The 111134-nt window shown below is 44.1% G+C and overlaps 4 protein-coding genes and 1 long non-coding RNA gene across 16 annotated transcripts; 2 read left to right on the forward strand and 3 right to left on the reverse strand.

Moving 5' to 3' along the window:
• Positions 1–581: 581 nt before the first annotated feature.
• Positions 582–30038, reverse strand: NRROS (negative regulator of reactive oxygen species). Of its 5 annotated transcripts, none has more exons than XM_077883878.1 (4): positions 28177–30038; positions 25666–26957; positions 5018–5138; positions 582–2727 (listed from the first exon to the last, which is right to left on the reverse strand). In XM_077883878.1, the coding sequence occupies exons 3-4, from the start codon at positions 5123–5125 to the stop codon at positions 778–780; spliced, it is 2058 nt and encodes a 685-aa protein (XP_077740004.1). In that variant the 5' UTR covers positions 5126–5138; positions 25666–26957; positions 28177–30038; the 3' UTR covers positions 582–777. The 5 variants fall into 5 exon arrangements, with proteins under 5 accessions (XP_077740004.1, XP_077740005.1, XP_077740007.1 ...); XM_077883879.1 differs by lacking the exons at positions 25666–26957; positions 28177–30038 and adding exons at positions 16605–17157; positions 23952–24054; XM_077883881.1 differs by lacking the exons at positions 25666–26957; positions 28177–30038 and adding an exon at positions 25398–25640.
• LOC144305092 (large ribosomal subunit protein eL8-like) lies at positions 29123–29794 on the reverse strand. The gene is made up of 2 exons (XM_077883769.1): positions 29531–29794; positions 29123–29437 (listed from the first exon to the last, which is right to left on the reverse strand). The coding sequence occupies exons 1-2, from the start codon at positions 29792–29794 to the stop codon at positions 29123–29125; spliced, it is 579 nt and encodes a 192-aa protein (XP_077739895.1).
• A 19355-nt stretch (positions 30039–49393) lies between the features above and the next one.
• Positions 49394–52736, forward strand: LOC144305189 (uncharacterized). Its single transcript, XR_013372252.1, has 3 exons — positions 49394–49661; positions 51435–51538; positions 51730–52736. It is a non-coding gene; the product is annotated as an uncharacterized LOC144305189 (long non-coding RNA).
• Positions 52737–56896: 4160 nt separating this feature from the next.
• On the reverse strand, positions 56897–72138 carry FBXO45 (F-box protein 45). Its single transcript, XM_077884260.1, has 3 exons — positions 71836–72138; positions 64118–64474; positions 56897–61084 (listed from the first exon to the last, which is right to left on the reverse strand). The coding sequence occupies exons 1-3, from the start codon at positions 72136–72138 to the stop codon at positions 60899–60901; spliced, it is 846 nt and encodes a 281-aa protein (XP_077740386.1). The 3' UTR covers positions 56897–60898.
• Positions 71822–85024, forward strand: WDR53 (WD repeat domain 53). 8 transcript variants are annotated; one of them, XM_077884251.1, is made up of 3 exons: positions 72395–72549; positions 78880–79375; positions 84402–85024. In XM_077884251.1, the coding sequence occupies exons 2-3, from the start codon at positions 78896–78898 to the stop codon at positions 84996–84998; spliced, it is 1077 nt and encodes a 358-aa protein (XP_077740377.1). In that variant the 5' UTR covers positions 72395–72549; positions 78880–78895; the 3' UTR covers positions 84999–85024. The 8 variants fall into 8 exon arrangements, with proteins under 8 accessions (XP_077740382.1, XP_077740377.1, XP_077740383.1 ...); XM_077884255.1 differs by lacking the exon at positions 72395–72549 and adding an exon at positions 72556–72847; XM_077884254.1 differs by lacking the exon at positions 72395–72549 and adding an exon at positions 72556–72812.
• The last annotated feature ends 26110 nt before the right edge of the window (positions 85025–111134 follow it).

Genomic DNA, 111134 nt, shown 5'->3' on the forward strand with positions numbered 1-111134 from the left:
AGGAAAGAAGGAAGGGAAGGAAGGAAGGGAGGGAGGGAGGCAGCCCGAGTGGCTCAGTGGTTGAGCATCTGCCTTTGGCTCTGGGTGTGACCCGGGGTCCTGAGATCGAGTCCCACATCGGGCCCCCCCTGCACGGAGCCTGCTTGTCCCTCTGCCTCTCTGTGTCTCTCGTGAGTAAATAAATAAAATCTTTATAAGAAAGAAAAACAGCTGGAAGATGATGAAGATCAGGGAAGTTAAGCAATTTACCATATAAGGGACTTTGAAGACACGCAGAATCCTAGCTCTCTGTTACCATAGGGGACGAGCGGTTTCTATTTCTAGGTTTACCATGTTAGCGGTCTGTGACTGTGGGCAACTTAACATCCCTAAACCTCAGTTTCCTCATCTGTGAAATAGGGTCTAGGGGTGCCTGGGTGGCCCAGGGCGTGATCCTGGAGTCCCTGGATCGAGTCCCGCGTCGGGCTCCCTGCATGGAGCCTGCTTCTCCCTCTGCCTGGGTCTCCGCCCCTCTCTGTGTGTGTCTCTCATGAACGAACAAAATCTTTAAAAGAAGAAAGAAAACACACGCCGAGTCTCACTTGAAAAACATTTACGCGAGACGCTGTTTTATTGTCGCGGGGCACCGCTTAATAAATATTTTCCCAGGGCGATGAGGGTGGCGCACAGTGTGGGAAGGCGCGCCCGGGGACCGCCCGGGGGCCACCAGGGGCGGCGACATTTCGGGCTTTGACTGAAACCTCGGTTCGCGGGGCCTGTGGCCTGCACCGGGCCGGCTCAGTAGACGGACGGCCAGCGGCAGCGGCTCTTGATGAGGCGCAGCAGAGGCTTCCTGAAGGTGAGGGAGAGCACGGTGCCGGCCACGAGCAGGGTGAGGCCGCTGGGGAGGACGAGCACGAGGTACAGCAGGCCCGTGTCCACGCGCTCCCACCGGCAGTCGCGGGGCGGGCCCCCGGGCAGCTCGGCGAGGCGCAGCACCTTGGAGGACAGGCTGCAGGTGACGGCGGCCAGGTCGGCGACGGCGTGCAGGCGCTGCAGGGCGGCCCAGCCGTCCAGGCCGCAGCAGTCGTAGGGGTTCTGGCTGAGGTAGACGGTGCGCAGGCCCCGCGCCAGCCGCTCGGCCACCGCGCTCCGCGGCAGCGCCGTGAGGCGGTTCCCGCGCAGGTCGAGGCGCCGCAGGGCCGGGCCGCCGAGCCGCGGGAAGGCGCGCAGCGCGTTCCCCGACAGGTCCAGGTCCCGGAGGCTCCCGAAGCCCGTCAGGTCCAGCTCCGGGAGGCCGCGGCCCAGGCCCACGTTCCTGAGCGCCAGCACCTGGAGGGTGGCGGCCACGGCCCGCAGCGCGCCCACGGAGCCGTTGAGCACGCCGCGGTTGCCCGACAGGTCCAGGTGCGTGAGCGCCGTGCCCCGCAGCGCTTGCTCCTGCAGCGGCGGCAGCCCGCAGCCCTCCAGCGCCAGGCTCCGCAGCGCCGCCGCGTTGCGCAGGTCCACGCAGGCCGCGCGGCCGCGGGGCGCGGGGCACAGCGCGATGCGGTTGTGGCTCAGGTCCACGGCGCTGAGGTTGGCGGCGGCGGCGAAGAGGCCGGCGGGGACGCCCGCGAGCCGGTTGGAGCTGAGGTTGAAGGCGCGGAGGCCCGGCAGGCGGCCGCGGAGGCCCGGCGCCACGCGCAGCTCGGCCAGCAGGTTGTGGCTCAGGTCCAGCTCCGCGAGCGCCGCGGGCGGCTCGCGCGGCCGGAAGTGCAGCGACGCCAGGCAGTTCCGGCGGAGGCTGAGGCGGGCCAGGGCCGGCATGGCGCGCAGGAAGCCGTCGGGCAGGTACCGGAAGCGGTTGTGGCTCAGGTCGAGGACGCGCAGCCCGCCCAGGTCGCCGGCCGCCGCCTCGTCCCACAGGCGCACGGTGCGCACGCGCGTCTCGTTGCCGTCCAGCAGGACGAACTGCGCCACCGCCTCGCGCGGCGCCGACGCGTTGTCCAGGCGCGCGTAGAAGCCCAGCAGGTTGTCGCGCAGCAGCAGCGTGCGCAGGCGGCCGCAGCCGGGCAGCAGCGGGAAGAAGAGCAGCTGGTTGTGCGACAGGTCGAGCGTCTCGAGCTGGAAGGCCGCGCCGCCCGCCGCCAGGAACCACTCCAGCGCGTTGTAGCTGACGTTGAGCACCCGCAGCTGCGTGAGGCGGAAGTCCACGATGCACGGCAGGTTGTTGTAGGCCAGGTTGAGGCGCCGCAGCCCCGCCAGGCCGTCGAAGGCGCCCGCCTCGATCTCGAAGATGTAGTTGCGCTGCAGGTCGAGCTCCCGGAGGCGCCGCAGGCCCTCGAACACCGACTCGTCGAGCCGCATGATGGCGTTCCGCGCCAGCGCCAGCGACTCCAGCGACGCCACGGGGCGCAGCAGGGCGGCCACCATGTCCTCCGTCAGGGCGTTCCCCGACAGGTCGAGCGTCCGCAGAGCGCGCAGGGCCCGGAAGGCGGCCGCCGCGTCCCGGTAGCTCTCGCCCAGGCGGTTGTCGGGCAGCGCCAGGCTGCGCACGCGGGCCTGGCCTCGGAAGGCGGCGCGGCCGATGCGCTCCAGGCGGCAGCCGCGCAGGCTGAGGCTCTCGAGCGCCGGGTAGCGGCCCAGCGAGTGGTTCCACAGGGTCCCGAGCGGGTTGGCGTCCAGGAGGAGGCGCCGGGAGGAGGCCGGCAGGTCGGCGGGCACGGCCTCGAGGTTCCGCCCGCGGCAGTCGGCCCCTCCGTCAACCTAGGTCCCCGGACACAGCGGTCAGCGCGGAGGAGGCCCCGGGGCGCGCGCCTCCCGCAGGGACCCGCGCGGCACCGCTGCCAGCGGCCCTAGACACCCTCTTTGCTTCTCGGGAAAAAGGACGGGGAAATGCAGAACGAAAGGGGAGCTTTGCTTTGTGCAGACAGACGGTCAGCTCGGCAAGCCGTCCAGTAACCTACCTCCACGCCCCCCGAAGTGCCCACAGACACACCGCCAGGGCAACGGAAATAAACCCCATCCCATCCTACTAGGCGCCCGGCTCTCAGCGCCCCCTGCGCCAGTAGGAGGGCTAGCGCCGCGCTCGAGAGCAAGCATCCTAGCGGCAGCCCCTTTCGGCTCTGCTTTTCATCAAACGGGTGACTTCGGGCTGGTTCCCTAACCGTTGGGACCTTTGTTAACTCCACTAAAATGGAAATTATGGTTTTCTCATAGAGGCTTTTTTTTTTTTTCCTTGAGGACTCAGTGTGATTGTTTATGTCAAACAATACAGAACCCGGCCCCTAAGTGCTTGATAAACGTTAGCTCCGATGGTTAGCATGACTCGATTAATCTATTGTTGAGCGTTTGAGCTGTTTCTGATTTCCAGAGGAACATCGGAAAGAATGTGTCAACTTCCTTTCACACTTCCCCTCCCCTCCAATGTCTTGGGCATCTTGATTGGAATCGCATTATAATTATGGGTGAATTGGGGGGATAACTGCCATCTTTACAAAGCTCCATCTCCCCACGCAGAAATAAGGTGTATTTCTTTCTTTGAGGAAGTGCTGGCCTCCTCCTAACAGGGACTCTCTGGAGAATGTTGCGGTCAGGGGGTTTCTTCAAGCTGTGAGACCCTGTGAGATCCTCACCACAGCTGCTGCAGCTATGGCGTCACACCTTTGCGATTCCCTGCACCCCCACGGAATGGCTGTCAGAGCCTGAGACCTCACCGTGTTCATTCTCTGATAACATGGGGCTTAGGCAAGGGAGGCACCTGAGCTCTCAAACTCTCAGCCTTCAAAGAGCCTCACCTAATCCACTCCTGGAGCTCCCTGCCAGCCGACCCCTGACCCCTGCTCCTGCGTGCCAGGCTGGAGAGGGTCAGGCAGGGGGTCTAGCCTGAACCCTAAAAGGCTTTCCAAGAACTCACACTTTATTCCCTCCTCTTTCCCGAATTTTTTTTTTCTCTTTTTTTTTTTTTTTTCTCTTTCCCAAATTAGCCTCCCTTCAGGAGAGTTAATCTTCCATTGCTTCTGTAAGGGAATAATGGAAGACTGTAGTAGCGCAGCCTAACAACAAGAATAACAGATAAGACACGCAGCTGCTACTACATACAAGGCCCTGTTCTGGGAGCTTTATATACACTAACCCATTTCATCATCATGACAATGCAGTGTTAGGGTATCATTGGTTGGTACCACTACTCCATATCTCACAGAGGAGGAAACTGAGACACAGAGTACCCCTCCTGCCACTGTCACCAGCCAATAAGCTGGGGTTCAAACCTGGTCTGGCTCATAACCCCCACTCCATACTGGAAAATACCACACAGCATAGTGGTTAGAGGTTACTAAAACTAGCTAAGAATCATGACCAGCTGGGTTTTTCAGATTTATCAGCTTTAAGAACATATTTTCGAACGTAGGTATTAACCCCAACATTCAATTTGTCTTTCTAGTGCCTAATATATAACAGGACCTACCTGAGAAATGTTTATTAAATGTATGTCTCCCAAGCAGACTTTTGATATCATGGACTTATAGGCAAGGGAGAAATTTTCCAGAAATGTGCTCAGTTGTTATGAGCCAAGTCTGTTTCCACATATAGGCTGAAAGCCCCGGAGAGGGTAAACTGGAAAAGCTCAGCTCTCCACTCCCTGAATCATTTTAAGCCTGAATGTGATCAAGGATGTTGGTCTGCAGCACAGTGAGGGCAGCTGTTTGCGCGTCTGCTGTTGGCTCATAGACAAGCTCTGAGTCAGGGTTTACCCAACTTTACTACTACGCCCTAGACAGGGATTCTGATACCATTAGTGGAGCTCAATCATCCAGATTTTTAACAAGGTGTTCTTGTTCCGGATATCTGACCTAGGCCTGGCCCTTCCCAGGTATCATCTTAACCTTTGGTTAAGGAGCAGCTTGCACACAGCATCGTGCCAGCCAGCTACAGAGTGATTTCAGGTTTCTTTATTCCCTGCCCTCTTTGATGGACAATCCACCGGTTTTCCAAACGGACCAATCCTTGTCAGGACAGAAGCAACAGACAGCTCAGAGTTCCCTGGAAAACTCACCAACTCGCAGCCGCCTTGGGAAGCTGCTGTGGCCATTCCACTTCGATTTCTCCATTCCAAGGTCAAGAAGTGAAAACCCAGGCAGAGCCAGAGGGGCAGTAACTCCATCTCAAGTGCAGCACTGTGGACAGAGGGCAAGGAAAAAATGGGTAAGAGAAGGACATGCTCAAAGGCTGCTTTGCGCTCTTGGTAGAAAGAGCCAGTTCCCAGCTATGTCTGGTCTTGGAGGCCCACAGCTATAAGGAGGTGGAAACCCACAGATTATTCAAATACCTCGTTAGCCAACACTTTCAAGCTTTCATGGCAACTTATTTTTGTTTTGCCTCTACATTTGATGTACAGGTGGCTGAACACTGAAACTTTAAGATCCCACCAACAGAAGAGAGAGGCAAAGGACTTGAGGAACCAGGTCTGAGGTCACCTGGAGCTTGTCATGTTTTGTAGTTCTGCTGAAGTTTTCCTCCCAGACCTCAAATCTGCCTGAAGCGTTTTCTGAGCTCCATAAATATTTGCCAAATGAATAAATGAGTGAAAGAATGCTGAAATGGGATTGAAACATTAATTGTAGCTTCTGGTCCCGTAGAGTTAGTAATTACTATGTTGACATGAGGTTTTTAGGAGGGTAGATCTCATTTGGATACAGCCCTCTGGAAAAAAAAAAAAAAAAAAAGGACTTTGGTATTTTGCCTGAATAAAAGAAAACACTGAGGGGCAAATGAAAGGTAATCTTCAGATATAGTAAGTATTATTGATGAACTTTGGTCACCAGCCCTCTTACCTGGCCAGTAAATACAAAACAGGAACCATGAGAAGGCTTAAAATTACACATATAGCAACAATTTTAGAACTGAGAGAAACCATGATGGAAATCTATACCCTCTGCCATCGCAGCTCTAGAGGAGAACATTCAAAGGCCCAGAGACAATAGGGTCTTATTCAAGGCTCCAGATCAACTTAGGAGCAGGGCTGAGAGCAGACCCCAGGGTCCCCACTCTGAGCTCCAGGATGAGGAACCAGCATAGTTTCTCTCCCTGAAAGTGCTGTTGAACTGACTGCCCTCCTGTTGGGAGGGCTTATAGCCCAGTGGCATTTCCGTCTCAGCTCTGCGTTCCTCACAATCAGAGGCAAGTGCCTGGCCCAGGATTTCATCTGCCCCGTCCTCTCCTTGCCATCCGCCTCTGGAGGGACCACAGGGCCTGTTTCCTAGTCTCTGAAGCCAGCAGCACGAGCACTAATCTGAACCTCCTCACCTATTCCAGGGGACCCACATCCAGGCCACCTTGGGCCCCTTCCTCTTTCTCTTTCTTTGAATGAGTTTACACATCTCTGAGGCTAACTTTAACTTCCTAGTCAGATCTGAATACTCAGCAGTGAAAACAGACTAGCAGAAAAACAAAGTGAAACCAGGTAAATCAACTTTAGCCTTCACTTCAGGTCAGGTCAGCTCTCCTTACCACAGAGGGAACCTCTAATTCAGAATGCATCAGTCTGTGCCGGACACTGGGAATCCCCTTCCTAGCCCTCCTTCCGCTTCTGCACCTGTGCAGGAACTACTACCTCAGGGCATGTACAGGGCACAGATGGCAAAAGGAGAGCCATATGGGCTCTGTCCTTAGGATCATCCCAGGAAACACACACAGGCACAGGAAACAACCTTGGGATCACTGCCCACCTTGAGATAAGGTTGCCAGATTTAGCAAATTACAGGATGCCATTTGGATGTAAGATAACAACTTTTTTTTTTTTTTTAAGATTTTATTTATTCATGAGATACACAGAGAGAGAGAGAGAGGCAGAGACACAAGCAGGCTCCATGCAGGGAGCCCGACGCCGGACTCGATCCCAGTTCTCCAAGATCACATCCCCGGGCTGAAGGTGGCGCTAAACCGCTGAGCCACCTGGGCTGCCCCAAATAACTTCTTAGTGTAAATATGTCCCATGCAATATTTCGGTCATACTTATACTAAAGAAATTCAATGTTTATATGACATTCAAACCTCACTGGGTGTCCTGTATTTTATTGAAGACAGACAGGGACGCCTGGGTGGCTCAGTGGTTGAACACCTGCCTTCGGCTCAGGGCATGATCCTGGTGTCTCTCTCTCTCTCTCTCTCTCTCTCTCTGTGTCATGAATAAATAAATAAAATCTTAAAAAAAAATACGGGAATCATAGACTTGTCCCCTTCCTTCCTCCCTCACACCCTCTGTCAGGCTTGGGATGGTACATGCTACTGTGACAATGACCCTTCCAGAACAGACAATTTCAATTTATACTGAAGACTGGAATGCTAGATAGGCCTGATGTCATGCCCAGAGTATGATTTTAATTTCTGGGTCAATGAGAAAATTTCTGCAAATTTAAAATCTATTTTCTCCTTCCTCCTAAACTTAGCCAACCAGCAAAGAAAAATTATTGCCCTTCCCTCTGGGCAACTCTTTCTCTCATGAGGCAGCATGGGAAAATTATGGGATTTAGAATCAGACAGACCAGGGTTTGAATTCTGGCTCCAGTATTTGTTTTTTTGTCCTTGAGCAATTCATTTAAAGTCTCCAAGACTCAGATAATCCTTCTATAAAGTGGGGATAATAATAACTATTCAGAGTTTTTATAAGATCAAGCAGTATATGTGAAAGTGCTTCATTAACTATGAAGGTAGTTAATAACATAATTACCATTTATGAGTTTTAAACACCATTGAGCCCGTTGACTGGTTGTTATGTGTAATCTCCAGGGTTATTTAACAGTTGCACAAAGAAGGGAAAAGAATGAAAAATTTGGATGGAAGAATAAATATATCATTATACCAACTGAATGTGTGAAAAGTAAGCAGAAAGATTGCATTTCAATTCTGTTAATAAATTATTTTCTATGTTAATAAATTCTATAACAAGGTTAATCCCAGTAACAGATGAGTATGCTGTTGAGAGCTGTTTGTCCTCAGATAGATGTCTTACCCTGCTCTGTATCACAGGGAGCTGACTTTTTTTTTTTTTTAAGAATTTATTTATTTATTCATGAGACACAGAGAGAGGCAGAGACACAGGCAGAGGGAGAAGCAGGCTCCACGCAGGGAGCCTGACGTGGGACTTGATCCCAGGACCTCGGGGTCACGCCCTGAGCCAAATGCAGCCGCTCAACCACTAAGCCACCCAGGCGTCCCCGTCCTTGAGCTTTTACTGGTGACTCCTAGACTCCAGTAACATCTTCCTGCCTTTACCCTTCCCCTACCTAGGGCAGATCACAACTTCCTGAAATTGCTAACCTCTGAGTTGACTACTTGCCAGTTACCTTCTCGGCCTTTTCTATCAGGTGAAGCCAAGTTCCTGTATTAAATTTTCTCTTTAGAGACGCCTGGGTGGCTCAGTGGTTGAGCATCTGCTTCGGCTGCGGTCGTGATCCCGGGGGTCCTGGAATCGAGTCCCACATCGAGCTCCCTGCAGGGAGCCTGCTTCTCCCTCTTCCTGTCTCTGCCTCTCTCTCTGTGTCTCTCATGAAAAAATAAATAAAATCTTTAAAAAATAAAAAAAATAATAAATTTCCTCTTTAAAAAATAATCTAGGTGTTTCTGTTTCCTGGTTGGACCCTAACAGATACAATGATGTAAGTGAGAATGGCTTTGGATCAGTCCTAAACAAAAAGGCATACAATGACTCTGAAAAGAATAAAAAGCTTTCAAAATTAATAACCATTCAGGTTGAGAAACACTATTTCAGGAGTATATAGGATTCCTCGAAGCCATTGCACTGCAAAGAGTACAAGATGAGCTTGGATGCCAAATGTCACTGAAAATCACATGAACCTTCTACTGTGTGCATACAACTGCTTCCCCACACACACACCCAAAATTAACTTCCTTTGGGTGAGGATCACTCAACAGAGTCTCTAGCTATTAACAGAGAATCTAAGCTTGTGGCAATAATAACTGCCCCACTTCAATCTCTCTGACATCTTCTAGAAAATACATCTCTTATAAAGTCAAATCATCTTAACTACATATTTGGTAGAGAAAGAGAAGTGAAAGGAAAATAATTATAATGGAGGGCATACATGGCAGTATTACATTAATAATTTAAATGAGATAACCTGAAACCTCCCCTCACTATAATTAAAAGGGCCTGGATCCATGGATCCCATTTCATGGACTGTGAATCATTGCAGGAGCCACAGAGGAACTGTAGCTACAAGGAACTGCGAATCAACCCAAGTAGGGCTTGAATAAGTATCACGTCTCCTCCTGGTCTGGGTGACCACTGGGAAAGTCCCCCGTATAAAAGCTGAGGTCCTGACACGAGAAGCAGATGGCATTAACAGACTCTGCTTGTATCTTCTTAAACCAGGTAACAAGATCGAAGAGTTCCTTCCAAGTGTGAAGGCAAAAAAATGGTAAGTCCTGCTCTCTTTTATACACAATCGACAATTCTATATTCTTTTATTCAGTTGACAATTTCTATATGGTCTCTATATTTTATCCAGTCATGGTTTTCATGATCATGGCTAATGCCAGAGACTGCGAGCTTCTGATTAATGAGAAGCTTTGAAAGACAAGGCACTATGGAGCCAGGTGCTAGCAGGACAAGCACTGTAGCATGTCTGTAAACACATCTCACTTGGAGATATTAAGATTATAAATCCTACCTTCTGGGAGAGTCACGTTCTCTTAGTATTACATTTATATTTCTTCTTCATCTTCTAACTACTCTGTGTTCAGTCATCACAAAATGTTCTTGTCGGTTCTTCTCTACGAATTCCTTGCAATATCAGGACCTCCAATGCTTCATGGCATCCCCTATGCAGTCATTAGTCTTGAGACTAAGCATTCTAACTGGCTATCATGGAAACCTGTGATTTGACCCACATCAATCCCATGTCTATACAGTGTTTCTTTTTAAAAAGTTAATGTATTTATTTTAAGGGAGCTCCATGCCCAACGTAAGGCTCAAACTTTGGACCCTAAGATCAAGAGCCGCACACTCTACCAACGGAGCCAGCCAGGTCCCCCTATACAGTGTTCCTTTTTATTTTTTATTTTATTTTATTATATATTTTTAAAGATTTTATCTATTTATTCATGAGAGACACACACACACAGAGAGGCAGAGACACAGGCAGAGGGAGAAGCAGGCTCCATGCAGGGAGCCCGATGTGGAACTCGATCCGGGGTCTCCAGGATCAGGCCCTGGGCTAAAGGCGGCACTAAACCGCTGAGCCACCCAGGGATTCCGCCCCCCACCCCCCCCACCAGTGTTCCTTTTTAGTCAGAAATACAATATAGCTTTTTATCTGGTTCTTCTCTGTTCACACCTAGTTATAATAAATAAGTGGTGAAAACAGATTTATTTCATAAAAACAATATGAATCAAGGCTTTATAGAATAAGAGAACACTAATAGTGAGGAAGAATGCATATCAGCCATAAAAATTCCTCTTTGTTATAGAATGTATGCTTGTTTGCCTTTTCTCTTTCCACAAAATAGTAGGAGAAGCTTCTGCTTCACCGAGCCACAGAAGGGGAAGGAAGACCGAGCGGATGGTCCTTGCAGACTGACAGGGATGGGGACATTTACTCCTTTTGGACAGGGTGCCCAGATCTGGCCAGCAGCAGCTTAGCTGTATGCTGGGTGAGCACTTTCCATATGCATCCCCATGACCACATCAGTTCTGGGCTCAGGACCACTTGAATGGAAGAAGATGGCAACATGCAGGCCAAGGAATGGCTTCAGTGAGGGGACATGCGGGTTTTGCTTGCTTTTGCAATGGATAGGGAAGAAAGTTGTGAGTGCAATCTTTAAACAGGTCTCTGCTTCTTGAAGTCCTGAAATTTCCATGTTCCCACCATCACAAAATTCAAAATTGTTCAGGGGGTGCAGCAGCATCCCTAGTTTTGTTAGATCATCTAACACTTAAACATATACGTATACTACTTTTTTCCCCCAAACGCATGTAGATTTTCCTGTATTAATAAAATAAAACTTTTTTTTTTAAAGGGTAACTCATTCCAAATATTCTTAATCAGTGGGTAGTAAAACACAACCATATGGAAAGGCCAATCTACAGGTATTTTTGTCCATAAAAAGATCTCCTCAGGGATCCCTGGGTGGCGCAGCGGTTTGGCGCCTGCCTTTGGCCCAGGGCACGATCCTGGAGACCCGGGATCGAATCCCACATCGGGCTCCTGGTGCATGGAGCCTGCTTCTCTCTCTGCCTGTGTCTCTGCCTCTCTCTCTCTCTGTGTGTGACTATCATAAATAAATAAACAAATAAATCTAAAATAAATAAATAAATAAATAAATATATATATATATATATATATATATATATATATATCCTCAAACTAAAAGTTTGGGAATACTAAGTAGTAAGTCTGACTTGAGTTTTGATTTTGTTGTGTGGGAAGGTTTTAATTCCTTTTCAGGAAAGGATGCTGGATTTATAGTATTCAGGGGCACCCTGAATATCAGCTCACTCCCACATCGTCACCTGCCCACCCCCTCTCACCCCTGCTACTACAGAGCTGGGACTGCACCCTCTTTGCTAAAGGCGCTATTGCTAAGTATTAAGAGTGTTAAAATACATTAGCATGTGAGTGTTAAGAGCGTCATACATACATTAGCATGTAATTGAGAATTTTCTCCTCTAAATAATCAGATAAGCTGAACAAGCTGTAAACAAAGGGGTCTTGGAGAAAGCTAGTAACTCTCAGAGGTGCTATGTCAGAAACAAATCTTTGTAGACCGGTCTGAGGGGAATTAATCTCTAGAAGCAGAGAAGTGTGGGGTGTGAATGTGTGAGGTTGACACACCCCAGTGAACTGTCAAAGGTACGGGTGCTAGTGAGAGGTCTCCATACAAAGGGAATCTGCCTTTGTTTAAAAATAAAAGAGCAAATCCCACCTGGGATCCTGGGAGAAAGGGAAGGGCAGCTGGTCACACACCACAGAGACTAGATAATAAAGAACAGAAACCCCAGTCTGTGACCACTTCAAATAATTCCTACTACCAAGAAGTATTTGAAAGCCCCAGACAAATAGCTTTGGTCTCTTTGATCCACAGCAAAAAAATTAGAGTGACTTTAGCCTTCACCAAATGTTCAAACTTAGCATCTCCCACGGTGAGACCACCTGACACTCTGAGCTTCCAGGTGTGGCACCTTGGGAAACATAGAGCCCCATGTCGGCAGATACCTTTGCTGGAAATGTTTGCCCCGGATCCAGTCATAGGGAAACAATCAGACAGACCCAGGCTGTACATTGTCCTATAAGCCCTAGCTTGGGCTCTTCAAAGAAGTCAAAGTCTTGAAACACAAAGAAAGGCAGTTAGGAAGAAAAAAAGGAGATCTGGTTACAAGTGACTAAGAAGCATAATAACCAAGTGTAATGAATGTACCTTGAGTGGATTTTGGATTTTTAAAAATCTCTAAGAGAAAAATTTGAGACAACTGAGGTAAATTTACATGGGTACTGAATGATGTGTTTTCAGATGGTATTACGTAGAAATGATATTATCAGATTATTGCTAATTTTCTTAGGTATGAAAATGACTTTTTGGTTATGTAGGAGAGTGCCCTTATTCTGGAGAAATGCATATTGAAGTATTTAGGGGTGAAGTTTCATGATGTCTATAAGTTATGTAATCTCCTTTCACATGGTCTGAGAGAAAGAGAGGAAACAAATATGACAAATGTTAACAGCTGGTGAACAGAGGTGAAGAATTTATGGGAATTCTTTTAGTTATTTTTGCAACATTTCTGCAAGTTCAAAATGGTTTCAAAATTTAAAATTGGGATCCCTGGGTGGCGCAGCGGTTTGGCGCCTGCCTTTGGCCCAGGGCGCGATCCTGGAGACCCGGGATCGAATCCCACGTCAGGCTCCCGGTGCATGGAGCCTGCTTCTCCCTCTGCCTGTGTCTCTGCGCCTCTCTCTCTCTCTCTGTGACTATCATAAATAAATAAAAATTAAAAAAAAAAAAAAGAACTGAAGTTGTTCTACAATTTAAAAAAAAATTAAAATTATGAAAAATTAACACATAAACGCACAAACAGGGATGCCTGGGTGGCTCAATGGTTGAGACCCTACCTTCCACCCAGGGTGTGATCCTGGGGTCCCGGGATCAAGTCCCGCATCAGGCTCCTTGCAAGGGGCCTGCTTCTCCCTCTGCCTGTGTCTCTGCCCCTCTCTCTGTGTCTCTCATGAATAAATAAATAAAATCTCTCTAAAAAAAAAAAAAGATTCTCTCTCTACACTCCCCACCTGCACCCTCTGTAAACAAATAAAAGAAAAATAAAGGGGATCCCTGGGTGGCGCAACGGTTTAGCGCCTGCCTTTGGCCCAGGGTGCGATCCTGGAGACCCAGGATCGAATCCCACATCCGGCTCCCGGTGCATGGAGCCTGCTTCTCCCTCTGCCTGTGTCTCTGCCTCTCTCTCTCTCTCTCTGTGCGACTATCATAAAAAAAAAAAAAAAAAAAATTTAAAAGAAAAATAAAAAATAAAAAGTGCACTCTAACGAGATTCTTATAACAGGAAAATTGACCTATTTGCATACTGACAAATCATCGTGTTAGATAACCATAGACATCATTTCTGTTTTATCTGCACATAAAACTAACTTGATTTGCAAGTTTTTGCTTGGAGAAATTGTACTGACACCAAGCAAATGGTTTAGCAAGGTATATTTATTGCTTAAAATGTAGTCTGGAAAAGGAAAGAAGAAAGGGAGGGAGAGAGGGAAGGAAAAAAAAGAAAAGTCAGAATGACATTTTGGGTCAAACTTTAAATTCAAGACGAGAGGGGCTCAAATCCTCTGACTGAGGCCCTAAAGAAAAATGAATGAATGAATGAATAAATAAATAAATAAATAAAACTATTCAACTCTTGAATAGTGAGTTTAGGATTACTTTGATAACTAGCTATGAAATCAAAGAAAAATGCCTAAAAAATTTAAAGACACTTTATGTTTTCGTATAAATAAGACACAAGATGTACTTTTCAAATTGGTATATAATTCACAAAGCATCTAATTCACCCTTTTAAAATGTACAATTCAGTGTTTTTAGTATATTCACAAAGTTGTACAACCATCACCATTAATTCCAGAACATCTGCGTCACCCCACAATGAGACCCTATACCCATTGGTAGTCACTTATCCCATCCCTTGGCAACCACCAATCTACTTCCCATTCCTATGGATTTGCCTATTCTGGACATTTTATATATATTGAATCGTACAACATATGGCTTTTTTATGTCTGGCTTCTTTCACTTAGCCTCATGCTTTCAAAGTTCATCCATGTTGTAGCATGTATCAGTATTTCCTTCCTTTTATGGCTTCATAATATTGTGTTGTATGGAAAAATTTACCACATTTCTTTATGAATTCACTAATTGATGAACATTTGGATTGTTACCACCTTTTGGTTATTATGAATAATGCGTCTATGAACATTCTCATACGAGTTGTTGTGTAGCCATGTTTTCAATTCTCTTGAGTATACATCCTGGGAATGAAATTGCTGGGTTGTAGCATAATTCTGTTTGATATTGAAAGACTGCCAGACTGCTTTCCAGTTTCTACATCATTTTACATTCTCACTGGCAGTGTATGAGGGTTCCAGTTTCTCCTCATCCTCATCAACACTGGTTATTTCCTATCATTTTTAGTCCAACCATCCTACCAGGTATGAAGTGCTATCTCTGGGATTCTGATTTGCATTTCCCCAATGACTAGTAATGTTGAGTATTTACATGTTTTTATTGGCCTATTTCCACATCTTCTTTGGATAAATGTTCAAAATGTATACTTTTAAATCCAAAGATTTTTAAAATTTGATTTTGGTTTCATATGTGAAAGAAAATGAAGAATAGTTATAAAAGTAAAGAACCAGTTGTAATATTTGGTTGAATTAGTATATTCCTATATTTTGCAAAGAATCAATGTTCACATGGTGAATACATCCAAAAAGAACTTGCAGGGTCGCCTGGGTGGCTCAGTCAATTGAGTGTCTGCCTTTGGCTCAGGTCATTATCCCGGGGTCCTAGGATCGAGCCCCTGCATCGGGCTCCCTGCTCAGTGGGGAGTCTGCTTCTCCCTCTCCCTCTGCTGCTCCTCCCTACTCATGCTCTCTCTCTCTCTCAAATAAATTTTTTAAAAATTAAAAGAACTTGCATACTGAGGATTGGGGTAACATGGCATTTAGAATTTTGATGTATGAATTCAGACCTCATAATTTGCTTCTCTGGCTTTCTCTCTTTTAACTTGTTAAAACATAGGCAACAATGGCTTTTAAGGACCCTTCGCCCCCAGAACTGTCTTATACCCCGAAGATGGGAGAGAAAATTGGCACACTTTTTATTAAAGACAATTTTACAAAATTTATCAAAGACTGAAACCGTAAATTACTTTTGATTGAATAATTCCATTCCTAGGGGTTTATCCTAAGGAATTGTAATGTATGCAAAAATATTTTTACAGAGATATTCAGTACAATATTAGTAATAATTTTAAAAAGCAGAAATCATCTACAAGTCCAACAATGAAAGGATTGGCTAAATATGTTATGATACAACCATATGATGGGGATAATGTGCTGCAATTAAAAATGCTTCAGTGGCAATGTATTTAGCCACATGGAAAGATGTTCAGGAGCACCTGGGAGGCCCAGTCAGTTAAGCATACCTTTGGCTCAGATCATGATCTCAGGGTCCTGGGATCAAGTCCTGTGCCAGGCTCCCTGCTTAGTGGGGAGTCTGCTTCTCCATCTTCCCAACCCCAGCTCATGCTCTCTCTCTTCTCAAATGAATAAAATCTTTTTTTAAAAAGAAAGATGTTCATAATAAAATACTAAGAAAAAGAGAAAGATGCAAAAAGAGAATGCACAGTATAATCCCAAGTTTGCAAAGAATATGTGTTCATCTGCATGTGCACAGAAAACAGTTGATAGGGTTCCACACCTGAATCTCAACAGTGGGGGAGAAGTCCACCTGATATTTACTTTTATCAAATCTGTATTTTTGCTTCCTTGTGTTTTCTTTTTTTTTCTTTTTTCCTTGTGTTTTCTAATTTTCCAACAATCAACTTTAATTACTATATTAAGACAAGTTTTTAAAGAATGAAATTAATCTATTATTAATTAAAATATGTTATAATCAGAGCCTAATAAATATCACTAAAATAGAGAATTTTTTAAAGATTTTATTTGAGAGGGAGAGAGAGAGAGAGAGAGAGCACGAGTCCGAGCATGAGTGGGGGAGGGGCAGAGGGAGTAGCAGACCTCCCGCTGAGCAGGGAGCCTGATGCTGAGCTCAATCCCAGGACCCCGGGATCATGACCTGAACTGAAAGCAGACGCTTAACCGACTGAGCCACGCAGGTGCCCCTAAAAGAGAAAATTTCTTATAGGTACTTAGAATTGAAATTATTTTGAGTGTGCTTAAAATGACCATATTTGGAGTTAATGGAAGAAAAAAATATTGACTAGTAACTAAAGTAAGTTGTTTAATGACATTATTTTTCTTTTTCAGGGTCCAAGGGATTTAGATTTGGGGCCACCCAGGCGCCCCAAGAACTGCAGCATTTCTGAAGGGACTACCCACCAGTATTTGGAGGTGCGAACACGCAGGCCATGGAGAGGAGATGGTACGTACAAGGCGCCGCCGGGAACGCGGTGCAACGGCTTCCAGGCACTGGTTTCAAATGCAGAGGCCTTGTTCCCACCGCAGCCCAGCACACCTGACCAGCTAGACTCCACCTGACCTTGGGAGAAGAGCCTTCACCTGGGAGGGGCTGAGGTCCGGCTGCACCTGCGCGGAGGCTGCAGGCCACAGCAGATTTTCTTCTCTTGGGCTCTTCCTATGACAACTCGGGGCAGCCAGAGTGTGGAGTGATGCTGAACTCTATCCTGCCAGACTTCGTCTCAGGGCTGCGAATGAGCCCGCCGGCTTCCCTAGGTGCTCAGGGTCAGCCCCCTAGAACCAGCGGGAGGGGACGCCTGGGGGGCTCAGCGGTTGAGCGGCTGCCTTGGGCTCAGGTTGTGATCCTGGGATCCCTGGATTGAGTCCCACATCGGGCTCCCCGCAGGGAGCCTGCTTCTCCCTCTGCCTGTGTCTCTGCCTCTCTCTGTGTCTCTCAAGAATAAATAAATAAAATCTAAAAAAAACCAAACAAACAAACAATGGAGGTCAGTCAGTTCACTCTGTACTGTTCCAAGGTCACAGGTTTTTAAAAATGCAAATATGCTCCCTCTGGGGCGGCAACACCTTGCTCTTACGGGGCTGGTGGTGGGAATGAGTGTGTTGTCACCTTTGTTTACGAGAGACCCACACAATCTCTGTGGACAGGCGCCCAACCAATGATGCATTACTTTCAAACCTGTCATTTCCTTTCAGTATCACAGGTTTGTTCTCTCTCACACCGCAGTGGGGCCGGAGGTGCCTCGCTGACCTCACAGGGTTGTGGGTTGTGTCACGAATGAATGAGAGAATGGGTGCAAGAAAGCTCGATATAAGGGAATGTGGGGACTTCACTGGTAAGACAAAAGTAGTGTTGGGACTAAAGGGGAGGCACAGTTCCTCTGTGCAAATAGGGAGCTGGTATCGGAATAAAGAAGACAGAAGAGGGGATCCCTGGGTGGCTCAGCGGTTTGGCACCTGCCTTTGGCCCAGTGTGTGATCCTGGAGTCCCAGGATCGAGTCCCACATCGGGCTCCCTGCATGGAGCCTGCTTCTCCCTCTGCCTGTGTCTCTGCCTCTCTTTCTCTCTGTCTCTCATGAATAAATAAATAAAAAATATTTAAAAAAAAAAAAAAGAAGACAGAAGAGCAGCAGTACATTCCCCCATCCGTCTGCGCTGTGGGGTGTGACCTGGGGACGTTGGGAGGAGGACACACCACTCAGTCTGTGGGAGACTCTGGGCAGGGAAGGGGTTAGAGTGAGAACCAAGGCCTTACTGCCGCCCCTCCAACCTGGGTTCCCTTGAGAAGGGGCTCAACGGGGGAATGAGATGACACAGCATCCAGATAGCTGACCTGCGCGACAGGGTAGTAGTCAAGCTCCCAAATTGCTTCCCAGGCTCTCAGTGGCAACAGCTAATGTTCATTGAGCGCTCACCTAGGGATAAGTGCTGTGCCAGGTGCTCGACATGTAACAGTCCTCCCCGAATCCCAGCAGGTAAATGTTATCTCCATTTCACACATGGTGAATCGAGGCTCACAAAGGCTCAGGTGATGGAGCCAGAGAATGTCAGAGCTGCTGCAGTTGAAACCCAGTCTGTGAATCCAGCAAAACTCAACCTCAACCACAAGCCCCAGCCGCCCGCGGACACTTGCTACCCATGACTAAATCGTGTATTCTCACATACTGGTTCCTCTGTGGGAAAGGCCCTTTCTCTGGTCTTCTCCAGCTGCCAACCTCCTATTCATCCTTCAAGGCCCAGTGCATGTGCCACCTCCTCATCACATCCTAATAGTTCAGATGAGCAATGATCCATATAATAGCATAGAAAGTTGCAGCTCTTATGGAAGTTCTTTTTATCTTTTTATTATTTGCTTTTTATGTTTATGAAAAGGAATATGAGCAGTTACTAGGTATTGTTAGCGATTTAATTTTCCCCCAATATTTTATTAGGAACATTTTAAACACACAACATAGTTGAAAGAATGTGGCAGTGATTGCTGGTATATCTACCACCGAGATTCTACTATTAACATTTTACAAAAAAAAAAAAAAAAATTTACTACTCTTGCTTTTTCCACACAGCTGTCCATCTACCTATCCTTCTATCCATTCTTCAAACCATCTTAGTTTTTGATGCATTTAGAAATAGATTGCAGTCATCGCCATTCTTCCCCCTAAATATTTTAGAATGCACATCAAGTGATTTAACTAAAAATAAAGTTACTCCTTGTTCAATCTTCTGGATCGGTTTAGTTAATGTCAATTTATTGAGATTGCAAAGTCAGCTATTTGGGGAAAAGTTTGTCTTGTTTAAAAAAAAAAAAAAAGATTTGATCATCACTGCCTTACTGTTCTCAGCCAGAATTAGGAAGAAAGTAGCTTACACTGCAGTGTGAGTGGCTGATACCCTCTTTAACGCACTGCTCTGTAATAGGTATTTGGATAGGTAATGGTGAAAAGTAATAAAGTTTTCATGGTACAGTTTAAGGATGGCAGCATGTTCTAAAGCTGCTTTTTTTTTTTCCTTTAAAACCTATTTGAATTCACAGAGGAAAGGGAGCAATATGATTTAAACAACAACAACAACAACAAAAACTTCCCTCCCAAAAGAACAATGATTTTTAGGGAATTCTTGGATAAAGCCAAAACAAGTGGATCATAGCTTATTGCTATTGGGTAATAATAGCACTTGAGGTTGCAAAGGTTTCTCACAGACCTTTGATCTCAGGACTCTGCAACATTTTTACAGAATAGGCATTATTACCTCCAGTTTTTACTGGGTTAAAATACACATATAATCTGCCATTTCAACCCTTTTTGAGTGTACCACTCAGTAGCATTAAATACAGTCACACTGCCATGCAATCTCACCATCATTCTTCTCTAGAACTTTCCAGCATCCCAGGGTGCCTGAGTGGCTCAGTGGTTTAGCGCCACCTTCAACCCAGGGCCTGATGCTATAGACCCGGGATCGAGTCCCACATCGGGCTCCCTGCATGGAGCCTGCTTCTCTCTCTGCATCTATCTCTCATGAATAATACATAAAAAAATTTTTTTAAAGAAACTTTCCAGTATCCCAAACTGAAACTCTGCCACTAAACAACAGTAACTCTCTGCATCCACTCCCCTCAATTCCTAGTAGCCACCGTCTTTCTTTCTCTATACATTCTCCTATTTAGGCACCTCCTGTAAGTGGAATCGTGTCATATTGGTTCTTTTGTGCCTGGCTTATTTCATGCAGCTTATTTCATGTTTCCAAAATCCCTCCATGGGGATCCCTGGATGGCTCAGCGGTTGAGCATCTGCCTTTGGCCCAGGGCGTAGTCCTAGAGTCCCAGAATCGAGTCCCACATGGGCTCCCTGCAGGGAGCCTGCTTCTCTATCTGCCTGTGTCTCTGCCTCTCTCTATCTCTCATGAATAAATAAATAAAATCTTAAAAAAAAAAAAAAGTCTCTCCATGTTGCAGCATGTATCAGAACTTCATTCCTGTTTATGGCTGAATAATGGTCCCATTTTATGTATAGATCATGTTCTGTTTGTCCCATTCACCTATCAGTGTGATCTTGGGCTATTTCCACCTTTTGCCCATTGTGAAGAATGCTGCTGTGAACATGGGTATAAAACATCTATGTTCAAATCCATTTTCTCCATTTTACAGATAGGCAATTCAAGGCTTCACTAATTGCTCAGCAACACCAAAACCAGAGATGAGTTTTGGCCCAGATAGGGAGTGCTGGATATGCACTGCCTGGGAGGAATATATGTTGAGTGAAAGCTCAGCTGGGTTGCACAGGTTTGTATTTGTTGGTAAATAGGTATCCCATGAGCCTGGCCCCTCTCTTGGAACTGCCAGACCCCCACCATGATCCAGCAACCAAGGAGGTACCCACCTGACCCAGCAGGGGCCCCAGGACCCTGCTTCTTTTTAAAAAAAATTTTTTAAAAGATTTTGCTTATTTATTCATGAGAGACACACATAGAGAGAGAGGCAGAGACGTAGACAGAGGGAGAAGCAGGCTCCATGCAGGGAGCCCGACGCGGAACTCGATCTCGGGACCCCGGGATCACGGCCTGGGCTGAAGGCGGCGCTAAACCGCTGAGCCACCCAGGGATTCCGGACCCTGCTTCTAATGACAATGTCCATTCCGATTGGACAGTGTCTGTACACGCGGTGTTTGATGTTCTGAATGGCACCCCTGAGTGTTCATGGGGCCATGGTCTTCGGTGGGGATGAGGTAACCTGTGTCAATGCCATGGAGTGTACCTATGACAAAGATGAGGTTCTGCAAAAGGAGCTAGAAAGCCTAAAAAAATCTGGGTATTTAGAAGAAGTAAGAAGCCAGTATTATTAAAGAGAGTAATTAGGGATTGGAGGAGGGGCTTGAGAAACTAGAACAAGAGAAAGGCCACCAGGCAAGTCCCAGGAGGAGGTCTCAGGTGTCAGTCTGGGCAGTGATAGGGAGACCATTAAGGTATCTGAAGCTGAAGAAGGTGACCCAGGGCCAAGCATGGAATGACCTGAGGAGGAGAGCCCAGCCTTGGCATCGGGTGGGACCCGCAGGGAAACATCAGGAAGGCAAGAGAGACCCAAGGACTATGATAGGTGGACCAGGAGGGGCCAGTGTCCAGCCTGACATCTAAAAAGGGGTCACATGAGGTTACTGGAGAACATGATGTGTATGTACCCCAAGACGAGCCCCTGCTGGCACTGTGGGTGCGGGGCTGCCTCAGACACTTAGGTCCTGCTTGATCAGAGTCAAGGTAAAAAAGAGCCCAAGGGCTAACTTCTGTGGAGAAGCCTCCTCCCAATTCTCTTCTTTCTTGGGGGCACAGCCGAGTTTCTTGGGGCACGCAGCTAGCACCTGAGCACAGCGACATTCTGGGCTGGGGCTGGATGGAGGTGTCCCTGGGTCCTCTCAGGGCTTTGCGGCCACATTCAGGCCATCGCAGGTACCAGCCTGCTCCTCGCGTCCACCTTGCTACTGAGAACATGACAGGGTTCTACTTCCTCCTTCATTCCCTTTGTTCGGTCTGAAATCACTCATGCATTACGGTGAGAAGGCACATGCGGTTTGCTCTGGAAATCAAGTTGGTTTTTCCTACCCACATGCATTTCTCCTTCTGGTAACAACTCCTCAATTCCCCTTTAAGGAAACAACCCTTCCTTTTTCTTTATCTCTTTTTTTGATTTAAAAAAAAATTATTTATTTATTTAGAGACAGTGTGCAAACCAGCACGGGGGAAGGGGGGACAGAGGGAGAGGAAAGAGACTCCCAAGCAGACTCTGTGCAGAGTGCCAGGCCCGGCGCGAGGCTCCATCTCACCCCCCTGAGACCATGATCCAAGCCGAAACCAAGAGTTGGATGCTTGACTAACTACACTACCTGGGTGCCCTTATTTTTTATTAATTTTTAATTGTAAAATACACATAACATAAAATTTACTATCTTCTCCATTTTTAAGCATAAAGCACAGTATTGTGAAGTACATTTACACTGTCACACAACCAACCCCCTTCCTTTCTTAAGAAGTCCATGTTTGTTTGGGTTTGACCTCAATCCCTGGCTCCAAGGAGGGGCCTAAGCACCTGGCTGGGCCCATCAGAGCCTTTTATTTCCCCGATCACGTGACTGGCTTATAATGGGTACATCACAGACCACAAGCCCTGAGAATCAACAGAAGGACTGTTATTAGAACTATTGGGAAAGAAGCTTTCTGTTCCTGTTCCGGATGCCAAACTAGTGGGAACTAAGATTGGAGCTGCAGTTCTTTGAATTCATAGAGAAATGGGAGTATCTTTTTCACCAGCTTTAGGACCTGCCTCATAACAGAAAAAGAGGCAAAGCTGGCAATGTTTGAGAACCTAGATCCAGCCATGCCTGAAGTTATTCCACATAGACTTTCCGGTTATCTAAAACAATAAATCTTTTTTTTTCCTGAAGCCAGGATGAGTTGGGTTTTTGTCATTTGCAACTAAAAGACCCCTGACCTCAGGTTTACAGTTGCTTGTGAAGCTTGATAAGATCCAAGTACCAGTGTCCTTTTCTGCTCTCCTCACCTCTCTGAGCTTTCAGAGATCACAGTGTAACCTAGCCCAGAAGCCTCCCCCACAAAAACAATGGACACATAACATTTGTTCAACGATGTTGAGAATAGTTTGTCGGGTGGGAAATGAGCATAATAAAGAAGTTCTATCAAAGGCAAACATATTTGTCACTAATCTGCACACGTGTCTGTAAGCATCACTGAGCACACAGCATGTCCCGAGAAAGATGACATTTGTTGGTCGTGGTTGAAAGCCCAGTGTCCTCTGACTTACGTGGTTATAATGTGGGTCAGGGGACAGTGTGAGGCACATCTAGGTGTCCATCCAGAGTCTAGCTTACACCGTGTGGCCTGAATGCACACTGCAGCCAGAATGAAGGTCATCATCCATCCGGGCATCACTCTTCTGGGATGAAGAAGGAGGCCGGACAGACGAGGTCCTGCATTCCTGACCCACCCGGGGCCAAGGCCAAAGCCCGCAGGCCCTGCTCTCTGTTTGGGATATTCCTGCTTTTGGAGGAGGCGGGCACGCAGTCTGTGGGATCAGGTTTGCATGGGTTTTCCTGACATTCTAGGAGGGCACCTACTAGATGAAAGCAACCTCCTGTGAAACAGGCTTTTGTTTTGGTTTGTTTTTGACCTAAAGGCAGGAATCAGGGTTTTGTTTTGTTCTATTGGGGTTTTTTCCCCCCCTTGGCCCGGGATGGCCTAATGACCTCTAGGAACTCTTAGACCTACGCCCCGAAGCCCTGGTGTGTGCGGAGGGGACAGTCGGTGTGGGGGGGCTGCAGGGCCGTCGGGGGAGGCGGCTTCGGCCCCTCCCCCCCCCCCCCCCCCCCCCCCCCCGCCCCTGCATGTCCGGCCACGTGGCCACCTGTCCGCCCGGCGGCGGCCCCCACGTCCGTCGGTCCCTCCGGCGGGTCCGAGCAGGATCGGGCCCCACGAGGTCCCGGGGCGCTCCGGGGAGGGGGCTTCGCGGGTCTCGCCCCACTTGGCCCCCAGCACCGCGAACACACGCGCCATCGGTGCCTGGCGGGACCCGGGGAAGCTCGGGGAAGGCGGCGGCAGGCCCGGCAGGTGCAGGCCGGCAGGTGCAGGCTCGCGCTGCCCGCAGCGCCCCGCGGCCCATTTCACAGATGAAGACGCCGAGGCTCCGGACCCTCCGCCCCCAGCGCCCTCCGCAGCTCCGGGCGCCCCCAGCCCCCCCCGCGGGCCCCACTCACGGCTCCCGCGGGCGCAGGCGGCTCCGCGGGGCGCATCCTCTCGGGCCGCCGCCTCCCTCCTCGACAGCGCGGGCCGCGGGGCTGCGCCCCTCCTCGCCGGGCATCGGCTTATTTTAGCGCGTGCGGAAGGGACGGACGGAAGCTGAGGTCACATGGAGCGCGGGCGGGGGCGGGGGCAGCACTGGGGGGCGGGGGCAGCACTGGGGGGCGGGGGCGGGGGGCTCCCCCACACACACACACACACCCCCGGCGCCCCGGCCTCCGGCCGAGCGCGCTCCCCAGCCCCCCAGCCCCCCAGTCCCCCAGTACCCCCATCCTGAATCCCCGAATCCCCAATCCCTCAATCCCCCCAATCTCCCAATCCTGAATCCCCCAATCCCGAATCCACCAATCCCCCAGTCCCCCAGCCCTCCAATTCCCCAATCCCTCATCCCCTAATTCCCCAGTCCCCCAATGCCCCCAATCCCACCAATCCCCCAATCCTGAATCCCCCAATCCCGAATCCACCAGTCCCCCAATTCCCCAATCCCTTATCCCCTAATCCCCCAGTCCCCCAATCCCCCAATCCTGAATCCCCCAATCCCCCAGTCCCTCAATCCCCCAATCCAATTCCCCCAACCCTCCCACCCCCCATCCCCCAGTCCCCCAATGCCCCCAATGCCTCCAAATCCCCCATCCCCCAATTCCCCCAACCCCCAGTCCCCAATCCTGAATCCCCCAATCCCGAATCCGCCAGTCCTGAATCCCCCAATCCCCCCAATCCCCATGACCTGTTTGATCCCCTCCACACACCCCTCCCTCTGGTAACCCTCAGTTTGTTAAGAGTCAGTTTGTTAAGAGCATGTTCCCTGGTTCACTTCTCTCTCTTTCTCTTTGTCCCTTTGCTCATCTGTTTTTTTAAAATATTATTTATTTATTTATTTTTAAAGATTTTATTTATTTATTCATAGACAGTGAGAGAGAGAGAGAGACTGAGAGGGGCAGAGACACAGGCAGAGGGAGAAGCAGGCTCCACACAGGGAGCCCGACGTGGGACTCGATCCCGGGTCTCCAGGATCACGCCCCAGGCTGCAGGCAGCGCCAAACCGCTGCGCCACCGGGGCTGCCCTGCTCATCTGTTTTTCCCTGAAATCCCACATATGGACGAGATCACATGGTATTTGTCTTCTGACTGACGGGCTCAGCCCCACACTCTCCAGCTCCCTCCGTGTGGCTGCAAACCCCAGATCCCCGCTCTCTTGGGGCAGGGAGCAGAGAGCGGGTTCCCACCTGCCGCCTCCACTCGTGGGGGCACCTGGGCTCCTTCCACCTCTGGCCCAGTAACCCCGCTGTGCAGTAGGGACGCGGCATCCCTTTGAAATAGTGTTTTGGACTCTTGTACTGGGATTGCAGGATCATAGGGGAGCCCTACTTTTTCTTCTCTAACTTTTTGAGGAGCCTCCATACCGTTTGCCACGGTGGCTGCAGCAGCGCCCGGGGCTTCCTTTGTCTCCCCATCCTCACCGACACTTGCTGTTGCCTGTTTTTTATTTTAGCTGTTCTGGCGGGTGTGGGCAGCGTCTCACTGCGGTATTGATGCCGGTTCTCTGATGAGAAGTGATGATGAGCATCTTTTCATGTGTCTGTTGGCCCTTGGTATGCCGGCTTCTTTTTTTTAAGATTTTATTTATTTATTTATTTATTTATTTACTTACTTACTTACTTACTTACTTACTGTAGAGAGCGCTGGCAGAGGGAGGGGCAGATGGACAGGGAGCCCCTCTAGCAGACTCTGTGCTGAGTAGGAAGCCTGACAAAGGGCTCAATGTCACAACCCTGAGATTATGACCTGAGCTGAAACCAAGAGTCAGACGCTTAACCTACTGAGCCACCAGCCACCTCCATCGCGTGTATTCCTTGGAGAAGTGTCTGTTTGTGTGTTTTGCGCAATTTTAATTGGATTCTTTGCTTTTTTTGTTGTTGAGTTGTGTAAGCTCTTTATATATTTTGGGTGCTAACCTTTTTCAGATGTCATTTGCAAATATCTTCTCCCATCCAGGAGGCTGGGTTTTAGTTTTGTCGATTGTTTCCTTTGCTATGCAGAAGCTTTTTATTTTGACGTTGTCCCAACAGTTTATTGTACTTCTGTTTCCTTTGCATCAGGGGACCTAACTAGAAAAATGTTGCTAGGGCCAATATCAGAGAAGTTACTGCCTATGCTCCCTTCTACGATTTTTATTGTTTCAGGTCTCATATTTAGGTCTTTAATCCATTTTGAATTTCTGGTCTTGGACATTTTGAGGGGTGACGAACCGTTTCCTCTGAGCTCTGCTGATCCAGAAACTCTACTCTAAAGATTAAGGGGGAGCAGACTTAGGGAGTGGGTAAGACATGCATTTTTCCAAACAGGAGAGAGTCCACCTTTGGATGAGTCATCACTCAGATAATCTTTACTAATAATCTCCTTTTATGTGTCCTGCATGTTGAAGAAGAAAGAAAGAAAGAAAGAAAGAAAGAAAGAAAGAAAGAAAGAAAGAAGAAAAGAAAAGAAAGAAAAGAAAAGAAAGAAAAGAAGAAGAAAGAAGAAAGAAGAGATATTGCTCTGTGGTGGACTTTCAGAGTGCCATGAACTCTTGATCTTAGGTTCATGGATGAGTTTTTTTGCACCTGAGATGTACAACATTCCCTGCCAGCTCTTGACAAGGGGTCAATAGAGTAATAGAATTAATAATAGCCGCCATCACAGGGGTGCCAGGCACTATGGTAAGAGCTTTATGTGCATTATCTCACAGCTCCTGTTCTCAAGGAGCTTGAATCCAGTGGAGAAGGCAAAATATTTACAGCGTCTGCTGCCTCCCAAGTGAGAAATGCAGGCAGCCACCCTCGGAGGGGCAGAGAAGGCATCTCCAGTTCTGTTCTTTCCCATCAGAGCGAGAGGGCTGAAGTATCCTGGAGGGCTGGCTTGCATCGCTTGGAGCCTGTTGATTTGTGATTCCGTATGGCATTATTATCCTTGGAATGTCCATCCTAAGAAAACAAGAGCAAGTCCTTCCTGCTCCAAACACCCAGCAGATTGTCTTTGCTCCCCCCAAATATTTATTCATAATGGTAATAATGATGATGTTGATGAAAAAACTAAATAAAAGTCAAATGAAAGAGAACAAAGACTCTCTTCCAGGCCTTTTTCTTTGTGTGGTATGCATTTTCTACTCCTATGTCTTTTGTGTCTACCTACATCTTGATAACTCCTGGATTATAATCTCTAGCTCCGACATTCTCTCCCAAGACCTTCCCAGGAAGATCCAGACTTATATTCTTAACTGTCTGCTGTTGAATCAACTCCTCCCAGAGTGGCTGCAACACAATGTATCCTAAATTTATTTTTTTTTATTTTTTATTTTTAAAGATTTTATTTATTTATTCATGAGAGACACACACAGAGAGAAGTAGAGATACAGGCAGAGGGAGAAGCAGGCTCCATGCAGGGAGCCTGATGTGGGACTTGATCCCAGATCCTAGGATCACGCCCTGAGCCAAAGGCAGATGCTCAACCACTGAGCTACCCAGGCGTCCCTGTATCCTAAATTTAATTCCTAGCCAGTGTCTCTCCCTGTATGGTTATCACTGTTAATGGTATTAACATCCTGCCTGCGTCCAGGACGTCCAGCCCCTGAAGACTCCACCACTCACATCCAATTGGTCACCCATTCCTGCTGATTCTAATTCAGAAATCTTTTCTTAAAAAAAAAAAAAAAAAAAAGATTTTTATTTATTTATTTTAGGGAGAGAGTGTGTAGGTGTTTTTGTACACATACACACGCTCTTGTGAGCCGGGGGCACGGGGCTGAGGGAGCGGGAGAGGAACCCTAGCAGACTTCCCACTGAGTGTGGAGCCCGACACAGGGCTCGATCCCACAACCCAGAGATCACACCCCGAACTGAAATGGAGAGTCGTTCGCTTAGCTGCCCGAGCCACCAGGCACCTGAGCTCGGGAACGTTTCTTGAATCCAAACCAGGTCTTCATCCTTTCTGCCGCTGCCCTGGGTCTAGAACCCTCGGCCCACATCTGGACTGTTCCGGTAGCCACCTTCAACGGGGCTATCTCCAATGTAGGTCCCACCCGGCAGCCACGGGCATCTTTCTCAAGTGTATATAGGATCGCCCTTTCATGGCTTGCCGTTGCCTTTCTTACCTGAAAACCAGGTTCAACAGGTTTGGGGGGTCCTTAGGTACCTAAAGACTTACCCGTGGGACTCCAGGCAATCCGTCCCCTCCTTACCCCAAGCAATTCCACTTGTAAATGTTTTATACGTTTAGGATCTTCACAGAATCTCTTCTGAGGACGGGAGCTGCTGCCCCTCAAAAAAGTCCTTAGAAAATAAACGGTCCTGGGGATCCCTGGGTGGCGCAGTGGTTTGGCGACTGCCTTTGGCCCAGGGCGCGATCCTGGAGACCCGGGATCGAATCCCACGTCGGGCTCCCGGTGCATGGAGCCTGCTTCTCCCTCTGCCTGTGTCTCTGCCTCTCTCTCTCTCTCTCTGTGTGACTATCATAAAAAAAAACAAAAAAAAAAAACGGTCTTGATGGATGAGCGGGGACAAGCCAGGCTGTGGGCAAACAGCACCAACGTCTCCGTCCAGTCGGGAGCAAGCTGAACGGACCTACGACGACGAGAGCTGACATCAATGAAAACGACACTGTTTTCCTTCCAGAAGGCCGTGAGCCCGGCTGCACAGCCCAGGGCCGGACCCCCTCCCGAGCAGGCCGCTCAGGGCAGAGCAGGTGAGGGTGCCTCCCCCGGAATCCACCCCGGCTGCGAACCCCCTGCCCAGCCAGGCTCATCCCTCCTTGGGGTGCGGGAGTCGGGGGACCACGTGCCTTTTGCCTTGAGCCCGCTCCGTGTGCGGGGCCTGTGCTCATCTCCTCAACCGTGACAAAGCCAAGTTTTGTGTCAAGCAGGACACCAGGATTTCCGAGGAGCCTGAGGTAAAAGCAAGGACCTGGGTTCTTCTCGACTGGAGGAGAAAGTCCAGATGCCTCATGGAGCCTGGTCTCGCCCGTGGCCTCTCCTCAGTGTTACCTTCCATTCTTCGACGTGCATCTACCCGCGGGTTTCATCCAGTCTTTTTTTTCTTATTTGAAAGAGAACTTCTCATTACTTTTCTGCACAGAAGATTCAACCAGCGTCCGCTCAGCCCAGTTTGGAGGCCAGTTCTTTAGCCTTTGTCTTTTCCAGCTTGGCCGTGTGAGCCACCCCAGTGAGGGTGGACATCGTATCTGTCGTGCTTGGTGCCGACGGCTTCATCAGCTTAGCCAGAGCTCCTCCGTCTTCCGAGTTAACCTGTGTGAGGGCGACAGAGGGGCAGGTCTTCACGGGGACCAGGCGCCCCTTCCCGGCGCTCCCCTGGCTAACGCGATGGGGACCCCATCCCACCACGCAGGACAGACAGGAGGACACCAGCTCGATGGGATCCACGTCACGTGCAATCACTACCAGCTGAACCTTCTAGCGACAGTTGGATCCCAGCCTGGAGGACGGCAGCCTCTGAGTGGAGCAATGTCTTTGCCCACAACTTTCTTCTCAGCCCAGGCCAACGACCTCTGCTTCTTCCTCGCCTCGTCTGCAGTCGGGCCCGGCTGAGGCAGCTGAGTGGCCGTTGGCGGTGCACGGCCCGGGTGGACTCACGGGAGACGCTTGTGGACGCGTCTGGAGACCAGCCCTCTGGCGCCGCAGCTCCCGTCGTGAGGCCAGTTGGCGAGGCAGGCAAGGCCCCCTTGGGCCGCAGTCCTGTCCCAGGCCAAGACTCTCGGGCCTTTTCTCCAACAGGGGCCTGGCCGCCTTCTCGGCCTCCTGCTTGTTCATGGCGTCAGGGCCGGGCCGCCTCCTGTCCCTCGGCCTTCCCTCCTCTGGGCGTCTGCACGGCTGGGGCTGGGGAGACGGCGGCTCCATCCAGGCCGATCCGCTCAGTTTCCCTAAACACAGAGCAAGTGTTGGCCCCTCCGACCTCCCTTACTTGCAAGGTCTCTCCTCGGCCGCCGCAGCCCTCCCACCCCATCCCCACCCCCAGGGTGTCTTGGGCCCCCCTTCGGGGAAGGCTCCCGAGCGACCTCCGCCTGGGGTGGCTCCCCCTTCACCCCGCCGCCCCCCTCGGCCTCAGCACATGACCCGGAGGGGATTTCCTTTGGGGCCCGAACTGGGAATCGTCCTCTTGCCCCACGTCAGCTGGCGGCTGGGGGAGTCTTCAGGAGTTTCATTTCCCTCCTGGGGAACGAGCTCATTTCCCTCCCTAGGTTTTAGGAACCCAAAGTCAAAGACCGAAAGACGAGAGGCCACGGCCCGCTGGGCCCGCTCAGGCCTCGGCCGCCCCTGGACAAGCTCAGGGGTCAATGCAAGGACACAGGGCAGGGAGGGGCCGGCCCGTGCGCTCCTGGGGGGGCGGCTCACCCCCCTCCCGGGACCAGGAAGCCGCGGCCTCCCTCAGCTGCTACTCCGGTGTCCGGCTCAGTGTGGACGCCGCCCCTTCCTTTCTGGAAACACTGACACGAGCGACATCTGATCAAAGATTCCGTGTGGGGCAAAGACGACAAGATTCTGGACAAGATCCCCGGGGGGCTCAACGGTTTGGCACCTGCCTTGGGCCCGGGGCATGACCTCGGGTCCCTGCGTGGAGCCTGCCTCTCCCTCGGCCTCTCCTTCGGCCTCTCCCCGTGTCTTTCATGAACGGACAGGTGAAATCTTTAAAAAAATAAAAAGATTCTGCCGAAGTGTCCTGCCAGTGCCGGCGGGGAGCACTGGGGCGATGACGGGACGAACCATGCACACAAGGGCACGCGCGGTTCAGGCCAGAACCGGGAGAATTGGGGCACCCGGGGGCTCAGCGGTGGGGCGTCTGCCTCGGGCCAGGCCGTGAGCCCGGTCAGTCCCTGCAGGGGGCCTGCCTCTCCCTCGGCCTGCGCCTCTGCCTCTCTCCCTGGGTCTCTCATGAATTAAAAAAGAACTGGGGGGATCCTGGAAAGACAGGAGTGAGGTGCTGGGAGAGTCACACGAGAGGCACCCACGACCAGGGGGTGACCCCGAGGGAAGCTGTGGGAGAGGCAGGGTCCGAGCTCCGTCATTCCAAGACGGGACTGCGCTGGGGCCACAGACTGAAGAATAGACGAGGAAGATGATGCTCGGATGAAGCCGCGGCCAGGAGAGGCCAGAGGGGCGGTGGCGTCACCTCTGTGTCCCCACAGGACCCCGATCTCGCTCCTGTTCCTGTTCCAGGCTCTGCACTCCCGGCGGGGGCCTGGCCGCAGGGCCTCGGCCCAGCCTCACTGCTGTGCGCCCAGTGAGGCCCGTCCCAGCACCCCGGGGGACCCGCATGCAATATTGTATTGGTTTCAGGGGTACAACGTCCGGTTCAACGTGTGTATACGTTAAGAAGTGACCACTGTGAGGGCCGCCTAGACCCTGGCTCAATTGGTTAAGCGCCTGCCTTCAGCTCGGGTCATGATCTCAGGGTCCTGAGCTGAAGGAAACCCAGGTGGAACCCCAAGTCCGGCTCCTGGCTCCAGGCTCAGTGGGGAGTCTGCCTCTCCCTCTCCCCCTGCCTCTCCCGCTGCTCCCACTGCCCTGCTCCTGCTCCCTCCTTCTCTCCTTCCTCTCACCCCCAAGAGGAAAAAAAGTGGTCACGGTGATAGGCCCAGGCCCAGCTAGCGTCTGTCTTCGCACAGGTTGTGGATATTGTTACCGACATTCCCCACGCTGTATACGACATCTCCTTGGTTAGTTTATCTTAAACCTGGAAGTTTGTGCCCTTTAATGTTACCCATCTCCCCCAACCCCTTCCTCTGGCAACCGCTAGGCTGTTTTCTGTCTGTTTGTTTTGTTTTTTTTAGCAACAACAATTTCTTAAATGAATGAAGGTTAAAGTGTCCTTTGCTCTGGAGTAGTTGGAGAGGTTGAAGTTTTGAGAACGACCACTCGTGGGTCATTGAGGAATCCTTTTTTCATAATTGATGAATACAAATCTGAGTCCTTACCGGGGCTCAAGGCCTCGCATGATCTGGTCCCGCTGGGGAAGGCAATGGAAAAAAGACATGACCACAGACTGGTCTGCGAGCTGGACCTAGGGACCCCGGGCTCCTTGCCGCCGCCGCTGTCCTGGGCACGTGGGTTCCTCTTGCCTTTCCGCCCCCAGAGGCTGCCCTGGGGACTCGGCCTTGAGTGGCACCACAATGTTGAAAACCCCTGCAGGGCATGTGAGGCTGGGGAGGTCCCCTTCATGGGCTTTTAAGATTGGAGCAGGCCCAGGGATCTACTCATCCTGCTGCCGCCCAAGACGAGCCTTGTACGTGGGGTCCCGGTGCTATTATTAAAACCGCCCCCACCAAGCCTGCCTCTGCCCGGGGAGTTTGTCTCTCAGCAACTCTGTCAAGTCGGCACTGATGGTCTCAACTTACAAAACAGAAAATCGGGCTCGGGTTGATCACGTGTTTTGTCTGAGACCACACAGTCAAAAGTGTGGGTACCAAGTTGTTTTTAGTAACAGTGGTTTAAAAAAAAATTCTGTTATAAAAGAATTACATAGATCCTGGAAAGGCTAAAACCAGAGGCACCACAGAGACAACTCCCTATTAACATTACGGGAAGCTGCATTCCAAGCTTTTTCTATGCATAAGGAATATCTTTTAATATAAACTTAAGATCAGATTCCATGTGCTCTTTTTCAAATTTACATAAATAATTTATAACAATCTGCTGGAGATGTTTTCCTATGTCCTTAAGTTTTCACGGATTTGCTTTTGATTAGCTCCGTAGTACTGTGTCACAAGGATGTCTAGAATTAATTATCCAGTCCTCTTTTGTGTGGCATTATAGGACAGGGCCAAAATGACTGTATCCTGAAAGTATTTCCAAAATCATAGTTTTTCATGATTTACAAAGGTAACACGGTGCACGTGCCGACTCCTTCTTTCAATGGGGTCTAGGACCACACTCCCAAATCAACACATTTTTTTTTAATTTTTTTTTAATTTATTTATGATAGTCACACAGAGAGAGAGAGAGAGAGAGAGAGGCAGAGACACAGGCAGAGGGAGAAGCAGGCTCCATGCACCGGGAGCCTGACGTGGGATTTGATCCCGGGTCTCCAGGATCGCGCCCTGGGCCAAAGGCAGGCGCCAAACCGCTGCGCCACCCAGGGATCCCCTCAACACATTTTTTTGGCAACAAACATAAATAAATATTCATACTAAGTGGATAAATGATAAAGTGAACAAAATAGGCTTTTGTCAGTTCAGGTCAGGTTTTGCAACCAAGTAAGTTGGTGCCAAACTCGCCAAAAAAACACAAAAAAACAAAAAAACAACAAAAAAAAAAACCCACCACCTTTGGTTTTTCAGAGCTTTTTAGATTTCAGAATGGTGGACACCCATCAGGATTTGAAGTCTGGCTTGTTCCATGGCCTGGCGGTGTTTCCCAGCAGCTCCGGCTAGAAGGAAAGAACGGCAGCAGAGGGAAGGCCTCGAGCAGGAGCACGAAGCCAGGCTCCGGGGAGCTGAGAATCCCCAACCCCAAGTGGCGGTGGGATGCCCTCCTCACTGGGAGGGCTGCAGGCCTGGAGGTCAGCTGCAGAACACAGCAGGGCCCTGGAAGTGAGGGAGTGCATGGGGGGAAGGAAGTGCTGGTTAGGGAAGCCAAAGGGGCCTTGGCAGTGGGGCAAAGTGCAGGAGCCCCCAAATTCACTTCACACACACACACACACACACACGCACATGCACACGCACACACCCCCAGAAGTTCCACACGTCAAAAAGCAAACTGCCACGGGGGGGGCCCCTGCCAGGCCTCCTGAGGCCCTGGGAAAAAGGAAAGAAGGGCAGGAGCCTCAAAGAAGCGGCTGGTGTGGGAGGAGAAGGCAACCTGTTGACTTCAGAGAGGGGCAGAGCAGTAGGCCTCATCTCCTCCCTGTTCCTGTGTCAAGTGTGGTTTGCTGTCAAGTGGTAGCAGGTTCAGCCACAGTCGAGGGAGGGAGTGGGGAGAGGCCCCCAGAGAGCGAGAGGCCCAGGGGTGGGCGCCCTGCAGCTGGAAGGTGATTTGCTACAGCTGCTCTCAGCTGGGGAACAGAATGAATGGTGGGGACTGGGGCTTTGGGTTGTGCAAGGCATGCTGGGAAGTGTGGGTTTTAATTGGCAGTTGGGCAGTTTAGCCACAGGCTGGGGGCAGGGTGGGGTCTGCAAAGGAGGGGAAGCCGGTAAGCCGGAAACAGAGAGGATCTTTTTTTTTTCACACCAGCACACCAGGGGATGATTGATATATCAGAGCCAATTATTATTAGCCTAACACTGAGCGCCAAGGCCGACCCCAGGCCCTTCTCCACCCTGAAGGACAGGGTGAGATCATATAATTGTCTTTCTCTGATTGACTTATCTCAGCTGATACCCTCTAGTTCCATCCACATCGTTGCAAATGGCAAGATTTCAGTTTTGATAGCTGAGTCCAACTATCAACATCTTTTTTTTTTTTTAAGATCTTTATTTATTTATTTGAGAGAGAGAAAGTACAGAGGGAAAGTGAGACGGAGAAGCAAGCTCCCCACTGAGCAGGGAGCCCAATGTGGGGCTCCACCCCAGGACCCTGAGTCCATGACCTGAGCTGAAGGCAGACGCCTAACCGGGTGAGCCACCCAGGCGCCCCAGCCACTGTCAACATCTTAATCCTCAGAACATTATACATTATACTAAGTGACAGAGTGACATAGTATTTGACCATACTATCTTGAAAGCGTACAGAATTTCTCTTCGTAACTCTGGAGTATTTTGAGTATATATATTCAGCTTTCCAAAGTAAAAATATTTCCCTACTATAGACCCCTCCCTTTAAAATCTATTTACATATTTTTAGATGTTATATTTTGAAGATTATGAAGTTATAGATTTCTTATTTATCATTCCAGTGTTAGTATATGTGCTGCCTCAGGGAGTGCTATAGATTTCTTATTTAAAATACAATTATCCAGGGATGCCCAGGTGGCTCAGCGGTTTAGCGCCGCCTTCAGCTCAAGGTGTGATCCTGGGGTCCCAGGATTGAATCCCACATTGGGCTCCTGGTGAGGAGCCTGCTTCTCCCTCCACCTGTGTCTCTGCCTCTCTCTGTGTCTCTTATGAATAAACAAATAAAGAAAATGTTAAAAAATACAATTATCAAAAAAAATTAAAATAAAATACAATTATCCTTGTGGCACTTGCGTGGTTCAGTCGGTTGAGAGTCATACTCTTGACTTTGGCTCAGGTCATGGTCTCAGGGTTGTGAAAATGAGCCCTGAGTGGGGCTCCATGCTCAGCAGGTAGTCTGTTTGAGATTCTCTGCCTCGCCCTCTGCTCCTCCCTCTGCTTGTGTTCTCTATCTCTCACTAAAATAAATAAGTAAAATCTTTAAAATACAATTATTCATAATCTTATGTTGGAGATGGTTGCTAAGGAGATCATTAATGCATATTAATTATACCATATTGGCTTATTATCCAATTATTTTAAGTATAACATGAAGATTAAAAACATAAATATTTATTAAATTATACAACTTAATGTAAAAATTAATTATATATCATTATATATCAGAAAACTCCAGGGAGGGGAGCCCGGGTGGCTCAGCAGTTTAGAGCCGCCTTCAGCCTGGGGTATAATCCTGGAGACCTGGGATCCAGTCCCACATCAGGCTCCCTGCATGGAGCCGGCTTCTCCCTCTGAGGCCTGTGTCTCTGCCTCTCTCTCTCTCTGTGTCTCTCATGCATAAATAAATAAAATCTTTAAAAAAAAAGAAAGAAAGAAAAAGAAAACTCCAGGGACGCCTGGGTGGCTTAGTGGTTGAGCATCCGCCTCCAGCTCAGGATGTGATCCCGGACTCCCAGCATTGAGTCCCACATCGGGCTCTTCATGGGGAACCTGCTTCTCCCTCTGCCTATGTCTCTCTGCCTCTGTGTGTGTGTCTCTCATGAATAAACAAAGTCTTTAAAAAAAAAAAAAAAAACAACTCCAGGCAGCTGGTATTCCTTGTTAAAGGGAAAGGGGCACTCATCCCTCTGAGAGCAGAAATGACTCCTTTCTTCCTTTTTTTTTTTTCAAGACTCTATTTATCCATTGATGAGAGATCTACAGAGAGAGACAGAGATACAGGCAGAGGGAGAAGCAGGCTCCCCGCTGGTAGCCCGATGCAGGACTCAATCCCAGGACCCTGGGATCACGACCTGAGCCGAAGGCAGATGCTCACCCACTGAGCCACCCAAGTGCCCATTATTCCCTTCTTCTGTTTGGGGAAAAAAAGACTATGTATCTAAGGCTTAGATCCATAATAGTATTTGCTGGGTTGTTTGAGGAGTGGTTAGCATCCAAACCCCCTTACTATGTAAGAGAGTCTTTCTTTGCCTGGTGTTGGTAGGGAACAGAGCCCCATCCCTTGGAAATTAAGGTATGATTGCATGATCCGTGCTCAACCATCTGAACCTGTGCTAAGAACCATGGGTCTGTAGTAAGTGACATGAAGAAGCTGACTGCTCAAGATGATAGGAGCAGCCTCCGATGTCTGAGGCAACGATGGCAGTAGTGCCAGGAACAGTGTTCAGCAGCCACAGTGACACAACTTTCCAACCAGGCTGTCCCCATGGCATGACCATGGCTATGGTTACGGCTGCCCACTTCCCCTTGGTGCTGCTTACTTGCTCATCAGGATCTCCGGCCTTCACATTGACGCCTACCTACTATCCTTTCAAGAAGCCCTTTCCTGCTCAAAGGAGCCAGATTCCGTTTCTTTGGGTGCAATCAAGAATCTTTGTAGTCAAGAACCCCTCCAAATGGGAAGAAAAAAATATATAATAAAACCCTTAAAGTTGGAAAAGTTGATGGGGGAGAGAGGATGGGCAGGGGAAGGAAGGAGGTATTGCTACTTAGAAAGGTAAAAATAAGGTTTTTCCTGGAATTAGCAGAAAACAATGACAGCAACAACCCTTGTTAGAATAAGAGCACATTGAGGGGCTTCTGGGGCGCTTAATCAGTTGGGTATCTTTCTCTTGATTTCAACTCAGGTCATAATGGCTCAGGTCATGATCTCAGGGTTGTTGAGATCGAGCCCCGTGTCGGGCTCTATGCTGGGTATGGAATCTGCTTCAGATTCTCTCTCTCCTGGGGCACCTGGGTGGCGCAGTAGGTTAAGGTCTTGTTTTGTTTTAAAACATTTTATTTATTTGAGAGAGAGAGTGCATGTGATGAGTGCAAGTAAGTGAGAGAGTGAGAGCAGGGCTGGAGAGAGAGGGAAAAGCAGACCTCCCCGCAACCCCTCTTCCTCTCCCCACCCACCCCTGCTCTCTCTCTAAAAGAAATACATAAATCTGGAGAAAAAAAAAAAAAAAGAACGTCTCTCTTTTCCTCTCCCTCTGCCCCTCCCGCCCTTCTTTATCGCTCTCTCAAGAAAAAAAAAAAAAAAGGACTAAGAGCACATTACATACAGCTAAACAGAGCTGCTGGACTCCCAAGGAAACCAGGGCTGCAATTCAATTGGCACAAGTGAAAAATCTGAGTCCAGCACCCTAGAAGGAAATGAGTTGTGTGAGGGATAGGACTCTTTTCAGAGAGTTGTGTCTGGGGTTCTGAAATGGTGTTTTTGGTGGGTAAACTTTCAGGTAAGTTAGGCCTGGAAACACATCAAAGAATAAGAGTTAAATATTAGCCAAAACTTGATAATAGTACAGAAAAACTGACATATTTATTTTTTTTAAAGATTTTATTTATTTATTTATTTATTTATTTATTTATTTATTTATTCATTCATGAGAGTCACAGGGAGAGAGGCAGAGAGACAGGCAAAGGGAGAAGCAGGCTCCATGCAGGGAGCCCGACGCAGGATTGGATCCCAGGGCCCCGGGGTCACGTCCTGAGCCAAAGGCTGACAGTCAACTGCTGAGCCCCCCAGGCACCCCCTGACCTAACTTTAGAAGAAAAAAAAAAAAAAAGCAGAGCTGTGTAGAGGAGGAGCCGCATGAATAAGCATTCTCCTGGGCGGTCATTCTCGACCTGAGAGGCCGGGGGCGGCCCTGTGTCCCCCAGCAGCCCCCTGATGGCAGGATGCTCCATCAGCAGGGGAGGCAAAAGCGTTTGAGAAAAGCCTCTCAATAAAAAATAAATGAATAAATAAATAATAAAAATAAAAATAAAAATAAAAATAAGAAAAGCCTCTCAGCATGACTTGTCCCGGGAAGGGAGGAAGGCGTCCTGGGAGGCCAGAAGTGCAAAGGGCGGCAGATTGGAGGTGTCGAGGATCGGAGGCTGAGTGTGGAAGGCGAGGAGAGATCCAGAAGCAGGCCGCCAGCCTGGCCCCATCTCAGAAACCTGCAGACGCGGCCGAGGCCTTGGGGCGAGCTTCAGCATTCGGGCCGCTGCCCTGCATCCAGCTGACCCGGGCTGGGCCACGAGCTCTTTAAACCAGAGACGGAACTTGGGCACCGCAGTCAGGCTCTGGGCCTGGGCCTGGGTCTGGGTCTGTGCCCCGGCACCTGTGGGGGAGCAGCTGCACGTCGCGGGCCTCCGGCCTCCCGCAGCCAGGGCGCCCCTTGCACAGCAGGTGCTCGCCCCTGCCCTTAGCCGTTGTTGGTGCTTGCTGGCAATTTTCATCTTCCAGAGAGCAGGGGAAGTAGGAAGGGGAACTGCCACTCTGAGCCTAAATTTGGCCAAAAGGAGGAATTGGTTGGCAGAGTGGAAGTGACAGGAAACTTGCCAGGAAGCAACGATGGCTTCTTGAAGTTTGTGATGGTGAGAAAAGTGACAGAGCAAGGGAGATGCACTCCTTCTATTTTGATGATTGAAAGAAAATCCATGGCTTGAGATTTTAGAAAGATGCTCAAGAATTTAGTAACTTTGGGCAGCCCCGGCGGCCCAGCGGCTTAGCGCCGCGTTCAGCCCAGGGTGTGATCCTGGAGACCCGGGATCGAGTCCCACATCGGACTCCCAGCATGGGGCCTGCTTCTCCCTCAGCCTGTGTCTCTGCCTCTCACTTTCTCTGTGTCTGTCATGAATAAATAAATAAAACCTTTAAAAAAAAGAATTTAGTAACTTCTTAAGAACAGTCACTTTACCCATAAGACCCCAAGTCAATGACAAAGGGAAAGGAGCCTAAAGAAAGCACGTTGGTACGACACGTCGGAGCGTGTGAGACAGCAGCCCAAGGTGAACAGGGAGGCGCATGACCGTTGGTGAACACGAGACCCTGGAAGAGATGCCGAGCATCCTTCTGAGAAAGTGAAAGCCTCACACGAAGGAGGCCCCTTACGGGCTCCGTAAAGTCATATTCAAAGCAAAAAAGGGATACGCTGTTTGTGGTCAATGTTGTCATGTTGGTGGGTGACAAAGAGAAAGCAGAACTCCTCAATTTATGTTTTGCTTCTGTTTTCTCTGTCAAAGGGAATGTTCTTAGAATAGAAACACCCAGAGGAAAAGTTAACCCAAGGAGGGAGAAAAAGTTGCAAGAGTCAACCAGTGTCTCCCTATGAATTCCCGGAACCCGATCGGACAAATTATCTTCCAGCACGTGGAAGGTTTGCGAGTGAGCTACCCTTGAAGCGTCATCTAAGGGACAGACAAAATACTGAGAAAATCCAATTCCACACACCCCAAGCCATTGTGTTCATTCTGATTCCTAGAACCCAAATGGATTATTAGTTAGATGTTCGTGGGCACCTGAAAGGGGGCAGTGGTCGCTAGGAGTCAGTGCAGGGGACTAGAGAACATTTTGATCCTTGCCATCTTGTCCCCAAGGATGTTGTGCCATGCACACTTCAAATGAATTATATCAACATTGATTAATTTTCATCAGGAAAGTGTTTTCTGGAACAAACACTAAGTCACTTTAATGCTTCGGTCTTCTCTCTATGACACTGAAACATTTCCCTTTTATCTGTTTTTATTTTTTTATTTTTAGTCAACTGAAACATTTTTCACCAGGATCAATTCTTCCTCATCTAATTTTTTTAAAAGATTTTATTTATTTATTCATGAGAGACACACAGAGAGAGAGAGAAGCAGAGACACAAGCAGAGGGAGAAGCAGGCTCCACGCAGGGAGCCCGATGCAGGACTCGGTCCCGGGGTCTCCAGGATCCTGCCCTGGGCCGAAGGCAGGAGCCAAACCCCCGAGCCACCCGGGGATCCCCTTCATTTAAATTTTTAAATTCAGTTTTGTTTCATTGCTTGGCTTCTTGGTGTCAGATCTGTATCAGATTTTACAAAAGTTTATGTCATTTTAGATGACATTGCAATTGTGTCTTCCCTTACCACCACCACCACCACCACCCACCCCCCCGCCACACCTATTTCCTTATTCCTAGTGACTACCCCAACTTCTGTCCAGGAACCGTATCTCCTCCAGGCAATCTGGGAACTTCGAGGGAAGCTAACTTCACTCCTGGCCAAAGCAGTGGGATATTATTATGGCAGGAGGTAGGACATGACTTAGTTCAGGCCAATGAGATTTGAAAAAGCTTTTTGTGGAGGCTTCTAGGAAAACAGTTCCCTACTTTTCCCTGCCTAATGTGGTAGGGAGATGCAAAGCCTAGAAACACTGAGGCCATTTTGTTGCCCTGAGGAATCCCGGCTAAGGACTAAGCCATCACACACAGAGGAGACTAGGACATGGAGGCCTGCATGGAAACTCTGACCAAACTAAATCTGAAGGAGTTATTTATGGGCTTTACTGTTGTAAGAGGCATCACATTCTCTCTCTGTTCCCCCTTCTTTAGCCAGTTTAGTTGAGCTTTCTATTCCTTGCAACTGAAACTGCCTTAACAACTATTGTGAATTGTTTAAACAGCCATTGTGTATGTGAAGTCCACATTTTCTTAAGGTTTATTTTTCTTAGTAATCTCCACACCCAATGAGGGGCTTGAACACACCCCCAAGACCAAGAGTTGCATGCTCTTCTGACTAAGCCAACCAGGTGCTCCTATGAAGTCCAAATGTTCTTTTTTTTTTTTTTTTTAAGATTTTATTTATTCATGAGAGACACAGAGAGAGAGGCAGAGACACAGGCAGAGGGAGAAGCAGGCTCCATGCAGGAAGCCCAACGCGGGATTCGATCCGAGTCTCCAGGATCACGCCCTGGGCTGAAGGCGGCGCTAAACTCCTACGCTACCCAGGCATCCCAAGTCCAAATGTTCTGACTCAAATTTTGCAGGCCTATATTTTGTTAAAATTTTTGTTTTCAATGTATAGTTGAATTTTTTTAAATGTTTCATTATAAGGAATTATCAGTTTTATCAGTGATAGTCTATATGAATTGGATAAGAGATTAAAGGCAATTTATATTTTTTTGGTGAATTCATGAGGATATTGCAAGCAATGAGTCAGAAAGAAAGAGGGAGAGAAACAGGTAGAGGTAAGTGCTGCGGGCATACGGTAAGAATCTAAATGCAGGGTGTCTGGCTGACGCAGGCAGTTAAGTGTCCAACTCTTGGTTTCAGCTCAGGTCTTGGTCTCAGTGTCATGAGACAGAGCTCTACATCGGGCTTTGCACTCAGAGTGGACTGTGGTTGAGACTCTCTCTTTCTCTCTCCCTGCCGTCTCCTGACCTGCACTCTCTCTCTCTAATGAATAAATAAATCTTAAAAGAAAAAAAAAAGAATCTAAATGCATGCAGCAAAGGAAACAGTCAACAAAACTAAAAGGCCACCTACAGAATGGGAGAAGATACTTGCAAATGACACATCAGATAAAGGGCTAGTATCCAAGATCTAGAAAGAACTTATCAAACTCAACACCCAAGAAACAAATAATCTTATCAAGAAATGGGCAGGCGACATGAACAGACATTTCACCAAAGAAGACATACAAATGGCCAACAGATGTGAAAAAATGCTCAATATCACTTGGCATCATGGAAATACAAATCAAAACCACAATGGAGGGGAGGCAGCGGGGGGGCTCAGTGTCTGAGCATCTGCCTTTGGCTCAGGTGGTGATCCTGGGACTCTGGGATCAAGTCCCACATCAGATTCCACAGGGAACTTGCTTATCCCTCTGCCTGTGTCTCTGCCTCTCTTTCTGTGTCTGTCATGAATAAATAAATAAAATCTTCATTAAAAAAAAAAACAACCACAATGAGATACCACCGCACACCAGCCAGAATGGCTAAAATTAATAGCATGGGAGACAAACAACAGATATTGGCAAGGATGCAGAGAAAGGGGAACCCTCTTACACCAGTAGTCAGGATGCAAACTGGTGCAACCACTCTGGAAAACAGTATAGAGTTTCCTCAAACAGTTAAAAATAGAGCTACCTTACGACCCAGCAATTGAACTACTAGGTATTTATCCAAAGGATAGAAATGTAGTGATCTGAAGGGGTCCCTGCACCCCAATGTTTATAGCAGCAATGTTCACAATAGCCAAACTGTGGAAAGAGCCCAGATGTCCATCGACAGATGAATGGATATATATATATTTACCACACTAGGATACTACTAGGATACACACTAGGATAGGATACACACTAGGATACTACTGCTCAGTCATAAAAAAAAAAAAAGAAAAAAAAAGAAATCTTGCCTTTTGCAATGATGTGGGTGGAACTAGAGGGTATTATGCTAAGCAAAGTAAGTCAATCAGAGTAAGACAATTATCATATGATCTCACCTATACGTGGAATTTAAGAAACAAAACAGAGGAGCATGGGGAAGGAAGGGAAAAGTAAAACAAGATGAAATCAGAGAGGGAGACAAACCATAAGAGACTCTTAACTCTAAGAAACAAACTGAGGGTCACTGGAGGGGAGATGGTGGGAGGATGGGGTAACTGGGTGACGGGCATTGAGGAGGGCACGTGATGTAATGAGCACTGGGTGTTATATGCAACTGATGAATCACTAAATTCTACCCCTGAAACTAATAATACACTGTATGTTAATTAAATTGAATTAAAAAAAATTTTTTTAAGTCTCAACGCATGTAGGGAGAGTGAGGTTGGAGAACTCTTTATTCATAAGGGATTTGAACATGTTACTGGTGTTGGGGATAGACTAAGTATTCAGAACTTCAGAATCCCAGCCCCAAGAACATGATTCTATGAAGGTCAAATTGCACAATGACATATTCGGGGAGGGATTAACTACCGGGTTGGTAGTACCACCTGCAGCACCAGTCCAGGGCTTCAGCTAAATAATGTCTTTGTCTGAGCTGGAAGGAATGCCCCTCCAGCCAGACACAGCGCCCCCTCCCCAGGAAAACAGAGGGTAGATTTTAGCCTTCACCCCCCTGCTCTTCTCAGTGCTCTTTGCAAGAACCCAGCACAACTATATGGTATGACTCTCGGCTTGGCAGAGGCTTTGGCCCCTGGGCCAAGTGACTGGGAGCACCCAGCTGAGGGACCCAAAGCCTCAGGGACATCAGTCTGGGGGTTGAAGGGATAATATGATGAAGAAAGAAGCAATGACTGGCCAAGTAGCCCGGCTCAGGGCTGTGTAGCCTCCCAAGAACAGGGCAAGGATGAAGAGGCCCAAGCATTGGTCTGATTTTAAGTATAGATTAAGTATTAGATCATTGGAATTAGTTTTGCTAGGTATTATATTTTGATTTCAGCTCTGCCAGAAAATATTCTTATGTTTTATTCTTTGAGGATATTATTTATTTATTCATGAAAGACATGGGGAGAGGGTGAGGGAGAGGGAGAAGCAGACTCCCTGCTGAGCAGGGAGCCCGATGCAGGACTGGATCCCAGGACCTTGGGATCATGCCCTGACACTAAGGCAGACACTTTGCCCTTCAGCCACCCGGGCATCCTATTCTTATGTTTTAAAGGCATATAGTGAAGTATGTAGGAGCAAAATGTCATGATGCCTTTATTTTTTTTTAATTTTATTTATTTATTCATGAGAGACACAGAGAGAGAGGGGGGTGGGCAGAAACACAGGCAGAGGGAGAAGCAGGCTCCATGCAGGGAGACCGATATGGGACTTGATCCCAGGACTCCAGGACCACGCCCCGGGCCAAAGGCGGGCACCAAACCGCTGAGCCACCCAGGGAGCCTGCCATGATGCCTTTAAATATATTTTTAAGTGTTAGAAAAAAATGAATAAAGTGAGCTGAATATGGAAAATATTCTTCCCAGAAGTGCTGGGCACACAGGAGAAGGAAAAGGCAGTGTGTCAAGGTCGTAGCAAACATCAGGGTAAACCCCAGATCTCCTGGCAAGGAAAGAGCTCACTAGGGGCATTGTTCTCAGCATTTCCTTCCCATTAGGTTCCTGTCTCCTTTGGGTGTGCGAGTTTCTGAGAAACTCATATTCTTAAAAGGATCTTCCCGGGGCTGGGGGTGGTGGGCCTGGAGACTGAGGCATCCTCAAGGGCTGTCCCATGGAGAGAGGGCAGGAAGGAGAGCAAGAAGCAGATTTCAGCTGGATAAAAGGCAAAATGAAGCGGATTTCTTGGGGAAGCAGCAAAACTCCCATCTCTGGACATATCAAGCACAGGCTGGAAGGCCTGAGAGTGTGGGCCTTGACTTCTACTGTCCCTCACCAGGGCCCAGGGACGGGGTGTGAGGGCTGAGGTGGTGGGAACAAGGCCGAGCCCATAGGGAAGGAGCGGCGGGGCCAGGCCCGCCCAGCTGGGCCTCGAGCTCATTCTCTGGTTTCCCTCCTGGACCCTGCCTCTCCTAGAGCTGCTTCCTGTCTCTCACAATCTGAAGAGGCCAATTTCCTTCAGCGGCGGATTTCATTTAATAAGGAAAGGGAGGGGAGTCCACGCTAAGGCATCATGGGGGCTGTCCTTTGGCAGACTCGGAAGGTCAGCCTTTCCAGTTTCTACTTCCATCCCACTAGGTCCTCAAAGGAGGGAGAGTTAGGAGAGAAGTTGCAAGCCAAATTACTGCAAGGTTTGCTTTGAGCTTTGCAAAAACTGTATTTCAAGAATGGGGACCAGCATGGGACTTGGGTGGCTCGGTCAGTTAAGTGTCTGCCTTTCGCTCAGATCATGACTCCAAGACCCTGGAATCGAGCCCCACCTCGGGCTCCCTGCTTAGCAGGGAGGCTGCTTCTCCCTCTTTCTCTGCACTCCCCCCCCCCCCCGCCCCGCCTGTGTGCACCTGCATGCTCTCTCACACGCGCGTGCTCTCTCTCTAAAAAGACAAAATCTTAGGGACGTCTGGGTGGCTCAGCAGTTGAGCGTCTGCCTTCAGCTCAGGGCGTGATCCTGGGGTTCAGCATTGAGTCCTGCATGGGGCTCCCCGCAGGGAGCCTGCTTCTCCTTCTGCCTTGTCTTTGCCTCTCTCTGTCTCTCATGAATAAATCTTTTAAAAAATAAAATAAAATAAAATCTTAAAAAAAGAAAAAAGAATAGGGACCATCCTATTTTCCAGCTCTGGTGAGGACAGAACAATACATACCAGGTCAACAAACTGGGCCCCAGGGCCATTTTGTGCTGGGCTTAAATGGGATATGAAGATGAATAGAAGCTTTCCTTCCCTCAGAGCATTCAAAACCTTCCACTGCAGCCAAAGGGCAAAAATAAAATATACAGACTCACTATAAAACATACTTAGTTCTGAGCTACCAGGAAAGGATATGGAATTTCCCCAGAAACACCTAACAAACCGACTATCTATCTGCCATATTCTTTCTTAGCCATCTGGGTAGTTGAGGTGCAGGCTAAGGTAAGGAGCAGGGAAATGGCCTAAGACTAATGACTCTGTGGTGGTCTTGTCCAGACCAGAATTCTAGAGGTAGGTCTCCCTATTAGTCTTTCTTGGCCACAGGGGGCAAAAAAAAAAACCCCTTCTCTCAGAAAAGACTGGAAGCCAAGTCCCTAGAAATAGTCCCACTCTGCTCTGTGACCCGCCTTGCCTCTCCATAGCCCTGGAACCTTCAAGAATCCAATTTGTCCCAATATCTAATTCTGTGCCTGTGAAACAGGAGCCAAAGAACTCTTGAGAAAGAGTCATGATAAATGATGTTTTGAAAGATTCCTACTGTTTATAAAACCATAGCATATCATTATCTTACGTCACTATCTCAATTCTATGAGGTAGTTGCGGAGGGCATTATTAGCTGCCATGTGCAGATGAGAAAACCAAGGTTTGAAGGTAAGTGATTTGCCCAAAACCACAGTGGGAAAATCAACATATGATTTGTGGCCAAGTCCCACCAGGCCCGAGGTGATAAACTCCCATGTGCTTTCCCCCCCCATACCTCTACTGTGATATGCCAGGGTAGAGATACTGTAGAAGGGCATTGCAACAGTGCTTTGGGGGGAAAGCAGTGAAAAGGCACTAGGGTCATATTCTTTTGGAATCTCTGTAAAACTATCCCTCACCAAATCCACATGTTCCGTTCCCCAGGATCCCCGGGGATATTGGAATAGACCAAACTACAGGCCAAAGGACAGTCGGGTTACCCACATTCTCATCCTGTTTCAGCAGAGGATCCAGCAAGTGAGTGAAGATGTGTAAGAGATTGTCGAAGGTCTTTGATTAGAGGTGATTAAAGTCTTGAAGAGAAATGTGGTACTTCTGGGGGGAGGGGAAAAGCTAGAGGAACAGCCGGCTTTGCCCTTCCTCTCACTGCATCTCTACTACCCAAGGGACTGGGTGTCAATAGGTGAGTATGTAGCTTGGTTAATAATCATGGCAGGGGAAATGAAAGAACCAGGGAAAGAAAGCTTGAGGAACTAGAACTTTCATGGGCAAAAGCAGAAGGTAAAGAATTGGGAAAAGCAAAGAACAAAAAGGTTTTCACAACTATTGAGCATCCTCCTCCCTCTAGAAGAAACTGTCAGCTTTACAGAAAACATGGTGTTTGTGGCTTTACCCACCACAAGGGTGTGTGTTTGGCTCTGAGGTGGGAGTGAGGAACTAGTTAACTTTTTCCACTCTATGGGTTTCCTCCTACAAGCTCTTCCCCACAGGGCCCCTTACAACACCTCACCCTCCCCAGAGCACCTGAAGTGTGCCACTGCTGCCCCCTGCTGGGAGAACCCTGCTGGACTCGGGGAAGGGAGGTGCCTTGGGAGGGTGGCCCCTTTCCACATCAGGGGCATTTAAAATACTTCAAGGAGTAGGAAATAAAACACAGTAATTTATTTTATTTACCTTATTTTGTTTTATTTTAAAGATTTTATTTGTTTATTCATGAGAGACACAGAGAGAGGCAGAGACACAGGCAGAGGGAGAAGCAGGCTCCCTGTGGGGAGCTTGAAGTGGGACTCGATCCCAGGACCTTGGGATCATACCCTGAGCCAAAGGTAGATGCTCAACCATTGAGCCACTCAGGCATCCCCAGATTTTGTTTTCTAAATACCATTCCCTACTAAAATAAACCGGGGCTCCTTGTTAAAACAATTGACTCCAGTTTGGGGCAGGAAATGTGTAAGATGAACCTAGGACATCTTGTTCTGCCAAAAATATATCCCATGTGTATTTAAAACCACACATGTACAAGGTTATTTATTACAGCATACCTATAATAAGGAAAGACAAGGAATAAGCTAAATGCCCATCAATAGGAACTGGGTAAATAAGTGATGGGTCATCCATACGATGGATACCATACATTAGTGTGAAAGAACTTTGTGTGGGGATTTAGTGTGTTGACTCTGGAATCAAACTGCCTAGACCAGAGCAAATTTCTATTACTTTCTAGGTTTGTGACCTTGAGCAAGCTACTTAAACTCTTCATTGCCTCAGCTTCCCCATTTAGAAGGGAAATAATAACAGTGCATAGCCCATAAGATTGTTCTAACATTGCTGAAAATGAGGCCATCATAGATAAACCAATAGAATTCCTATATACTGTTAATAACCAATGAGAAAATGTAATGGCAAAAGAATTCTATTCTTAATTTAAAGAAAGCAGACCCCTTAGATAACCTGCAAGAAAGAACACTTCTTTCCTACTTGTAAGATTTTCATCCATTTGAAAGGAACTCTACTGGTGGGACACTCTCTCTCTGTTCCTTTACTCATTCTGCTCCTTGGAGGACAGGGTGACACACATTTAGGAAGAATAATCTGGGTATGTCAGGTTCAGTTCTGCTTTTCTTCTTCTTGGGGAGCAAACTGCCCTATATATAGTTAACCCAATTTAGACTGTTTGCATACATCTTTAGAATGCCTACTAATATTTGTTGGCTTGATCTACCAAGCACTTGCTATCTAACCTAAAGCCATATCCTCCAACCTGGTCTCTATCAGCAGTGAAGATAATATTCTGGCCTCCCAGGTACTACTCCTTTTTTTTTTTTTTCTCAATTTGCTCCAAATCTAAGCAGGGAACCCTATTCAATTATTGTATCCTCAAAGATAATATTGAAAGATATAAAAGATGGTGAGATGTACCATGATCATGGATAAGAATACACTTTACTATAAAGATAACAGTTCTTCCCAAAGCTATCTTTTTTTTTAAAGATCTTACTTATTTATTCATGAAAGACAGAGGGAGAGAGAGGGGCAGAGACACAAGCAGAGGGAGATGCAGGCTCCATGCAGGGAGCCCAATGTGGGACTCGATCCCGAGTCTCCAGGATCAGGCCCTGGGCCAAAGGCGGCGCTAAACCGCTGCGCCACCCGTGCTGCCCATCACCAGAGATTTCAAAAAGGAAGAAAGAAGAAGAAACTCATTATTTGGAAGCTTTGGTGAATAAAAAAATCCAAATTGTTATAGATTCTACAAATAGTTAAAAGAAACAAGGTTTTAGTGAGTTGATCATTTGACGAATGGCTAAACTGCTATTTATGAGTTAGTGTTCAACAATCTGATTTTTAACAAATTGAAAGACATTTGGGCAGCCCGGGTGGCTCAGCAGTTTAGCGCCACCTTCAGCCCAAGGCGTGATCCTGGGGTCCCGGGATCAAGTCCCACGTCAGGCTCCCTGCATGGAGCCTGCTTCTCCCTCTGCCTGAGTCTCTCTCTCTCTCTCTCTCTCTCTCTGTCTCTCATGAATAAGTAAATAAAATCTTTAAAAAAATTGAAAGATATTTAAACACTATTTATCCTTTGATAACTCTCCTTTGTTCAGATGACACCTCCTCCATGAGGTAGCCGGGATTGAGCCCCTCCCTTCCCTCCAAGAAGCCCTCTTCCTCCTCTGAGGTCCCACAGCCTGCTCCCCACACTCCCCGCCGTAGCATTTTCTACTGCCTGTTACAGGTGTTTGGGCAGGTGTCACTTCCTCGCAGGGCCCTGGGATCCCTGGTCTCTGCCCGCCTGGGAATGTGGTGCCCGGGCAGCTCCCTAGAAACTGCCTGGACAGAGACTGAGAGCTCTGCCCAAGGAAAGAGTCACTAAGTACAGACGCAAACTGAGGGGTGCTTGTAACAGGCTGTGCCTCGGGTTTAGGCCCCGGCCTCTGCTGTCTCAACACCTATACCCCTGGGCCGCCTCCTGTGAGTCCCTCCCCTGCCACAGCGGGGGGGCCCCCACCTGCCAGGGCAGGAGCGCCTGCGTGGGGCCCCGGAGCCCAGCGGCTGCAGCCAAGGGGCAGGCAGGCAGGGCACCCAGAGTCACCGGATTTAGGGAATCAAACTACAGGACACCCAGCGAGATTTGAATTTCAGAAAAGCACCGAATAATCCTTTTGTGTCCTTGTATCTCATGCGACCTTGGGGGGCAGACTTAACCTAAAAGAATATTCCTGCATCTAAATTCCAATCTCGCGGGGCACCCGGTGGCAGTTGGAAGGCAGCAGAGGCCGGGGATCATGCGGTAACCGCTGATGATGGTGAGCAGGCCGGCCCCCAGGGAGCCGCTAGTTGACCAGAATGTGCCCTCAGGGCAGGACCGTGTGTCCTGTGTCCCACGTGTCTCCCAAGCCCAGAGAATAAAACACCTGCGGGGGCCCCGGGCTCCCCAAGTCGCATGGGCATCCTTCAGGTCCTCTGGGGACACGTCTGCGTCCCCCTTGAATGGGCAGTGACCCAACTTTCGAGACAGAGATCTGGGTTCCGATCCGGATCCTGAAACATAAGGCTGTGGGACTTGAGCAGGTCACTTATGCACTGAAAACATCGGGTTTTGTCTCCTATTAAAAAATGAAAAGTGGGCGCACCTGGGTGGCTCAGTGGGTGAGCATCTATCCGCCTTTGGCTCAGGTCGTGACCCCCCCCGGGGTCACGGGATCGAATCCCCATCGGGCTCCCTGCGTGGAGCCTGCCTCTCCCTCGGCCTGGGTCTCTCTCTCTCTCTCTCTCTCTCATGAATGGATAAATGAAATCTTATAAAAAGTAAAATGAAGAGCATCAAAGCGCGTAAGGCAAGAAGATCTTGTAGGTAAAGTACATGGCAGGTGCCCAGAGGCCTGAGGCCCAATGCCCGAGGCCCTGAGCGCGGGGCCTCCTTCCAACCCTGCCCTTTGTCCCCAGCGGGGCGCCCGACACAGGGACAGAGGCGCGGACCTGGAGGAGGGACCGAGGTGGGGGGGGGGCGGCCAGGACCGCGCACTGCAGCGCAGGCCCGGCCCTCGGGCTCAACCACGGGTCATGACCCGGTGGACAAGGAGCTGCGGCGGCCCCGGCACCACTGTCCACAGCGGTGGCTGCTAAGGGTGGGGGAGGCAGGGCCTGTGCAGCCCAGGCACGGAGGGGCCCAGTACGTCCTGGCTGCCGGCAGGGCCCTGGGAAGGGCCTGGATCCCCCTGGGGCCCCTGGGGACAGCAGCCACCCCAGGTCGTGCGAACCAGGGCCCACAGCTGGTCTGGGCAGGGCGGGTCCTGAGAGCACAGCAGGTCCTCCTGAGCCACCCAGGGCAGCTGCCAGCCCTCGGCCCTCCTCCGTCCTCCTCTGTCCTCCTCCTCCTCCCCCGTCCTCCTGCTCCTCCTGCCGCAGGAGCTTCTGTCTGGTTGAAGCAGCAGAAGATCCCAACGAGGTTCCCTTGCTGTCTGTTATGGACTAAATGCTTTCTTTTCTTTAAAATTTATTTTGAATTTTTTAAAAAGATTTTAAAAATGTATTCATGAGAGACACAGACAGGCATATAGACACAGGCCCAGGGAGAAGTAGGCTCCGTGCGGGGAGCCTGACATGGGGCTCCATCCCAGGACCCCGGGGTCACACCCTGGGCGGAAGGCAGATACTCAACCGGGAGCCACCAGGCACCCATGGACTGAACGTGTTCTACCAAAACTCCTGTGTTGTAACCTTAACCCCCTCCTCAAGTGTCAGTACCAGGAGGTGGGGGCCTTTGGGAGGTGATTAGGATTAGAGGAGTCTCGAGGGTGGGGCCCTGGGGATGGGATTGGTGCCCTTCAGAGTCAGGGGAGCGCTCGCTCCCTCTCTCTGCTCTGGCCTGGCTGCCCTACAACAGGAAGTCTGAAATCTGCAACCCCAAGACGGGCCTCCCCAGAAAACAGCTGTGCTGGCGCCCTGATCTCAGACTTCCAGCCTCCAGAACTGTGAGAAATACATCACTGTCATTCCTAAGTTGCCCTGTTCTGGTATTTTGTCATCATTGCCCCATCTGACTAAGATGCTGTCCTTTCCGTAAAATCTTTCCTCAGTGTACCCCATCACCAAACTCCCCTCCAGACTGTGACCTTCAATTCACTGCAGTACGGGTGAAAATTAAACTATGGGGTCTTCAGAAAGGAATCCAGTGAAGTAGGTAAGCATAATGTCCACCAGAGGGGGAGCAACGTATTAACAATGCAATTACCCTCATTTTTAATGCTCCTAATGAGCAGCTGGTGAGGGGCTGGATGACCAAGATCGGCCACTCAAAGAGCAAATCACTGAACTGCCTTTCCTCTGAATTTTCAACTCATCCTCCTTTTCTCTCTCTCTCTCTTTCTCAAGGGAACAGAAGCTTCAGCAAGACGCACGCTGTCTTTTTTTCAAGATCCAGAAGACCTGAGCTTTTTGCTTTTGCCCTTGACGCAGTGGACCAGCTCCTGCTGAGATGCAGCCCCGCCGTCCAGGCCCAGAGGAGTCTGGCAGCAAGAAGCGGGCCGTCTCCCCGCCTTTCAGCCTCCTTCGTCTTCCCTTGTTCTTGGATCCTTAAGAAACCCGGTACATCCAAGCAGCGGTATCCAGGCCGCCCCTGCTCACTACACCACGCCCTTGCCACACCCCCGCCACGGCTCCCGGCCTGTTACAACAAACCACCAAGCTCAGCATCCAAGTTGTCTCCAGAGAGAAACAGCAGAATCGGTAGAGGGAAAACTCAGCAGGTGTATTATTAGTCTCCTCGGGCTGCTAGGGCAAAATGCCCCACACCGGGGGCCTGTGACAACACAAATATATCAGCTCACTCTCTGGAGGCTAAAAGTCTGAACCCAGGCGTGGGGAGGATGGTTCCTTCCGGGAGCCGCGAGGGAGGAATCTGTCCTGTGCCTCTTTCCTAGCAGCTGGGGCCTGGCTGGCGATCTCTGGCATTCCTTGGCGCCTACTGCAGCACACCACCCTCTGCCTTCCTCTTCACGTGGTGCTCTCCCCATGTGTTCGTCTAGTTTCAAATATCTATCTATCTATCTGTCTATCTATTTATTTATTTATTTATTTATTTATTTGACAGAGAGAAAGCATGAGCAGGAGGGGCAGAGGGAGAGAGAGAGAGACTCTCAAGCAGATTCCACACAGAGCGCAGAGCCCAACACCAGGCTCGATCCCATAACCCCAAGACTATGACCCAAGCCAAAACCGAGAGTTGGATGCCCAACTGACTGTGCCACCCAGGCACCCCAAGGACACTGACCTCTTTTAAATGACTCATAAATGTAGCTCATTAAGGGCCATAGAAAGACCAACAGAAGAGATTAAATGCCGTCAGTACTAGCTCTGGTCCTGCCAGGGACTTGCTCTCAGCACGTGGTTAGTTGTTTTTTTTGTTTTTATTTTTGCTTTTCTGTACATATTTTCCTGGTCATAAAACAGATTTTGCCTCTACTCTCAGGATCCTCAAAAGTCAGTCCTGAATGGCGATCTCCTAGTTCAAGGGAAGATTTCCTGGGAACTTAAAATGAAACGAATACTAATGCCCAAGTGCATCCCCCATGCCATCTAATTCCATTTGCCTGGGTATCCTACTTTTTATTTATTTTTTTATTTTATTTTATTTTATTTTATTTTTTTAGATTTTTTATTTATTTATTTATTCATGAAAGACTGAGAGACAGAGAGAGAGAGAGCACCAGAGACAAAGGCAGAGGGAGAAGCAGGCTCCATGCGCCGGTAGCCTGATGTGGGATTCGATCCTGGGTCTCCAGGATCGCGCCCTGGGCCAAAGGCAGGCGCTAAACCGCTGCGCCACCCAGGGATCCCTACTTTTTAAAAGCTTCCCAGGGGGCACCTGGGTGGCTCAGTTGGTTAAACGTCTGCTTTGGGTCAGGTTATGATCCTGGGGTCCTGGGTTCAAGCCCCATATCGGGCTCCATCCTCAGCCAGAGGTCGGCTTCTCCTCCCTCTGCCTGCTGCTCCCCCTGCTGGTGCTCTCTCTCTGTATCAAATAAACAAATCTTTTTACAAATAAATAAAAATAAAAGCTTCCCAGGTATACAGTCTCTTGATTGTGATGAATGTATACAGATGTCAAAACTTAATCAGATTGTATGCTTTAGGGGGGTGGCTCAGCGGTTGAGCATCTAACTTTGGCTCAGAGTGTGATCCCCGAGTCCTGGGATCGAGTCCCACATTGGGCTCCCTGCGAGGAGCCTGCTTCTCCCTCTGCCTGTGTCTCTGCCCCTCTCTGTGTCTCTCATGAATAAATAAATATTTTTTTAAAAAGAGATCATAAAAAAAGATTGTACACTCTAATATGTATAGCCTATTATATGTCAATTATATTTCAATAAAGCTGTGCAAAAAATTAAAAGCCTTCCAGGTGATTCTAGTGGGCATCTCAAAATGAAAATCATTGAACTGGGACCTCCTAAGTTAAGCAGATAAAGAAATGGCTATAGGCGGAAGAAATCTGCTTAGGCCTCATGTCGTGGGGAACAGCACTGCCGGGACTTAGAACCTAGGACTCCTGTCATAGGTGTCATCGCACCTATGTCATTGCACTGGTGTCTATTGCACCAGTGTTCTTGCCTGAAAACCAAAATGATAGGAATTTTACAAATTTAAAATGAGGCACTAAAGAATTTGAAGTGCTAGGATTGTTCCTGGAGGCGCAGGGCACACAGAGCTCAACCCACCACAGCCTTTACCTGGTAAGAGTCTCCACCCGGAGAGGCAGCGGCCGTCTTCTCCGTGTATTCCGGGGGTCCCACGCCTCGCTTTGCCCACGGGGTGGTGGGGCCCTGCGGGGCCAGTAGAACCTGCAAGGAAAGCAACGTGTCAGCAGCTCCCACGGGCCGTACAGGGCTGGGTGGCCGCCTCTTTCCTTAAGTCCAGACTTGGCAGTTCCAACAGCTTGTTGAGTATTTCTACCTCAGAGTCAGTGTGTTCAAAACTGAACTCATCACCTCCTGCTCCAATCCATTCCTCCTTTTCAATTTCCTAGTAGAGTACCACGAGTCTCCCAAATATCCACACCTAAAAGAGTCTCATCCTCTACACCCAAGCGGGTGTCTATCTTCCTGAAGGTCTCTGAAACATACCCTTCATTTACATCTTTATCTTTGGTCTTAGGTCCTCCTCATTTCCTGCCTAGGCCTCCTGACTTATCTCCCACTTTCCTATCACTGCCGTTTGCAGCTGGAGTAATCATCCAAGAACACAGGTCATGCCGTGCGCCCCCTTAAAAACCTTTAAACAGCTTCCCCATGATAAACAGGATGAAACCCGAGCTCCTTAGGATGGCAGTTATGATCCGGCCCCAAGGGCCCTGTTCCATATCCTCCCCCACCACTCCTCTAGTATGCAATGTTTTCATACCTTCTGGATCCACGGACGCCTCTGTATCACGTACATGCTATTCCACGGGCCTGCAACACTGGATCTAGCCCCACTAAATTGCATTCGTCTTCTAAGGCTCAGTCTAAGTATCACACCAGGTTAAGTCAAATATTCCTTCTCCCCCATGCCACACTGTCCTCATACTAACTCCATGGAAACAATTATTCCACTCCTTCATGGTAGTCTATCTCTACACGCTTTCCCACTAGATTGTGAACAACTTTTATTTTAGATTTTTTTAAATAACTTTTTTTTAAAGATTTTATTCATTCATGAGAGACAGAGAGAGAGGCAGAGACACAGGCAGAGGGAGAAGCAGGCTCCATGCGGGGAGCCCGACGTGGGACTCGATCCCAGGACTCTGGGATCACGCCCTGAGTCGAAGGCAGACGCTCTCAACCACTGAGCCACCCAGGCATCCCAATTTTTTTATTTTTTTTAATTGTTTTTTCAATTTTTTGATTTAAATCAAAAGGGTGGATGCCTCTGGCTGCTCCCCAAATATCCGTGTAATCAGTCTCTGCTACTAACATGACTTTCAGCAAGCAGCCATCTGTCCACGCCCTTTACTGCTCTAGGCAGGTTGGTCATTAACTGTATCACTGGCCTGCTGTTGGAGGAGAGAAATCACTGACCACTCTCATTCCAACTTTTAAAGCAGCCTTTCCCTCAAAGGTAAAAGGGACTAACAAAGGGGCACAGATGAAAGACCTTTTAAACACTGGTTGGAAAATGTGAACAGGTTAGCTACACTAAAATAAACAAAGATTTCTGGCCTATTTCCATTATAATATGCCTCTAATTAGTCTGACTTTGGATATTAGTATTTTAATATATTACTTCAAGGAGCCTTTCTCAAGGGAGATAGGACCTCAAAACCCATCCCCATTACTCAATTTTATCCCTTATTTGTTTATAGAGGAAAAAAGCCAACAGAAATGCAATACAATTTGCTAAATATCATAATGCAGACAAGACTTGATTTCCCTAAACTTTCTTGTATGTTTTCTCATCTAAAGAGAAACAAATTAAAGGACTGTCAACGGGGCAACCTAAAAAGAACTCCCTAAATGAGTCTTACTTCCTAAGTCACTCATGAAATCCTATATATACACAAGCTAATTAACGACAATCTTCAATTCTGAGGAGCTATTTCTTTTAACGAATCATAACCTGAAGAGGATAGAACATGCTCTCAAAAATATTTTAATAACTACATTAAATAAAAAGCAAATCTTTGGGACGCCAGGGTGGCTAAGTGGCTGAGTGTCTGCCTTTGGCTCAGGGCGTGACCCTGGGCCCGGGAATCCAGTCCTGCATTGGGCTCCCTGCATGGAGCTTGCTTCTCCTTCTGCCTGTGTCTCTGCTTCTCTCTCTCATGAATATATATAAATTTTTTAAGGCAAATCATTCAGGGGGAGAATCCAAAAAGGAAATTAAGAGGACAATAGACTAGTAACTCTCCCTAAACAAAAAGAGAAATTTTACAGCTCCTTTTCTTTTTCAGGAAATTAAAACCCTTTGTAAAATTTGAACCTATTAAAAAAGGTTGATAATTTAAGCAACTTTTAGACCAACTTTTAGAACCTATTAAAAAAGGTTGATAATTTAAGCAACATGATCAACTAATTCTCTCTTAAGCTTTTGGATCACGGGAGCAATTTGTTCAGCCATGCCTGCCTCCAGTAACTCTTGGCAAACAACATTATCAAACTACTTGGGGTGGAGATGGCAGGGGAACAGGATCCCAGTGAATTACTATTCCTTGTTCACCTTCCATTCTAAACATGGGAAATGTGGATTCCATTAAAGACATGCAATTTATTTTTTTTTTTTAATTTTTTTTTTAAAATTTTTATTTATTTATGATAGTCACAGAGAGAGAGGCAGAGACACAGGCAGAGGGAGAAGCAGGCTCCATGCACCGGGAGCCTGACGTGGGATTCGATCCCGGGTCTCCAGGATCGCGCCCTGGGCCAAAGGCAGGCGCTAAACCACTGCGCCACCCAGGGATCCCAAGACATGCAATTTATACGTAAATTCCATCACCACATTTAGCTACCCCAGTTTTCCTTTCCGACCAATCAATGTAAAAGTTGTTTTAAATGTAAGCAATCACAGGTGGTTTATGTTTTAACTTTTTATTAAGAAACTAAAGCAAAACGACAGAATTTCAAAAAAATTAAAATACAGAATTCTAATTTTAATTCTAAACAAATATGAAATCTACACCAAAAACTAAATAAGTATATCAATATTTAAGAATAAAGGGGAATGGCTAAAATGCATTCACAGTCATTATTTCTTCCTTATTAGCCTTAGATTTCTATTCCGTTCCTTCGTGCTTCATTTCAACACGATACAGAATTTCTTTCCCACCTATCTTTTGTTATGGTAATTTCAGAGCAGCTTTAGTCTCCCTACATAATTTCCTTCAGCATCTTTGTGAGCACCTGCCTACTGGGCTTAGATGATATGGGCATAAAGATGAGTCCATCAGAGATCCTGTCCTAAGATGTTGAGAGGAGATAAGACACCAACAAATAATAAATATAAATAAATATATACAAGGTATAAAGTAATATAGCATGAGTTAAGTTAAATATAAAAATAGGGAAATTTCAAGGAAGCAAAGATTACATTCAGCTAGATAAATCAGGAATGCTTTATGAGGGTAGTATTTGGATTGGTTATGGACTGTTCCTTCCAGGAGGGCTTCAGAGTGGTCCTGATGGTGACAGTCTTGGTTTCCAGAAAGTAATTCTTAAAACTCTTTACATTTCTAGTTCTTCAAAACTTTTTATCTTTTTAAAAAGATCAAAAAATATTAGCATTATAGTCTATATAAACAGCAGTTTGGGAACTTAAATTAAAAAGTAATTGTAATACCTTTTATATGATTTAGGGCTGTTATTTTCTCAACTCTCTTTCCCAGGTCAAATCATATCTAAAAGACAGAAGATGCCTAATCACTGAGCCGCGAATTTAAGTATTCAACCAGGCAATACCGACTTGCTTTAGGTGCTTTATAAAATCTATACCTAAACCTACATAGGAATGAAGATGAAATAAATGGCTTAACATTCAAGTCAGATAATGAAAAAAATAATGGCAACTATGAAATGATATTAACCACAGAACTCCTTGTACGAAAAGTTTTAATGAATTGTGAGCCATTGGCCATTACAGACTTTAAGCCTCAATATTTCTTCCCTATGTAGAACCAAATAATTAAAACAGCCTATCTCAAGTTTAACAGAAAACCATAGTATGAATAGTAATAGTCTGTTTACACATCTGCATGCTTCGCTAAAGAACCGAAGAGAATGCTCCCAGTTTCCCAAGTCAACAAAGTAAATTCAATTACACATTTTTCTTTCCTGATCATAGTTTTAGTTGAAATACAACTAATACTGTTTTGCCTTTCAATTGCACATTTTATCCAGCATACAAGTATTTTTCCCATTATTTTCTCCTTTGCCCTCAATATGCTTGTGAGGTAGTGAAGGGAGGGAGCAAGGATTTTTTTTTTTTTAATTTTGCAGATGAGAAAACTTAAGGTGAATTTAAAACTCAACCTTAGCAGCATACTGAAATCACCCAGGAAGTTTAAAAAAATCCTTATGATCATATCATACCCCAGACTAACATCAGAATTTTAGGATACATCAATATTTTTCAAAATGCACATGACTCCAAAGCTAAGTGTGAGAATCACTGGTTTAGAAGATTTATACTTAACCTTCAGGTACAACTGTATTCTACTTGAAAGCTCTCTCAGTATCAACAAGAGATTCCTTTTCCTTAAACATTGTAACAGTTTAATATTCTCTATACAACTACTATTGGTCTCCAGTAATAAAATAATCAGGTTATAAATGAAGGCTCTTGATTCCCCTGATGTTTATTCTAAATATGAACCTCCATTTTATAAAATCTGCAAATAGCATATTAGAGAATTTAAGTCTTTGAGATAAGAATGGCTTGTTGTTAAATACTTAGGCAATTATTTGATTCTAGGTTCAATGTGCAATAACCATGTGTTTCTGTTTTCCATTCAGCACCTTCCAAACTTTGTAACAAATGAATGTTATACTAATAGGACAAAACAGAAGTTATAAACAAAACTCAGCAAAAGCTCTTGGAATTGGCTATATCACAACACCCTGAAAAAACACCAAGCACATAAGGGACTTCATTGTTTCATCATTTATCAATCTGCATCCTGAATCAGTTCTTTTCTTCAAATTTTAAACTTTGCCAAATTGAGTTGTTCTACACCAAGAAAAATCAATTTCTGTAGCAGCTATATTCTCTAATACATTTAACATATAATTTCACTCTGTACTACTAAATATGGTTTCCAGGAGGGTTCTTTTTGACATGGATATTAAAAAGGATCTTTAACAGATTTTGCTTTTAAGCAACATACCAAATACACAATAAATATTTGTAAACCTGTCAGGTGGCAAAAATAGATCTTTGTTCATGACTGAAATTCCCTGCTTCATAAGAATATTGATAATCTTAACTCTCAAGGAGCAACCCAAAAGCCCCAGCCAGCTGCTTGCTGTCCCTAATTTGATTAGATTTAAAACAAAATTACACACAGCAATAAGCTCAAAGGCAAAGATTATACCTGCCTTAGTCAATTCTTATCACAAAGATGTATCTGAAACCATGTATTTATATACTTTCATACAGAAAGATGATGGTTGTTTCTCTTATAAAAGAAAATCTCAGCTCATATATGTTATTAATTCAAGAGTATTAGTGAAATCAGATTTATTAGTCAAAAACTCAGAATAGGAATTAATGTCAAGCTCTTCTATAAGGAAACCTTCAAAACATTGCCAACCTGAAGTTTACAGCACAAGGTATTTTATTTCAAGTCCCATGGGGGCAATTATCTATAATGAGATTAAGAACATTCTTAACCTGGGTTCAGGCTGGCACTGTTTCAGGTGGGTGAGTAAACATTTTCTTGATAACCCCAATGAAGAGTTTGAGGCTTAGATTTTGTTGCCATGATGTAAACAATATAAAATTTAAAAAAAAATTATAATATCTACAGCATTATAAAGTTACAAAATAAAAGAACCATTAATCCTTTTCCTTAGGTCTGTGACTAACAGCTTTCATATTTGAGGCCTGTAAGAGCAAATGGCAATGTTCTGTGTTGTTATGAGACACTTTCTCAAAAGGCCAAAAAATAAAACCAGATACTAGAGGACGTACATTATCATTACTACTACTGACATATGTATAATTAGAAATAGATTTGCCTTGCCTCAATCTTAAACTAGGAGACTGAGGGATCTTTACAATAATTTTGATCATTAAAAGAAAAATAACCAGACTGTAATAGCTATGGAAACTGTAAACAAAACTAATTTAAAAATGAGCCAATATAACACATCTCCTCTTAAAATCCTCTTCTTTGTAGTTACCTAATTTTCCCTAAATGTTATTCTAATTTTGTACCATGTAGTGGTTTTTAAGAAATTGAACTAGAACAAAGCAACCCCTTTGTCCTATTTTTTTTACAGTTTTTTTTACACACTTATTATATATACAACTTTTAAAATAGCTGCACAATTTTACATCTCACTGTTAGAGAAGTGCAGTCCAGGCAGACCATGCTTCTCAATATATTAAAAATATTAAATAAAACCCAACCAGTTTCATACTTTTCTATTAGTCAAGCTGGCTGGGAAAAAGGGTCTGGAGAAAAAACAGGCAGTTGTAAAACAGGATCAGTCTTTCTTCACAAACACACTACTTAAAAATCTTGCTATTTCCTTATCTTATCCCTTTTATAGCATCTCTAAAATCTCACCTTAAAAGTTGGAAATTAACACATTGCTAACTTAGAGACCAAATCTGTTGCAACATGCATATGTCAACTGCCCACTCAACCAACTGCAACCCTGAGGATTTTTCTGGCCCAGTAGAAAGAGGATACACTAAGATAATCTCTGCTGTAGAGTTGCTTCTCCAGTTAACAATTTCATGTGTTTTTCAGGATGTTTCTTGGGCATGCATGTATGACACTGTCACTTCATGATTCTACTTTCCATAAGCAGATATCTCTTCCATTCTGTCTTTCATTCCAGAAAAGCCACTGTCATCCATCCAAAGGTTTTCCAAGGTAAACCAAAGTCACTTCTGTGTTGCCATATACAGCAGAAACTGCTGGATATAAGCAGACCTTTGGAAGTCCTCTAAAGGCAACCCCCAGGAACTCATATCCACGTTCAAAAGCTAAAGTCTTATCTTCCATGTCCAAGATGACTCGAATTCTTTCTCCTATCTGCAAAGAGACACCAAAAGGTCAGAAGGAAACTCACCAAGTGCATAGCTAGAAGAAATAAGATACAAATCAACAAGCTGAAAACATTAAGAATAGAGAAATGGGAAGTTACTGTTTAATGGGCACAGAGTTTGTGTTGGGGAAGATGAAAAAGTCTTAGGTATAGATAGTGGTGACGGATAAACACATTGTGAGTATACTAATGTCACTGCATCGTACACTTACAATTAAAACAATAAATAACGTATATATTTTATCACAATAAAAAATTACTATAATAAAAACACATAAAGTTTATAAAGCAGTTCTACATACACTTTGGAACTTACATAATCATGAAGAGTCAAACCTGACTATAGATTCTACAGATGTAGAATAAGCGTATTAGTCATTTTATGGGCCACTGCTTTGAAACACCGTTTGTTATAAAAACAGCAGCACTGATTGTTAAACTAAAGCAGAAGCACAATATATCCAAATATTTTCCCACATGGAAAACTAAGCAGACAAATAAGGATGTTTTATTTTTATAATTGAATCTACAAAAGGCTGTACATCTATATACTTGGAGGAGAAAGTCCTAACATTTGCAATAAAAAAATCAAATTTAGTACTTCCCAATTATGTTAATTCCTGTTGTTGTTACTTTCCTTCACTGTATTTTCTGTCACAGACAACTACAAACAGCTGCTTCTTTCTTCCCTTTGCCTAATTTATTAATTTGCGCCCCATTTTATGGACCTAAGAACATCCTCGTCACCATCATCACTATTGCCACCAACAAAACAAACAACAAAAAATAGAAACGAAAAGTTAATATTTTGCTGGGTATTCATTTTGCGGTTTATGTGTATTATCTCATTTAATCCTCCCATCTATCCTAAGATTTATCCCTACTTAACAGAAGATGGAAACTAAAATGACAGAACCACTCCTGGTGAAATTTGCAAGTTTGCTTCACCTTTGATTGAGCGTACAGCATGCACATGCCAGAGAGCAAAAGCAGAAATTATACTAGCTTTAGGTGTCAGAGGTCAAAACCTGGGAGATGGCAGAGCAACTGGAAACAGAGGAAGAACTCTAGAAGCAAGAGAACCACAAAGAGGATGAGCCCCAAAATCTGAGAATAAATTGACCAAATCATTGTGTGATCACAGTCTTACACTGACACAGGGAAAATCTCCAAAGAATCAAGCTGGAAAAACAGCAGCTAGAAGCCAACCCCTCTTTCCCTAAAACCCCCAAATCTGAACAAAGACATAAGCTGCTGTACACCATGGGGCAGACAAGGGTTTACAGTTTGATGAAGAATCAAATCTAGTAGGCAAGTTAACTAGAACATCTAATTTTCAGAAAAATAAAATGATCTCTAGAAATAAAAGATTCCAGTATTTAATACATATTATCTAGAATTTCCAATTTAAAAATGATTGGATATGAAAAGAAACAGAAAAGTGCAATTCATACTCTGGGGGAGAAAAAGAGTCAACAGAAACAGACTCCAAGTAGGCCTACATGTTGGATTTGGCAGACAAAGAATTCAAAGCACTTATTATAAATATGTGCAAAGAATTAAAGAAAAATCTAATATTGATGGACAGATACAGATTCTCAATAGAGAAATGAAAACTACAATAAAGAACCAAATGAAAATTTTAGAGCTGAAGAGTACAATAACCAAAATTCACTAGCCTGGCTTAACAGCAGAACTGAAATGGTAAGAAGAAATAATCAATAAATTTGAAGATGGAGCAAGAGAAATAATCTGGTCCAAAAAACAAGGAGAAAAAATATTTCTTAAACAAGAACATAGCTTCAGTGATAGAAAGACACAGACCACATCAAGCAGTCCAACAACTACACTGAATATAAATGGGTTAAACACTCAAATCAATAGGCAGAGATAATAAGATTGGGTTAGAGAAGACCCAGTTATATGCCCTCTAGGAGACCCATTTTAAAGACAAAGATAGATGATTAAAGTAAAAGAATGGAGAAAAAGAGATACCTTGCAATAGTAAGCTTAAGAAAACTAAAGTTATATTAACATCAGACAAAAAAAAAAAAAAAAAATCAGACAAAACAGACTTAAAAACAATGAGTACTGAAATTTCCAACTATACTTGGTAATTTATCTATTCCTTCTTTCGGTTCTGTAAGTTTTTGCTTCATGTGTTTTGGGGCTCTATTATTGTGTGCAGATATATTTACAGTTGTTATATCTCCCTATTTGATTCTCTTATCATTATGAAATGACTCCTTTAAGTCTATAATTCCTTAAAAATTTCAATTTCTTATCAGATTTCTGTGTTTTAAACTCCGTTGACCCTATGGTAATCATATGGCTTTTACAAATAGGAACTATAATTTTGACCCCAGAATCAAATGAATATGGTATAACATTAAGATGAAAAGAATAAAAAAATGCAGTGGTTTGCATGAATTTGCCTGTCTTATAGAAATCACTGATACCTCCTGAGGCCTTGAATCCATAAACAGATTAATGAATAGCAGAGGGTATTTGTATGCATGTGCATAGGTGCATTTATGGGAGTAAGAAGTCTAGAGAAAGTAGATTTGGATGTGCCACGATATAGAAAAGATGACAATCTAGAGCATGAGATGGGAAACTATGGTCATTGGGCCAAGTCTTGCCTGTGGCCCATAAATAAGGTTTTACTATAACACAGCTATGCTCACTCATTTACATATCATTTATGGCTGCTTTTGTACTATTAACAACAGACTTGAATAGTGGTGACCACAAGTCCTGAAATGTTTACTACCTGCCCTGTACAGAAAGGTTTGCCAACTCCCAACTTAGACCAACAGATTGCTCAAGGTCAAATATGTATCAGGAAACAGGGAAATACCAAAAGATTATTAGAGTAGAAAAGAAAGGCGAGTTACACTATTTATTTTTAAATTAAAAGAAATACATACAAAGCTGCTATATAAAATTGTGTAAATTTAGAACAAATCAAGGTATGATTTGACAAAGGCCCACAATTGAGAAACTACCCAGTTTCTCACCTGATATTTTGGTGCATTGTTGCATTGTGGAAAACTGCCATTCACTTCTCCATTATGTAGTAGATTATTGTCCACCAGATTCCAGCCCCAGCTCTGGTCATCACTGCCCAATAATGCCACATAACCTTGGCACTGCATGGGGGCCCGTTTTGTGGCAATTCCAATCACTGCCACAGTGCCCAGAGGGCCTTCCCACCACACTTCCCATGCATGGCGGCCCTCACTGAAACCAATCTTGGTCCTTGCACCATCAGTACTTTGAGCAATGGGGTTTCGATGTAAAGTAAAGCCATTTTTCTTAATGTAGACATTCCTGGAGCAGTCATTAGTGCTGAAGGCATGCTGGAAAGCACGTACCTGAAAAGACGAAAAACACACCAAAGAAACAGAAATTTGATTTTTCTTAAACGTTAAAAAGTACCCAAACTTTAGGGGCACCTCAAGTGGCTCAATCAGTTAAGCATCCAACTCTTGACTTCAGCTCAGGTCATGATCTCAGGGTTGTGAGATGGAGCCCTGGGTTGGGCTCCACCAGCCCAGGGTAGAGCATGCTTAAGATTTTCTCTCTCCCCACCTCTCTGTTCCTTCCCCATCCCCACTCCCACTCATGCATGCTCTTTCTCTCTCTTAACAAAAAAAGTACCCAGACCTTAGGCTTCATGTGTTTGAACAATAAAAGGATATATATATTTTTAAAATTTACATTGTTTCATTTTTTTTATTTTAAAGATTTTATTTATTTATTTATTTATTCATATCTTATGAGAGAGAGAGAAAGAGAGAGGCAGAGACACAGGCAGAGGGAGAAGCAGGCTCCATGCAGGAAGCCCCATGTGGGACTTGATCCCAGGTCTCCAGGATCAGGCCCTGGGCTGAGGGCGGTGCTAAACCACTGAGCCACCTGGGCTGCCCTACATTGTTTCATTATTGATCAAAATTCTGAACTATAGTATAACTTCTGCAAATCAACTTCTTAAAATATCAAAAGATATACACAAGAATCCTTATGTTTTAGAGATAATACTGAAATGTTTATGGATGACAATATCTCAGAATTGCTTTGAAAGTGGGTGGGGTAAACACGTAATTACACGGTCCATGAAATTTAATCACTGGTAAAGTTTGGTGACAGTTTGGGAGGTTCATTAAACTATTTTCTCTAGTCTTGTTTATATTTAGTATTTTTATATCAAAAAGTTAAGGGAAGTACAGTTTATATTGGCAATGCTGTCATCAAAAAAATACTTTAATAGAGAACTTAGTCACAGCAACTCTAAAGTTTATGAAAAATTTTAAGAACCACAAACTATGTTAGATCCTCAGCCTCCTTCCTAGTTATTACTCATACGTTGCTGCAGCACCACTCTCATTTTACCAAATCAAATAACCCCATAAATATCATGTAGTTTCAAATACCAGAATTTATAAGGAGATAGTCATTAAGTGTAGCCACCATTGATAGGACAGGTTAGTTGACCTTCACTAGTCAGTTTTTTAAGCTTCCAAAATACAGTATAAAAATTTCTATCTGTACAAATACTAAACACTTCTCATGCTTTAATAATTTAAAGTTTTTTATTTGGGGGAGGGAAAAAATTAAGTTTCTGATTTGTATGTTTTCTGAAAATCTCTTATTTACTTTATTCAAACTACCTCAAAGCAATCAAAGGCTGCGGACTACTGCTTTAGTTAACCTGAGCCACCAACGTCAGAATCATAGAATTTCATCATTAGGAAGGGCCTCAAAGAAACAGTGCAACACAGGAAGGAGGACACAGACCTAAAAGTCAACAGCTAGTCAGAGCAAGAAGTCAGGTATTCCTTCATCAGTGTTCAGTTACTACTAGCCATTACCTCACTGCTTCACTGTTGCCCTGCACAGCAGAGACATTAAAAAACACACAAAACCCATGCTTGATTTAGAAGACTATAATACTGAAGTTTTTCTACATTTTTTCCTATCTCAACAGATAGGAAATTATATCACTCACTTTTAAGCACATACAAATCAGAACATAAGATCAAATGGGAGAGTAAAATGTCCCCAAAATATTAAGTATTAAAAAACTCAGGGGTTTAACTAAAATATACTTTATAAAATCTTCATTATAAAATATTTAAGTAATACTTACCTATGCCTAGTCCCCAATTCTTATAATTACCCATTGTTTTTCTCTATCCTTCTTCTCTTTGTCACAAAGACACTGTTGCCAGCCTCTTCTTCAAACTGCTAGGACTTCTTCCTATTACTCTGGACTCATCTTTCTTCACTGTCCTCTTTTTTGGTGACCATCCTACTTCTGCCCCCTGAAACACTCCAGAACTCAGTCCTTAACTCTCTACCTAAATTATTTCCAGACCAATCTTTCTAAAACAGCACCTTTATAATAGTTCATCCCAGTTCAACAACCTTTGATGGTTCCCTAACAACTACCATATCAACTGTAAATTATTCTTCCTGGCTTTCAAAACCCTCCTCCAAGTCTCATTCCTTGTACTTCCCTTTCTAACTTCTTACCTACTTTCCTCCTCTAACATATCCAATATCCTCTAAGACCAGATCTAGTCTTGCCAACTCTATGAAGGTATTCTAAACAGGACCACCTAAACCACAATTTCTCTTTCCTAAATTCTTATCCACTATCATTGGCACCACAAAACATTGAAGTCTGTATCTAACCCTACCACTTGATTCTAGTATAAAATATACTGAAAAACAAGAACACCAACACTAATCTTACCTAAACTGATCAAACCTCTCTCAGTCTAGGACAGAAGGGCATGTTAAGAAACACTATGGGAATAAAATCTACAAAGTTTGAAAACTCTAGAGGGTAAATAACCTGGTTTCTTCAAGAGAGATGTTGCAGGAATGGGAGTTAGGGGAGATGGAGGTTGAATTTGTTGGCTAAAATAGCCTTAAGAGATGTATCAATTGCTTGCCATGAGAACCTTATACACATCTTGGTTAAATAAACTGAAAATTAAAAATATAACATTTGACATTTATGAAACAATTGGAAATTTGAACACTGTATTGTCTATATTAAGGAATTGTTAATTTATTTATATTTTATTGATACTGACATTGTGATTATGTTAAGTGTCCTTAACTTTCTGATAATTTTTCTTTTTACTTATATCCTTTATCTTTCAGATATTCATCTGAAAATTTCAGATGAAATGGAAAAATAAATAAATCACAAATTAGCAAATAAAAACAATCCATAGCTCCTGTCTCATAGTCTCATATACAACCTAAACTTTATAACAAACAACTTTAAGACCTACTTCAGGGGGATCCCTGGGTGGCTCAGTGGTTTAGCACCTGCCTTCAGCCCAGGGCGTGATCCTAGAGTCCTGGGATCAAGTCCCACATCGGGCTCCCTGCATGGAGCCTGCTTCTCCCTCTGCCTGTGTCTCTGCCTCTCTATCTCTCTCTTTGGGTATCTCACGAACAAATAAACAAAATCTTAAAAAAAAAAAAAAAAAAAAGACCTACTTCAGAATCTAGGTCTGAAAATTAGAGACCATATTATATATACTTAGATACTAAATATGACTGGAATAATTGATGTTCCTTGGTGACATGTAAAATATGAACTTTTAAAAAGAAGACAAATCCTAAATAGACTGGCAACTCCAAATACTTTCCAGTTTTATGCTATCCCACGCATGTTTCCATCTTCCTCTTAGTTACATAAGCTCCCTGGAAATCCTATCTGACTCTTCCTCCTTCCTCATCTCATTCACCCCCAGTCAGCTGTCCACCTATGTAGATTTGTACCTTGTGATAGCTTTCCTAGCCTTCCTCTTCTCTCCTCTACATGCTTGTTCAGGTCTTTTTTCTTTTTTTTTTTTATTTTTATTTATTTATGATAGTCACACACAGAGAGAGAGAGAGAGAGAGGCAGAGACACAGGCAGAGGGAGAAGCAGGCTCCATGCACCGGGAGCCCGACGTGGGATTTGATCCCGGGTCTCCAGGATCGCGCCCTGGGCCAAAGGCAGGCGCTAAACCGCTGCGCCACCCAGGGTTCCCTTGTTCAGGTCTTAAGTATCTCTGGTATAGGTACTAACCCCTGCTCTGTCCAATTCATCTTATGGCCTAGTTTTTCTAAAGCACAGCTCTTATTTATCACTCCTCTGTTCAAACTTCTATGGTTTACAACAGTAGAACAAAGCCCAAACTATACACTGAAGGCTATATGCCAAGAACAACCAAGATATATCTAGTTTCAACTTACCTTTATAATCATATTTCCCACTTCTTCAATTCAATCTCACTAGATCCTTTTATATCTTTAGCCCTTCCTCTAAGCTCCAAACCGAACAACTGCCTATCTGAAATCCCCCAGATGTCTCAAAAACACTAAATTCTACTCTACCAAAATTGAACTCTTTGCTATGCCTCCTAAATCTAGCCCAGGTGATTCCCATAATTATATAATCTAGATATCTAGAAGTCATTCTTAGCACCTCCCCATCCCTCACCCCTATTTCCAATCTATTGCCAAGTCCTGTAGATTTTACTTCCTAAATCTTTCCTAAATTTCTCCCCATCTCCTCTACTACCCACTTCCTAAATGATCTACCTGTATTTCTAAGGTCCTCCTCCAATCTGTTCTCTATATCGAAGTCAGAAATAACCTCTTAAAAATGCAAAAAAAAAAAAAAAAAAAAAATCACATCACCAAACCCCCTCTTGCTTACAATTTAAAATGGCTTCCCTATAGTTTGGCCTCAGTCCACCTCTCTCATCTTCTCTCAAACTTGTCTCACCTTGGCTCTCTATGATCTAGCCACACTGATGTATTTTCTGTCCCTCATTCTCATCAATCTCCCTCCTGGAAGGTTCTCTTCTCACCCCTGGCCTTATTGTTCAAGTCTCTGATCACGCATATTTCCTCAGAGAAAGCCTTTCTTGACCTGCATACCTAGGTCAAATCCTCCATTACTAACATTCAGAGTATTGCGCACCTCTCCTTCATAGTACCTGTCACAGATGCAATTTTATAACTGATTATTTGATTAATATCTATCCACTCCCCCTCCATTAAACTATAAGCTCCACAAACAAGGCATCCATGAGTTTTATGTCTGTTTTTATTCACCATTGCATCTGCAGAAATGAGCACAGTGCCTCGGACTCACTATTTTTTTTAAATAAAAATAGATGCTGTATAGAGCCTTTGCTTTCTTCTTGTCTTGCTCTTGTTCTGGGTAGTAGTTCTTAGTAAAATGTTCAAACCTTCCCTATCCTAAAATTCAGCTCAAATATAATCCTAACCTCAAACCTTCTCCAAGATTCATTCAACTTGTACATCTCTCCTTTCACTGAAATTCTAGTGTGTGTATATATATACTTCTAGTAGATACTGTATTTATATACATCTCTAACAGAAGCAATTTGTATCATGTGTTAGTTATTACTATACATTTTTCTTCTCCTTTACTTGACTGAGGACTTCCTTAATAGGCTAACTTCTTTTGAATTAACCTTTTTATCCTCAAGACATTCAAGAAAAGTTCCCCAACATCTGAATGAACACATGATTAGTACATATCACAGGTGTGGTAGAAAGACATATACAGTGTTAAAAACCTAAGAAACTCAAAATATCTCTCTGGAAGGATACAAAATAAACAGGTAACACAGGTTGCCTCCAAGAAAGGAAACTAAACTGGGTAGCTGGCAAAAAGGGCAAAAGGAAGACATTTTGCTGATATTATTTTGCTTCTTTTACTTGTTGACTCACATGAACACATTACCTAACACACTGTTTAATGAATCTTGACTCATGTAAATATATCTATTACAGACCAGTTACAGATAGGTCTTAATTCAAAATAAGTAAAAACAGTAAGCTTTATGAAAAAATAAAAACTAAATAAAATGGGGCAGCCCAGGTGGCTCAGCGGTTTAGCGCCCAGGGCATGACCCTGGAGACCCAGGATCGAGTCCCGCATCGGGCTCCCTGCATAGAGCCTGCTTCTCCCTCGGTCTGTGTCTCTGCCTCTCTCTCTATCTCTCTGGTCTCTCATGAATAAATAAAATCTTTTAAAAATAAATAAATAAATAAATAAATAAATAAATAAATAAATCGTATGAAGCCTACCTGTTTTTAGGCAAAATAGGACAAAACTGCAATGTTCTGAACAAAACTCCCCCCTGCTTGGCAGTCTAGTTTCAAAAAGGGTATCTACCCTTTTTAGTTATTAATGTTATTTCTTATGTTTACACATCCTAGGGCAGACTTCATCCTCTCTCCTATATGCTCTGGGTGACTGCTACACTGAAGAGCTGTTACCCATCCGACTGAATTCAACCTCAAGGCCTTTGTTTATAGGACATTGCCTGAAGAATCTTCTCAGCCCTACCATAACCTGTTACTTGAGATTTTTATTTGTATATGAAGGAGGCAGGAATATGCCCAAGAATCTAGGAGGAAAAAAGGCAGCAAAACCAGAATGAGCACATTAGAAGACAGATGGAACAGAAGAGGCACAGCAGCAAGAGGTGAAACTATGAGAAAGTTGGCAGGGAAGTAGCCAGTAACATGGGGACAAGGCAGCATTAGGACGGTTCAGTGGTGCACGTGGGGCGGTAGGGGACGTTTTATTAAAGGCTGTGTGGGGCAGCCCCCTGGGTGGCTCAGCGGTTTAGGCCGCCTTCAGCCCTGGGCGTGACCCCGGGGTCGCGGGATAGAGACTCGCATAGCGCTCCCGGCATGGGGCCTGCTTCTCCCTCTGCCTGTGTCTCTGCCTCTCTCTGTGTGTGTGTGTCTCTCATTAATAAATAAATAAAATCTTTTAAAAAATAAATAAAAATAAAGCCTGTGTCTTGGGATCCCTGGGTGGCTCAGCGGTATAGAGCCGCCTTCTGCCCAGGGCTTGACCCCAGGGTCCGGGGATAGAGTCCCACGTCGGGCTCCCTGCATGGAGCCTGCTTCTCCCTCTGCCTGTATCTCTGCCCGAAACCCCACCCCCCCCGCCCCGTGTCTCTCATGAATAAATAAATAAATAAAATCTTTAAAAGTAAAATAAAAATAAAGCCTGTGTCTTGGGATCCCTGGGTGGCTCAGTGGTTTAGCGCCGCCTTCGCTTCAGCCCAGAGCGTGACCCCGGGGTCCCAGGATCGAGTCCCACGTCGGGGCTTCCCCGCATGGGGCCTGCTTCTCCCTCTGCGTCTCATGAATAACTAAATAAAATCTTTAAAAAAAAAAAAAAAAGCCTGTATCTTCAAAGTTAGCAGAATGTCTAGGACCACACTCACCTATAAGCCTGAAACGTAATGGAGGGAATTAAAGAAAACTTGGGCGAAAACAGGAGGGAGGGAGGGAGGGAGGGAGGAGAGGGGAAACAGTCACAAATCAGAGGCTGGAAAAGGTGAGGTGTTAGCAAAGATCTTAGCAACTAAGCCGGTGTCCAGGGAGCTGAGATGATCTAACAAGAAACGGGGTAAGAGCACTGAGGGGGACGGTGGTGGCGGGGAGGGCCTGCCCGTCTCCGCGGGAGAGGACTGGACGCTGGAAGCAGTGATGGATGGGGACCGGGGACTGCCAACTGTCCGACCCTTTAAAAAGTGTGCAGCGCGGAAGTGGGGCGGGTTACGGAGCACGAGTTCGCAGAGAAGAGGCTCTCTGCGGACGGGGAGCGCAGCGCTCCCGGGCTCGCGGGAGAGGCGCCGCCCCGGGCAGCCGGCGGCCGGGCCCTCACCTTGGCCTTGTAGCTGGGCAGGTTGCAGAGGATGTCCGTGCGCAGAGCCTCCTCGGCCAGGCTGCGCGCGCAGAGGCTCCGCCACACCTCGCTGTTCTCGTCGCCGTGCAGGCAGCGGTACCAGTGCTTGCACACCAGCGCGCAGCTCCGCAGCTCCGACAGCTCCAGGTAGGAGAACACCAGCTCCAGCACCCGGCTGGGCAGCCGGCCCCCCGGGCCCCCGCCGCCGCCGCCCGCGCCCGCGCCCGCGCCGCCCACCGCGCCGCCGGAGGCTGCCCCAGGGCCCGGGGCCGGCGCCGCCATCGCCTCACCAGCCGGCCCGGGGGCCGCCGCCGCCGCCGCCGCCGCTCCCCCCCGTCGTCGCGGCTGCGGACGCCGCGCCTCGCTCGCCGCCCCTTTCTCAGCCGGCCGCCGGCCCTCCGCCGCTCCCGCCCCTGCCCGGGGGCGTCCGCCGCGCGCCCCGCCTCCCTGAGGGCGGACGCACCGGCCGCACCGGCGTCCCCCGCCCCTCCTCCCCGGCTCAGCGCGGGCGGCGCCACCGCCCGACTCGCACGGCCTGCCCGCGGCGCGCCCGGGGCTCCGCCATACTGGTTGAGGGCACGCAGCGAGCGCGCATGCGCAGCTCTTCCGCGGCGCCCGTCGGCCCCGGATGTGACTGTCGCGCCGGCGAGTGAGGTCATCTCCGGGCGCCGAGGACGGAGGCGGGAGGCGCAGGTAGGAGGCTCGCGCTGTGGCTGCGGGACTGTCCTCCGCTTTGGTCTGGAGTCGCCTTATTGGGCCCCTTTCCCCGTGAGGTGTCCCCGTGAGGTGTCCCCGTGAGGGCCGCTGCCTCAGATCCACCCTCCCGCGCGGAACTGCCCTCTCCTCGCCCTCCGGCCCCCGGCCCCGCCGCCGTCGGCCGCAGTCCGAGCGCCTCCGTGACCCGCAGCCGCTGAAGCCGCCTCCTGGTCCGGCCCCTTCGCGCTCGGCTCGCACCGGTACTTCTCAGGACACGTGTCCCAGCGCGTGTTCGGCAAGTCGGGTAGTCGTTAGGAGCCCTGCCCCCGCCCCCGCCCCCGCCCCCAGTGCTCGCGAGCCCGTAGGTGCTTCATTCTTCTGCACGAAGTGGGGCCTTCCCCGGCCTCTCCTGCTAACCCGATTCGTGGGCCGATGAAGTAATCGTGTTTTGATATAATGAGACATCCCAAGAGGGAGGATGGTGTGGGGGCTGTGGTGCTAGATGGCTCCTGGAAGCGGAGGAGTTGAAGCATCATTGGGTCGCACTGCGTTCTCCAGGCGGCCGAGAGCTGTCTGACGCCCTGTAAGGGATGCTTAGGGAAGCAGTGAGCATCCTGTGGACGGGCACTGCGTTAGGCTCCTTCACCTGGGTCTTATATATGATGTTTTTTTAAGACTTTATTTCTTTATTCATGAGAGACACAGGCAGAGGGAGAAGCAGGCTCCACGCAGGGAGCCCGACGTGGGACTCGATCCCGCGACCCCGGGGTCACGCCCTGGGCCGAAGGCTGGTGCTAAACCGCTGAGCCCCCGGGGCTGCCCTTCTGTATAATTCTCAGACAACTCTGCAGTGATTAGTATCGGGTCCACAGACTCCCTTGGTAGTGAACTCCACTGTGTTGCCTGTATGTAATAAGAAATATTTCCAATAGTTCCCCTGCCGTGTATAATACATTTATAGTCCTTCGCTTAAAAGAACAGCTACTACCTTTTCTACTCTCTGGTAAATGGTGTTTGATGATTATTTGCCAGTCCCTTCCTCCCAGATGTTTTTTCACCCCCAGGTGTTTTGTTTTGTTTTGTTTTTCTCCCAGTTTAGTAACCCAGATTCTTTACTTGACCAGTGCTAATACCACAGCCCTTCAATCTTTTTTGTTTTTTTTTTAAGATTTTATTTTTTTATTCATGAGAGACAGAGACACAGGCAGAGGGAGAAGCAGGTTCCATGCAGGGAGCCCGATGTGGGACTCGATTCCAGGTCTCCAGGATCACTCCCTGGGCCTAAGGCAGATGCTCAACCCCTGAGCCACCCGGGCTGACCCCCCTTCAATCATTTTGGTTGCTATCCAGCTTTTCCACATCTGAACCAACTTTGGAAAATCCAACCATGTGAAGAAAAGTTAACTTAGACTTGCTATAGTGATAGTAACTACCTTATATTATTTGAATGTTAGTATAATCTCAAGTTTGGGAGTTTTATTCGTTATTTTCTCTTTGTTGTTGTTGTTTTTTTAAGATTTTTAGCTATTTGAGAGACAATGAGCATGCATGAGCAGAGGGGGAGAGGGAGAAGCACACTATCCTCTGAGCACGGAGCTCAAGGTGGGGGCTCCATCCTGGGACCCTGAGATCATGACCCCAGCTGAAGGCAGCTGCTTATTAACCAACTAAGCCACCCAGGCGCCCCTCATTATTTATTTTTCAACTTTTAACTATAGGACATCCAAAGAAGGATGTCCTAATTTTGTCTGGGAAGGCACTTAAATTTTTTTGTCTTTTTTTTTTTTTTTTTTTTAAGTAGGCTCCACACTGAGTGCAAGACTCAAACTGATGACCTTGAGATGAAAACCTGAGCTGAGATCAAGAGTCTTACTTAACTGACTGAGCCACCCAGGTGCCCTTCTTTAAAATCTAGAAGAAGGGGATCCCTGGGTGGCTCAGCAGTTTAGCGCCTGCCTTTGGTCCAGGGCAAGATCCTGGGGTCCTGGGATGGAGTCCCACATCAGGCTCCCCCCATGGAGCCTGCTTGTCCCTCTGCCTGTGTCTCTGCCTCTCTCTCTTTGTCTCTCATGAATAAATAAATAAAATCTTAAAAAATAAAAAAATAAAAATAAATAAAATCTAAAAGGATAAGTAGAATTGGTCCATCTGCGAAGGGGACAAAGAACCAGGCAAAATCAACAGACTTAGAGGTATAACACTTGAAAAGGATATGTGGGCACATGGAAGTATAACTAAAGCAGTATTTGGAGATCATCAGTTATTAACAACTTTGGCATTTATCCTGCCAGTCACGGTATAGGTGAGGAAGGATCTGATGAGATATTAATCTAGTCCAGTCATTGAGGTGCCTCTGTGGCAAAGTACCCCCCCCCTCCCCAAGTGGCCCAGGCAAAATTTCAAAATAGGAAAAGATTTTTTTTAAGTAGGATCCATGCCCAGGGTGGAGCCCAACTCGGGACTCAAACTCCTGACCTGAGATTGAGTCAGATGCTTCACTGACTGAGCCACCTAAATCCCTGGAAAAGATTTTCTTTAGGACTGGATCCTTTTGTTTCTACAAATCACCCTCCTGACCTTGCCCTTCCCCCATATTTAATACCCTTTTGCCCTCTGACCAGAGTTTCCATGTTTCCCTCCACCCTTTCTAAAAATGCTCTCAAGATACCCCACCTTTCCCTGCCCACTCCATGATCTCACTAGGTGTTGAAGGAATCTATTATCTAATTACAGTAATTCACAATAGGATATGATTAATTGCTGTGCTTGACCTTTTAGACATTACCTATGAGCAGCTTGTTGACCTGATACCTGAATATGTAGATAATGTCACTTATATGTATTTTCTGGCTTTCCACTCCCAGTAAGAGAAAAACAAGAAATAGTGGCTGGACAGCTCATTTCTGAAAGATTGTTTTGATTTAACCCAGATTTAACTACATTTTTTTTCCCCACTGTCTTCTACTACAGTAGTCTTTTAATATGTTTTGATGATGGTCTTTGGGTATGTTTTAAATAGTAAATAATTCTGTAGACTAAACAAGTGATTTGAGGGGCTCTGGTTGCTTGGTGATCAGTAGTCTACATGATAAGATTAGAGATCTCTTTTTATTTTTCTGACTAGGTTGGTGATCAGTAAATATCCATGTGATGTAGAGATTAGAAGTTTAATTTATATTTTACACTGGTCCATAGAGGTTAAGGTAGAGCTGACCTTGGCCTTGTGATATTAATAGATACTACTGGTTCCATTGTGGAAAAATTTATAGGAACAGTGCTTTTGCCTATAATAGTTCCTTTAAGTACAAGATCCATATATTGCCTAATTTCTCGCACTTTGGGGTAAGCTTTACCAAATGTGTCTTTAAAGTTGAGTTCATCTTTCCCGTTAAAAAATACTATATTAGGAAGAAAACCTGCTAAAACTTGGTCTGCCAGTCAGCATTTACGTAGGTCCCCTTGTGGGTTGATATGTGATGGAGAAATGGAAGTACTAGAAACTCTGTCTCATTCTTGTCCCAGATAAAACCTAAAATCCCAGTAGGGATCCAAAACCTCTCTGCACACAAAATCCTAAAGCTGTAGAGGGCTTCTGGACTTTAAAGTTGATTCACTGTAGAAAAACTAAAACTAATGTAGGAAAAAAGTGATCAGTCTCAAGAGTTAAAATTATTTGTAACTTAAGTGGCCTTTTGAATGGTTACCTCAAACTTATTTTAAAGTAGTGTATTATCTATATTATGTGACGTCGGTAGTCACCACAGGTGGAAGTCTCTAAGCCAAAATATTAATACTTTTCATTTTAAATTGTGCTAACTGTCCTTTTTTCTTGGCCTATTTTGAACATTTGGCAAAAGTCTTCTTTTGTGGTAGAAAATTATTTAACTACTATTTCATTACTTGTCAGCAAAAATCAAACCTCCAGAGTTCCCTGTCTTTACCTCTCTCTGAGTCATTTCCTCTCCAAACCTCTCCTTTAAAACTTACTTGCTTTGGTCTCTAATTAGTTTCCTCTATAAACTAATTCAGTGCTTCTACTGAAATAAAGTTATCTTTTGTCTTTCCCATTTTGTCATCTTTCTGAAGATTGCTATATATGATTTTGTGACCATGTTTCTGTTACTCCCCTCCTCCCCTCAACCCTTCTGTTATTTTGATTACTGAAAGATTACAGGTCTTTTTAGCAGTCTACTTAGTGATTTTGTATATGTGTGAATGCCTAAAAATGGGAGGAAATAAGCTTTTGTGTTGGGAATAGAAACTTTAGGCAGATTGCCAGTATTTTAAATTATCTTTCAAAACAGTATTAGGAAATATTGGACTAAATACAGGTATCATATCTGAAACTCTGAAGGCAACTATGGCAGTTTCTCACTAGGGAAATTCTCCCTTGGCTTATGAAATGAAGCATTATGTTTATTCAGATATAGATTTGTTTGCTTCCTTTTGTCTGAACATTTGGAGTTATGTAAATTGCCCTTATTTCCTTTTTCATGCTTTACCCAACAGGCGGTTGAGGCAGGGTAGTATTAGGTGGCAATTTCATTGTATAAATCTGGGATGCCTAGTGTATCAGGAATCAAAATTGTGCACCTAAGTACTACTGTTAAGTGTTAATTGGTGATAAGGTAATTAGAAAGATGTGAGTATGGAGTCCCTGGCTAGTTTAGTCATTAGAGCATACTCTCGATCTCAGGGTTGTGAGTTCGAGCCCCATGTTGGGTGTAGAGATAAATAACTATAACTATAAAAAAAATAATAATAATAGGGCAGCCCCGGTGGCTCAGCGGTTTAGCGCCACCATCAGCCCAGGGCATGATCCTGGAGACCTGGGATCGAGTCCCATGTCAGACTCCCTACATGGAGCCTGTTTCTCCCTCTGCCTGTCTCTGCCTCTCTCTGTGTGTGTGTCTCATAAATAAATAAAATTTATTTTAAAAATAATAATAATAAAAATACGTGAGTACATTTAAAAGCAATAATGAATTATTCGTGGTTTTGGTATTTTTGCTGTACTTTCAGGGAATACTAACTAGTTAGAAAGTATTGTTAAGTGGAATTGTTAGAAAACAGTCTTTATTATTTAAAAGTTTGGGATCCCTTTATATTGGATCCCATGTACAAAGGCCAGATGACTTTGGTCAAATTATTTAACATTGATGAAACTCAAGTTTTATTATCTTTAAAATGGAATAATACTAAACAGAGTGTACTGAATTAGTCTCTGGGGGGTAAACCAAAGGTCTACATTTTTAACCATTTCCCTGGATGATTATTGGTAAAGCATTCTCACATTTTAGCATACATCAGCATCACCTGGAAGGCTTGTTAAAACATGTGGCTGGGCCCCAACCCCAGCATTTCTGATTCAGTTGGTCTAAGAGGGTATTAGGCAATTTATAGTTCTTATTAGTTCCTAGGTGGTGCTGCTGGTCTGAAAGCCATACTTTGAGCACCATTGGTGTAGATCTGTGATGCTACTTTGACCAGCCTAATAAAAATAGGAAAAGTGAGTGGCCCCTGACTGGCTCAATTGGTGGAACATGCAACTCTTTATCTCAGGGTTATGGGTTTGAGCCCCATGTTGGATGTAGAGATTATTTAAAACTAAAGTCTTTTAAAATAATAGGAAAAGTAACACTGGTAATACTTGCTGAGCACTCATGTACCAGGCACAATTATATGTGCTTTACATATATTATTTAATTTTCTATCCTATAAAATGGTACTATTATTACCACCCTCATTTTATACAAGTCACCCAGCTAATAACAGGTAGTAGAGTTATTCAGACCCAGAGAATCTAGCTCCAGAGCTCATTTTCTAAAACATTATTCAAATAAGAGATATATCCTGATGATTTTTTAAAATATTTTATTTATTTATTTATTTTGGGGGTAGAGAATGAGCAAGGGAGGTAGAGAGGGGCAGAAGGAGAGGGAGAAAAGCAGGCTCTCCACTGAGCAGAGAGCCAAACATGGGGCTCAATCCCAGTACCCCAGGATCATGACCTGAGCCAAAGGCAGACACTTAACCAACTGGGCCACTCAGGTGCCCCAATAATGTTTATTCTTATGTGGGTCTCACATCAAATGCTGGTAGACCAGGTTTGCCTGGGGCTCTGATTATAAAGAAAGCCTATTTATACATACGCCAGCCAGGTGCCCCACAATCCTGTGTCCAATTAGGCTTTTGCAGACTTGATTTTCACATGTCTTTTTTTTAGATGTCTTTTAAAAATATTGAAGTGAAATACTGCATATTGCACTTGTTTGCTACCATCTAGTTCTTAAATAAGAGATGATAGTTTTTTCCCCCTCTTCACAGAGTCTCCTGGGCCATAATGGCTGTCAAGTGGACTGGTGGACATTCTTCTCCTATTCTCTGCCTGAATGCAAGTCAAGAAGGGCTAGTGGCTTCTGGAGCAGAGGGTGGTGATCTCATGGCTTGGGGTGAAGATGGGACTCCTTTAGGACATACACGCTTCCAAGGGGCTGATGATGTTACCAGTATCTTATTCTCTCCCTCCTGTCCCACCAAGCTCTATGCCTCACATGGAGAAACCATTAGCTTACTGGATGTCAGGTCCCTCAAAGGTTCCTTGGACCATTTTCATGTGAATGAAGAAGAAATCAATTGTCTTTCATTGAATGAAACTGAAAACCTATTGGCTTCTGCTGATGACTCTGGGGCCATCAAAATCCTAGACTTGGAAAATAAGAAAGTTAGCAGATCACTGAAGAGACATTCCAATATCTGTTCCTCTGTAGCTTTTCGGCCTCAAAGGCCTCAGAGCCTGGTATCATGTGGACTGGATATGCAGGTAATGCTTTGCAGAAAGTACTTGGGTAATTTCTGTTCCCTACTAACATGTCTTTTCTACGTTTGCATCATAAGCCTTACTTCTGCATGTTTAATGCTAAATTGACAAAGCCTTGTAGGTTTCATTCACAAAGTGACTATTTCTCCGTTAGCTCTCCTTTCTTTATGCTTAAGAGTCATAAAATCTGGGAATTCAAATATTTGATTCTAAACATCTTTTTAAGGGTGTCTGGGTGGCTCATTGGTTAAGTGTCTGCCTTTGGCTTAGGTCATTATCCCAGGGTCCTGGGATCAAGTCCCACATCAGACTCTCCCCAGGAAGCCTGCTTCTTCCTCTGCCTCTCTCTGTCTCTCATGAATAAGTAAAATCTTTAAAAAATAAAAGAAACATCTTTTTACACAAAGGAGCATGCTGAAGGCAGACTTTTATCACCTGCGCTCTACAAACTGTGTATTGTGTTTTGTTGTTTTAAAAAGAGGGACTGAATTTTTTGTTTTTACTTTAAAATTCTGTTAAATTAATTGAAGTACTGTGTATTGGTGACCAAGATCAGAGCATTGCATTAATGAATTTTGAAAGTAACATCACAAATTAGGCCAAATTCAGAGGAAAACCATCAGGAGAGTAGATATACCTAGAAACTCCATTTTTGGGGGGAAATGAAAGTGTTTAATTCTTGGATTCTGTAAGAGGAAAAAGTGAAATGTGCTAGTCTAAATAGAAGTCCTAGGGAAGCAGATTTTGGTTTAATAGAAAGCAAGCTTTCAGATAGCTTGAACTTTCCCATAGCAGATGTACTTCTTAAAAGTAAATCTTGTATCACTAGAGTGAGACTGATCATGGCTTCTCTTTGGTGAGCACTTAGTACTTGCCAGTGCTTCACTATATAGTAGTTTCCACTCTAATCACACCCTGATAGTTACTATTTTCTTTTTAGAAATGAAACTGAGAAAAAAAAAAAAAAAAAGAAATGAAACTGAGGTTTAAATTAAGTGTCCACATAGCTGTCTGAATTAAGATTCCAAACTTCAGTCTCTGGTTCCAAAGCCTATTTTTTCTGTGACACCAGAGATATTGAGCAGTATATATCAATAGTAATATGGTAGAAAAGGTTCTTGGTCTGGGAACAGGCGACTTCTAGAAAAAGAGCCATTGTTTATTAATGACTTATGTGCCCTGTACTGTTCTAGGCATTTAATTTACATTCTTAACCATGTACAGTATCTTTCAAGACTCTGATTCCATTAATAGCATCAAAGATTTTGTCTTTCTACCTTTTTGGCCAGGAGTCTTTACCACTCCGTTCTCTACCCTCTGCACCCCCTCATAAGTTAGAAATAAACATGGCTGGTTGTTGTTTTCATAATGACTGCCATTACCCTCCCCCAAGCTACTGGTATTTAGTAGGCAGAATCAGGGGATGTCTTACAGTGCTGGGACAGTCCCTAAACAGTAGAGAATTGTCTAACCAAAAATGTCTGTAGTCCCTCTATTGAGAATCACTCTACACTGGAGGTGCACGGTGACCCTACGACTTATAAACTCCTTTTCCACTCCCTATGTCTTGACTAAGGCCTTACAAACCTGCATTTTCTACCCTCATGGGTGATAATCTGCCTGCTGGCTTGTACAGAAAGACCTACACCTCCAGGTGGCTCAATATTTTAAGTAGATAGATTGTACAGTATCCCTTTGACTCCTCATTCTTTCATCCTTAAGCTATACCAGTTGTCAATCACTGGTTCATTAATTTACCAGGCATGGCAGTAAGCAATTAGGTGCAAAAAAAGACCTATATACTTTTCAGATTAGCTAAGAAATGGGCATCCAGAATTTATCATTTTGCCTCCAGTTCTAGGAGAGAAGTCACAGTGGCAGGCAACTGCTAGAGAATAGTATAGGATATAAATATTTTTTAAAAAAATGATATAAATATTTTGTGAAAGGGAGGTTTAGGTAATTGCTTGTTTGATTAGACGTGCTAAAAATTCACCATAGATTAATTTCTGCGTTGGGTTGTGCTATGACAACAGCGATAAGAGAGTACAACTTTGCTTTTAGAAAATTATTTTCCCTGGGACACTTGGGTGGCTCAGCAGTTGAGTGTCTACCTTCGGCTCAGGACGTGATCCCAGAGTTCCAGGATCAAGTCCCACATCGGGCTCCTGCATGGAGCCTGCTTCTGCCTCTGCCAATGTCTCTGCCTCTCTGTGTGTCTCTCATGAATGAATAAATAAAATCCTAAAAAAAAAAAAAAAAAAGAAATTACTTTCCTTAATTGAGGTTGAAAGTAATATCTTCCACAGTTTGCTTCTTAAAACCTGGTTACCCAGTATTTTTCTAAACTTTAAGAATAGCCAGTCTATGGAGGAGTCTAAGAACGTAGGCATAATTATGAAAGGGAATTCTTATAAGGTTAATTTGGAGAGCACTTTCTCTCTGAACAAATATTTTATCTCAACGTAGGAATTGAATTATTGCCATACACAATAAATATGTTCAGTGTACCTACCTTTGTCATTATTAAGATTACAGTACCTAGATAGGTTTAATAATTAGACAAAGCACACTTAGTGGAGCAGGGACCTTAAAGTGATTTATTTATTTATTTTAAAAGATTTTATTTATTTATTCATGAAGTACACAGAGAGGCAGAGGGAAAAGCAGGCTCCATGGAAGACCTGACGCAGAACTTGATCCCAGGACCCCAGGGTCAAAGGTAGATGCTCAACCACTGAGCCACCCAGGCATCCCTAAAGTGGTGTGTTATTAAGACATTTGGGACTGCTTAATTTTTGTTAAGTAGCTACTAAATATATGTCTAAAGTATAACATTAAATAAATACATGGATAACCACCACTCAAATACAGTTTTCTCATGTAAAGACCTTTGGAATTTTAAGACCATCATATATTTCTGTGGCATACACATTGATTTTTATTTTTATTTATTTTTTTGTCCTTCCTTTGTCTTTGATACTATTTTGTCTTTAGCCAAATAGCTACTGCTGGCCACTTAGTATAGTATTAATAAATCTAATCCAAAAGGGGTTTCAGTGCTTTCCTTGATAGAAATAGAATATAAGTGTTATTAGATGTCACTTCTTTTGGAAGCCTTAGTTGAAGGAAGTTACCTTCAATTAAAAAACAGATGCTTAATGTCATCAGCAGTAGTAATCTTGTCAGTTCAGATCTATGCTTTTGACTGAACACAGTCATGCTTATCTTAGTGTCCATTTTAAATTGTGAGTCATAATTAAGGGCTAATACTAGATAGTAAAATATGGAGTACCTGGGTGGCTCAGTCAGTTAAGCATCTGACTCTTGGTTTCGGCTCAGGTCATGATCTCAGGGTTATGGAATGGAGCCCTACATTGGGCTCTAGACTCCATACAGAGTCTGCTTGAGATTCTCTCCTTCTCTCTTTGCCATTCCCCCCACTTGTGTGTGTACTTTCTCAAATAAATAAATAAAATCTTTTTAAAAAATCCTATATGGTAAAATAAAACTGTTTATTCTCTTATTCTCTTATTCTCTTAAGTATGAAGAATATTTTCCTTTTCAGATTAGTTGCTGTGGGAAGAAAATGAAATACTAGATTAATAGAGTAAATTCACAAAGCTTTTTGTTTTGTTTTAAACAGGTTTTAATTAGCATTTCATTTATTTCATCTTTTAAAAGATTTTATTTACTTGAGAGAGAGAATGAGCAGTGGGAAGGGGCAAAGGTGGAGAGAGAGAGAGAATGAGCAGTGGGAAGGGGCAAAGGTGGAGAGAGAGAGAGAGAGAGAGAAGCAGACTCCCTGCTGAGCAGGAAGCCTGATGCAGGGCTCCATCCCAGGCCCCAGAGATTATGACCTGAGCTGAAGGCAAAGGCTTAACCAACTGAGCCGTACAGGCGCTCCTAGCATTTCATTTAAATTAACTTAGTAGGTCCAAAATCGTGGTATGGAACAATAAAAAACTACATATACCAGGATGTCGAATTAACCAACAGATAGGTATGGAATTTTTTTTATCTTTTCTAGGCATTAGCAAAGATAAACTAAATATCGGGGCACCTGGCTGACTTAGCCAGTGGAGCACACTACTCTTGATCTTGGGGTCGTGGGCCCACATTGGGCATGGAGTATCCTTAAAATTTTCAAAAAAGAAGAGTTAGGGCAGCCTGGCTGGCTCAGCGGTTTAGCGCCGCCTTCAGCCCAGGGCCTGATCCTGAGGACCTGGGATCGAGTCCCACGTCAGGCTCCCTGCATGGAGCCTGCTTCTCCCTCTGCCTGTGTCTCTGCCTCTCTCTCTCTCTCTGTCTGTCTGTCTGTCTATCTATCTATTTCACGAATAAATAAATAAAATCTTTAAAAAAAAGTTAAATCTCAAGAAAATGACAAGCTAGTAGTATATGTTAATTAATAGCATACAAATTAAATATGGGAAAGAGAGAAGTGGGCTAGAATAGTTAGGAAAGCCTTCCTTAGAGGGATAGGAACTTGAGGTAAGCCCCTAAAATGGGTAATACAGGTAGTGTGAAGCGAAAGAGAAAGCATTCTAGATACAAATTATTTCAGTAATAATCTAGATTTCATTTATTTACTTGACAGGCTTTTTGACTTGTAACCAGCATAGACTAAAATTAATAAATTTCATAATCTATTTTACTTGCAGAGATGAGTGTACAATGACTTAAAGAAACTGGCAACTGCTTAAGAATATTGGTTACACTTTATTTTTTTTTTAAGACTTTATTTATTTATTCATGAGAGACACACAGAGACAGGGAGAGAGAGAGGCAGAGACACAGGCAGAGGGAGAAGCAGGCACCCTGCAGGGGGAGCCTGATACAGGACTTGATCCTGGACCCTGGGATCACAGCTGAGCTGAAGGCAGACTCTCAGTGCTGAGCCACCCCAGGCGCCCCTGTCAGACCCTGTCAGACTACTTTGATGACTGTGTTAGACGTGGAATAACCATAATAGTTGAGCAAAATAGCTAGACCTCCCTTTGACTACGTAACTCACTCTTATTTAAAGGTGATGCTGTGGAACCTTCAGAAAGCGCGGCCAGTCTGGATTACAAATTTGCAGGAAGATGAAGCAGAGGAAATGGAAAGCCCTCAATCACCTGGTCAGCTTTTAAACCCTGCTTTAGCCCACTCCGTGTCTGTGGCATCATGTGGCAATATTTTTAGCTGTGGTGCAGAAGACGGTAAGGTTAGAATCTTTAGGGTAACGGGAGTTAAGTGTGAACAAGAACTGGGGTTTAAGGGACACACTTTGGGAGTATCCCAGGTCTGCTTTCTGCCAGAATCCTATTTGCTGCTTACTGGAGGGAATGATGGGAAGATAATGTTATGGGATGTAAGCGGTGAAGTTGAAAAAAAACAGAAGAGTCCTACAAAACCTACCCACAGGAAGAAAACTAAAAGAGCAGCTTATACCAAGCAGAGTGGAAACACTCATGTTCCAGTAGCAGGTGAAGAAGAACATGGCAAGATTATACCAAAGCTAAGTATTGAACATGGAGAAAAGGTGAACTGGCTCTTGAGTACAAAAATAAAGGGGTACCAAAATATATTAGTAGCTGATCAAACTAGTTGTATATCTGTGTATCCCTTAAAAGAATTTTAAATCCAATAAAAACATTTGAAACTGCAGCAACTTTTTTAGGTTGAAAAAAAATCCTGCTTCTTCATTTTTGTCATTCTTAATGTTTGTCATATATAGAACAGTACTGTTCCACTGTATAAATCATAAGGCATTTGAGTGAAAGATAATTGGGTAATACTTTATATAGTAAATGACTTCTTAAAATTTGTTACTAAGATTCACTGAGTAATGACCATATGCCAGCCATTTTACATGTTTCATTTCTTCCAATCCATGATACGGGTGATTTCCTTCATTTTATTGCGATAGTAATTGAAACTCCAAGCAATTAAGTAACAAGGAACCAGGAAAATTGCGGGCATGATTACTTAAGGATCTTGGTTGTCTTGTCAAGCCTCCTGCCTCAGGGAAGCCCACGTGTGATCTAGTCCAAATGTAGTCACATTAGTTATAACTAGTTATTTCAGATCCTGGGACGTCATAAGGAGCCTTTCCAAGTTGAAAGAGGAAACCTGTTCTTGCTTGTTCTGTGTAAAACCCAGAAGGTTTTCTGTGTAAAACCCAGAAGCAATTACTTTTTGTTGTTTCTAAGAAAAGGGCTTCAGGGTCAAATCAATTTAGGATAATCCAATCTGTGGTGCTAATAGAACCTAGAATAAGCTTGAGGTTACAAATAAGAAATTCTGACTAAGAAGTATGAAGTAGAAAAGAGAAAAGGTAAAAAATACGGGGCACTCAGGTGGCTCAGTGAGTTGAGCATCTGATTTTTGGTGTTGGCTTAGGTTATGGGATTAAGCATGGTGTTGGGCTCTGGGCTTAGTGCAGTCTGCTTGGGAGGTTCTCCCTCTTCCTCTGTCCCTCCCCCTGCTTGTGTGCGATCTTTCTCCCTTTCTCTCAAATCTTTTTTTTTTTTTTAAGATTTTATTTATTCATAAGAATCACAAAGAGAAGTGCTGAGATGTAGGCAGAGGGAGAAGCAGGCTTCCTGCACTGAGCCTGATGCGGGACTCGACCCTAGGACCGTCGGGATCACGACCTGAGCTGAAGGTAGATGCTCAACCACTGAGCCACCTGAGCATCCCTCAAATAAATAAAATCTAAAAAAAAAGTAGATAATAGAAACCAACATAGCATATATATATATCAAGAGTAAGTTCCTTTTCATCAGGGACACTCAGTCTCACAACCCTGAGATCATGATCTGAGCTGAAATCAAGAGTCAGACACTTAGCCAACTGAGCCACCCAGGTGCCCCTATACTAACTGCTTTTAAATGCCAAGTTTTAGGGATCCCTGGGTGGCGCAGCGGTTTGGCGCCTGCCTTTGGCCCAGGGCGCGATCCTGGAGACCCGGGATCGAATCCCACGTCGGGCTCCCGGTGCATGGAGCCTGCTTCTCCCTCTGCCTGTGTCTCTGCCTCTCTCTCTCTCTCTCTCTGTGACTATCATAAATAAATTAAAAAATAAAAAAATAAAAAAAAAAATAAATAAATAAATTCCAAGTTTTGAAGAGACTCTAATTGTTACCATTATCCTTGTTTGTGGAGAATCATGTGATAAGTACAATTTTAGTCCAAACACTTGTTGCAAGTGAAGAAACTACATTCAAATTGGCTTAAGGGAATAGAAAGGAGGATTTTTTGGTTCACATAACGAAAGTCCAAGGATAATCCAAAATGTACTGCTGAGGTAGCTTAGCAGATAGGATGTGAGTCTACAGGTGCCCCCCTTGTGGAAAGTCTTTCCTAGGGATAGAGAGAGAATACTCAGTGATTTTGAGCCTGGAAACAACCATACCTGAAACAAATATATTCCTAGAGCCTTTTATTGTTTTTTTTAATTTGCAACTAAGAGTCCTGACCAATTAGATGGGCAGTCAATAGTTATTGTTGAATGATCTCACTTGAAATTTAAGGAAAGGAAATTACCATCTTGGCCCTAAAAAATTCATTGGCAGAGGCACATAGCTGGCTCAATCCATGGAGCATGCAACTCTTGATCTCGGGGTCATAAGTTTGATCCCCATCATGGGCATAGAGATTACTTAAAAAAAAAAAAATTTCATTGACAAAGAGCCTTGGCTTGAGTATTGACAGAAACAAGGTTCTAATTCCACCACTGGGCAAGGCTCTTGTCCAATTTGGGCTTTAGTTTCCTTGAAAATTCCTGCCCTGCCATTGCTTAATGAAATGAAAATGCCATCATCATAAAATTATTCTTATCCAATGATTCTAATATTAAAATGTCAGGAAGGACTAATGCTCATGGCTAGTCTCGGTAGGTTTCAGAGGGCTCTTTTGAAAAATTAACCAGATATAGCATCATTTTAACTATTGAGCCTGAATAAATTTATGGGAATAAGGTAAGAACTACTTAAACCAGGGTTAAAACATCAGTCCTAAGCTGCTTTTGTGGCTGATGAACCCACTCAGACTGGCTAAGCAAAAAGGAAATGTACTCTCAGGGCATGGGAAGCAGAATTCTCTAGATTACTAGAGCAGAAATGTAACTTGGCTTCACTTGAGTTTCTAATGAGGGAAGTCATTAAGAATCGAGGCAGGTGTGTCTCTGCCTCTCTCTCTCTCTCTCTGTGACTATCATAAATAAATAAAAATTAAAAAAAAAAAAAAAAAAAAGAATCGAGGCAGGGACTCCTGGGTGGCTCAGCGGTTGAGTGTCTGCCTTTGGCTCAGGGTGTGATCCTGAAGTCCTAGGATCAAGTCCCACATCAGGCTCCCCATGGGGAGCCTGCTTCTCCCTCTGCCCGTGTCTCTGCCTCTCTCTGTGTGACTCTCATGAATAACTAAATAAAATCTTAAAAAAATAAAAAAGAATCGAGGCAGCTGGGATAACTGGGTGGCTCAGTTGGGTAAGCATCTGCCTTTGGCCCAGGTCATGATCCCACCATGGTTTGTTGGACTCCCTGCTCAGTGGGGAATCTGCTTCTCCCCCTCCTACCCCTCTCCTTGCTTGCGCTAGTACATGCTGGCTCTTTCTCTCTCAAATAAATAAAATCTTTTTAAAAAATCAAGGCAGCTGCACTTTCTGTCTCTTGAGTTCCTGTGGTCACTTTGTCTCAGCTTCCCTCTACATCGTGGATTTTACTCGGCAAAAGATGGGCTTCTCGGGCTATATCAGTAACCGATTTCAACTCCAGAAACCAAGTGACCAGTGTCCCAAGCCTCTGAAGAGAATATGAGTGGTCCAACTTAGATAGATAGATAGTGCCTATCTTTGATCCAGTCATCTCTGGTTTAGGAGGCTATTGTCATTTACTATCAACATTTCAAAAAGGGCCTACACCCATGATCCCAAAAGATCTACAACTACTGATATTTGGGTAAAATGAACTCTTCTTAGGTCAGCTATTGTGTTACAGTTTGACCCTTTCAATTGGCAAGCAACAGAGACATTCCCAGGTTAGTTAATGAGAGTTTGAGGAAACATAATGGTAAAATAAGCAAAAGAAGGCACCTCACCATGGGCTTACAGAGAATCATACAATTCTGAATATAGCTTAGCTCTAGGAGCTAGCCAGCTGCTTAGACAGCAAATAACTTTGGTGATCACCCCGTAAAAGTGGGCTTTCTGAAGTCCCTCATCTGTAGTAGACTGAAAATGTCCCCCAAAGATATCAGGTTCTAATCCCTGGAACCTGTAAATGTTACCTTGGTAAAAGGATCTTTGCAGATGTAATTATGTTGTAGGTAGTAAAGGATTATGTTAAACAGTCATGGTAATTGTGTACCTGCTTTTCTATTAGAGGGTAAGATGTTTGAGGGCAAGGATTCTGACCTTTTAATTTCAGAGTTTATGGTCTAGTCTATCCTGGATCCCCCCAACTCATACAAATAGTACTCATTAAATATTAAATGAGGGATCCCTAGGTGGCACAGCAGTTTAGCGCCGCCTTCAGCCCAGGGCCTGATCCTGGGGACCCAGGATCGAATCCCACATTGGGCTCCCTGCATGGAGCCTGCTTCTCCCTCTGCCTGTGTCTCTGCTTCTCTCTCTCTGTGTCTCTCATGAATAAATAAAATATTTAAAAAAAAAAAAACGCTATTTGGCAATTAACCAAAAATATTTTTAAAAAAATAAATAAATATTAAATGAATCAAAGGGGATAGAACTATTAAAAGATGTAGATAGATAAAGATCAACCTGAAGGGAGCTGTGTGTGGTGGGGTTCCCTGGTAACCAGACTGAAACTTTTTTGTGTGTCAGGTTATAATTTTTTTAATATTTTTTAAATTTACTTTTTATTATTATTTTTTTCACGCAGCCCCAAAGGGGCATAAAAATATTTTTAAAATCTATTTTAGGGAGAAAGAAAGCACCTGCAAGTGGGGGGAGGGGCAGAGGAAGAGAATCTCAAGTAGACTCCTTACTGGGTGCAGAGCCAAACACAGGGCTTGATCCTATGACCCCAAGATCATGACCTGAGTTGAAGTCAAGAGTTGGATGCCCAACCAACTGAGCCACCCAGGCTCCCCTGGTTATTTTTTATGACCAGTATCAGGGCTACACATAGCTCTCCAATCAGTGCCCTATTTACAGACAGCCAGACATGCTCATTTCATATTTGATGTTCCCTCTCCATATTATAATCAGTTTGTGGTCCAGGATGGACAATGCAGAGGCTGATGCAGTGGCATGTCATTCTCCCTGCCAGAAGCAAAAATACCTTTAGGGAAAAAAAAAACCTTTAGGATGAATCAATTACCCTCTGGCAGAGTTACGTATAATCCCGGTGCCTTAACCTGTGAACAAATCCCCCTGGGCCCCAGTTTTTCTGTTTTACAACTAGAAAATTAGTGGAAGACAGAGTAATACACTGTACGTGTGCTGTGTGTGTATGCATTTGGTTTTCCCAACTATTTGAAAGTGAGATACCACAACGCTTCATCTAAAAATACAGCAGCACTCATTTCCTAGAAAAGACACTTTCCAAAAGAACTATAATCCTAATATCACATCTAGGAAATTTAGCAATAATTACATTCTTGCTCTTGGCCAGTCAGTTGTGACTCATACCATCCTTACTGCACTAAAGTCTTGTAGTGGCAGGTGGCAGGCAGGGCTGCAGAAGATGGGCCCCTCATCCCTGGGTAATACTTACAGAGGTGAAAGGCTGAGAACAAGAGGGGCCTTGTGGTACAGTCTGGGGTCTGAGCAGAAGTGGGTCTCCTTTGTATACTACCCTCTTCCTGTGATGTGTCCCCAGTGAGGAAGATTGCCCCTTCCACTGGGCTAAAGTTCATTTTAGAGACTAAGCTATCAGGCCAGAGGGACACTGAGAGAGTGAGGATAGGAGTCTCAGGGTGAACAAAGTTCTATGACCTCCATCATTTGGACCATACTCCAGCCAAAGAAGCAGGATTTAACCTATGCCCAGGAGAGCCATAGCCTGATACTCTCAGTGGGGGAAAGGGCTGGGCTGATATTTAATAGAGCCCCTGTCAGGTCTTCCTCTATGGCCATAAAATACATTTGGGGGAGTGACCACCCCCATCTTGGGCATGATTTTTCTGTAATCCTAGGCAATGAATGAAGCAGCATCCAGAGTGTGGAGTGGTCAAGTGAAAACAAGTCTTAATGACTTATAAATGTTGCTGCAGTAGGTCACAGGTGCGCCTGAAAATTGAGTGCATCTTTGAAAATTTATTTAGCTGATTTGTTTAATCTTAGAATCTCTACAAATACCCCACCAAATATGTGATTCATTTTTAAAATACAGTGAGTTTGTTAGATTGTATGCCTTCTGAGTTCATAGACTAACAAAATCTACATCTACTTCTGAAACCTGAACTTACTCATAAATGTATGTTGTACTGTCAGTTATTAGATTTATTAAGTGTTTGGGATGAACAACATTGTTAACTGTGTTATAAGCCAAGGTGCAGCCAGATAACTGCAAATGTTAATACTTTTGTTAAAAATTTTTAGGATATGGGCAGCCCCGGTAGCTCAGTGGTTTAGCGCCGCCTTCAGTCCAAGGTGTGATCCTGGGGACCCGGAATCGAGTCCCTGCATGGATCCTACTTCTCCCTCTGCCTGTGTCTCTGCCTCTCTGTGTGTGTGTCTTTCATGAATAAATTAAAAAAAAAATTTTTTAGGATATTATAATAAGTAAACTGGTTCAGCAACTATGAAAAACAGCATGAAGATTCCTCCCAAATTAAAAGTAGAACTACCCGGGCGCCTGGGTGGCTCAGCGGGTTTAATGTCTACCTTCAGCTCAAGGCATGATCCCGGGGTTTCAGGATCGAGTCCCGCATCGGGCTCCCTGCGTGGAGCCGGCTTCTCCCTCTGCCTGTGTCTCTGCCTCTCTCCCTCCCTCTCTCTCTGTCTCTTGTGGGTAAATAAATAAAATCTTAAAAAATAATTAAAGTAGAACTACCATACAATCTTGTTATCTCACTTCTGGGTATATATCCAACGGAAATGAAAATATATTATTGAAGAGTCATGTGCACTCCTATGTTTATTGCAGCACTATTCACAATAGTCCAGGTGTGGAAACAACCTAGGTGTCTGTCAAAGGATGAATGGGTAAAGGAGATGTGACATATATATGAATTTATATATATATGTAAATGAGTGATGGAATACTATTCAGCCATGAGGTAAGAAATTCTGACATTTGTACTAACATGGGTGGACCTTGAAAACACAGTAGATGAGATTGGTCAGAGGAAGACAAAATACTGTGTGCTATCTCTTGTATGTGGAATCCAAAAAAAATTTTTTTTAGAAAGTGAAATGTTTATGAGGGGTTGGTTGAGTAGGGGAATGGTACATACCTGCAATGAGTAGATAAGACCTGGAGACCTAATACACAGTACAGTGATTATATACCGCAAAACTATTATAAACAAAGTTGTTGAGAGACTGGATCTTAACTGTTCTCACCACTAGAAGAAATGGTAATTATGTGATATGATAGAAATGTTCACTAATGCTGCAATGGCAATCATATTGCCATATAAGTGTATCCATATTTTTTATACCTTAAATTTATACAGTGTTGTGTATCAAATATATTTCAATTAAAAAATTAAGATGTAGTAGAATATATTATGACAGACACAGGGGCTTATATAACTGTGGACTGATGAGTAGAGCATTTTTCTGTTGGTTAGTGTGTATTCATGAAGGAAGCAAAGTTGAATAAGTGGATATTTGAACTGAGATCATATTTGAAGTAGTATGTAAGCAGAGACATTGCACAAGATCCTAGGACCTTCATTTTGCCATTTTGTGGGGCCTCTCTGCACTTCTGTCTCTCCATCTGAAAACAAAGTAATAGGTGCCCCCCCACAGCCCAGGATCTTTTTAGCTCATAATCCTTTATCAGCCCAAGCACTGGGGCTGCCCTGGGTGTTCACAAGCATCTCAAATATACATCTCAGATTCAGGAGCTAAAGACACTGCTGCAAAAAGTATGAGCATATGCTGATATTGTGAATTACAAAGACACAGATGGCAATTTCCTCCCTTCTTGATTATATCTTTATTCTTTTATATAGCTCATATTTGGAAGAAGGAATTAAACCTATGAAAAAAATTTATTTTTTTAAGATTTTACTCATTTATTTGAGAGAAAGAACGAGCAGTGGGCAGAGAGAAAGAGAGAGAGAGAGAAGCAGACTCCCCGCTGAGCAGGAAGCCCAATGCAGGGCTTGATCCCAGGACCCCAGAGATCATGACCTGAGCAGAAGGCAGACGCTTAACTAACTGAGCCACCTAGGTACCCCGGAAAAAAAATTTTATTTCTAATATAAAAATACCAAGTGATATGCAAGAAAAATTTGGAAGGTCATGCGATTGAAGTTCTTATCATGAAGGGTTTTGCAAAACAGCAGTCCTCCACATTCTCACTGGTAAGTCTGCAAATTCTCCATTATACTTTTTTACTTTAGCTTACTATTTCTTATGCGATTGAAGTATCAGTAAAATGTACTAAACAAACCAAACAAACAAAAAAGAAACCTTTACTAAACTTTTTAAAAATCTTTGTGTGTTTGTGTGTGTTTTGTGGCTTTAGAAAAGGTTTTACTTTGATAATGTCAGAGAAGAGAGAGCTGGTGTTTTAAACTGGAAATAACAGTTGTTTTATGGTGCTGGTAGAAACAAGAGTATAGCTTTAGGGAAAAAAATGTTAAATCAATAATTACCTTTTTTTATATTTAAAAAAAACTATTAAAGTATAATTCATGTATTATACAATTCACTCACTTAAAGTATATAATGGTTTTAAGAAATCGACAGTGTTGTATATCACCATCACCACAACCTAATTTTAGAGAATTTCTCTCTCCACAAAAGGAAACCCCATACCCATTGGCAGTTACTCCACATTTCCCTTTATACCACCACACCTCACCCATTTTAGGCAACCCTTAATCTGCTTTGCAGCTCTGTAGATTTGCCAATTCTGAACATTTCATTTAAATGGAATCACATAATAAGTGGTCTTTGTGACTGGCTTCTTTCACTTAGCATGTTTTCAAGATTTAACCATGTTAGGGATGCCTGGGTGGGTCAGTTGGTTGAGCATCTGCCATTGGCTCAGGTCATGATCCTAGGATTGTAGGATCAAGCCCTGCATCGGGCTCCCTGCCCAGCAGGGGGTCTGCTTCTCCCTCTGCCCCTACCCCACCATGTTTGTGCTCTCTCTCTCAGAAAAATAAATAAATAAATGTTTTTAAAAAAGATTTATCCATGTTATACTATGTATAAGTACTTCATTCCTTTCATGGCATATTCCTTTAATACTCCATTGTACATATAAATCACCTTTTGTTTACTTATCAGCTAGTGGATGTTTAGGTAGTTTACATTTTGGAACTATTATGTATAATGCTGCTATGAACAAGTGTATACCTAGGAGTGGAATTGCTGGGTCACATGGTAACTATATGTATTTAATATTTTGAGGAACTGCTAGTTTGTTTTTCAGAGTGACTACACCGTTTTATATTCCCAGCAGCAAAATATGAGGATGACTATTTTTCCATATTCTCACCAACATTTGTTATTTTCTTTCCTTTTTATTATAGCCATCTGAGTGGGTGTAGAGTATCTCATTATAATTTTGATTTGCATTTCCCTAATGACTAATGATCTTGAGCATCCTTTCGTGTGCTTATTGGCTTGAACATTTATGGCAAATTTTCAGCAAAAGTGCCAAGGTAATTCAAAGGGAGAAATTATGGCTTTTCCAACAAATGTTGCAGGAACAATTGGATATCTATCATATGCCAAAAAATGAACCTCAACGTTTATCTCACACCATAAATAACATCATAGAACTAAAAATAAAAAGTAATATAAAATGTAGGAAACATAGAAAAAAATCTTTGTGACCTTGAGTGACAAAGATTGCTTAGGATAAAAAGCAAAAAAAAAAAAAAAAAAGGACATAAAAAGCATGAATCATAAAAGGAAAACATTGACAAGTTGGATCTCATCAAAGTGGTAAAGTTCTGTTCTTTAAAAGAAAGAAAGAGGGCTACCTGGGTGGCTTAGTCAGTTAAGTATCTGCCTTTGGCTTGGGTCATGATCTTCAGGTCCTGGGATCCAGCCCTGCATCAGGCTCCCTGCTCAACAGGAAGACTACTTCTCCCTCTCCTTCTTGCCCTCCATCCCTGTTCATGCTCTCTCTCTCAAATAAATAAAATCTTTAAAAACTATATCACAATGTTATATCTAGACACATCTATTAGAATGGCAAAAATTTAAAAGACTGACAATGTTGGTGAAGATGCAGAGCAATTGGAACTCTCGTATATTGTTAAGAGTGAAAAATGGAACAGCCAGTTAGGAAAAAAGTTTGGCAGTTTTTACAAAGTCAAACATATACTTACTATATGACCCAGCAATTCCACTCCTGGATATTTACCCAAAAGAAACAAAAACTTATGTCCACACAAAGATCTTTACTCAGAGGTTTATAGCTACAAATAGCAAGTTGAAGACAAATTAAATTGACCGTCACCAGTCCATCAACTGGTGACTCTGAACACATTGTGGTATATGCATACAATAGAATACTACAGAGCAGTAAGAGGAACAAACTGATATATACAACAACATAGATGAATTTCAAAAACATGATACATGAGGGAAGCTGGACATAAAATATTGTATGCTACTATTTATGAGATATTATAGAAAAGGCAAAGGAGAAAGATCAGAGGTTACCCAGAGGTCAGAGGTAGGGTATAGGATTGATTCCAAAAAAGAGAACTTTTGGCAGTGATAGGGGTGATGTTCTGAGATCTTTATCATGATTGTGGGGTGGTCACATGACTAAATATTTGTGAAAACTCAACAAGCTATACTTCTATAATTACTGAATTTTGTTGTATGTAAATCAAATCTCAAAATGGATTTTTTTTTTTAAAGGCTACATGTTATAAAAGTGCATTTTCAAGACAAGTGTCTAGGGCTCTTTCCAAATCTATTACCACCCAATGCCCTTGTATATAGAAAGTTTAGAGCTCTCACACTGTTAATGTGTGTCTTTATCGCCTCTAATTTTTCACTTAAAATTAGTATTAAAAAAATTAGAATTTTTTTCCTTAGGTTTCATAATTTAATGTTTTTTCCATCGTTTTTCTAATTGAAAGTTACGATGTTAGAAATTAATACAAACAAGAGTTTAAACTGGGCATGTGTGGGAATTCCTGGGTGGCTCAGTGGTTTAGCACCTGCCTTCGGCCCAGGGTGTGATCCTAGAGTCCCGGAATCAAATCCCACATAGGGAGCATGGAGCCTGCTTCTCCTTCTGCCTGTGTCTCTGCCTTTCTCTCTCTGTGTGTCTCTCATGAGTAAATAAATAAAATCTTCAAAAAAAAAAAAAAAAGACATTTCTCCAATTGAATTACTTGCACCACTTGGTTCATGCATTCTCTATAAATTTTAGATTTAGAGAATTTTGTAAAAAAAAAAAACCAAAAAACTTAAACATTGATACCAGCTTTTAATTTAAAACATTTTATTTATTTGTTTGTTTGTTTATTTATAAGCAATCTCAAAAAATATATATATATATAAGCAATCTCTATACCCCACATGGGGCTCGAACTCACAACCCTAAGGTCAAGAATTGCATACTCTTCTGACTGAGCCAGCCAGGTACCCCTAAAACATTTTTACATTTTATTAGTTTTTCAAGCCAAAGATTCTCTATGACATGATAAATCCTTCCTGTTAACTTCTGCTACTGCTGTTAGTGGAAAGCTGATAATGCAACATTGGAGAAGAGGTTTATTGACACTTATATAGTGACTCTATTGGCTCCGGTTTCTCAATAGCGAATCAAAATGTTTCTGTTGAACACATGTCCGGTTTATTTATTTATTAAATATTTTATTATTAGCATCTCCCTGTGAGACTAGGACAAAGTGATGCTCCTGGGAAATGCGGGGAAATAGCAAGGCTGGAACCAATAGTTTGCTGTGGAAGAGGCTATTTTGGAGAAACAGATTGTTCAGAATAAATTCTAAAATAGCCAGATAGAAAAACTAGTCACATTTATCAGTAGGAGGTATTAGAGTCAAGAATGAAGCCCCGAGGGGCAGCCTGGGTGGCTCAGCGGTTTGGCACCTGCCTTTGGCTCAGGGCATAATCCTGGAGTCCCTGCATGGAGCCTGCTTCTCCTCTCTGTGTCTCTGCCCCCCCCCCCCATAAATAAATAAATAAATAAAATTTTTTAAAAAATGAAGCCCAGGTTTTTGGTTTCAAGTGATGGGGTGGATCCTAGGGCCATAAATCCAGACAGGAAGCATAAGAGGCCAGGCAGGTTTGACTACTTAGACCTACCGTATGTGCCCTGACTGGTCCTCACCGTTCTGGTGTCATTACCATCAGCTCTCCAAATGGGACAGAGCTGTTATTAGTCAGAAGTCTGGCTGCACTGGAGAGGCAGGGGAGATTTGGAGTCTTACTGTACTAAGCCAGACTGGGGACGAGGCAGTCATTTCTCTTTCTCTTTATTTCCCTTAAACCTCTTACTCTTAGACTTGCTCCTTTCTTAATAATATACTCTAATTTGCTAACTGATGCTATTCATGAGGCATTACTTTTTTTTTGTTGTTCTTAGAATTTTCAGTGCTTTCTTTTCCTGCATTGCTCTGTAGAGGTTCAGCGCCCCCTAGAGACATAATTCTACTATGTCTATATATACTCTAATTTGCTAACTGATGCTATTCATGAGGCATTACTTTTTTTTTGTTGTTCTTAGAATTTTCAGTGCTTTCTTTTCCTGCATTGCTCTGTAGAGGTTCAGCGCCCCCTAGAGACATAATTCACAACTTACCTGGTTTTCACAGAATTTTTTTTTTTTTTTTTTTTTTTTTTTAAGATTTTTATGCTTTTGGGCAGCCCAGGTGGCTCAGCGGTTTAGCGCCGCCTTCAGCCCAGGGCATGATCCTGGAAACCTGGAATCGAGTCCCACATCAGTCTCCCTGCATGGAGCCTGCTTCTCCCTCTGCCTGTGTCTCTGCCTCTCTCTCTCTTCTCTGTGTATGCTCATGAATAAATAAATTAAAAAATATATATTTTTTTATACTTTTTTTTCATGAGACACACACACACACAGAGGCAGAGACACAGGCAGAGAGAGAAGCGGGCTCCATGCAGGGAGCCCGACATGGGACTGGATCCTGGGGCTCCAGGAGTACGCCCTGGGCCCAAGGCAGACACTCAACCACTCAGCCACCCAGGCATCCCTTTCACAGATTTTGATGGCCTCAAATTAGTCAAATAACGATTAGTCCCTACCTGACTTTTTTTCTATTTTTTTTCTTTTCTACGTGAGTTGGACACTTACACATCTTATCAGCTAATTTTCTTTTTTTCTTTATTATTAAGGAATTCTAAGTGGCTCTAAGTATTATTTAGATTCCAATATTTAAAATTATTTTTTGGGCTAAGTAGACCTCTTTAATCCATTTTGGAGATGGAGAGAAATTAAAATAAAATTAGTCTTTTAAGTTTTCAAAAGTTGTTTTTTTTTTTTTTTAAGATTTATTTATTTATGATAGACATAGAGAGAGAGGCAGGCTCCATGCCAGGAGCCCAACGCGGGACTCAATCCCGTGACTGCAGGATCGCACCTTGGGCCAAAGGCAGGCGCCAAACCGCTGAGCCACCCACGGATCCAAAAAATTCAAAAAATTATTCGCACAAAATATTATTTTCCAGGGTTACAGAGTCCTTGTTTGTATTTATGAAATGTCATTCAGCTCTACTATCCTATCACATATTTTCACTGTGACATTCCCATTATTTGACATGGCTGTATCTTCAAAGGATGACTTTTCCTTCAAAGTTGTTTTCTATGAGACCAAGATGTCTCCATAATCGTAGCTGCAAATCAGATTCACCAATGAAGATTTTAAAAATATCTAGATGCCTGAGTCCTATCCCTCAAAAACCCAACTCAGTACCGATTAGAAGTTCAATATGTTGCAGATCAGCTTAACCCTTCAAAAATACTAAATAATGTGGGGTTGCCTGGCTGGCTCCTTCAGTCAGTAGAACATGTGACTCTTGATCTCAGGGTTGTGAATTCAAGCCCCACATCAGGTGTAGAGATTACTAAAAATCATTTAAAAATACTAAATAATCAGGGTGCCTGAGTAACTCAGTTAGTTAAGTATTTGCCTTTAGCTCAGGTTCTGATCCCAGGGTCCTGGGATGGAGCCTCTGCTCAGCAGGGAAACTCCTTCTCTCCCATCCCCTCACCCCTGCTCATGTTTTTCTCTCTCTCTCAAATAAATAAAAATCTTAAAAAAAAAAATTTAGGGCAGCCCCGGTGGCACAGCAGTTTAGCGCTGCCTGCAGCCCAGGGTTTGATCCTAGGGACTCTGGATCAAGTCCCACGTCGGGCTCCCTGCATGGAGCCTGCTTCTCCCTCTGCCTGTGCCTCTGCCCCCTCTCTCTCTGTCTCTCTATGAATAAATAAATAAAATCTTTTTAAAAAATTTAAATACTAAATAATATGAATGAAATATTTTTAAATTGATTTGCACACCTATCACAATGGCTAAAATAAAAAATAATGACAACACCAAATGCTGGTAAAGAATGTGGAAGAAACTAGATATCTCATCTGTTACTGGTGGGAATGTAAAATGGTATAGCTATTGTAGAAAACGGTTTGGCATTTTCCTACCAAAAAATATGCCAGAACCATATGACCTAGCAATTGCTCTCCTGGGCATTTAAACATGTTCGTGGGCAGCCCAGGTGGCTCAGTGGTTTAGCGCTGCCTTTAGCCCAGGATGTGATCCTGGAGACCTGGGATTGAGTCCCACATTGGACTCCCTGTGTGGAGCCTGCTTCTCCCTCTATCTGTCTCCGCCTCTCTCTCTCTTTGTGTCTCTCATGAATAAATAAATAAAATCTTTTTTAAAAAAGGAATTTATTTAAAAAAATAAACATATGTTCACATAAAAACTTGCACATGAATGTTTATAGCAACTTTATTCATGGATGGCCCCAAACTGGAACTAGCTCAGTTTCCTTAAAGAGGTGAATGGCTAAACAATCTGTGACATATCCATACTGTGGAATACCATTCAGAATAAAAAGGAACAAGTTATTGATACACAGACAGCAAACTACATTTTCAAATTATTGTCATGAGTTTTTCTTTTTTTAATTTTATTTTTTTATGCATGAGAGACACAGAGAGAGAGAGAGAGGCAGAGACACAGGCAGAGGGAGAAGCAGGCTCCATGCAGGGACCCGAACGTGGGACTTGATCCCTAGTCTCCAGGATCAGGCCCTGGGCTGAAGGCAGCGCTAAACCGCTGAGCCACCGGGGCTGCCCGAGTTCTTTTATAATACTCTCTTTTATTAGTCTTGTCAGGAGGGGGTTTTTTTGCTTTTTTTTTTTTTTTTTTTAAAGTAAAAATAAGGCAGCTTATTATATTATATAAGAAAATGCAAATGGTCTAGGGATGCCTTGGTGGTTCAGAAGGTCTAGTAGCCAGCTCTTGTTCTATTCAGGTCATGATCTCAAGGTCCTGGGATCAAGTCCTCTAACAAGCTCCCTGCTGACATCTCCATCCCAAGGGAGCCTGCTTGAGGGTTCTCTCTCTCCCTCTCTCTGCCCCTCCTACTGCTCTCTCTCTTTCTCTCAAATAAATAAATGGATATTAAAACAAAAAAGGAAATATAAATGGTCTATAATATCCCAGATAAACTTGAAGAACAGAAGTGGAGGACTCATACTATATAATAGTTATTATAAAGCTACAATAACTGGGACACCTGGGTGGCTGAGCTGTTGAGCATCTGCCTTTGGCCCAGGACGTGATCCTGGAGTCCTGGGATCAAGTCCCACATGGGGCCCCATGCATGGAGCCTGCTTCTCCCTCTGCCTATGTTTCTGCCTCTCTCTCTGTGTCTCTCATGAATAAATAAAGTCTTAAAAAAAAAGAAAAAGAGGGATCCCTGGGTGGCGCAGCGGTTTAGCGCCTGCCTTTGGCCCAGGGTGCGATCCTGGAGACCCAGGATCGAATCCCACATCAGGCTCCCGGTGCATGGAGCCTGCTTCTCCCTCTGCCTGTGTCTCTGCCCTATCTCTCTCTCTCTCTGTCTCTCAGTCTTTCATGAATAAATAAATAAAATCTTTAAAAAAAAAAAAAAAGAAAAGAAAAAGAAAAGGACTGTCTTTGCAATAAATGGGATTTGGTCAGTTGTATATCCATATGGAAAAGAAATGAGTATTGATTCTTTCTTTACACTAATCCAAAAATTATTTCTAGGTGTGCTTTATATATAAAGTAATAAACCTTCTAAATAAATTTTTAAAAAGAATATTTCATAACCTTGAGGTAGGAAAGATTTCAAATAGACATCAAAATAAAATTATAGGGCAGCCCCGGTGGCTCAGCGGTTTAGCGCCACCTTCAGCCCAGGGTGTGATCCTGGAGACCCTGGATCAAGTCTCACGTCGGGCTTCCTGCATGGAGCCTGCTTCTCCCTCTGCCTGTGTCTCTGCTTCTGTGTGTGTGTCTCTCTCTCATTAATAAATAAAATTTAAAAAAATAAAAACTTAAAAAAAAAAGTGAGCTAAATATTTCATTCAATAAGCATGAGGGGTGCTTGGCTGGCTTAGTAAAGCATGTGATTCTTAGTCTTGGGGTTGTGAGTTCAAGACCATGTTGGGGGTAGAGAATTCTTAAAAATAAATTAATTTTAAAAATATGTTTTTAAATTAAAAAAAGCATGCATCTCACAAACATAATATGGGATAAAAAGGAATCAGTCAAAAAATAATACATACATCCAAAAAATAATAACAATAATACATACATCCAGCCATGACAGAGTAACTAGTATCAGACTAAACCTCCTGTCATACACAACTAGATAACTGTACAACAAATGTGAATAGTTATTCAGTCGTTGGACCACAGGCAGCACAGGACAATAATTATGAGAAAAGGAAGAAAAATATAGTGAGCTCTACAATTTCCCTAGTGTTCTTGCTGGTAACATTTACCAAATATCAGCATAAGAAGGAGGATCCCAGGATATCTGTGTGGCTCAGTCAGTCAAGTGTTGGGGTCTTGGTTTCCACTCAAGTCCTGATCTCAGGGTACTGGACTGAAGCCTCGCATCAGGGTTGATGCCACACTCAGCATGGAGGCTGCTTGAGATTCTCTCCCTTTCCCTCTGCCTCTCCCTTTCCTTGTTTGTGTGCACTCCGCCCTCAAATCAATAGATAAATCTTAAAAAAAAAAAAAAAAAAAAGGAGGATCCCAAGTAAGGCATAGTAGACTAGAGCTGAGGAAAAAGAAAAGTCAGAGCCTGTAGAAACTGAAGCAGCTAAAAGTCATAGAGCAGAACACCAGAGAGATGGGAACTATGCAGAGAATGAGATCCAGAAATCTGCATAGGAATTTCCTTGTGTCTTTGGCCAAATACAAAGCAGGGAATGCAGGATGAGACCCCATGAGGCTAAGCAAAGAAAATCTGGAAAACTGTAAGCTGAATAACCATCAGAGAAACCTTGGTGTTAAGAGTTCTTGTGGAGAAACATGTTGAGAGACTTTGTTGACCTGATTCATTCAGTAAGACTAAGTTAGATCTGCTGTAAAGTGTACTCTAGGGCCATCATCACAAAACTTAAGGAGCCTGAAAAGGACCACTCTAATCAGACTAAACAACCTACCAAAATAAAACTCAACATTTTTTCCCCTGAATCAAGCGCCTTAGACCACTCAGCTATCCTACTGTTTTTAAAAGAGCTGTTATAAATGTCGTCAAGGGGGTGCCTCTGTAGCTCAGGGGTTGAGCTTCTGCCTTTAGCTCAGGTCATTATCCTGGGGTCCTGGGTCAAGTCTCACATCCAGCTCCCCGTAGGGAGCCTGCTTCTCCCTCTGCTTATGTCTCTGCTTCTATCTGTCTCTCTCATAAATAAATAAATAAAACCTTTTTAAAAAATAGAAATAAATGTTGTCAAGGATTTAAGGAAAACATGAACAAGTAAGTACACAAATGAAAACTATTTAAAAAAAACTTGTAATGAATTGAATTGTTCCCCCAACATTCACAAATTCATATGGGGAAGCCTTAACTTGCAATGTGACTGTATGTGGAAGTGGAGACTTTAAAGACGTAATGAAAGTTGAGTGAAATCACAAGGGCGGGGCCCTAATCCAATAGGACTACTGTTTTGTTTTTTTTTTTTTTTTTTTTTTTAAGATTTATTTATTCATGAGAGACACACAGAGAGGCAGAGACACAGGCAGAGGGAGAAGCAGGCTCCCTGCAGGAGCCCAATGTGGGACTCAAACCTGGGACTCCAGGATCACGCCCTGGGCCAAAGGCGAATGCTCAACTGCCACCCAGGTGTCCCATGACTTCAGTTCTTATAAGAAGAGACACCAGGGAGGTGCTATACAAGAGAAAAAGCTATGGGAGGACAGAGTGAGAAGGCAGATAGACATCCGCAAGCCATAGAGAGAAAGATTTCAGGAGAAATCCAATCTGGGACACCTTGATCTTGGCCTTCCAGTCTCCAAAACTATGAGAAAATGAAATACCACCCAGCCTATGTGTATTTTCTCCATCCTATTGACAAATACTTGAGATAGGCAAAATGCAACATTCCTCCAGGAAACTCCCTCTTTGCTGTAGGGAAAAACAATCTTAGCTTGACAAAGCAAGGCCTCCAGGATCCTGGTAGTCTTCGTTAGCATATGAAAGTCCTTTTGGAACTTCCTTATCTTTGCTTTTCCCAACCCCAAAGTATATAATTCAGTTACCCCTCACAATCCCTGAGGTGGCCGTAGCTCTTTCTGCCCACAGGTCCAGCCCCCATGATTTAATAAAACCACCTTTTTGCACCCAAGATGTCTCAATAATTATTTCTTGGCTTTGCCTCCAGACCCCAACGATACTCTAAAAATTCACATCAGTAGCCACAGAAGACGAACATATCTGGCTAAACCACATTTTATTTACCTATTCATCAATTGATTGGCAACATTTGGGTTGTTAAAACGTTTTGGTTATTATGTATAATGCTGCTATGAACATTTATTACAAACTTTTATAGTATGTATTTTTGATCAACCATCTTGAGTAATTTACATAATTAAAAATTTAAGTACATAGCTCAATGAGTTTAACAGATGTTTGCAACTATTTACCTGCGTAACTATCATAGAACTATTCTCTCATGATGGATTAGTTAAACCTATTTTCAAGCTTCAAGAAAATAGAATCCCTAGCAAAGTATTTTTGAAATTTGTAAATTTTGTTGTATTTATCCATGGTATATTCAATTTTAATGCTGAAGTAATATTCTATTGTATGAATATACCACATTTTGTCAATCGATCCACTTATTGATGAAAACCTAGCTTGCTTCCAGATCAAGCGATTATAAATAAAGCTGCTACAAATATTCATATACAAATATACTTGTGGATATACATTTTCATTTCTTGAGGGACCATGGCCTATTACTTTTCTTAGGACTGCCATAACAAAGTCCCATAAACTGAGTGGCTTAAGGCATAAAAGAATATGTCTTAAGGATTTTCTGGAGACTAGAAGTCTGCAAACAAGGTATCATCAAGGTCTGAAGCCTGTAGGGGAAGATCCTTCCTTATATCTTCCTAGTTTGCAATCCTTGGCATTCCATAGTTTACAGCTTTTAGGATTACAATTTGCATTACATCATATGACAGTCTGCCCTTGTATATGTCTGAGTCTCATCTCTTCTCATAAAGGCACTTTTAGTCTGAATGTATCCTCCTAAATATAACCCCAAAGGGGACGCCTGGGTGGCTCAGCGGTTGAGCATCTGCCTTTGGCTCAGGGCATGATCCCCAATCCCGATGGAGTCCCGCATCAGGCTCCCCACATGGAGCCTGCTTCTCCCTCTGCCTCTTCTCTGCCTCTCTCTCTCTCTCTGTGTCTCTCATGAGTAAATAAATCTTAGAAAAAAAAAAAAAAGGTATTAAGAGGTGGATCCTTTGTAATGTGCTGAGGTCAGGAGGGTGGAGGCCTTGTGAACGGGATTAGTGCCTTACTAAAGATACTCTAGAGAGATCCCCAGCCTCTTCCACCCTGTGAAGAACTGTAAGAGATAGGAACACCTGGGTGGCTCAGTGGTTGAGCACCTTCCTTTGGCTCAGGTTGTGATCCTGGGGCCCTGGGATCAAGTCCCGCATCCGGCTCCAGCTCCCTGCATGGAGCCTGCTTCTCCCTCTGCCTGTGTCTCTGCCTTTCTCTCTGTGTCTTTCATGAATAAATAAATAAAAATCTTTAAAAAGAAAAAAAAAACTGTGAGAAATAAATTCCTGTGGTTATAAGCTGTCAGGTCTGTGGTATTTTTTTATAGCTGCCTCAAAGGACTAAGATAATACTAGTCATATTGGATTAATGATCCACCCTACTGCAATCTTATCTTTCTTATTTGCAAATCTCTTTTTATTTCACCTTCAGTTTTGAAGGATATTTTTGCTCAATAGACATTGGCAGGTTGGTAATTTTTTCCTTTTGCTTTTGTTTTATTTACTTGTTTTCAAATGACAATACAATTTCCTCTGGCTTGTATTGTTTCTGATAAGGAATGTTTATTTTTGTTTCCCCGTATTTAATGCATCTTTTTTTTCTTTGATGCTTTTATGATGTTCTCTTCATCATCATCTTTCAACCATTTGATTTTAATGTTTTGGTGTGCTTCTCTCTTTTTCTTTTAGCTTTATTGACAAATAAAATTCTAAGATATTTAAAGTGCACAATGTGATGATTTGATATATACATGCATTGTAAAAGGATTCCACCCATCAAGTTAATTATCACATCCATCACCTTACATATTTATCATATTTATCCTTTTTTTTTTTCCAGTGAAAACATTTAATTTCTACTCTCTTAGCAAATTTCAACTACACAATACAGCGTTACCAACTACCGCCATCTTTGCCATTGCTTTTTCTTAGGTGTATGCTGCTTGGGCTTCTTTGAACTTCTTGGAATTATATGTGTCATCAAATTTGGAAACATTTCTTCATCAAATATTTTTTTCTACTTCCTTCTCTCTCTTTCTAGAACTCTAATATATATGTATGTATGTAAGAACTGTTGATATTGTCTCACAGTTTGCTGAGGTTCTGTTAATTATTTTTCAGCCTTACTTTGCCGTGCTTCAGTTTGAAGAGTTTTTGTTGCCCTGTGTTCAGATTCATTGATCTTTTTGTTATAGAATTTCTTTTCCTTTAGTGCCTATAGGTTGTGGTCATCTGGTTCTTGACCACACTGCTTTGAAGAATGAAGATATAGACCAGATAGAGTGGCGGGCAGCCAAGCAAGGTTTAGTGATAGTACAAAGATCTGGAAGAGGGAAGAGACCCAAGAGCGTTGCCATCAGCGTTTCTAAATATAGGGGCTTTTATGGGCTCATTGGCAGGCTGTTTCAATCTGCTTAGCCCTCCATAAGCCTGTCATCCAATCAGGTTTTTCTCCTCTACTTTTCACATGGGAAAGTGTGGAGGGCTCCTTCCAGAGCAGTATAAAATCCTTTTAAGGGTGGTTTCCTCTTAGGGCAGGGGGCTCCTTATCCCTGCCTGCCATTCTTCCAGAGATCCTTCATTATTTTTTCATCTCTAGCTCCTGATTTATCCAGTGCATTTTTAATTTCAGATGTTCCTTAAATTTCAGCTCTATAATTTCCATTTGTTCTTATTAGTTTGTTAGGCCTGGCATAACAGAATACCAGAGAGTGGATGGATTAAAAAACAAAAATACATTTGTCACGTTTCTGGAGGCTGGAAGTCCAATATCAAAGTTTATGTAGATTTGGTTTCTCCCAAGATCTCAATCCTTGGCTTGCTAATGGCTGCCTTCTCATTGTGTCCTCATATGGCCTTTTCTCTTATGCATGTACATCCCTGGTGCCTCCTTTTCTTGTAAGGATACTAGTCATATTGGACTAGGCCCCTACTCTATGACCTCATATAACCGTAATTACCTCATTACCTTATTTCCAAGTACAGTCACACTGGGGGTAAAAGTTTCAGCATATGAATTTGGGGGGATACAATTCAGTTCATGGCACCACATAATGGGATATTATTCAGCAATAAAAAGAAATGAAATACAGGTACATGCTATAATATGGATGAATCTTGGACACGTTATGCTAAGTAAGAGAAGTAGTCACAAAAAACTATATGTTGTATGATTCCATTTATATGAAATGTCCAGAACAAGCAAATCTATAGCGACAAAAAGTAAATAAATGGTTGCTAGTATTGGCACAGGGGGTGGAGGGATTAGGAAGGAATTAAGAGTGACTACTGGAGGGTATAGGGTTTCTTTTTGTGGTGATGTAAATGTTCAACCATGAGTTATATGAGGGTTGCACAACTCCATGAGTATGCTAAAACTCTTGAATTGCACATTTAAAATGAGCCTATTGTATGATATATGAATTATATCTCAATAAAGCTATTAAGAACATACTGATGATTCCATTTATAAAAAGGTCAAAGATAGACAAAACTAATATATAATGAGACATAATAATTATCTTTTGGGAAGAGAGGGAAAGCAATTATTGGGAGGGCCATGAGGTCCAGCCAGTTCTGGGACCTTGATTTAGGTTAAAGTTACATGAGGGTATTCACTTTGTGATAAATCATTGAAAGGAAAAACACCATTTCCTCTCTATACTCAATACTTGTGACACCATGTGTGTGGGATTTTCCACACCAAGCAATTCACCAATTCTTGGAAGACTCTGGCTAAGTGTCCTACAATTTAATACAATTCTAAAACTAATTCCCCAGAGTTAGCACAGACCCTACAAACTAAGGACTTAGTCCCACAAGACTGTCCCCATTTCAGAAACCAATAAAAATTCCCAAGTTGTCGCATGTACTTCTGACTATAAATCTGAGGTTACCATTACCTCTTCCTCAAACTTGATAATTTGTTAGAATGGTTCATAGAACCCAAGAAACAGTTTAGTTATTATCATTAATTTATTACAAAAGACATATTAAGGAATATAAATGAATAGCCAGATGAGAGATACATAGGTGAGGTCCAGAAGGGTCCTGAGCATAGGAGCTTCTGTCCCTGTGGAGTTTGGGGTACACCACTTTCTTGACTTATGAATGTCTTCTTATTAACCAACCCAGAAGTTCTCCAAATCCTTTTGGTCAGGATTTCTTTGGAGGCTTCATTATAGTAGGCTAACTGATTAAATTGTTGGCCATTAGTGATTAACTTAAACTCCAGCCCTCTTCCCTCTCCAGGAGTTAAGGTTCCAACTCTCTTAATCACTTAGTGGTTCCTGTTGCAACCAGCCCTTATCTTTAGGGGCTTTCTAAAAATTACCTCATTACTAAACTCAGACGTGGTTGAAAGGGGCTTGTTATCAATAAGGCACTCCTTTCACTTTTATCACTCTGGAGCTATTTCAGTAACTAGAGATAAAAACCAAATATTTTAATGAAATCTACTTCTTTCGCCTGTTTTAGGAGCTGGGGACAAAAAATAAAATCGTAATAGATGCTCTTATGGTTCTTATCACTTAGGAAGTGACATGAGGGATCCCTGGGTGGCGCAGCGGTTTAGCGCCTGCCTTTGGCCCAGGGCGCGATCCTGGAGACCCGGGATCGAATCCCACATCGGGCTCCCGGTGCATGGAGCCTGCTTCTCCCTCTGCCTGTGTCTCTGCCTCTCTCTCTCTCACTGTGTGCCTATCATAAATAAAAATTAAAAAAAAAATTAAAAAAAAAAAAGATTAAAAAAAAAAAGGAAGTGACATGAGTTTTATTAGCTCTGTGTGCAGAACTGGGACAAAGATCAAATATAAATCTCTTATTATATCACATCATAGTCATTAAGCTTATGATATACAGCTTTCTGTGTATATGTTATACTTCAATTTTTAAAGTGTCTTATTAATTGAGTGCTTGGGTGGCTCAGTAGGTTAAGCAACCGTCTCTTGATTTCAGCTCTGGTCATGATCTCAGGGTCATGGTATAGAGTCCACAGACTCCACACTCAGTGGGGAGTCGGCTTCAGGATTTTCTCTCTGTCTGCACCTCCCTTCTCTCTTTCTACAATAAATAAATAAATCTTTAAAAAATAAAAACAAAATGTCCTATTAATTTTTAAAAATTCAGTGGATTTGAAGTAGGTAAGCCATTTGCATGTTTTTGTTTTTGTTTTTGTTTAGCATTTCCTTAATGGAAGTTTCCATAAGAACTCCACTACCTATGACTATACCTATATGTGTAAAATAAAATCGAAACTAACACAAATTTTGGGATTAATAGCTGATCTATCCGGTAGGATCTGCTAAGGTTCTCTGAGATTAATACTTGAACAAGAAATGTGACACAGACAGTAAGGGTGTAGTCTTAATTTAGCTTACCCTAGAGCAGGACCTAAGATGAGAATTGCACAAATTTCCAAAATTGTGCAAATGAGAATTGAAGTCATTCCAGGAAGTACATATAGTACAGAAGTAGAAAAATGAGATAGAGAAAGGAAGGAACCTGCCAGAGTACCATTAAGCAGTAAATTCCCTCTGTGTATAACGTAATCTCTGGCACAAACTCCTGGATCTTTTCTCTGAGTTAGAAGCCTCTGGAAATAATATTACTCTCTTAGTACCTGTATTTTGAATTCAGCACTCAAAGTATGGTGCTCAAAGTGTTCCATTGTTAGTACTTGATTCAGCTCTGTAATAAATGCAAATATCTGCTGCTTTAGATGTTTGTTCCAGCAGAGCAGAGTACCATTTATTTCTTGGCACCGCTGTTCTGCTTTTGAGCACAGCATTCTTTTAAAGATCAATACCCTGCAACAAAAAGCAGGCAGGAATCCAGGCTGCAGCTTTGTTATGAAAGGTTTATGGGAGAAAATATTTGAAAAATCGGTAACAGGGGTGCCTGGATGGCTCAGTCAGTTAAGTGTCTGCCTTCAGCTCAAGTCATCATCCCAGGGTCTTGGAATAGAGCCCCATGTTGGGCTTTCTCCTCAGTGGGGAGTCTGTATCTTCTTCTCCCTCTGCCTGCCACTTTGGCCTGCTTGTGTTCTCTCTCTCTCTCTTATTCTCTGTCAAATAAATAAATAAAATCTTTTTTTTTTTTTTTAAGATTTTATCTATTCATTCATGATAGACACAGAGAGAGAGGCAGAGACACAGGCAGAGGGAGAAGCAGGCTCCATGCAGGGAGCCCAATGCGGGACCCGATCCTGGGTCTCCAGGATCACGCCCAGGGCCAAAGGCAGGCACTAAACCGCTGAGCCACCCAGGGATCCCTAAATAAATAAAATCCTTTTTAAAAACCTGAAAAAACAGGCAGCCCAGGTGACTCAGCAGTTTAGCACCTGCTTTCAGCCCAGGACCTGATCCTGCAGTTCTGGTGGAGTCCCGCATCAGGCTCCCTGCATGGAGCCTGCTTCTCCCTCTGCCTGTGTCTCTGCCTCTCTCTCTCTCTCTCTCTCTCTCTCTGTCTCTCATTAATAAATAAATAAAATCTTAAAAAAAAAAACCCTGAAAAAGCGACAATAGATAAATATGTAGAGAACCCTTGAAACTCAATAATAAAAAACAAGCTGATTTTAAAAAGGGCAAAACAACAAAAATAAATAAATAAAATAAAAAGGGCAAAACAGCTGGACGGATACTTCACCAAAGAAGATATACAATGGCAAGTAAGCCATGAATTTGTCATTGGGGAAATGCAAATTAAAACAATAAGATAGGGATTCCTGGGTGGCGCAGCGGTTTAGCGCCTGCCTTTGGCCCAGGGCGTGATCCTGGAGACCCGGGATCGAATCCCACATCGGGCTCCCGGTGCATGGAGCCTGCTTCTCCCTCTGCCTGTGTCTCTGCCTCTCTCTCTCTCTCTCTCTGTGTGTGACTATCATAAATAAATAAAAATTTAAAAAAAAAAAACAAAAACAAAAACAATAAGATAGGGCAGCCCGGGTGGCTCAGTGGTTTAGCGCCGCCTTCAGCCCAGAGCGTGATCCTGGAGACCTGAGATCAAGTCCCACATCAGGCTCCCTGCGTGGAGCCTTCTTCTCCCTCTGCCTGTGTCTCTGCGTCTCTCTCTCTCTCATGAATAAATAAATAAAATATTTTTTAAAAAATAAAACAATAAGATACAATATACACCTATTTGAATGGCCAAAATCCAAAACAGTGACAACACCAATATGCTGGCAAGGATGCAGAGCAACAAAAACTATCATTACCTGCTGGTGGAAATGCGAAGTGGTCCAGCCACTTTGGAAGACAGTTGGACAGTTTCTTACAAACATACTCTTACCATGCAATCCAACAATCATGCTTCTTGTTATTCGCTCAAATAGACCAAAAATTTATGCCCCCACAAAAATGTGCACTCCAATGTTTATAGCAGGTTCATTAATAACTGCCAAAACTTGGAAATATTCAAGATTCCTTCAGTAGGTGAGTGAGTAAAGAAACTGGTACATCTGAACAATGAAATATTATTCAGCCTTAAAAAGAACTGAGCTATCAAACCATGAAAAGACATGGAGGAAACTGAAATGCATAGTATGAGTGAAAGAAGGCAATCGGAGAAACCTACATACTGTATGGTTCCAGCTATATGACATTCTGGAG

Source organism: Canis aureus, chromosome 35 (assembly GCF_053574225.1).
Source record: "Canis aureus isolate CA01 chromosome 35, VMU_Caureus_v.1.0, whole genome shotgun sequence".
NCBI lineage: Eukaryota > Metazoa > Chordata > Mammalia > Carnivora > Canidae > Canis > Canis aureus.

Coding starts and splice junctions, on each gene's coding strand:
- FBXO45 (XM_077884260.1), bottom strand. CDS start 72,138: ATGGCGGCGCCGGCCCCGGGCCCTGGGGCAGCCTCCGGCGGCGCGGTG. Junction 64,475..71,835: donor TGCCCAGCTACAAGGCCAAG/GTGAGGGCCCGG, acceptor TCGTCTTTTCAG/GTACGTGCTTTCCAGCATGC. Junction 61,085..64,117: donor ACAATGCACCAAAATATCAG/GTGAGAAACTGG, acceptor GTCTCTTTGCAG/ATAGGAGAAAGAATTCGAGT.
- WDR53 (XM_077884250.1), top strand. Junction 79,376..84,401: donor CATGTGGACTGGATATGCAG/GTAATGCTTTGC, acceptor TCTTATTTAAAG/GTGATGCTGTGGAACCTTCA.
- NRROS (XM_077883877.1), bottom strand. CDS start 24,055: ATGCCCGGCGAGGAGGGGCGCAGCCCCGCGGCCCGCGCTGTCGAGGAG. Junction 5,139..23,951: donor CGCCTGCGCCCGCGGGAGCC/GTGAGTGGGGCC, acceptor CTCTGTCCACAG/TGCTGCACTTGAGATGGAGT. Junction 2,728..5,017: donor CCCAAGGCGGCTGCGAGTTG/GTGAGTTTTCCA, acceptor CCGGGGACCTAG/GTTGACGGAGGGGCCGACTG.
- LOC144305092 (XM_077883769.1), bottom strand. CDS start 29,794: ATGAACAAGCAGGAGGCCGAGAAGGCGGCCAGGCCCCTGTTGGAGAAA. Junction 29,438..29,530: donor GAGGCGAGGAAGAAGCAGAG/GTCGTTGGCCTG, acceptor AACTGTCGCTAG/AAGGTTCAGCTGGTAGTGAT.